At 45.0% G+C, this 121,896-nt stretch overlaps 2 protein-coding genes across 3 annotated transcripts; both read left to right on the forward strand.

Annotated features, from left to right (window-relative positions):
- The first annotated feature begins 56,331 nt into the window (after positions 1-56,331).
- On the forward strand, positions 56,332-71,678 carry PLA2G12A (phospholipase A2 group XIIA). Its single transcript, XM_066573836.1, has 4 exons — positions 56,332-56,679; positions 63,910-63,986; positions 66,571-66,736; positions 70,891-71,678. The coding sequence occupies exons 1-4, from the start codon at positions 56,463-56,465 to the stop codon at positions 71,007-71,009; spliced, it is 579 nt and encodes a 192-aa protein (XP_066429933.1). The 5' UTR covers positions 56,332-56,462; the 3' UTR covers positions 71,010-71,678.
- Positions 71,679-83,556: 11,878 nt separating this feature from the next.
- CASP6 (caspase 6) lies at positions 83,557-114,345 on the forward strand. 2 transcript variants are annotated; one of them, XM_066573837.1, is made up of 9 exons: positions 83,559-83,708; positions 95,112-95,270; positions 100,780-100,821; positions 102,215-102,257; positions 103,933-104,082; positions 105,699-105,775; positions 106,672-106,847; positions 109,264-109,423; positions 113,359-114,345. In XM_066573837.1, the coding sequence occupies exons 1-9, from the start codon at positions 83,690-83,692 to the stop codon at positions 113,589-113,591; spliced, it is 1,059 nt and encodes a 352-aa protein (XP_066429934.1). In that variant the 5' UTR covers positions 83,559-83,689; the 3' UTR covers positions 113,592-114,345. The 2 variants fall into 2 exon arrangements, with proteins under 2 accessions (XP_066429935.1, XP_066429934.1); XM_066573838.1 differs by lacking the exon at positions 95,112-95,270 and having other exon boundaries at positions 83,557-83,708.
- The last annotated feature ends 7,551 nt before the right edge of the window (positions 114,346-121,896 follow it).

Genomic DNA, 121,896 nt, shown 5'->3' on the forward strand with positions numbered 1-121,896 from the left:
GTCGCCATAATTGTCGTGACCCACAGAACGTTAATACATCATTTTTGCTGCACTGTAAACACTTGAAAAACACAAATTCCCCCCCCCCACACACACACATAAAAATAGCAAAACCGCAATTTTAGACTTTTTCATTATATTATGTGGTACACTAGATGGTACAATTGAAAAATACAACTCATCCCGCAAAACCAAGCCCTCACATGGCCACATTGACAGAAAAACAAATAAGTTGTGATTTTTGAAAATGGAGATTAAAAAATAAACCCCAAACTGAAAAATTATGATTTTTAAAGGAGAGGATGTAAGAACAACAATAAAATAAACAAAAATTGTTGCATCCTTACCCTTTAAGGACCAAGCACAGTAAATTTATGGCACTTGGTCCTGGGCTTTAATCTCGGGTAAAATATGGAGTGGAATTAAAGCTCCTGCAATGTAGCCGGAGCAGGTCGAGTTGTCAGCTGTTAGCCAGAGCCAAGGACCAGGAGGAGAAGGCAGCTTCTGCCTTCTCTCTTGCAGGCTACATAGCAATCAATGAGCACCATGTAGTGAATAGAGAAAACAGAAGTGTCACTTCTGCGTTTTGTCACGGCGATCACGTGACTCCCTGGTGCCCCCTGCCACAGCAGAGCTACAGGGTCTTATCAGATCCTGTTCAGCTTTGTTAGTGACTACTGTCAATACAGGGGGATGTTTTCCTCTGTGACTGGGGTTCCTAAAAAAGACAATGTGAATGACCCCCAGAAGTCTTATATGACATCATGGGGCACATGGATCTTAAAATATATATATATATATATATATATATATATATATATATATATATATATATATATATATATATATATATATATATTTACAAGTAGAAAAAAAAAACAGACTAAACTAAAAATATATGTAAAAAAAGAAAATGACCCAAAGCCAAAGCCAACCAAAATAATCGTCATATATGCCCTGTAATCCGAGACTGTACAAATTATGTATCAACACATGCAAAACGAAATGAGGAACCCGTTCCTGTACTTTATTTTAGCGTTGGTAGACTAATTTTAAAAAAAAATCTTTTTTTTAAAGCTTTTTATCCTTAACAAAACTAAAAAAAACAGGCGTAGGGGGATATATTAAAAAAATATCCCTATATGTCACGGAAAAAAACACAACAAAAATAATTTGGGTAGCTGTAGGACAAAAAAATACGTCTGTAAAACCACCACATGGGTAAAAGTTCTAAACAGTGTCTGGTCCTTAAGAAGTTAATTGTTATTAGCATGGGGTACCTCCTCTGAGACGGTATCGGCCCCCCTGGTTGAGTCTGGCGATCGATCTGGTGTGACTGATGCAGATTTGAGAATGGAGAGCGGAGATAGACTAAAAGTTATCAGTCCATCCGACCACACTCTCACAGCGGGTGAGATTGCCGTCTTGGAGAGGGGCCTGCCCTTGGTCCCGACGGGCCACTGCAATAGGTTCGTCTGGACGAAGGACATGTCCCTCTTCCTCAGGAAACTCAGATGGAGAAAGTTTTTTGTGGTTAGTGATAGAAATACTGCATCCTCTCTGGGTTTAGACCTTGCAGACATGCCGGGGTTACAGGACTTAGAGTCCCTGGAAAGGGACAACACTCATCAATTAGGGGAAGGAACATTTACAGATCTAGGATCTACTAGTAAGAAAACTCCCTCACAAGGGCAATCCCCCTATATTGATATCTTTGAGATTATTGAGAATGAAATTAAAAATGCTCCCTACCCTAGGCATAGACGTGGTAACCTTTCTCCTGATGTAATAAGATCTTTGAAAAGTCTTGAATCCAATTCAAATCTGGTTATTAAGGCGTATGATAAAGGGGGTAATGTGGTTGTCATGTCCAGACAAAGTTATGTGGACATGTTTCTGAGACTTCTAAATGATCAGTCCACATACAAAATATTATCTTCCAGAGATCCATAAAATCACTTTTGGATGTGGCTAAGGATGACAAATGTATAAGCCAAGGGGAATTTGATTTTCTATTTCCTGTACACCCAAAGATCGCAACCTTTTATTCACTGTCCAAAATACACAAAGGGCTTCGCCCCCTTAAGGGGGGCCGATTCTTTCGGGTGTTGATAACCTGACGCAAAATATTGGAATTTATATAGATAAAGTTCTGTGTCCCTTCATCCAGGCCTTACCATCCTTTGTTAAAGACACCCCAGGCGTTTTGCACCAAATTGAAGGAATACAAGTGGAACCTAGTGTTTATCTGGCGACTCTAGCTATAGAATCTCTATATAGCTCCATTCCACATGACATTGGCCTTAATGCAGTAAAATATTTTTTGCAACAAAGTGGTAGTGTTCTTCCTGGGCTGGTGGGAGGCACATCTGGTATTTACAGAGAATTATTCCAAATGGACTAATAACTAGAGATGAGCGAGCACCAAAATGCTCGGGTGCTCGTTACTCGAGACGAATTTTTCGCGATGCTCGAGGGTTCATTTCGAGTAACGAACCCCATTGAAGTCAATGGGCGACTCGAGCATTTTTGTATATCGCCGATGCTCGCTAAGGTTTTCATTTGTGAAAATCGGGGCAATTCAAGAAAGTGATGGGAACGACACAGAAACGGATAGGGCAGGCAAGGGGCTACATGTTGGGCTGCATCTCAAGTTCCCAGGTCCCACTATTAAGCCACAATAGCGGCAAGAGTGGCCCCCCCCTCCCAACAATTTTTACTTCTGAAAAGCCCTCATTAGCAATGCATACCTTAGCTAAGCACCACACTACCTCCAACAAAGCACAATCACTGCCTGCATGACACTCCGCTGCCACTTCTCCTGGGTTACATGCTGCCAATTCCCCCCCCCCCCCCACGACCCAGTGTCCACAGCGCACACCAAACTGTCCCTGCGCAGCCTTCAGCTGCCCTCATGCCACACCACCCTCATGTCCATTTATAAGGACGTCTGCCACAGGAAAAGCAGGCACACACTGCAGAGGGTTTGCACGGCTAGGCAGCGACCCTCTTTAAAAAGGGCGGGACGATAGCCCACCATGCTGTACAGAAGCAATGAGAAATCCAATCCTGTGCCACCTCCATCTGGAGCTGCACACATGGGCATAGCAATGGGGAACCTATGTGCCACACACTATTCATTCTGTCAAGGTGTCTGCACGCCCCAGTCAGACCGCGGTTTTTTATAAATAGTCACAGGCAGGTACAACTCCGCAATGGGAATTCCGTGTGCACCCACAGCATGGGTGGCTCCCTGGAACCCACCCGCTGTACATAAATGTATCCCATTGCAGTGCCCATCACAGCTGAGGTAGTAATGTCATGCTTAATGCAGGTGGGCTTCGGCCCACACTGCATGCCCCAGTCAGACTGGGGTTCTTTAGAAGTGGAAACAGATGCATTTACAACTCCCTGTGGACCGACAGCATGGGTGGCTCCCTGGAACCCACCGGCGGTACATAAAAATATCCCATTGCATTGCCCAACACAGCTGAGGTAGTAATGTCGTGCTTAATGCAGGTGGGCTTCGGCCCACACTGCATGCCCCAGTCAGACTGGGGTTCTTTAGAAGTGGAAACAGATGCATTTACAACTCCCTGTGGACCGACAGCATGGGTGGCTCCCTGGAACCCACCGGCGGTACATAAAAATATCCCATTGCATTGCCCAACACAGCTGAGGTAGTAATGTCGTGCTTAATGCAGGTGGGCTTCGGCCCACACTACCTGCCCCAGTCAGACTGGGGTTCTTTAGAAGTGGAAACAGATGCATTTACAACTCCCTGTGGACCGACAGCATGGGTGGGTGCCAGGAAGCCACCGGCGGTACATAAAAATATCCCATTGCAGTGCCCATCACAGCTGAGGTAGTAATGTCATGTTTAATGCAGGTGGGCTTCGGCCCACACTGCATGCCCCAGTCAGACTGGGGTTCTTTAGAAGTGGAAACAGATGCATTTACAACTCCCTGTGGACCGACAGCATGGGTGGGTGCCAGGAAGCCAACGGCGGTACATAAAAATATCCCATTGCAGTGTCCATCACAGCTGAGGTAGTAATGTCGTGTTTAATGCAGGTGGGCTTCGGCCCACACTGCATGCCCCAGTCAGACTGGGGTTCTTTAGAAGTGGAAACAGATGCATTTACAACTCCCTGTGGACCGACAGCATGGGTGGCTCCCTGGAACCCGCCGGCGGTACATAAAAATATCCCATTGCATTGCCCAACACAGCTGAGGTAGTAATGTCGTGCTTAATGCAGGTGGGCTTCGGCCCACACTGCATGCCCCAGTCAGACTGGGGTTCTTTAGAAGTGGAAACAGATGCATTTACAACTCCCTGTGGACCGACAGCATGGGTGGCTCCCTGGAACCCACCGGCGGTACATAAAAATATCCCATTGCATTGCCCAACACAGCTGAGGTAGTAATGTCGTGCTTAATGCAGGTGGGCTTCGGCCCACACTGCATGCCCCAGTCAGACTGGGGTTCTTTAGAAGTGGAAACAGATGCATTTACAACTCCCTGTGGACCGACAGCATGGGTGGGTGCCAGGAAGCCACCGGCGGAACATAAAAATATCCCATTGCAGTGCCCATCACAGCTGAGGTAGTAATGTCATGTTTAATGCAGGTGGGCTTCGGCCCACACTGCATGCCCCAGTCAGACTGGGGTTCTTTAGAAGTGGAAACAGATGCATTTACAACTCCCTGTGGACCGACAGCATGGGTGGCTCCCTGGAACCCACCGGCGGTACATAAAAATATCCCATTGCATTGCCCAACACAGCTGAGGTAGTAATGTCGTGCTTAATGCAGGTGGGCTTCGGCCCACACTGCATGCCCCAGTCAGACTGGGGTTCTTTAGAAGTGGAAACAGATGCATTTACAACTCCCTGTGGACCGACAGCATGGGTGGCTCCCTGGAACCCACCGGCGGTACATAAAAATATCCCATTGCATTGCCCAACACAGCTGAGGTAATAATGTCGTGCTTAATGCAGGTGGGCTTCGGCCCACACTGCATGCCCCAGTCAGACTGGGGTTCTTTAGAAGTGGAAACAGATGCATTTACAACTCCCTGTGGACCGACAGCATGGGTGGGTGCCAGGAAGCCAACGGCGGTACATAAAAATATCCCATTGCAGTGTCCATCACAGCTGAGGTAGTAATGTCGTGTTTAATGCAGGTGGGCTTCGGCCCACACTGCATGCCCCAGTCAGACTGGGGTTCTTTAGAAGTGGAAACAGATGCATTTACAACTCCCTGTGGACCGACAGCATGGGTGGCTCCCTGGAACCCACCCGCTGTACATAAAAATATCCCATTGCATTGCCCAACACAGCTGAGGTAATAATGTCGTGCTTAATGCAGGTGGGCTTCGGCCCACACTGCATGCCCCAGTCAGACTGGGGTTCTTTAGAAGTGGAAACAGATGCATTTACAACTCCCTGTGGACCCACAGCATGGGTGGGTGCCAGGAAGCCAACGGCGGTACATAAAAATATCCCATTGCAGTGTCCATCACAGCTGAGGTAGTAATGTCGTGTTTAATGCAGGTGGGCTTCGGCCCACACTGCATGCCCCAGTCAGACTGGGGTTCTTTAGAAGTGGAAACAGATGCATTTACAACTCCCTGTGGACCGACAGCATGGGTGGCTCCCTGGAACCCACCGGCGGTACATAAAAATATCCCATTGCATTGCCCAACACAGCTGAGGTAGTAATGTCGTGCTTAATGCAGGTGGGCTTCGGCCCACACTGCATGCCCCAGTCAGACTGGGGTTCTTTAGAAGTGGAAACAGATGCATTTACAACTCCCTGTGGACCGACAGCATGGGTGGCTCCCTGGAACCCACCGGCGGTACATAAAAATATCCCATTGCATTGCCCAACACAGCTGAGGTAATAATGTCATGCTTAATGCAGGTGGGCTTCGGCCCACACTGCATGCCCCAGTCAGACTGGGGTTCTTTAGAAGTGGAAACAGATGCATTTACAACTCCCTGTGGACCCACAGCATGGGTGGGTGCCAGGAAGCCACCGGCGGTACATAAAAATATCCCATTGCATTGCCCAACACAGCGGATGTAACGTCAGCTGTAATGCAGGTGGGCTAAAAATTCATTTGATTACACTGTAGGCGAGGGCCCACAAAAATTGCTGTATCAACAGTACTAATGTACATCAGAAAAATTGGCCATGGCCAACCAAGAGGGCAGGTGAAACCCATTAATCGCTTTGGTTAATGTGGCTTAATTGGTAACTAGGCCAGGAGGCAGCCCAGTTAAAATAAAAATTGTTGGAGGTGAAAGTTTCAACGCTTTAATGAGCATTGAAACCTATAAAAATTGTTTAGAAAAATTATATGACTGAGCCTTGTGGGCCTAAGAAAAATTGCCCGTTCGGCGTGATTATCTGAGGTTTCAGGAGGAGGAGCAGGAGGAGGAGGAGGAATATTATACACAGATTGATGAAGCGAAAAGGTCCCCGTTTTTGATGGGGATACAGAATGATGCTTCCATCTGCGGGTGCAGCCTACGTATTGCTTAGGTATCGCTGCTGTCCGCTGGTGGAGAAGAGAAGTCTGGGAAAATCCAGGCTTTGTTCATCTTGATGAGTGTTAGCCTGTCGGCACTGTCGGTTGACAGGCGGGTACGCTTATCTGTGATGATTCCCCCAGCCGCACTAAACACCCTCTCTGACAAGACGCTAGCCGCAGGACAAGCAAGCACCTCCAGGGCATACAGCGCGAGTTCAGGCCACGTGTCCAGCTTCGACACCCAGTAGTTGTAGGGGGCAGAGGCGTCACGGAGGACGGTCGTGCGATTGGCTACGTACTCCCTCACCATCCTTTTACAGTGCTCCCGCCGACTCAGCCGTGACTGGGGAGCGGTGACACAGTCTTGCTGGGGAGCCATAAAGCTGTCAAGGGCCTTAAAGAGTGTTGGCCTGCCTGTGCTGTACATCCTGCCTGATCTCCGCGCCTCCCCTGCTACCTGGCCCTCGGAACTGCGCCTTCGGCCACTACCGCTGTCGTATGGGAATTTTACCATCAGTTTGTCCGCCAGGGTCCTGTGGTATAGCAACACTCTCGAACCCCTTTCCTCTTCGGGTATGAGAGTGGAAAGGTTCTCCTTATACCGTGGGTCGAGCAGTGTGTACACCCAGTAATCCGTAGTGGCCAGAATGCGTGTAACGCGAGGGTCACGAGAAAGGCATCCTAACATGAAGTCAGCCATGTGTGCCAGGGTACCTGTACGCAACACATGGCTGTCCTCACTAGGAAGATCACTTTCAGGATCCTCCTCCTCCTCCTCCTCAGGCCATACACGCTGAAAGGATGACAGCCCAGCAGCATGTCTACCCTCACCAGTGGGCCAAGCTGTGTCTTCCCCCTCCTCCTCATCTTCCGCCTCCTCCTCCTCCTCACCGCGCTGAGATATAGACAGGAGGGTGCTCTGACTATCCAGCGACATACTGTCTTCCCCCGGCTCTGTTTCCGAGTGCAAAGCGTCTGCCTTTATGCTTTGCAGGGAACTTCTCAAGAGGCATAGCAGTGGAATGGTGACGCTAATGATTGCAGCATCGCCACTCACCACCTGGGTAGACTCCTCAAAGTTTCCAAGGACCTGGCAGATGTCTGCCAACCAGGCCCACTCTTCTGAAAATAATTGAGGAGGCTGACTCCCACTGCGCCGCTCATGTTGGAGTTGGTATTCCACTATAGCTCTACGCTGCTCATAGAGCCTGGCCAACATGTGGAGCGTAGAGTTCCACCGTGTGGGCATGTCGCACAGCAGTCGGTGCACTGGCAGATTAAACCGATGTTGCAGGGTGCGCAGGGTGGCAGCGTCCGTGTGGGACTTGCGGAAATGTGCGCAGAGCCGGCGCACCTTTCCGAGCAGGTTTGACAAGCGAGGGTAGCTTTTCAGAAAGCGCTGAACCACCAAATTAAAGACGTGGGCCAGGCATGGCACGTGCGTGAGGCTGCCAAGCTGCAGAGCCGCCACCAGGTTACGGCCGTTGTCACACACGACCATGCCCGGTTGGAGGCTCAGCGGCGCAAGCCAGCGGTCGGTCTGCTCTGTCAGACCCTGCAGCAGTTCGTGGGCCGTGTGCCTCTTATCTCCTAAGCTGAGTAGTTTCAGCACGGCCTGCTGACGCTTGCCCACTGCTGTGCTGCCACGCCGAGCGACACCGACTGCTGGCGACGTGCTGCTGCTGACACATCTTGATTGCGAGACAGAGGTTGCGGAGGAGGAGGAGGAGGAGGGTGGTTTAGTGGAGGAAGCATACACCGCCACAGATACCACCACCGAGCTGTGGCCCGCAATTCTGGGGGTGGGTGGGACGTGAGCGGTCCCAGGCTCTGACTCTGTCCCAGCCTCCACTAAATTCACCCAATGTGCCGTCAGGGAGATATAGTGGCCCTGCCCGCCTGTGCTTGTCCACGTGTCTGTTGTTAAGTGGACCTTGGCAGTAACCGCGTTGGTGAGGGCGCGTACAATGTTGCGGCAGACGTGGTCGTGCAGGGCTGGGACGGCACATCGGGAAAAGTAGTGGCGATTGGGAACTGAGTAGCGCGGGGCCGCCGCCGCCATCATACTTTTGAAGGACTCCGTTTCCACAACCCTATACGGCAGCATCTCCAGGCTGATAAATTTTGCTATGTGCACGTTTAACGCTTGAGCGTGCGGGTGCGTGGCGGCGTACTTGCGCTTGCGCTCAAACACTTGCGCTAGCGACGGCTGGACGGTGCGCTGAGAGACATTGGTGGATGGGGCCGAGGACAGCGGAGGTGAGGGTGTGGGTGCAGGCCAGGAGACAGTAGTTCCTGTGTCCTCAGAGCGGGGTTGGATCTCAGTGGCAGGTTGGGGCACAGGGGGAGAGGCAGCGGTGCAAACCGGAGGCGGTGAACGGCCTTCGTCCCACCTTGTGGGATGCTTGGCCATCATATGTCTGCGCATGCTGGTGGTGGTGAGGCTGCTGGTGGTGGCTCCCCGGCTGATCTTGGCGCGACAAAGGTTGCACACCACTGTTCGTCGGTCGCTGCACTCTCAGTGAAAAACTGCCAGACCTTTGAGCACCTCGGCCTCTGCAGGGTGGCATGGCGCAAGGGGGCGCTTTGGGAAACAGTTGGTGGATTATTCGGTCTGGCCCTGCCTCTACCCCTGGCCACCGCACTGCCTCTTGCAACCTGCCCTGCTGCTGCCCTTGCCTCCCCCTCTGAAGACCTGTCCTCAGTAGGCGTAGCAAACCAGGTGGGGTCAGTCACCTCATCGTCCTGCTGCTCTTCCTCAGAATCCTCGGTGCGCTCCTCCCTCTGACTTAATGCCCTTACTACTACCTCACTGATAGACAACTGTGTCTCATCATCATCGGCCTCCTCACCCACTGAAAGGTCTTGAGACAGTTGCCGGAAGTCCCCAGCCTCATCCCCCGGACCCCGGGAACTTTGCAATGGTTGGGCATCAGTCACGATAAACTCCTCTGGTGGGAGAGGAACCATTGCTGCCCAATCTGAGCAGGGGCCCGAGAAACAGTTCCTGGGAGTCTGCCCGCTCCTCAGAATGTCTCATTTTCATGGAGTGAGGAGGCTGGGAGGAAGGAGGAACAGCAGCCAGAGGATTCTGAGTTGCAGCAGTGGACGGCGCAGAACTCTGGGTGGACGATAGGTTGCTGGAAGCACTTTCTGCCATCCACGACAGGACCTGCTCACACTGCTCATTTTCTAATAAGGGTCTACCGCGTGGACCCATTAAATGTGCTATGAATGTGGGGACGCCAGAAACGTGCCTCTCTCCTAATCCCGCAGCAGTCGGCTGCGATACACCTGGATCAGGAGCTCGGCCTGTGCCCACACCCGGACTAGGGCCTCCGCGTCCTCGGCCGCGCCCACGTCCTCTAGGCCTACCCCTACCCCTCAGCATGGGGTATTACCAGGAATGCAGAAACACAACACTGTAATTTAATGTGCCGCTTATTGGCCTGTGGTTGTAGGCTGAGTTCGCTTACGGAACGCCAGGAAATAATTTTGCGCAAGCCTGCTGTAACACTTAGCTGGCTGCGTATTTATTTGGAGAACTACTACCCCCAGCAGACACAGACCCAGAACACTGAGCAGAGTGACAGGCAGGCCAAATAGGTTTTTTTTCAAATATTTTTTTCTAAAGGACCACTGCGTATATTCAATCTATATATGTCTTCTGGCCCTGCCTACACAATTCTGTCCCTGATGTGTGTGTCACGGAACTGCAGTGTCGCACTGTTATTAAGTGCAACAGAGCGGTGATTTCAGAGGCAGGAAATAATTTTGCGCAAGCCTGCTGTAACACTTAGCTGGCTGCGTATTTATTTGGAGAACTACAACCCGCAGCAGACACAGACCCAGAACACTGAGCAGAGTGACAGGCAGGCCAAATAGTTTTTTTTCAAATATTTTTTTCTAAAGGACCACTGCGTATATTCAATCTATATATGTCTTCTGGCCCTGCCTACACAATTCTGTCCCTGATGTGTGTGTCACGGAACTGCAGTGTTGCACTGTTATTAAGTGCAACAGAGCGGTGATTTCAGAGGCAGGAAATAATTTTGCGCAAGCCTGCTGTAACACTTAGCTGGCTGCGTATTTATTTGGAGAACTACTACCCCCAGCAGACACAGACCCAGAACACTGAGCAGAGTGACAGGCAGGCCAAATAGTTTTTTTTCAAATATTTTTTTCTAAAGGACCACTGCGTATATTCAATCGATAATATATGTCTTCTGGCCCTGCCTACACAATTCTATCCCTGTAGTATTACTGCAGGGCGCAATGCTCTGCACGGCCGATATAGCAAAAAAAAAAAAAAAAGTGCAACACTGCTAAAAGCAGCCTCCACACTACTGCACACTGTTAGATGTGGCCCTAAGAAGGACCGTTGGGGTTCTTGAAGCCTACACTAACTCCTAACACTCTCCCTGCCTAACCACCACTTCTGTCCCTGTAGTATTACTGCAGGGCGCAATGCTCTGCACGGCCGATATAGCAAAAAAAAAAAAAAGTGCAACACTGCTAAAAGCAGCCTCCACATTACTGCACACTGTTAGATGTGGCCCTAAGAAGGACCATTGGGGTTCTTGAAGCCTACACTAACTCCTAACGCTCTCCCTACAGCAGCTCCAACACTATAGCACTGTCCCTCAGCTATCTCACAACGCATCTGAGGCGAGCCGCGGGAGGGGCCGATTTTTATACTCGGGTGACACCTGATCTCCCAAGCCACTCACAGCAGGGGGGTGGTATAGGGCTTGAACGACGCAGGGGGAAGTTGTAATGCCTTCCCTGTCTTTCAATAGGCCAGAAAAGCGCGCTAGCGTCTCAGAGATGAAACTGAAAGTAACCCGAACATCGCGTGGTACTCGTTACGAGTAACGAGCATCTCGAACACGCTAATACTCGAACGAGTATCAAGCTCGGACGAGTACGTTCGCTCATCTCTACTAATAACATCTTAGTCTGGTTTCATTATATTGATGACGTCCTCCTGTGAGGGTATATGTATATATTGCCATATGTTTTTTATGCTTTTATACCTGTATGCAAGTTCTATTCAATGCTAAAATGAGAAAAACTTAATAAGTTGCCTTACATCAGATATTCCAAAGGTTTGTAAGGCTGAGAGAGATGTGTCAAGAAATTCAGAGATGATACAGAACCAGATACGAAGGCCGCGTGCTTGGCTGTTTTCCCAGAAGCGCCGTATCTAGATAACGACTGTTTAACTATGTATATAACTATCACTGCCTCAGGCAGAAATGCGGACTTCACATATATGGTTATGCAGTGAATTTGAGCCAATGAGACCATTACCCATTCCTAGTGACGTGACCAAAGGGTATAAGACTCCATGTAATCTGTAATAAAGTGCGCAGTTATGTCCCAGTGTGAGGAACTATACCAGACCTCCGTGTGTGGTGTCTCTTCTTTACCGCCGGCAGCGGGGCATTGGGGTGGGCCTGATTGGGGCGGTACGCAGAATTTCCTTAACAGATGGCGCATCCAACGTGGGGTGACAAAACCGGAGCCGTACAGCCCAGACCACCCGGATCCACGCCACGGGGAAGCCGTCCTGCTGCAAACCGAGCCTGATCAACTCACAGAACTCCAGGTAAGACCAGCATATATTTATGTTGTGTTTTACACTGAGAGTCTTGCAGCAGGAGGGACTATCTGTGTTTTGTGACCAGACGGGTTGGGTTAAGAGTTCTACACGGTAACTCGTGGGCTTCGGGTTTGCCGTCATGGACCACTGACCGTGATAAGTGCACCAATCACCCATCCAGGGACTAGTCACTAGTTTATTTGTTGCTGAAGTGCATAGTGTTTTAACGATAGTTATGTTTGTTTGGTGTAGTTTTTTTTTCCTTCTTGTTTCGCTTTCTCTTTTCATTTTGTCTCATAGAAGAAGGGACCCTCCATTTTAGTTTAGTTAGTTGTTGATGGTTTAGCTGAGGAGAGGGATGCACTCTATGGGACTGGTTCCATAGAAGGAGATACCTTCGGTTGTTTTGCCGTATATAAGGGGCTAACAATTCGGGTCAGAAGGATGCACTCTATGGAGCGTGTTATTATTATTTTTGTTGTTGTTCCAATATGCGTAAGACCTTATTAAAGAAGACGGATCCCCTTATGGGCCGCCGCCGTGCGGATCAATTGATGGCGGAGAGACAAGGGTCCCAATTTGTAAAATGTAAGAAAACTCCTTCGAAAACGTGTAACATGGACCCGCACAGTAGATTACAGCATGGTGACTGGGAGGAGGTCCTTAGGACCAAGAAGGGCGCCTTGAAAGACAAAGGTTTACTAGAAAGTGCTGAAGTGAGGAGCAGAGTGACAGTCAGAAAAAGTTAAGTATGTACACGTATTAAGAAAGTATCCATAAGGGAAATGTTGGAAAGTACAGTAAGTGATCAAGAGGGTGTCGGGAGAGTGTCTATTGAAGGCTACATTGGCAGTTAGGTAGGGACAGAAGTATGGGGAACAAGCAAAGTCGAGAGGAAAGTTACAAAGCATGTGATTTGTTGGCAGAGAGAGAGAGAGGAAAAGGTGTATAATACTTGGTGGATAGATATAGATGTATGTGTGTGTGTATATATGTATATACAAGTGGTTAACTGACCTTGCTTTTAGTGGGAGAAGGATTGTTTACTTGAAGCTGCAGTCTGTGTCTAGCTTTTCAAGGCCAAGAGATAACAGCGAGAGAGAATGCGATACTAACCCTGGAAAGTAGTTTTGTTTGCTTTAATAGAATAGAAGCTTGTAATGAATCTAATGAATTATACTGTCTTAGAAGGCAGGAAAGATAGCAATTTCTAAGGTATATTCTTACTGGGTTCTGAGGTCACAAATGGACACGTCTTGGTCTCTTTCATACAGGTGTAAGAAGGTTATACTCCACTCACATCCTGTGGGGAACTTTTAAGAATACAGGGGTTGAAAATGCAGAACATGTTGCGCTGTCAGAAAGTCCCAGCATATGTATTATTTATGAGTTTAAATGCAGGGAATAGTTAAACTAAAACAACTTTGTTCAGTCGGTGAATGCATATTCGCAGAGAGATAACAGTTATTTTGCAAAGGTGGGGGCTTTCCGACTTTACTCTTTGTTCAGGGTCACAGACAGAGAAGGAAAGACAGGGGGGGCTGAAAGATACCCACAGATTCTAAAATACTTCAGCGTTTAATATAGCATATAATAGCTTCAGTAAATAAGAAAGATAGAATGTCTCAGTAACTCAGCAAACTTTTTCACACAAATTGTCAAAAATAGCACTCATTCACAATCTCATCTCAATAGAATCATGTACTTTATAACATTATAGCACTCGCCTCAATGTTTTTCAACTGATGTATGTTTGTTTGTCAAACTTTTTTTTCTGTGCATCTGTATGTACTGGTAAACCTTAAAATGTGGGAGTGACGGGGCAGGCTTGACCGCATGAACGGATGAGAGTTAGTGACCCGTGTTCAGACTATGATGAATGTAAAATGTGTGATGCAGGTATTAACTGGGGATAAAAGTTCCCCCCCATGCATAAGACTTTACTTGGTTGTGATGGGGACGTGCAGACTGTAAAGTTTAAATGAAGGTGAGAAGATAGACACAAGCGGCCAGTATCGAAGGGGTGGAGCTAGATGATGTAAAAGTACTTAATGGGTCATCCCTCTCTTGCCCACAAAGGAGGGGGTGAGAATCTTGAGGAGCCAGGAAAAGTTTTTTCTTCTCAAATTTGATAAGACATTGCAGCCAGGATCAGATTATTAATTAATTTGCTTAAAGGATATCACATTTCAAATATTAATGATGTTTGTAGCTTATTCTGCCCCGATGTAACTCATGTCTCTGTTATTGGCGCTAACATCTTACAAGCCTTATCTGCATCCATCAAATTTTTTTTCCAATGTTGTACTACTTTGAACCTGGCTACTCTTCTTCCAATTGAGTACCCTGGTTCAAAGGGGGGAGGAAAAGACATAGGTGATCTAGGTATTGCAAATCAGCCATTTTTTTATTTTTTGCAACAAGATTCTGATCTATTTGAAATATAATATCAGCATGATTGTCTAGCATTAATGCAACAAGAAAATTTAAGTTTTAAAAAAGTTACTGAAAACCCTTGTTAACAATGCATATTTTGAATTTTTTTTATAGATGGTACCAGAGGTGATTGATGACTCCACATTGGATATGCAGTGGTCACACAACAAGATGTCCTAAAAGCAGAAGCTCTTCCTCCGCATGTCTCAGCACACGAAGCGGAACTGAAGGCCCTCACTGAAGCGTGTAGAGTGGCAGAAGGTAAGACGGCAAACATTTACATTGATTCCCGGTATGCATTTGGCATAGCTCATGATTACGGCCCAATATGGAAAGCCAGACAGTTTTTTACCTCAGCAGGACAGCCAATTAAGAATGGTGCAGCGGTGCAGAGTCTCACGGAGGCCCTACTACTACCCGACAATGGAGAGCTCACACCGATTCCTAAACCGGAGAAACAAGAGGCAACGCCATCACAGACCACACAGCAAAGGCAGCAGCCCTCAAGCCGTGGAAGAAAAGAAGAAAAGAAGAATTTAACAATAACTTTGGACTTTGACTAAACTTTGGACATTGACTAAAAACTTTGAACTTTGATAAAAACTTTGGACTTTGATATATTAAGGACTTTACAGTTACAAGCCAGCAAGGAAGAAAAGGAAAAATGGACTAGAAAGGGACGGCGTATGGCGAACAGTCAACAGAACTTGCCTACCACAGTCCCTTTGCCCAATGATGGCCCAGCTGACGCACGGAAAGACGCACCTCTTAAAGCAGCAATGATGTCGATGCTCGAACGAGGACGGGTGGCTCCTGGGTTTCCTGTAACTGCTGCATCATTTGTCCAATTTTGCATGATCTTTGCCGTAAAGCAACAGGGCAGAAGTAAAATTTGCCACATAACACTTGCCAGGGCCACTCTACCCATTTCAGGGATTGCAAATTGACTACATTCAGCTCCCCCTTGTTGGGAAGTATGAATATGTGCTTGTTGTTGTTGATGTTTTTCAGGTCGGAGACTACCCTGTTACCAAAGTAAATAAGCAGGTAACCACACAGAAGCTCATGAATGAGGTAATCCGCAGATACGGGGTACCGGAAGTGATTGAGTCAAACAAAGGTACACACTTCACAGGTGAAATAATGCAACACACCATGTCTGCTTTGGGTATATTGCAGGCTTTTCACACACCCTACCATCCACGGAGTAGTGGGAAAGTAGATACAAAAGGCAATGAAGAAAACGGGCAAATCTTGAATTGAGTGTCTTCCATTGGTTCTTGCCCAGGAGGGTACATGCCACAGTAGCTGAGTTTGGGGAATGATTTTCTTGTTAATTTTGTCATAGGTCTCTCCAAGGAATTGTCAATAACGCATTCTGCAGTCTCTGCTTCTCTCCCAGGTCCTACAGACGAGTGTCATGATCTAAAACCAGGTGACCGGGTCTATGTGAAAAAGTTTGAGAGAGAAACCTGTTTGATGGTCCTTACCAGATGTTGCTTACCACCCCAACTGCAGTCAAGCTCGAAGGAAAGCCCACTTGGATCCACACCTCGCACTGCAAAAAGGCCCTGTGTCAGAACTCATGATCCCATGATCCTGCATATCCTTTACATGCTATAGGCAGGGTGGGGGACCTGGGCGGAAGTGGCCGTCACACGTTCAGGGGCAGGAAAGGATGGAAAGTGGAACCCCTGGTCCGGAGAATATGAAGGGGAAGTGACATTGTGGTACAATTCCTCTAACACACACATAGCCACACACACCTTTGACTACTGTACACTAGCCCCCTGTTTCAGGGATCAGAACAAATTAATACAATCAAATGTGCAATATGAAGACTACACTGAAGGTGAGAATCCAACACCGCATCCTGCTAAGAGAGAAGTTGACGCTCCAGGTGGTAACTTTGATTCACATGTATACATAGATGCAATAGGAGTGCCAAGGGGGGTGCCAGATGAATTTAATTCTAGAGATCAGGTTAAAGCAGGTTTTGAGTCCTTATTTGCTATTGTACGCGTCATCGCGTAGCTCCGCCCCATGACGTGTGCCGATTCCAGCCTCCTGATTGGCTGGAATCGTCACATGTGACGGGGGCGGAGCTACGCGATGACGCGTACAAGGGGGCGGAGCCAAAACGCCGCTGCTGCCGAGCCGTAGGGAGAAGACCCATCTGCGCAAGCGCTTCTAAAAAAGCAAGGAGACACCGAAATTAGACGGAGCCATGGAGACGGGGATGCCAGCAACGGAGCAGGTAAGTGAATAACTTCTGTATGGCTCATATTTAATGCACGATGTATATTACAAACTGCATTAATATGGCCATACAGAAGTACTTAACCCCAATTGCTTTCGCGAGACAACCCCTTTAAGGACCAGACACTTTTTAGGGATTTTACCCATGTGGTGGTTTTACTGCTCTATTTTTTTCCTCTAGCTACCAAAATTATTTTTGCTGCATTTTTTATTCTGTGATATATAGGACTATTTTTTTATATCTTTTTCACTGACTTTTCTTTCAATTTTTTAGTTTTATTGGGGGTAAAAAGCAAAAAAAATCGTTTTTTTAACATTTATACGTTTTTTAAAATTATTTTTATATTTACACTAAAATAAAGTATGGGAATGGGTTCCTCTATTTGTTTCGGATGTTTTGATATATAATATGTATGGTTTTGGTTTACAGGGCGCATACGGCAATGTTTTTTGTTGGCGTCTGCTTTGTGTTATTCTCTTTCTTATGTATGTATTATTGTTTGATTCTGTTGTGTTGTTTTACTTATTATGTAATTGTGTTTTTTACTATCTATGTCCCCCATGACGTCATATAAGACCTCTGGGGGGACATTCACATTTTTTTTTTTCCTTTATTTGACACTTTCCGACTGTAGATGGGGCGTCCATAGGAGCCCTAGTTACAGGGGAAAGCAACCCCTGTGGGGACATTAGTCACCTGCAGAGCTGCCAGGGTCTAGTCTGACCCTCCAGCTCTGCAGTAGCAGGGAACCCCGGGAGGTCACATGACCCCCCAAGGCTCCCGTAGTGAAAGAACATCTTACTTTCACTTCCTCCATGCACTGCTCATTGAGCACTGTATATCGGGAAAGCAGAAGGCAGGAAAGGTTAAAAACCCCTCCTGCCTTCTGCTCCGGGTTATCAGCTGTCACTAACAGCTGATAACCCGTTCCTTCCTCTGACTGATTGCAGAGGCAGGAGACTTAGAGCACCGCTGTAATTTTACTATCGGCGGTCCTCTAAGCCCAGGACCAGCCCAGGATTCTTCTATTAGGAAATACTGTCTGTTCTGAGACAACATACTTGATTTACTAGAACCCAGACAATCTTTAAAAGCAGATTTGAAGCATGTAAATGTTTCTTGACTCGCAAGATCTTAAGCTTTGGTTTCTTCAGCATCGCCCGTGTATAGCAGCTCTTTCTCATAAAAGTATAACCAACCAGCTATAATATTAAATCCGCCTGCATAATATTGTGTAGATGTTCCTCGGGCCGTAAAATGTAAGCAGATCTACTAAATCCTGTAAGTTGTGAGGTGGGACCTCCAAGGATCGGACTTGCCTTCTTCCAGCACATCCACCAGATGCCCGATCAGATTGAGATCTGAGGGATTTGGATTTCCAGTCATCACCTTGAGATCTTTGTTGTTTGCCTCAAACTATTCCTGAACAATTGTTGTTTTGCTGAAAGAGCTGGATGACATTTGGGGATACTGTTGCAATGAAGGGGTGTACTTGTCTGGTACAATATTTAGGTAGGTGATACATGTCAAAGTAACATCCACATGCCCAAGATTTCTGACAGGAACACTATTTGGAGCATCACATTGCCTCCGCTTCTTTCCATAATGCATCCTGGTACCATCTCTTCCTCAGGTAAGTGACGTACATACACACAGCTTTTCACATATTGTAAGGGTAAACATGATTCATCAGCCCAGGCCACCTTCTTCCATTGACCTATGGTCCAGTTCTGATGTTCACGGGTCCACTGTAGGGTCTTTCAGTGGAAAACAGTGTTCCACATGGGCACTATTACTGGTTTCAGGTACACGGCCCCATTTGTAGCAAGCTGCTATGTACTGTCTGCTCTGACACATTTCTATCATAGCTTGCGTTAAAGGGGTATTCTCATCTTAAGCATTTTATATATGCCATAAATGTCTTATAGATGTGGGTCCCACCTGTCAATACAAGTGCGGATTCCAGGACATGAGGTCCCTGACCCCTATTCTCCTTGTCAAAGCAGCCGCTATGAACGAAGAAGTAGCTGGGATTCTGAAAACAACTGAGCATACTTTGATACGCAATTTATGTAGCTCCTGATAGAAGACTGGAGGCAAGAGTGAGTCCTGAGAACTAGCAGCTTGTGGCAGGACAGTAAGGCTGGATTCTGGCTGTGAGCCCGGCCGGCTGCCCTGTGTATCTTATTAAACTGTATTGCGATTGACTGCGGTGGATTGCATGTGGTCATGCGCAGTATAGTTTTTTTATTCTTTGTTTGTATTCCCCGCACCTTCCTTAAGCGATGTTAATTGCATATGGGCTGCGAGTTGGATGGCCTGCACTGACTTCAATGGAGGACTTCCACACGTGGTCTGCGGCAAAATAGAGCATGCTGCGGACTTTGACAATTTTTTGTATGTCAAAATGCTGCAGAATTTGATATAGAAATTTCTACTGTGGACAATCCACTGCATTTCCGCCACATATAAACATATCCTAAGTCAGCTTGAGGTATGCTGCCACGTGCAGAGTGGCCTCAGTAATAATAGTGCCCCTTATATAAGCCCTAGTAGTAATAGTGCCCCCCACAGAGGCCCTCAGCAGTAATACTATCACTACTGGGGCTCATATATGGGACACTATTACTAATAGTGTCCCTTATATCAACCCAATTAGTAACAGTGACCCTGCCACAGTAGGTTTAGTAGTCATAGAGCCCCCCTGAAACCCATATACTTAACTTTTCTTTGTCATCAGAGCGCTGCTGCTCCTTTACCTGCGCAGCTGCGGGTGGAAGTGTGTGCACCCGCAGAAGCGCCTCCTCCCCTATCCTCTTGCGGAATCAATGAGGAGAGGTCAGGGGAGGAAGATCCAAGATGCACAGACTGCCATCGGTGTCTGCATCTGGCAGCGGCGCTGCAGAGGGATTACCAGCCAGGGAGCCACAGCACTTCGGCTGGTAATTACCTTAATGGTGACCCCACATCCCGAAAATAGGACAGACATCTCAAAAGCAGGACAAGTGTCTATCCCACTTGGTTCCGAAAGCAGAGCTTTCCACCTGAATTGCGACGTGTAGTCATCTTACCTTAGGCTACCTACGCACTCGTGTGAGTTTTGTGCGCTGCGAGACGCACAAAACTTGTGCGAATATAAGCTATATTCCTCTGAATGGTGTCATATGCTTGAGCCATGTTTCCCCTCATAGTGATCGCTGCACATCCTCTTTTTTCGCGTCCCTCAGAACAAATTGCCCCTTTTTTTTTAATGTGACAGACAAACACATCACATGTCGTGCGATGTGCACCGGAGTGCAATGTGATGTTTCCCGAATTAATCAATGGGAAACACTTACCGATCCCCCGACACGCGTGAAACAGGCGCTGGAGGATCGGAATTTCAGAGAAGTGATGCCAGGCATTTTTGCATAAAAAGCGCATCGCATCCTCGGGTAAAATGCCCGTTGGTGAGTGAAATATCAGACCGGGTTTCTCAGGCCGATATAGTGCTCGCCGGTGTGAAGGTAGCCTCGGGGAGAGGCTTAAATTGTACTTATCACAAGAAAACACCAACTAAAATGAGTCACCTTTACTGAAGATCTTACAGCTGCAGAAAGCCGCTACTAAAAGTAGTCATTAGGGGAATTTAGCTCAAAAGTAGGGGGCAGCAATTTAACTTCCAGTTCTGCGCTCTTGCACATCCCTGCAGCTATTCGTGTATCTATGTATACATAACAATATATATTAGGCCACGGCTACACACGACTTCGGCCGCAACATGGCTCACGCAAACAAAGATTGCTGTGTGGCCCTGCGACCTCGCGCGGCCAGCGATCTCAGCGCAGTCAGAGTGGGAGTCGCAGGTTGCTGTGACCATGTCACAGTGCAAAAAATACAACCTCGATGGATTTTATGTGACTTAGACATCACGGCAACCTACGACTCGCAGGGTAACGCCACCAAGTTCTATGGCAGTGTGAGTTTGCAGACTTACACAGTGATCTTAGGTCACATGACCCCTGTCGTAGCTGGACGCTGTAGAGCCGTACACTAATGCTGTGTCTGTACTACTGATAATCCCCCCATCCCTGTTTTCTCACAACAACTGAGACTATAGGAGTTGTTCTTCTTGAACATTTTGTGCATTGTTACTATAAATAGTCTGACTTTGGCTTGAAGGAATGCTGCCTTCCAATAGGTGGCGCTGTGGAGGTTTTATTCCATCCCTCTCATTTGCATATTAGCCAGAAGAGCATGAATGGCCGTTTGAGTCTCCTCCCTCACCGTCTAGGTGCTCTCCCTAAGCAGAAATGAGAGTGTTTATAAGGTCTCTGGCCCACTAACATATTTAGGTCCGTGTGCTGTCTATTATATAACCCATTATAACCTAGAAGGCTATGCACACTGCCGCTTTTTTTTACATGAACTATCGGAGTTCCTAATCTGGTCTGTATCACAGAGGACAATTAGGACATGCACATGCAGGTGAATGTGCGGACCGTCCATATATTGGACAGCACACAGACAGGTGTGTCCAATGCGAGTTGTGTCCGAGCCTCTCGGGTGCAACTTGGGCACACAGCAAGTGTGTTAGAGGCCTTACGGTGTGTTCACACGGAGTAGATATTTGTGCAAATCTAAACCAAAATCTTTGTCAAGCACTGAACCATTTGATGCAGATTTTGACCCAGTTTTAGCATAGGAATTTAATTCTGATCTTTTTATAGGCCCCTGTGAATGACACCTCGTTAGTCTGACTCTTATATTTAACACCCTCAGTGTCTTCTGTACTCAGTTGCTCTTCCTGTCCCAGCCTCCAGTCTTCTTTCAGGTAGTATGTTGTGTAGACTTGAGGACACACAATGTTATTGCCCCCAAGCACAGAGTCTGAACCCCATAACACTTGTAATGTAGACCGGACTAGACATTCTGATATCCCAGTGGATGGAGTTCCATGTTCTCTGCTCGCTCTCTATAGAGTCCACCATAGTTCCAGTCCCGCAGCAGCTGCCGCCGTGACTTTAGGAAATGATACACTCTATTATATGTGGGATAACTCTAGTTCTGGAATATTGAGCAGCAGCGATCACTCTTGGTTGCTGTGTCAGACGTCCGGACGAAAACCAAACACCACAATATGTATATTTTTAATGTCTTTATTAGAATAGCAATAAGCAACATTGTAATAAAATATTACCGGCATTTAATAAATAACACAAGGATCACAGTGACTCTCAGGTCAGCCCGGTGGAGACCGCAGAACATGCTGCATCCATGCTCACCATTATCTGATATGAGATCCTCCGGACCCCGAGATCCAGAGGAAGGCAAAGAAAACCCCCGGAGAGTTCTACCTCAGGGGGAAAAAAAATTCCTTCCTGACCCCAGAAGTGGCGATCGGACATCACCCTGGATCTAATCTGTCCTGCTGCATATTGCTGGATATCTATATATAATTCTTAGCTCAGTAGAGCCAGACCTGTAAAGAAAGTGACATATTATATAATGTTCTCCAAGGAGCTTACAGACTAATATACAGTAGAATCTCTGCTCCTAACAACTTACAATCTAATAGAATAATAGCCCTTTGGCCATATAAGCAGCCATTTGTATTCAGTGGGGCGAGGGGAATTAATTGCGGTCAGACCCTCCAGTAGTCACTTATCTCCCGCTGGAAAAAGTGATCGGCATGTTAAAAACCAATGTTGGAACTTTGTACATCAGCACCAATTGGGATATTATATGTTTAGCATCATGTCATGTGCTTTATAATGTCATTATAAGTGCTGTTGTTATTTTATACTCCTTCCAGGTGAAATAAGGAATCAAGTGTATTCAAACTAAGTTTAGAAGATTTTACTTGAACTAAGTTTAGAAGTGTTTACATCTGCACCGATAAGGACATCATATGTTTAGTATGATGTCATGTGCCTTACGATGTCAAGAGAAGTGCCGTTGCTGTTTTACGCTCCTATCAGGTGAAATAAAGAATCAGGTGTGTTAAAACTAAGTTTAGGCATCTTTATTTGAACTAAGTTTAGAATTTTTTTTAACTAAGTTTATACATCTGCACTAATTAGGACATCATATGTTCAGTATGATGTCATGTGCCTTACGATGTCAAGAAAAGTGCCGTTATTGTTTTACGTTTCTACCAGTTAATGCAAACAATCAGGTGTGTTAAAACTAAGTTTAGAAGATTTTATTTGAACTAAGTTTAGAAGTTTTTTTTAACTAAGTTTAGAAGTGTTTACATCTGCACCAATTGGGACATCATATGTTCAGTATGATGTCATGTGCCTTACGATGTCAACAGAAGTGCCGTTGTTATTTTACGCTCCTATCAGGTGAAATAAAGAATCAGGTGTGTTAAAACTAAGTTTAGACATTTTTATTTGATCTACGTTTTGAAGTTTTTTTTTACCTAAGTGTATACATCTGCACCAATTGGGACATCATATGTTCAGTATGATGTCATGTGCCTTACGATGTCAAGAGAAGTGCCGTTGTTATTTTACGCTCCTACCAGTTAATGCAAACAATTAGGTGTGTTAAAACTAAGTTTAGCAGTTTTTTTTAACTAAGTTTAGAAGTGTTTACATCTGCACCAGTTGGGACATCATATGTTTAGTATGATGTCATGTGCCTTACGATGTCAACAGAAGTGCCGTTGCTGTTTTACGCTCCTATCAGGTGAAATAAAGAATCAGGTTTGTTAAAACTAAGTTTAGACAGCTTTATTTCAACTAAGTTTTGAAGTTTTTTTTAACTATGTGTATACATCTGCACCAATTGGGACATCATATGTTCAGTATGATGTCATGTGCCTTACGATGTCAAGAGAAGTGCCGTTGTTATTTTACGCTCCTACCAGTTAATGCAAACAATCAGGTGTGTTAAATCTAAGTTTAGAAGATTTTATTTGAACTAAGTTTAGAAGTTTTTTTAACTAAGTTTAGAAGTGTTTACATCTGCACCAGTTGGGACATCATATGTTCAGTATGATGTCATGTGCCTTACGATGTCAACAGAAGTGCCGTTGCTATTTTATGCTCCTATCAGGTGAAATAAAGAATCAGGTGTGTTAAAACTAAGTTTAGACATCTTTATTTGAACTAAGTTTTGAAGGATTTTTTTTAACTAAGTGTATACACCTGCACCAATTGGGACATCATATGTTCAGTATGATGGCATGTGCCTTACGATGTCAACAGAAGTGCCGTTGCTGTTTTACGCTCCTACCAGGTGAAATAAAGAATCAGGTGTGTTAAAACTAAGTTTAGACATATTTATTTAAACTAAGTTTAGAATTTTTTTTAACTAAGTGTATACATCTGCACTAATTAGGACATCATATGTTTAGTATGATGTCATGTGCCTTACGATGTTAACAGAAGTGCCGTTGCTGTTTTACGCTCCTACCAGGTGAAATAAAGGATCAGGTGTGTTAAAACTAAGTTTAGACGTTTTTATTTGAACTAAGTTTAGAATTTTTTTAAACTAAGTTTAAAGTGTATACATCTGCACCAATTGCGCTGCGGAATAAGTTGGCGCTATACAAATAAAGATTATTATTATTATTATTATTACAATTGGGACATCATATGTTCAGTATGATGTCATGTGCCTTACGATGTCAACAGAAGTGCCGTTGCTATGTTACGCTCCTATCAGGTGAAATAAAGAATCAGGTGTGTTAAAACTAAGTTTAGGCATCTTTATTTGAACTGAGTTTCGAAGTTTTTTTTTAACTAAGTGTATACATCTGCACCAATTGGGACATCATGTGCTTAGTATGATGACATGTGCCTTATGCTGGTCTCACACAACCGGATTGAATTGCCGATTCTGTGATCCTTGATTTGCGGTAATAGGCTGTTCAATCAAATACATGTGATTTCAAAATTTACAATTTCACAATTCAGCTCACAATGTGTAATCCGGGCACGGAAAATAAAACACTGCATGCTCTATGTTACTGTGATATCCTCGACCATAGAGCCTATTGTGTTCTATGGTCGTGGGTACACCCACAGCCCATAGGCAATTACATAAAATTACAATTTAAAATATAAACAAAAAATAAATCTGTACTGCGCATGACCGCCTGCATGAGTACGCGGTTATACACAATACATTACGTGACAGTATGCAGAGTCACCGGCTGGGCTCACTGCCAGCTGCTGCTGCGGGCCTCCCGCAAGCAGAATCCGTTCGGCTCCTGTGAGCCCGGCCTTACAATATCATTATAGGTTCCATTGTTATTTTATGCTCCTACCAGATCGACCATGTATTACATAGTGCCCCATTCTTTTCAGAGAGAGCCGTGTAATACCTCGTGTGTCCAGGAAGAGCCAGAACTTCTCCTAGTGAGAGCTAACAGACCCCGTGATTGCTAGCAAGAGAAGTGGTTGTCCAGATGGGACAAACCCTGTAAAGGTCCATTTACACTCAACGATTCGCTCACAATTTGTTCAAACGAGTGATAATCGTTCAGTGTGAAGTGAAAAAATCGCTCTGCTGTCTTTCTCGGTTGTTTAAGCAGACTTTTCAGTCAGCTTGAAAAACCTCGTTAGCACTCGCTGGCTTGTAGCCCTGTTTAAAAGTTCCCTGCAGAGCGCTTCACATAGGAAGCGCTGAGCGAAAAGCGGACAAGAAGCCAGCGAGCCGCCGGCAGGACTTTCAGTTTGAATGCTCTGCATGACCTTAGCGGTGACATCAGCGCTCCTGCAGTCGTTCAAACGACTGTCAGCTCGTGTAAAAGGGCCTTAAGGCGGGCTTCACACATGGCATATTCAGTGCACTTTGGAGGGGCAATCATACAGCGCCCAGATGGGCACAGATTACAGGGTGTGTGAGCGAGGCCTCAGCACTGAGGAGCTACATACCTGGTCTGGTCTTCTACAGGACATCAAGCTGAAATGACACAAGATGATTGAAGCTTAGAACTCTGGACATTCTGCAGCACTTGTGACATCACGTCTCTGATGTCATGTGCCTTGTGATGTCAGGGTGTTCTCAGTAGGAGAAATAAAATAATCTAGTAGCTATAATACATTTTAATGGCTACTAAGACCAAGAAAATATTTTCCTACTGGGTAACATGGCACCAAATGTTTTCCTTTTTATGATGTCATTTTTGTTTTATGATCCCAAGAGCTTACAATCTAATATACAATAGATATTCTGATGCGACGACTCTCCAAAAATTGTATCTGTCATCCAAACACTCGTTAATCCGTCAGGTTTTCCTCCTGCCTCCCCCATATACATGCGCGCTCAGCTGAGCATATATGTGTTTTCAATGGGAAGCAGGGAATAAACCTCCGCTAGACTCACTGGCAGCCGCTTATCTCTCACTGGAACAAAGGATCAGCCATGTTGGCGGGTTTTCTAGGCAGCGCCCGCTGTCAGTAGCGGGATACATGGTGGTTGGGGTCTCAGTGATTTCAATTAGAGCTACACCTACAATTACAAACGCCGGCCACTACACAGGGGTCGGAGTAGCGGTTTCCACTCTGACGCCACTTTCACACACGGCTTTGGTAAAATGCTGCGTTTGAAGCGTGACGTTTTACTGTGGTTATGATTTATGTTTACTGCGTTCCACAGCGTTTTTTAATGCTCCCCATCATTGAGATGAGGTGCATCAAAAAATTTAAAAAACGTACGATAATAGAGCAGACAGCACTTGAAAATCGCGGCATTAAAAACACCGCTTTCGAGCACAGGTCTGCGAGGCCCTATTGAAATCAATGGGAACGTTGTGCCACGATTAGTGCAGTGTTTGAAATGTGCTATTAATCACAGTAAAATATGCATGTGTGAGAGTGGCCTTACCCCAGTGTATGCCCGCACTGACAGCAGGCGCTGCCTGGAAAATCCCTTTAAAAATCAGCATTATGGACACTATCCAGTACCATACTGACATTATGTCTTAGTTGCAGGATGTGATTAAGAGCTGCCAACCCCTGTAAGGCCGGGGTCACACGCAGCATTTAGGGCACTTTGAAGGGGCACAGTGCCCAGATGTGCCCATCATACAGGATATGTGAGCGAGGCCTCAGCACTGAGGAGCTACATACGTGGTCTGGTCTTCTTCAGGACTTCCTGCTCAAGTGGCACAAGATGCTTCAGGTTTAGAACTCTGGGCATTCTGCTCCAAATGTGACATAATTTCATATCTATGATGTCAGGTACCTTGTGGTGTCTTCACAACCATCACTGCTGGTTTGAGTATCAAGTTTAAGTCATTAAGGAAAAGTTGAAATAATGTTTAATGAGACTCTCTCATCTAGTTTTAGTCCTATGAGCTAGTGTTATGGGCTAAAAGTAGATGAGCTGTGGAGTCTGGGGATGTAAGTTCTATACTTATGTTCCCCCTGGGATCAGCGCTGAAAGCCAACACTCAGTGTATTGAGTGACGCTTCTAAGCAGTCCGCCTATTATAAAATTAGAAGGGGCGGACTACTTAGCAGCGCTGCTCAATTAATTGAGCGTCTGCTTCCAGCACTGACACTGGGGGAATGATAGGGAGGGTAAGTGTACCACTTACATCCCCGGACTCAGCGGGTCACCTACTTTTAGCCCTTAAGCTTAGCTTAGAGGGTTAAAACAAGGTGACAGATTCCCTTTAAAGAAGGAGTGTATTCGCTATTCGCCCAAGTAATATTCTTGCGCAAGTTTTGTACAATGAGATGCACACAAAACTCTCACGAATATGATGCTGCAAGGAAAAACAAATCACAGTATGCTCTATCTTTGGAAGTTCATTCGGAACACCTCGCTCATTATTCCCAATGGTACCTTAAAAGCCATCACATGGCACTCACATGTCGTGCGATGTGCATGCGAATGCGATGTGATGCTTCCCATTGAAGTCAATGGAAAACAATTGCCATCCTTTAACACGCATGAAACACGTGCGTGAGGATCGCAATTTCACAGAAGTGATGCGATGCGTTTTTAACCCCTTAACGACCAGCCCATAGTGTTTTTACATCCTGCCCAAGTGGGCTTCATTCTCTGAAGATGTAAAAACATGGGCTATGGATGTGACAGCTCCATGCTGTCGGTGCCTGCAGGTAGCCGACAGCATGAAGCTGTCATCCTGGGCTGTGGGCCCCCCCCCCCCGGCATTACGATCGGCGCTATCCAATGGATAGCGGCGATCGCAATAAAGTGAAAAGAAAAGTTAAAAAAGTTAAATATTCAGCTGCCCTGATGGATCAGATCCATCAGGGCAGCTGAAATTACTCACCCGGCTTCCCTGATGTCTGCCGCAGGTAAAAGGGTCCTCCGAGACCCGGCGCGGCTCTTCTGCGCATGCGCACCAGATGAATGGCGTCACGCGCATGCGCAGAAGAATGGGAACCCCGGGGAGTTTAAAATCTCCTGGTTCCCGGCTCCTGAAGGTAGCCGGGAACCAGGAGATGTCCCCGGGGACCGCGGCGAGCGGTCCCAGGACCCGCAATCGCCGCTATCCAGTGGATAGCGGCGATCGCGAAAAAGTTTTTAAAAAAGTAAAAATAAAGTTCATTTCACCTCCCCTCATGGATCGGATCCATGAGGGGAGGTGAAAATACTCACCCCTGGTCCTCAGTGGTGTCCCGGTCTTCCAGGACCGGAGTGCCCTTCTGCGCATGCGCGCCCGATGATTGACATTGGGCGCGTGCACAGAGGGGCTCGAGCCCCGGGAAATTTAAAATCCCTCTGCTCCTGGCTGCCATGTGTAGCCAGGAGCAGAGAGATGTCACTGCAGAGATGATCACTGTTATCCAATGGATAGCAGTGATCATTTAAAGTAAAAAAAGTGTAAAAAAGTAATTAAAAGTGTAAAAAAGTTAAAAAAAAGTTTAAAAAGTAAAAAAAAAAGTTTAAAACGCTTACATTTCATCTCCCCGCACGGATCATATCCGTGAGGGAGGATGAAATTATGTACCTAAGGCCCCCGGAATTTATCCGCGGACCTTACCACAGCTTATGCACACGCGGCCGTCGCCAAAGCAGCAGACGCATTCACAAGAGCCGTGGATTGCCAGGATAACTTAAAATCTCCCAGCTCTTGGCTACAAAACTTAGCCAAGAGCCTGGAAATTTCACGTTAAGCGGTCCCCGGTCACGTGATAAAAAGGTAGCGATCTACCTTAGGTCGGTCTCACATGACCGGATAGGAATTACGGATTCTGCATGCGTCTGATCCGCGGTATTACGCAGATCAATTGCATTGGATTACACAATTCCGCTCACATTAGCGGGTCGGAACTGCGTAATCCACTCGCAGAAAACAGAACGCAGCAGGTGCTATTTTACCGCGGCTATCCGCAGCATAGAGCCCATTGTGCTCCATGGTCGCGGATATACCCGCAGCCGATACGCAACTACCTTGTATACGGGCTGCAGTTACCCGCGTCATCGCTAAGCGACGGTGCGGGAAATACAAACAAAAAAAAATTTGTACTGCGAATGACTGCATGTGTGAGAAGGTAGTTATGCGCAGTACATTACGCGGCCGTACGCAGGGTCACAGCCGGGCTCACAGATGGGATCCGCTGCGGGCCTCCGCAAGCAGATTCCGCCTACAGCCGTGTGAGCCCGGCGTTATTCAGACCGCTACCAGTAATACGTATTTTACAAGAAGCCCCGGGAACGCTCGCCTTCCTGCAGTTCCAGGAGCACCTTGTTGAACGTCTTCTGTGTGAGACCGCCGCACCTCATCAAGCTTACGGAGACTCATGGAACACCACTTTTTACACCCCATACCCGCCACTGAGGTCAAGAAATGACCCCCAAAAAGCATGAGAGGAGGGGGGATACACGGTTTTATTGCCCCATGGGCCCATTTCAACCAGCCTCCGTAATTACCCTGTCTTCGGAAATACCACACAGTTCACATTATTACTTTTATCTAAGATTTGCGAATGCCGAAAAGGGTGGGGAGGGGGGGGGGTATTTTTAGAGAGTCAATTTTTATTCCATACAAATAAGCAATGGGGCCTGGAGTTTATGCAGTTGTGCCCTGAAATCCAACGGATGTTCCCTCCTTTATAGGCCTTGCCATGGGTCCTGTAAGTAAATTAGGGTCACAAGGGGTATGTTTTTGAACACGGGACAAATGGGGGTATCCATTTGGGGGTGAATGTCTTCATTCCTATGTACCCTTACAAAAAAACTGTTTTTAAATTTAAAAAATTGCCAAAAAAATTGAAAATCGTAACTTTTTCCTTCTGCTTTGCTTAGATTCATTCAAATACTGTGGGGTCAAAATACACAGTACACCCCTAGATAAATTCGTTAAGGGGTCTAGTTTTCAAAATGGGGTCATTTAAGGGGGTTCTTTATAGTTTTGGCCGCTCAATGGCTCTATAAGTGGGCAATGGGGCATGGAATTTATTCAGATGTACCCTGAAATCCAACGGGTATTCCTTTCATTGTAGCCCTAGCCATGTGTCCTGTAAGTCTATTAGGGCCACAATGGGTATGTTTCTGAACACGGGACAAACAGGGGTATTCATTTTGAGGTGAAAATCTTCATTTATACATGTGCTGTACAAAAAAAACTGTTTTTAAATTGATGCAATAGCCCAAAAAATGAAAATCGTAATTTTTTCTTACTGCTTTGCTTAGATCTATTTAAAAATTGTAGGGTTAAAATACACAGTACATCCCTAGATAAATTCGTAAGGGGTCTAGTTTTCAAAATGGGGTCATTTGTGGGGGTTTTCTATGGTTTTGGCCGCTCAAGAACTCTACAAGTGGGCAATGGGGCCTAAAAGGACTTAAAGCAAAATCTATGTTCTGAAAGCCACCGATTACTCCTTTCATTTTGGGCCCCGTTGTGCATGCAGATATAATATTAGGGCCACAATGGGTATGTTTCTGAAAACAGTACAAACAGGGGTATCCATTTTGGGGTGCAAGTCTTCCTTCATATGTGTGCTGTACAAAAAAAGCTGTTTTAAAAATGACAGAATTGCCAAAAAAATGAAAATCCTAATTTTTTCCTTTTGCTTTGCTTGAATTTATTCAAAAACTAACTGTGGGGTCAAAATACACAGTACACCCTTAGATAAATTCGTTAGGGAGTCTAGTTTTCAAAATGGGGTCATTTGTGGGGGTTCTATATGGTTTTGGCTGCTCAAGAACTCTACATGTGGTAAAAATGGGGCCTAAAAGGACTTCAAGCAAAATCTATATTCTGAAAGCCACCGATTACTCCTTTCATTTTGGGCCCCGTTGTGCATGCGGACATAAGATTAGGGCCACAATGGGTATATTTCTGAAAACAGCACAAACAGGGGTATCCATTTTGGGGTGCAAGTCTTCCTTCATATGTGTGCTGTACAAAAAAAGCTGTTTTTAAAATGACAGAATTGCCAAAAAAAACGAAAATCTTAATTTTTTCCTTTTGCTTTGCTTAAATTTATTCAAAACTGTGGGGTCAAAATACACAGTACACCCCTAGATAAATTCGTTAGGGAGTCTAGTTTTCAAAATGGGGTCATTTGTGGGGGTTCTATATGGTTTTGGCTGCTCAAGAACTCTACAAGTGGGCAATGGGGCTGGTCTGGTCTTCTTCAGGATGTCCTGCGCAAGTGGCACAAGATGCTTCAGCTTTAGAACTCTGGGCATTCTCCTCCAATTGTGACATCATTTGATATCTATGATGTCAGGCACCTTGTGGTGTCTTCACAACCATCACTGCTGGTTTGGGTCTTAAGTTTAAGTCATTAAGGAAACGTTGAAATAATGTTTAATGAGACTCTCTCATCTAGTTTTAGTCCTATGAGCTAGGGTTATGGGCTAAACGTAGGTGAGCTGTGGGGTCTGGGGATGTAAGTTTTATACTTATGTTCCCCCTGGGGTCAGCGCTGGGAGCCGTCGCTCAGTGTATTGAGTGACGCTACTAAGTAGTCCACCTATTATAAAATTAGAACGGGCGGACTACTTAGCAGCGCTGCTCAATTAATTGAGCGTCTGCTTCCAGCACTGACACTGGGGGAATGATAGGGAGGGTAAGTGTACCACTTACATCCCCGGACTCAGCGGTCACCTACTTTTAGCCCTTAAGCTTATCTTAGGGGGCTAAAACAAGGTGACAGATTCCCTTTAAAGAAGGAGGGGGGGGGGGCGCTCTGTACGCTCTAGACGTCATTAAGCAGCACCAGGAGACCGGTGTGAAATATTGAACTCAGTGGGGCTTATTTACTAATACTGTCTAAATGTTAGGGTGTATTCGCTATTCGCCCAAGTAATATTCTTGCGCAAGTTTTGTACAATGAGATGCGCACAAAACTCGCACGAATATGATGCTGCGAGGAAAAACAAGTCACAGCATCTTTGGAAGTTCATTCGGAACACCTCGCTCATTGCTCTCAATGGTACCTTAAAGCCATCGCATGGCACTCACATGTCGTGCGATGTGTATGCGAGTGTAATGTGATGCCTCCCATTGAAGTCAATGGAAAACACTTGCGATCCTTCTACATGCATGAAACACGGGCTGGAGGATTGCAATTTCACAGAAGGGATGCGATGCGTTTTTAAATAAAAAACGCTTTGCAACACACGTTGGCGAGCAATATTGGGCTGAGTTTCTTGGCCTGACATCATGCTCTCCTCTGGGTAAATGTAGCCCTAGGTGGTATTCACACGGGCAATTTTTATTTGAGCCAGTCTTGTGACTTGCAAGAGGCACAGAAATAGAACCATGGGCGATTTTTCTCTCTTAGCAATGATAAAAGATAGAAAAATTGTAGTATGTCTTATTTTTTGGCGATATCAAATTATTTTCTATAGGAGGAAAAAAAGGTCGTATCACCCTTGTGTGCAGATGTGATTTTCATGTGAGGGCAAGTTTTTATTCTCCCTATAGAAACAACACACGATTTTCAGACATGTGAAAAATGCACATAAAAATGTTATTTCAATAGGAAAAATGTAAAATTGCACTCGTATAAAAATGTCATCGGCGTGCGAGTTTTCTTGCTCCCATAGAAAGAATGGGCGATATCGCCAAAAGATAGAACATGCAGCAACAGTAAGATCACACATGTAAATACTCACACTGTAATTAATGTGCCGTGTGAATACGGCCTCATACATGTTACTGAAACAATGACCCCGGGGGGCGGCAGCTGTAGGGGCTCCTGCACACGGGCGGATGTTCTATATAAGAGCGGCTCCCAGTCTGGCAGACCCGGCCTGTCCATGCATTACATGGTTGACCATTCATTGGTGGTGTAAGTACTCTGGGTCTCGCTGGTAAACCCCGTCCAACGCCTCTCCCTTAGACTAGATGGGCAGTGCCAGCCTTAGATGGCGCCACTGAATGCTGCATTGAAAATATGTATGACACATTAACCGGCCATGAATGAAAAGGCGAATGTGCAGCATACAGTGATGGCGCCTGAGGATGCGGCTGTCAATCAAGGCCAAGTGGCAGGCATGGGCAGTGTTTACTAGGTACACCAAGAGTGATTCGGATCAGCGTTTTTTAACGCACCCCATCATTGTGATGGGTGATGAGTTGCGTTTAAAAAAACGTGAAAACGCACAAAAATAGAACAGACCGCGCTCGAAAATCGTGGCGTTACAAACACCGCATTTGAGCGCAAGTCTGCGAGGCCCCATTAAAATCAATTGGAATGTTTTTCTGCGACTGGCGTGGCAATGGAGAAGCAGCGCTTATCATGGTAAAAAGCATCCAGTGTGAGAGTGGCCTCAAATAGAACCGAGCTCAAAAAACGTGGTATCAGAAACGCCGCACTTAAGCGCTCATCTAAGAAGCCCCATTTATATGAATGGCTGCTAAGAACAGCGTTTAACCAGCACGCTGCAGACACACGTTTAACGCTGGTAAAACCGCCTGTGTGGGAGGAGCCTACAAAGGTACCAATAGAAACTACATGTCATCCTGCAGAAAACAAGCTTCCACGTGGCCCCATCCACAGAAAAAGAAAAAGGCTACGGAGACAGAAGACGGAGACAGAAAGGGTTTTTTAAAGATTGTATTATGAAAAAGTAATGCAACAGAAGAATCTCTATAAGGTTCCGTTCAGAAGCTCAATCGCCGATTCCTGCTAGAAATACAAGAATAAAGCCCAACATGCACCACTATTTCCCCCCTTTAGGGCTTATTCAGCTGACCATATATTGGCCTGGTATTCACACCAGCCGATATACGGCCTCCCTCTCTGCAGGGGGAGGAGGCTGGAAGAGCTGGGAGCAGTGCACTGAGCTCCTGCCTCCTCTCCACCCCTCGGCACTATTTGCAATGAGAGGAGGCGGGGCAGGGGCGGAGCGAAGTCTTGATAGTTGGCTCCGCCCCATCCCACCCCCTCCCATTGCAAATAGTACCGAGGGGCGGGGGGTAAGAGCACTGCTCCCAGCTCTTCCAGCCTTCTCCCCCTGCAGAGAGGGACGCCGTATATCGGCCGGGCCTAAATACCCAGCCGATTTACGGTCATCTGAATAAGCCCTTAAAGCACCAGACTGTAGGACGGAAGCAGAAAGGACCTCGTTATATAGTCAGTGGGGTCAGTATGCTGCCACTCAGTTCAGATCAGTTTGTCCTGGATCAGAAAAACAGAATCCCTGGGTGCGGATGGGATCTGGTCGCCATAATTGTCGTGACCCACAGAACGTTAATACATCATTTTTGCTGCACTGTAAACACCTGAAAAACACAAATTCCCCCCCCCCCACACACACACACACATAAAAATAGCAAAACCGCAATTTTAGAGTTTTCCATTATATTATGTGGTACACTAGATGGTACAATTGAAAAATACAACTCATCCCGCAAAAACCAAGCCCTCACATGGCCACATTGACGGATAAACAAATAAGTTGTGGTTTTTGAAAATGGAGATTAAAAAATAAACCCCAAACTGAAAAATTATGATTTTTAAAGGAGAGGATGTAAGAACAACAATAAAATAAACAAAAATTGCTGCATCCTTACCCGTTAAGGACCAAGCACAGTAAATTTATGGCACTTGGTCCTGGGCTTTAATCTCGGGTAAAAATATGGAGTGGAATTAAAGCTCTTGCAATGTAGCCGGAGCAGGTCAAGTTGTCAGCTGTTAGCCAGAGCCAAGGACCAGGAGGAGAAGGCAGCTTCTGCCTTCTCTCTTGCAGGCTACATAGCAATCAATGAGCACCATGTAGTGAATAGAGAAAACAGAAGTGTCACTTCTGCGTTTTGTCACGGCGATCACGTGACTCCCTGGCGCCCCCTGTCACAGCAGAGCTACAGGGTCTTATCAGATCCTGTTCAGCTTTGTTAGTGACTACTGTCAATACAGGGGGATGTTTTCCTCTGTGACTGGGGTTCCTAAAAAAGACAATGTGAATGACCCCCAGAAGACTTATATGACATCATGGGGCACATGGATCTTAAAAAAAATATATATATACATATATATATATATATATATATATATATATATATATATATATATATATATATATATATATATATATATATATATATATTTACAAGTAAAAAAAAAAAAAACTAAGCTAAAAATATATGTAAAAAAGAAAATGACCCAAAGCCAAAGCCAACCAAAATAATCGTCATATATGCCCTGTAATCCGAGACTGTACAAATTATGTATCAACACATGCAAAACGAAATGAGGAACCCGTTCCTGTACTTTATTTTAGCGTCAGTAGACTAATTTTAAAAAAAAATCTTTTTTTAAAGCTTTTTATCCTTAACAAAACTAAAAAAAACAGGCGTGTGGGGATATATTAAAAAGATATCCCTATATGTCACGGAAAAAAACACAACAAAAATAATTTGGGTAGCTGTAGGACAAAAAAATACGTCAGTAAAACCACCACATGGGTAAAATTTCTAAACAGTGTCTGGTCCTTAAGAAGTTAATTGTTATTAGCATGGGGTACCTCCTCTGAGACGGTATCGGTCCCCCTGGTTGAGTCTGGCGATCGATCTGGTGTGACTGATGCAGATTTGAGAATGGAGAGCGGGGATAGACTAAAAGTTATCAGTCCATATGACCACACTCTCACAGCGGGTGAGATCACCATCTTGGAGAGGGGCCTGCCCTTGGTCCCGACGGGCCACTGCAATAGGTTCGTCTGGACGAAGGACATGTCCCTCTTCCTCAGGAAACTCAGATGGAGAAAGTTTTTTGTGGTTAGTGATAGAAATACTGCATCCTCTCTGGGTTTAGACCTTGCAGACATGCCGGGGTTACAGGACTTAGAGTCCCTGGAAAGGGACAACACTCATCAATTAGGGGAAGGAACATTTACAGATCTAGGATCTACTAGTAAGAAAACTCCCTCACAAGGGCAATCCCCCTATATTGATATCTTTGAGATTACTGAGAATGAAATTAAAAATGCTCCCTACCCTAGGCATAGACGTGGTAACCTTTCTCCTGATGTAATAAGATCTTTGAAAAGTCTTGAATCCAATTCAAATCTGGTTATTAAGGCGTATGATAAAGGGGGTAATGTGGTTGTCATGTCCAGACAAAGTTATGTGGACATGTTTCTGAGACTTCTAAATGATCAGTCCACATACAAAATATTATCTTCCAGAGATCCATAAAATCACTTTTGGATGTGGCTAAGGATGACAAATGTATAAGCCAAGGGGAATTTGATTTTCTATTTCCTGTACACCCAAAGATCGCAACCTTTTATTCACTGTCCAAAATACACAAAGGGCTTCACCCCCTTAAGGGGGGGCCGATTGTTTCGGGTGTGGATAACCTGACGCAAAATATTGGAATTTATATAGATAAAGTTCTGTGTCCCTTCATCCAGGCCTTACCATCCTTTGTTAAAGACACCCTGGGCGTTTTGCACCAAATTGAAGGAATACAAGTGGAACCTAGTGTTTATCTGGCGACTCTAGCTATAGAATCTCTATATAGCTCCATTCCACATGACATTGGCCTTAATGCAGTAAAAAAAATTTTGCAACAAAGAGGTAGTGGCTTCACTAGGCACAATCAGTTCATCATCGATCTTCTGACACTTGTACTTACTTGTAACTACTTTGTATTTGATGGCAAAATCTTCCACCAGCTCAGGGGCACAGCGAAGGGGAGTCCAGGTGCCCTATCCTATGCTAATTTGTTCCTGGGCTGGTGGGAGGCACATCTGGTATTTACAGAGAATTATTCCAAGTGAACTAATAACATCTTAGTCTGGTTTCATTATATTGATGACGTCCTCCTGTGAGGGTATATGTATATATTGCCATATGTTTTTTATGCTTTTATACCTGTATGCAAGTTCTATTCAATGCTAAAATGAGAAAAACTTAATAAGTTGCCTTACATCAGATATTCCAAAGGTTTGTAAGGTTTGTAAGGCTGAGAGAGATGTGTCCAGAAATTCAGAGATGATACAGAACCAGATACGAAGGCCGCTAAGGTATATTCTTACTGGGCTCTGAGGTCACAAATGGACATGTCTTGGTCTCATTCATACAGGTGTAAGAAGGTTATACTCCACTCACATCCTGTGGGGAACTTTTAAGAATACAGGGGTTGAAAATGCAGAACATGTTGCGCTGTCAGAAAGTCCCAGCATATGTATTATTTATGAGTTTAAATGCAGGGAATAGTTAAACTAAAACAACTTTGTTCAGTCGGTGAATGCATATTCGCAGAGAGATAACAGTTATTTTGCAAAGGTGGGGGCTTTCCGACTTCACTCTTTGTTCAGGGTCACAGACAGAGAAGGAAAGACAGGGGGGGCTGAAAGATACCCACAGATTCTAAAATACTTCAGCGTTTAATATAGCATATAACAGCTTCAGTAAATAAGAAAGATAGAATGTCTCAGTCACTCAGCAAACTTTTTCACACAAATTGTCAAAAATAGCACTCATTCACAATCTCATCTCAATAGAATCATGTACTTTATAACATTATAGCACTCACCTCAATGTTTCTCAACTGATGTATGTTTGTTTGTCAAACTTTTTTTTCTGTGCATCTGTATGTACTGGTAAACCTTAAAATGTGGGAGTGACGGGGCAGGCTTGACCGCATGAACGGATGAGAGTTAGTGACCCGTGTTCAGACTATGATGAATGTAAAATGTGTGATGCAGGTATTGACTGGGGATAAAAGTCCCCCCCCCCCATGCATAAGACTTTACTTGGTTGTGATGGGGACGTGCAAACTGTAAAGTTTAAATGAAGGTGAGAAGATAGACACAAGCGGCCAGTATCGAAGGGGTGGACCTAGATGATGTAAAAGTACTTAATGGGTCATCCCTCTCTTGCCCACAAAGGAGGGGGTGAGAATATTGAGGAGCCAGGAAAAGTTTTTTCTTCTCAAATTTGATAAGACATTGCAGCCAGGATCAGATTATTAATGAATTTGCTTAAAGGATATCACATTTCAAATATTAATGATGTTTGTAGCTTATTCTGCCCCGATGTAACTCATGTCTCTGTTATTGGCGCTAACATCTTACAAGCCTTATCTGCATCCATCAAATTTTTTTCCAATGTTGTACTACTTTGAACCTGGCTACTCTTCTTCCAATTGAGTACCCTGGTTCAAAGGGGGGAGGAAAAGGCATAGGTGATCTAGGTATTACAAATCAGCCATTGTTTTATTTTTTGCAACAAGATTCTGATCTATTTGAAATATAATATCAGCATGATTGTCTAGCATTAATGCAACAAGAAAATTTAAGTTTTAAAAAAGTTACTGAAAGCCCTTGTTAACAATGCATATTTTGAGGTTTTTTTTATAGATGGTACCAGGGGTGATTGACGACTCCACATTGGATATGCAGTGGTCACAGAACAAGATGTCCTAAAAGCAGAAGCTCTGCCTCCGCATGTCTCAGCACAAGAAGCGGAACTGAAGGCCCTCACTGAAGCGTGTGGAGTGGCAGAAGGTAAGACGGCAAACATTTACATTGATTCCCGGTATGCATTTGGCATAGCTCATGATTACGGCCCAATATGGAAAGCCAGACAGTTTTTTACCTCAGCAGGACAGCCAATTAAGAATGGTGCAGCGGTGCAGAGTCTCACGGAGGCCATACTACTACCCGACAATGGAGAGCTCACACCGATTCCTAAACTGGAGAAACAAGAGGCAACGCCATCACAGACCACACAGCAAAGGCAGCAGCCCTCAAGCCGTGAAAGAAAAGAAGAAAAGAAGAATTTAACAATAACTTTGGACTTTGACTAAACTTTGGACATTGACTAAAAACTTTGAACTTTGATAAAAACTTTGGACTTTGATATACTAAGGACTTTACAGTTACAAGCCAGCAAGGAAGAAAAGGAAAAATGGACTAAAAAGGGACGGCGTATGGTGAACAGTCAACAGAACTTGCCTACCACAGTCCCTTTGCCCAATGATGGCCCAGCTGACGCACGGAAAGACGCACCTCTTAAAGCAGCAATGATGTCGGCACTTGAACGAGGACGGGTGGCTCCTGGGTTTCCTGTAGCTGCTGCATCATTTGTCCAATTTTGCATGATCTTTGCCGTAAAGCAACAGGGCAGAAGTAAAATTTGCCACATAACACTTGCCGGGGCCACTCTACCCATTTCAGGGATTGCAAATTGATTACATTCAGCTCCCACTTGTTGGGAAGTATGAATATGTGCTTGTTGTTGTTGATGTTTTTCAGGTCGGAGACTACCCTGTTACCAAAGTAAATAAGCAGGTAACCACACAGAAGCTCATGAATGAGGTAATCCGCAGATACGGGGTACCGGAAGTGATTGAGTCAAACAAAGGTACACACTTCACAGGTGAAATAATGCAACACACCATGTCTGCTTTGGGTATATTGCAGGCTTTTCACACACCCTACCATCCACGGAGTAGTGGGAAAGTAGATACAAAAGGCAATGAAGAAAAAGGGCAAATCTTGAATTGAGTGTCTTCCATTGGTTCTTGCCCAGGAGGGTACATGCCACAGTAGCTGAGTTTGGGGAATGATTTTCTTGTTAATTTTGTCATAGGTCTCTCCAAGGAATTGTCAATAACGCATTCTGCAGTCTCTGCTTCTCTCCCAGGTCCTACAGACGAGTGTCATGATCTAAAACCAGGTGACCGGGTCTATGTGAAAAAGTTTGAGAGAGAAACCTGTTTGATGGTCCTTACCAGATGTTGCTTACCACCCCAACTGCAGTCAAGCTCGAAGGAAAGCCCACTTGGATCCACACCTCGCACTGCAAAAAGGCCCTGTGTCAGAACTCACGATCCCATGATCCTGCATATCCTTTACATGCTATAGGCAGGGTGGGGGACCTGGGCGGAAGTGGCCGTCACACGTTCAGGGGCAGGAAAGGATGGAAAGTGGAACCCCTGGTCCGGAGAATATGAAGGGGAAGTGACATTGTGGTACAATTCCTCTAACACACACATAGCCACACACACCTTTGACTACTGTACACTAGCCCCCTGTTTCAGGGATCAGAACAAATTAATACAATCAAATGTGCAATATGAAGACTACACTGAAGGTGAGAATCCAACACCGGATCCTGCTAAGAGAGAAGTTGACGCTCCAGGTGGTAACTTTGATCCACATGTATACATAGATGCAATAGGAGTGCCAAGGGGGGTGCCAGATGAATTTAATTCTAGAGATCAGGTTAAAGCAGGTTTTGAGTCCTTATTTGCTATTGTCACTGTTAATAATAATGTAGATTGGATAAATTATATCTATTACAATCAGCAGAGGTTTGTAAACTACACCAGGGATGCTTTGCAAGGGTTAGCTGACCAGTTAGGGCCCACTGCATCCATGGCATTCCAAAATAGAGTGGTCCTGGATATGATTTTAACAGAAAGAGGTGGGGTATGTAACTTCCTGTACGTGTATTATCCCTTTGATCAAAATGAGTATGAGTAAGGGACTGGACAATGTGACACTAACATTTCCCTTGTTTGAAAAAGATGAAGAGCCAGTTCCGATAATGCCAACCATGTACGTTACCAGAAGAATGGAGAAATGTACTAGTACTGCGCCTGTCCCGATCTCCTAAGATGGATTGTCAGTGGAATTCCCATTTGCCCAGGGATAGTGCAGAAGACCATAGGTTCCAGCGAGGGAGCACTCTACAGGGTGTTAACTTGTACAGAGAGAGGGTATGGATGTCCAGAAATGAGCCCAGGAAATCCATGGCCTCCTTCAGAGGTGAGGTAGGGATCCTCCCTCCTAGAAGTAGGGCCTTACGGGCAGTGGGGAAACCCTGACGCAAGGGAGAGGCGACCGAGGAAGAGTGCAAGGTCTGGTACTTGATCTCCATATTAAGTTTTTAGGGGGGTTTGTGAGGGTATATGTATATATTGCCATATGTTTTCTATGCTTTTTTAACTGTATGCAAGTTCTATTCAATGTTAAAATGAGAAAAACTTAATATGTCGCCTTACATCAGATATTCCAAAGGTTTGCAAGGCTTAGAGAGATGTGTCCAGAAATTTAGAGATGATACAGAACCGGATACGCAGGCCGCGTGCTTGGCTGTTTTCCCAGAAGCTCCGTATCTAGATAACGACTGTTTAACTACGTATATAACTATCACTGCCTCAGGCAGAAATGCGGACTTCACATATATGGTTATGTGGTGAATTTGAGCCAATGGGACCATTACCCATTCCTAGTGACGTAACCAAAGGGTATAAGACCCCATGTAATCTGTAATAAAGTGCGCAGATATGTCTCCGTGTGAGGAACTATACCAGACCTCCGTGTGTGGTGTCTCTTCTTTACCGCCGGCAGCGGTGCACTGGGGTGGGCCTGATTGGTGCTGTACGCAGAATTTCCTTAACACTCCTACTATGGACAGGAACCGGGTCGGAATTTGATGACTTTGTGCACCATCTTAATTTAAATGACATCAATTTAAAAGTCATTTCAGAAATTCAGGAACAATCTATTGCTTTTTTGGACATCACAATCTTCAAAACTCCCCAAGGCCACTTAGCCACCACTCTCTGTGGGAAGGCTATGGCATCCAACAGCCTCTTAGCATAGTCTAGTGCACATTCCCTCCCGATGCGAAGGGGACTACCAAAAGGCCAGTTTCTGCGACTGCGTAGAAACTGCTCTTCAAAATCTAATTTCTTGCAGGAAAGAACTAAATTGAAGAGGAGATTCTTATAAATAGGCTACCCTGATGAGATCATTGAACAGGCATTTCAGTTCTCACTGACTCAGAACAGAACGGATTTACTAATACCTAAGTCGAAGGAGCAACATAATCCCTTGCGGAGCTGGAAATGTTTGAAACGCCACTGGGAGACCTGCAGCGTTTTACGCATATGGCGATGGGCATGAGCCCTTAGGGGTTTCCGTCTCGTTTTTTTCCCAATTGATTTTAAGGGTTTTCAAAAAAAAAGGAAAGCTTTCCGTTTGCTTCCATTTCATGAAGACCTTTTTTTTTAAACTGAATGAGTAGCATAGTCTGGGTTAAAAAACGGAAACATAACAGAACGGAAGCAAACTGAAAGCTTTCTGATTTTGTAAAACAAATGTCTGTTCTAAAAACAGAATAGTGAGACGTAAATTCCTAACATGGATGTGAACGAGCCCTAAAGTGTAGATAACATTTAACCCCTTAAGGACCAAGCTGTTTTGTACCTTAAAGGGGTTGTCTCGCGAAAGCAAGTGGGGTTAAGTACTTCTGTATGGCCATATTAATGCACTTTGTAATATGGCTCGGCAGCAGCGGCGTTTTGGCTCCGCCCCCTTGTATGCGTACGCCAAAACGCCGCTGCTGCCGAGCCGAGCCGAAGGGAGAAGACCCATCTGCGCAAGCGCGTCTAAAAAAGCAAGAAGACACCGAAATTAGACGGAGCCATGGAGACGGGGACGCCAGCAATGGAGCAGGTAAGTGAATAACTTCTGTATGGCTCATATTTAATGCACGATGTATATTACAAAGTGCATTAATATGGCCATACAGAAGTACTTAACCCCACTTGCTTTCGCGAGACAACCCCTTTAAGGACCAGACACTTTTTAGGGATTTTACCCATGTGGCGGTTTTAGTGCTCTATTTTTTTCCTCTAGCTACCAAAATTATTTTTGCTGCGTTTTTTTTTTCTGTGATATATAGGACTATTTTTTTATATCTTTTTCACTGACTTTTTTTTCCATTTTTTAGTTTTATTGGGGGTAAAAAGCAAAAAAAAAATCGTTTTTTTAACATTTATAAGTTTTTTAAAATTATTTTTATATTTACACTAAAATAAAGTATGGGAATGGGTTCCTCTATTTGTTTCGGATGTTTTAATATATAATATGTATGGTTTTGGTTTACAGGGCGCATACGGCAATGGTTTTTGTTGGCGTCTGCTTTGTGTTATTCTCTTTCTTATGTATGTATTATTGTTTGATTCTGTTGTTTTGTTTTACTTATGTATGTAATTGTGTTTTTTACTATCTATGTCCCCCATGACGTCATATAAGACCTCTGGGGGACATTCACATATTTTATTTTCCTTTATTTCACACTTTCCGACTGTAGATGGGGTGTCCATAGGAGCCCTAGTTACAAGGGAAAGCAACTCCTGTGGGGACATTAGTCACCTGCAGAGCTGCCAGGGTCTAGTCTGACCCTCCAGCTCTGCAGTAGCAGGGAATCCTGGGAGGTCACATGACCCCCCGAGGCTCCCGTAGTGAAAGAACATCTTACTTTCACTTTCTCCATACAGTGCTCATTGAGCACTGTATATCGGGGAAGCAGAAGGCAGGAAGTGTTAAAAACCCCTCCTGCCTACTGCTCTGGGTTATCAGCTGTCACTAACAGCTGATAACCCGTTTCTGCCTCTGACTGATTGCAGAGGCAGGAGACTTAGAGCACCGCTGTAATTTTACTATCGGCAGTCCTCTAAGCCCAGGACCAGCCCAGGATTCTTCTATTAGGAAATACTGTCTGTTCTGAGACAACATACTTGATTTACTAGAACCCAGACAATCTTTAAAAGCAGATTTGAAGCATGTAAATGTTTCTTGACTCGCAAGATCTTAAGCTTTGGTTTCTTCAGCATCGCCCGTGTATAGCAGCTCTTTCTCATAAAAGTATAACCAGCCAGCTATAATATTAAATCTGCCTGCATAATATTGTGTAGATGTTCCTCGGGCCGTGAAATTTAAGCAGATCTATTAAATCCTGTAAGTTGTGAGGTGGGACCTCCAAGGATCGGACTTGCCTTCTTCCAGCACATCCACCAGATGCCCGATCAGATTGAGATCTGAGGGATTTGGATTTCCAGTCATCACCTTGAGATCTTTGTTGTTTGCCTCAAACTATTCCTGAACAATTGTTGTTTGGCTGAAAAAGCTGGATGACATTTGGGGATACTGTTGCAATGAAGGGGTGTACTTGTCTGGTACAATATTTAGGTAGGTGATACATGTCAAAGTAACATCCACATGCCCAAGATTTCCGACAGGAACACTATTTGGAGCATCACATTGCCTCCGCTTCTTTCCATAATGCATCCTGGTACCATCTCTTCCTCAGGTAAGTGACGTACATACACACAGCTTTTCACATATTGTTAGGGTAAACATGATTTATCAGCCCAGGCCACCTTCTTCCATTGACCTATGGTCCAGTTCTGATGTTCACGGGTCCACTGTAGGGTCTTTCAGTGGAAAACAGTGTTCCGCATGGGCACTATGACTGGTTTCAGGTAGACGGCCCCATTTGTAGCAAGCTGCTATGTACTGTCTGCTCTGACACATTTCTATCATAGCTTGCATTAAAGGGGTATTCTCATCTTAAGCATTTTATATATGCCATAAATGTCTTATAGATGTGGGTCCCACCTGTCAATACAAGTGCGGATTCCAGGACATGAGGTCCCTGACCCCTATTCTCCTTGTCAAAGCAGCCGCTATGAACGAAGAAGTAGCTGGGATTCTGAAAACAACTGAGCATACTTTGATACGCAATTTATGTAGCTCCTGATAGAAGACTGGAGGCAAGAGTGAGTCCTGAGAACTAGCAGCTTGTGGCAGGACAGTAAGGCTGGATTCTGGCTGTGAGCCCGGCCGGCTGCCCTGTGTATCTTATTAAACTGTATTGCGACTGACTGCGGTGGATTGCATGTGGTCATGCGCAGTATAGTTTTTTTATTCTTTGTTTGTATTCCCCGCACCTTCCTTAAGCAATGTTAATTGCATATAGGCTGTGAGTTGGATGGCCTGCACTGACTTCAATGGAGGACTTCCACACGTGTTCTGCGGCAAAATAGAGCATGCTGCGGACTTTGACAATTTTTTGTATGTGAAAATGCTGCAGAATTTGATATAGAAATTTCTACTGTGGACAATCCACTGCATTTCCGCCACATATAAACATATCCTAAGTCAGCTTGAGGTATGCTGCCACGTGCAGAGTGGCCTCAGTAATAATAGTGCCCCTTATATAAGCCCTAGTAGTAATAGTGCCCCCCACAGAGGCCCTTCAGCAGTAATAAGGGCCCCCACAGTGGCCTCAGCAGTAATACTATCACTACTGGGGCTCATATATGGGACACTATTACTAATAGTGTCCCTTATATCAACCCAATTAGTAACAGTGACCCTGCCACAGTAGGCTTAGTAGTCATAGAGCCCCCCTGAAACCCATATACTTACCTTTTCTTTGTCATCAGAGCGCTGCTGCTCCTTTTCCTGCGCAGCTGCGGGTGGAAGTGTGTGCACCCGCAGAAGCGCCTCCTCCCCTATCCTCTTGCGGAATCAATGAGGAGAGGTCAGGGGAGGAAGATCCAAGATGCACAGACTGCCATCGGTGTCTGCATCTGGCAGCGGCGCTGCAGAGGGATTACCAGCCAGGGAGCCACAGCACTTCGGCTGGTAATCACCTTAATGGTGACCCCACATCCCGAAAATAGGACAGACATCTCAAAAGCAGGACAAGTGTCTGTCCCACTTGGTTCCGAAAGCAGAACTTTCCATCTGAATTGCGACGTGTAGTCATCTTACCTTAGGCTACCTACGCACTCGTATGAGTTTTGTGCGCTGCGAGACGCACAAAACTTGTGCGAATATAAGCTATATTCTTCTGAATGGAGTCATATGCATGAGCCATGTTTTCCCTCATAGTGATCGCTGCACGTCCTCTTTTTTCGTGTCCCTCAGAACAAATTGCCCATTGTTTTCAATGTGACAGGCAAACACATCACATGTCGTACGATGTGCACGGGAGTGCAATGTGATGTTTCCCGAATTAATCAATGGGAAACACTTACCGATCCCCTGACACGCGTGAAACAAGCGCTGGAGGATCAGAATTTCAGAGAAGTGATGCCAGGCATTTTTGCATAAAAAGCGCATTGCATCCTCGGGTAAAATGCCCGTTGACGAGTGAAATATCAGACCGGGTTTCTCAGGCTGATATAGTGCTCGCCCGTGTGACGGTAGCCTCGGGGAGAGGCTTAAATTCTACTTCTCACAAGAAAACACCAACTAAAATGAATCACCTTTACTGAAGATCTTACAGCTGCAGAAAGCCTCTACTAGAAATAGTCATTAGGGGAATTTAGCTCAAAAGTAGTACCTTGTGTTCCTTGTGCCACCAGCTCATTTGCATATATCACTGAGCGAACAATCTGATTGGCTGATCCTGTAGCTTGCTAGTTAGTGCAGCAGATTACAGCTCTGGAGCACTGGATTCCGCGGTCTAGTGACATGCACAGTTGTTGTCTTCCCGCCTTCATCATAAAAACTCCTGGGGTGATTGGGGGTCTGTGGAATTGACGATTCAGTGCTGGTGTGAGAATGATGAATAGGAGGGGCTCTACCAAGACTGCAGGGGGCAGCAATTTAACTTCCAGTTCTGCGCTCTTGCACATCCCTGCAGATATTCGTGTCTCTAGGTATACATAACATATTAGGCCACGGCTACACATGACTTCGGCCGCAACATGGCTCACGCAAACAAAGATTGCTGTGTGGCCCTGCGACCTCGTGCGGCCAGCGATCTCAGCGCAGTCAGAGTGGGAGTTGCAGGTTGCTGTGACCATGTTACAGTGCAAAAGATACAACCTCGATGGATTTTATGTGACTTAGACATCATGGCAACCTACGACTCGCAGGGTAACGCCACCAAGTTCTATGGCAGTGTGAGATTGCAGGCTTACACAGGGATCTTAGGTCACATGACCCCTGTCGTAGGTGGACGCTGTAGAGCCGTACACTAATGCTGTGTCTGTACTACTGATAATCCCCCCATCCCTGTTTTCTCACAACAACTGAGACTATAGGAGTTGTTCTTCTTGAACATTTTGTGCATTGTTACTATAAATAGTCTGACTTTGGCTTGAAGGAATGCTGCCTTCCAATAGGTGGCGCTGTGGAGGTTTTATTCCATCCCCCTCATTTGCATATTAGCCAGAAGAGCATGAATGGCCGTTTGAGTCTCCTCCCTCACCGTCTAGGTGCTCTCCCTAAGCAGAAATGAGAGCGTTTATAAGATCTCTGGCCCACTAACATATTTAGGTCCGTGTGCTGTCCATTAATTAACCCATTATAACCTAGAGGGCTATGCACACTGTGGCTTTTTTTACATGGACTATCAGAGTTCCTAATTTGGTCCGTATCACAGAGGAGAACTAGGACATGCACATGCAGGTGAATGTGCGGACCGTCCATATATTGGACAGCACACAGACAGATGGCCATGGTGTCTAATGCGAGTTGTGTCCGAGCCTCTCGGGTGCAACTTGGGCACACAGCAAGTGTGTTAGAGGCCTTACGGTGTGTTCACACGGAGCAGATATTTGTGCAAATCTAAACCAAAATCTTTGTCAAGCACTGAACCATTTGATGCAGATTTTGACCCGGTTTTAGCGTAGGAATTTAATTCGCATCTTTTATCATAGGCCCCCTGTGAATGACACCTCGTTAGTCTGACTCTTATATTTAACACCCTCAGTGTCTTCTGTACTCAGTTGCTCTTCCTGTCCCGGCCTCCAGTCTTCTTTCAGGTAGTATGTTGTGTAGACTTGAGGACACACAATGTTAGTGCCCCCAAGCACAGAGTGTGAACCCCATAACACTTGTAATGTAGACCGGACCACACATTCTGCTATCCCAGTGGATGGAGTTCCATGTTCTCTGCTCGCTCTCTATAGAGTCCACCATAGTCCCAGATCCCGCAGCAGCTGCCGCCGTGACTTTAGGAAATAATACACTCTATTACATGTGGGATAACTCTAGTTCTGGAATATTGAGCAGCAGCGATCACTCTTGGTTGCTGTGTCAGACGTCCGGACAAAAACCAAACACCACAATATGTATATTTTTAATGTCTTTATTAATTAGCAATAAGCAACATTGTAATAAAATATTACCGGCATTTAATAAATAACACAAGGATCACAGTGACTCTCAGGTCAGCCCGGTGGAGACCGCAGAACATGCTGCATCCATGCTCACCATTATCTGAAATGAGAGCCTCCGGACCCCGAGATCCAGAGGAAGGCGAAGAAAACCCCCGGAGAGTTCTACCTCAGGGGGAGAAAAAATTCCTTCCTGACCCCAGAAGTGGCGATCGGACATCACCCTGGATCTAATCTGTCCTGCTGCATATTGCTGGATATCTATATATAATTCTTAGCTCAGTAGAGCCGGACCTGTAAAGAAAGTGACAAATTATATAATGTTCTCCAAGGAGCTTACAGACTAATATACAGTAGAATCTCTGCTCCTAACAACTTACAATCTAATAGAATAATAGCTCTTTGGCCATATAAGCAGCTATTTGTATTCAGTGCGGCGAGGGGAATTAATTGCGGTCAGACCCTCCAGTAGTCACTTATCTCCCGCTGGAAAAAGTGATCGGCATGTTAAAAACCAATATTGGAATTTGTACATCAGCACCAATTGGGATATTATATGTTTAGCATCATGTCATGTGCTTTATAATGTCATTATAAGTGCTGTTGTTATTTTATACTCCTTCCAGGTGAAATAAGGAATCAAGTGTATTCAAACTAAGTTTAGAAGTTTTTATTTGAACTAAGTTTAAAGTGTTTACATCTGCACCGATAAGGACATCATATGTTTAGTATGATGTCATGTGCCTTACGATGTTAACAGAAGTGCCGTTGCTTTTTATGCTCCTATCAGGTGAAATAAAGAATCAAGTGTGTTAAAACTAAGTTTAGGCATCTTTATTTGAACTAAGTTTAGAATTTTTTTAACTACGTTTATACATCTGTACCGATAAGGACATCATATGTTCAGTATGATGTCATGTGCCCTACGATGTCAAGAAAAGTGCCGTTATTGTTTTACATTTCTACCAGGTTATGCAAACAATAAGGTGTGTTAAAACTAAGTTTAGAAGTTTTTTTTAAACTAAGTTTAGAAGTGTATACATCTGCACCAATTGGGACATCATATGTTCAGTATGATGTCATGTGCCTTACGATGTCAAGAGAAGTGCCGTTGCTGTTTTACGCTCCTACCAGTTAATGCAAACAATCAGGTGTGTTAAAACTAAGTTTAGAAGATTTTATTTGAACTAAGTTTAGAAGTTTTTTTTAAACTAAGTTTAGAAGTGTTTACATCTGCACCAATTGGGACATCATATTTTCAGTGTGATGTCATGTGCCTTACGATGTTAACAGAAGTGCCGTTGCTATGTTACGCTCCTATCAGGTGAAATAAAGAATCAGGTGTGTTAAAACTAAGTTTAGACATTTTTATTTGATCTTAGTTTTGAAGTTTTTTTTTACCTAAGTGTATACATCTGCACCAATTGGGACATCATATGTTCAGTATGATGCCATGTGCCTTACGATGTCAAGAGAAGTGCCGTTGTTATTTTACGCTCCTACCAGTTAATGCAAACAATCAGGTGTGTTAAAACTAAGTTTAGCAGTTTTTTTAACTAAGTTTAGAAGTGTTTACATCTGCACCAATTGGGACATCATATGTTTAGTATGATGCCATGTGCCTTACGATGTCAACAGAAGTGCTGTTGTTATTTTATGCTCCTATCAGGTGAAATAAAGAATCAGGTGTGTTAAAACTAAGTTTAGACATCTTTATTTCAACTAAGTTTTGAAGTTTTTTTTTAACTATGTGTATACATCTGCACCAATTGGGACATCATATGTTCAGTATGATGTCATGTGCCTTACGATGTCAATAGAAGTGCCGTTGCTGTTTTACGCTCCTACCAGTTAATGCAAACAATCAGGTCTGTTAAATCTAAGTTTAGAAGATTTTATTTGAACTAAGTTTAGAAGTTTTTTTTTTAACTAAGTGTATACATCTGCACCAATTGGGACATCATATGTTTAGTATGATGTCATGTGCCTTACGATGTCAAGAGAAGTGCCGTTGTTGTTTTACGCTTCTACCAGGTTATGCAAACAATCAGGTGTGTTAAAACTAAGTTTAGAAGATTTTTTTTAACTAAGTTTAGAAGTTTATACATCTGCACCAATTGGGACATCATATGTTTAGTATGATGTCATGTGTCTTATGATGTCAAGAGAAGTGCCATTGCTGTTTTACGCTCCTACTAGGTGAAATAAAGAATCAGGTGCGTTAAAACTAAGTTTAGACATATTTATTTGAACTAAGTTTAGAATTTTTTTTAACTATGTGTATACATCTGCACCAATTGGGACATCATATGTTCAGTATGATGTCATGTGCCTTATGATGTTAATAGAAGTGCCGTTGTTATTTTATGCTCCTACCAGTTAATGCAAACAATCAGGTGTGTTATATCTAAGTTTAGAAGATTTTATTTGAACTAAGTTTAGAAGTTTTTTTTTAAGTTTAGAAGTGTATACATCTGCACCAATAGGGACATCATATGTTTAGTATGATGTCATGTGCCTTACGATGTCAAGAGAAGTGCCGTTGCTGTTTTATGCTCCTATCAGGTGAAATAAAGGATCAGGTGTGTTAAAACTAAGTTAAGACATTTTTATTTGAACTAAGTTTTGAAGTTTTTTTTTACCTAAGTGTGTACATCTGCACCAATTGGGACATCATATGTTTAGTATGATGCCATGTGCCTTACGATGTCAAGAGAAGTGCTGTTGTTATTTTACGCTCCTACCAGTTGATGCAAACAATCAGGTGTGTTAAAACTAAGTTTAGAAGTTTTTTTTAACTAAGTTTGGAAGTTTATACATCTGCACCAATTGGGACATCATAAGTTCAGTATGATGTCATGTGCCTTATGATGTCATTAGAAGTGCCGTTGCTGTTTTACGCTCCTACCAGGTGAAATAAAGGATCAGGTGTGTTAAAACTAAGTTTAGACGTTTTTATTTGAACTAAGTTTAGAATTTTTTTTAACTAAGTTTAAAGTGTATACATCTGCACCAATTGCGCTGCGGAATAAGTTGGCGCTATACAAATAAAGATTATTATTATTATTATTACAATTGGGACATCATATGTTCAGTATGATGTCATGTGCCTTACGATGTCAACAGAAGTGCCGTTGCTATTTTATGCTCCTATCAGGTGAAATAAAGAATCAGGTGTGTTAAAACTAAGTTTAGGCATCTTTATTTGAACTAAGTTTCGAAGTTTTTTTTTAACTAAGTGTATACATCTGCACCAATTGGGACATCATATGTTTAGTATGATGACATGTGCCTTATGCTGGTCTCACACAACCGGATTGAATTGCCGATTCTGTGATCCTTGATTTGCGGTAATAGGCTGTTCAATCAAATACATGTGATTTCACAATTTACAATTTCACAATTCAGCTCACATTGTGTAATCCGGGCACGGAAAATAAAACTCTGCATGCTCTATGTTACTGTGATATCCTCGACCATAGAGCCTATTGTGTTCTATGGACGCGGGTACACCCACAGCCCATAGGCAATTACATAAAATTACAATTTAAAATATAAACAAAAAATAAATCTGTACTGCGCATGACCGCCTGCATGAGTACGCGGTCATACGCAATACATTACGTGACAGTATGCAGAGTCACCGGCTGGGCTCACAGCCAGCTGCTGCTGCGGGCCTCCCGCAAGCAGAATCCGTTCGGCTCCTGTGAGCCCGGCCTTACAATATCATTATAGGTTCCATTGTTATTTAATGCTCCTACCAGATCGACCATGTATTACATAGTGCCCCATTCTTTTCAGAGAGGACCGTGTAATACCTCGTGTATCCAGAAAGAGACAGAACTTCTCCTAGTGAGAGCTAACAGACCCTGTGATTGCTAGCAAGAGAAGTGGTTGTCCAGATGGGACAAACCCTATAAAGGTCAATTTACACTCAACAATTCGCTCACAATTTGTTCAAATCAGTGATAATTGTTCAGTGTGAAGTGAAAAAATCGCTCAGCTGTCTTTCTCGGTTGTTTAAGCTGACTTCTCAGTCAGCTTGAAAAACCTCGTTAGCACTCGCTGGCTTGTAGTCCTGTTTAAAAGTTCCCCGCAGAGCGCTTCACATAGGAAGCACTGAGCGAGAAGCGGACAAGAAGCCAGTGAGCTGCCGGCAGGACTTTCAGTTTGAATGCTCTGCATGACCTTAGCGGTGACATCAGCGCTCCTGCAGTCGTTCAAACGACTGTCAGCCCGTGTAAAAGGGCCTTAAGGCCGGCTTCACACGTGGCATATTCAGTGCACTTTGGCGGGGCAATCATACAGCGCCCAGATGGGCACAGATTACAGGGTGTGTGAGCGGGGCCTCAGCACTGAGGAGCTACAGACCTGGTCTGGTCTTCCACAGGACGTCAAGCTGAAATGACACAAGATGATTGAAGCTTAGAACTCTGGACATTCTGCAGCACTTGTGACATCACATCTCTGATGTCATGTGCCTTGTGATGTCAGGGTGTTCTCAGTAGGAGAAATAAAATAATCTAGGAGCTATAATACATTTTAATGGCTGCTAAGACCAATAAAATATTTTCCTACCGGGTAACATGGCACCAAACTATTTCCTTTTTATGATGTCATTTTTGTTTTATGATCCCAAGAGCTTACAATCTAATATACAATAGATATTCTGATGCGACGACTCTCCAAAAATTGTACCTGTCATCCAAACACTCGTTAATCCGTCAGGTTTTCCTCCTGCCTCCCCCATATACATGCGTGCTCAGCTGAGCATATATGTGTTTTCACTGGGAAGCAGGGAATAAACCTCCGCTAGACTCACTGGCAGCTGCTTATCTCTCGCTGGAACAAAGGATCAGCCATGTTGGCGGGTTTTCTAGGCAGTGCCCGCTGTCAGTACCGGGATACATGGTGGTTGGGGTCTCAGTGATTTCAATTAGAGCTGCACCTACAATTACGAACGCCGGCCACTACACAGGGGTCAGAGTAGCGGTTTCCACCCTGATGCCACTCTCACACACGGCTTTGGTAATACACTGCATTTGAAGCGTGACGTTTTACCGCAATTATGATTTGTTTACTGCGTTCCACAGCTTTTTTTAACGCTCCCCATCATTGTGATGAGGTGCATCAAAAAATGTGAAAACGTACGATAATAGAGCAGACAGCACTTGAAAATCGCAGCATTAAAAACACCGCTTTCGAGCACAGGTCTGCGATGCCCTATTGAAATCAATGGGAACGTTGTACCACGATTAGTGCAGTGTTTGAAATGTCTCGTTAATCGCAGTAAAAGACGCATGTGTGAGAGTGGCCTTACCCCAGTGTATGCCCGCACTGACAGCGGGCGCTGCCTGGAAAATCCCTTTAAAAATCAGCATTATGGACACTATCCAGTACCATACTGAAATGATGTCTTAGTTGCAGGATGTGATTAAGAGCTGCCAACCCCTGTAAGGCCGGGGTCACACGCAGCATTTAGGGCACTTTGGAGGGGCACAGTGCCCAGATATGCCCATCATACAGGATATGTGAGCAAAGCCTCAGCACTGAGAAGCTACATACCTGGTCTGGTCTTCTTCAGGACGTCCTGCTCAAGTGGCACAAGATGCTTCAGGTTTAGAACTCTGGGCATTCTGCTCCAAATGTGACATCATTTGATATCTATGATGTCAGGTACCTTGTGGTGTCTTCACAACCATCACTGCTGGTTTGGGTATCAAGTTTAAGTCATTAAGGAAAAGTTGAAATAATGTTTAATGAGACTCTCTCATCTAGTTTTAGTCCTATGAGCTAGGGTTATGGGCTAAACGTAGGTGAGCTGTGGAGTCCGGGGATGTAAGTTCTATACTTACGTTCCCCCTGTGGTCAGCGCTGGAAGCCGTCGCTCAGTGTATTGAGTGACGCTACTAAGTAGTCCACCTATTATAAAATCAGAACATGCGGACTGCTTAGCAGTGCTGCCCAATTAATTGAGCGTCTGCTTCCAGCACTAATACCGGGGGAGTGATAGGGAGGGTAAGTGTATCACTTACATCCCCGGACTCAGCGGTCACCTACTTTTAGCCCTTAAGCTTAGCTTAGGGCGCTAAAACAAGGTGACAGATTCCCTTTAAAGGAATATGATGCTGCAAGGAAAAACAAATCACAGCATGCTCTATCTTTGGAAGTTCATTCGGAACGCCTCGCCCAATGTTCTCAATGGTACCTTAAAAGCCATCACATGGCACTCACATGTCGTGCGATGTGCATGCGAGTGCGATGTGATGCCTCCCATTGAAGTCAATGATGCTTTTACACACAGGAAACACGTGCGTGAGGATCCCAATTTCACAGAAGTGATGCGATGCGTTTTTGATATGAATGGCTGCTAAGAAAAGCGTTTAATCAGCGCGTTGCAGACATACGTTTAACGCTGGTAAAACCGCCTGTGTGGGAGGAGCCTACAAAGGTACCAATAGAAACTACATGTCATCCTGCAGAAAACAAGCTGCCACACCGCCCCATCCACAGAAAAAGAAAAAGGCTATGGAGACAGAAGACAGAAGTGTTTTTTTAAAAGATTTTATTATGAAAAAGTAATTGAACAGAAAAACTCTATAAGGTTCCGTTCAGAAGCTCAATCGCCGATTCCTGCTAGAAACACAAGAATAAAGCCCAACATGCAGCACTATTTACCCCTTTAAAGCGCCAGATGGGAAGACAGAAGCGGAAAGGACCCCGTTATATAGTCAGTGGGGTCAGTATGCTGCCACTCAGTTCGCATCAGTTTGTCCAGGAGCAGAAAAACAGAATCCCTGGGTGCGGATGGGGTCTGGTCGCCATAATTTTCGTGACCCACAGAACGTTAATACATCATTTTTGCTGCACTGTAAACACTTGAAAAACACGAATCCCCCCCCCCCCCCACACACACACATAAAAATAGCAAAACCGCAATTTTCGAGTTTTCCATTATATTATGTGGGACACTAGATGGTACAATTGAAAAATACAACTCATCCCGCAAAAACCAAGCCCTCACATGGCCACATTGACGGAAAAACAAAAAAAGTTGTGATTTTTGAAGATAGAGATTAAAAAATAAACCAAAAACTTAAAAATATGATTTTTAAAGGAGAGGATGTAAGAACAACAATAAAATAAACAAAAATTGCTGCATCCTTACCCATTAAGGACCAAGCACAGTAGATTTATGGCACTTGGTCCTTGGCTTATAACGCAGGTGATAGTAAAAATATGGAGCGGCATTAACCCTTTCCAATCCACTGTCTGACGTCTTTCTACATTCTGATTGAAGCTTGTACAGCTCCAATGTCAGAAGACGTCTGACAGGGTATTCTTACCGTCTATTGCCAGCCACTCCGCTGTCAGAGCCTCTCTGGCGCACACACACTGGCTTTAGCCAGCAGATGGCACCGTTGTATAACAGCAAAAAGAGAAAGAATTTTAGGAAAACCCTGAATCCAAAGTTGGATTTGAAAGGGTTAAAGCTCCCGCAATGTAGCAAGAGCAGGTGGAGTTGTCAGCTGTTAGCCACAGCCAAGGACCCGGAGGAGAAGGCAGAAGCCCCGCACAGAAATAGAGCATGCCGCAATTTGTTTTCCGCGTGTGTTTTCACGCCGACAAATCGCGGCCGTCTACCTAAGATTGCGTTTTTTTCATGCAATCCTATGGCAGCTTCCACGGGCAGACATTCTGCAGGAAATCCCGCCACAGAATTTCCGCCCGTGTGCAGGGGGCCAAAGCCGATGCCAACCTAAACAATCACCATGTACGCCCTGTAATCCGAGACTGTACAAATTACATATATACAGACCCGAAATAAAATGAGGACCCATTCATGTACTTTATTTTAGCGTCAGTAGACAATTTTTTTCCCCTTAATCTTTCTTTTTAGCCCTAATATAACTAAAAAAAAGGGGGGGGGGATATATTTTAAAAAACAGTCCTACATATCATGGAAAAAAACACACTTTTGGTAGCTGAAGGAAAAAAAAATAGCTCTGTAAAACCACCACGTGGGGAAACCCCTAGACTGCGTCTGGTCCTTAAGGGGTTAAACGTTATTAGCAGAGACGGCGAAGGAGATAACAGCACAGTGCGGCGCCGGGCCGGACCGGCAGGTAGTCCCCCGCCTCCGCCGAGGGTCAGCGCTGCACACCGCGCGGCGCGCACTGATGACGTCACCGGCAGGGCTGATAACAGCTGGGATGATGAGCGCCGCAGGCCAGCTGCTGCCGCGGTGACTCCAGAGCCCGCTCCGTGCTTCGTGCCCCGGATCACTCTCCTTCCCTGGCCGGCCATGAGCCGCTGGTGGCCGCTGCTTGCCGTCCTGTACTCCGGCCTCCTGGCTGTCCGCTCCCAGGAGCACCAGTCCCACCAGCAGCCGGAGACCCCGGACTGGAGGATGACGCTGAAGACCATCCGGAACGGCGTGCACCAGATAGACCTCTACCTGAATGCGGCGCTGGACCTGCTGGGGGGCGAGGACGGCCTGTGCCAGCACAAGTGCAGGGATGGTAATACTGCAGCCTTCCCCGGGGGTCCCCCTTACAGGTTGGGGGGTCTCCGGCCCAGTCTGATGACTAATGATGATGATGGCTACCCGGCAGATCGCTGGTTTGAAAGTAGTTCAAAACTTTAAAAAGTTTCCATAAAATGTATATTTATAAAAAAAGCAAAAAACAATTAACACTGGCGCCCTGCAGTGGAGTGTGATTGGCTACTGCGGTCAGGTGATGTTTCATCAGTACGGGCGATACTTTGGGGGTTTTTCATGTCATTGTAAATCTCAGAAGTGCTGGAGTGAACTGGGCTAAACTTTAGTAAGAGAAGCTGGAATCTCCTGCCATGTGTCTGCCTGGAGGATAACACTACAGCCGGGATATCCTGGCCTAAATGTGCGCTTAGTTTATGGTGTAAATTAGTCATGTGGACGCCACCACTTCTAAACTTCACCAATGTCTTTTTAGAAAAGTTTAAAAGATTAACAACTTTTATAACTTTTTTTTCCTCCTTCTGCTCTCCCAGTATGGAGCGCACAAGCGGTGACTGTCTAATGCCAGGATTCCGCTGCCCGACCATTGTCATACTTTTATAGCTATAGAGGACCCCTCAGCATCGGGGGCTCACAAGGGGGAAGTATAATGGAGGCGGACAGTTATCTTATGGCAACTGCCACCTATCTCAACCCCCACCCCCCAATGCTATAGCATTATGTCATACTGCAATTTACCAGGCAGTCTATCAAGCCACCCCATGGGGATGGCTTGATAGGCAGTCTGGTTTGGCAGCCCTGGGGCCTTTGATTAGGCTCCCGGCTGCCATGACACCTGCACGGCTCTCCCGATCACACTGCGGGGGGGCCGTAAGGGACCCCCGAAGATTGTTCGGGGCATTTAAATGGTTAATAGCCGCAATCGTCCGAACGGCCAATAGCAGCTATTGCCCGCAGGTGTCAGCTGTTATAAACAGCTGACGCCCGCACTGCATGGAGAGGTTGCCACGCAACCTCTCTTCATACATACCCCGCGGCTCCATGACGCACCGGTGCGTCATGGAGCCGGAAGGGGCTAAACTGCACAATAAGGGCTTTTACCCACTAGGATTTTTTTTTTTTTTTAACGCTGCGCTATTGCTGCAGTTTTTTGCAATGGAACTTTCTAATGTTAAAATCACATCGCACAAAAATCACAAGTTTGTGCAATGCAATTTTAACATTAGAAAGTCCCATTGCAAAAAAAAAAACCTGCGATATTGCAGCATTAAAAAAGCTAGTGGGTAAAAGCCTTAAGTGAATGAGCGGCGCAGATTTTGTTTATACCGGCTGAAACTGAACGGCGAATGATAATCTCACGGTTCTCGTTGGTTGTTCAGTCGTTGGCTGTGTTGTAACCTGAATGTATCGTTCAGTTTCACTCATTGGAGCGGTTTTGTTTTTTCTGAATGATCATTCCGTGTAAATGCGGCGTTCCATCCGTTTTGTTACACCGTACAGTATTAGCGCCCAGGGTTTGGCAGGCTCCATACTAGATCACTCATTACTATAAGTCATGCTGTGACTCACAACATCACTTGATGAAGAGAGATAACAGGATTCTGATCGGAGTCCAGGGTTCATGGATGCCAGCTAAAAACTGAAAGTGTAGTATTTGTTATGAGCGACTGCGCAATTTTTTTTTTTTCCCCTCTAATTCAGTTTTTGTTTCGTTGATGGCCTTTTTTCCTGACCTGAAGTAAATGTGACTGTCTGTAATCTGTGCCGGGCTTGTAGGAGCCATCTGATGTCAGATATCCTGTTTAGGGCTTATGTAGGAGATAACCCTTACCACCCCAAGAACAGCAACTTCTGCCAAACTTTCTAGCGGAACTTTTTAATATATATAATTTTTTTAAATGCCCGTATGTGTAGATAGATATTACCGTTATTTGTTATGGCGCCCCTGGGGATTTATTTCCTGGGGGAACATACACCTGGTGCGCTGCTGGTGAGAAGAAGCTGCGTCGTCTTGCTGTATCCCCCCGCTGCTTGTGTGCAAGTGTCCTAGGACTGAGCTACTGACCTGTGTGATCGCCAGCACTGACACATTCAGGGACGTTCAGAGAGTAAATCAAAAGGACAGCAGTGGGCGCTATAACACATAATTGTAGTATCTAAACACAGGAGTATTTCGGGCATTTCCCAATAATATATAGTGGCTGTTGGCAGCTTAAAGGGGTTTCTTGGCAGTGGCGGAATGCAGCGACTTCTGCTCCGACCCCCGGTGTATCCCAGCACTGACAGCTGGCCTGGAAAACCCCTTTAAGGAATAACACATGGGAATAAAGTGTATACTTACTTTCTCTCCTCTTACCTTGTGTACCTCATTGCACTATACATTAGGTGACATGATTGACAAATTGGACCTCTCACAATCATCTCGGTAGGTTCACTTGGAGAACATTTAGTTCCAGTGACACAGATCCGTCAGTGTTTTTTGTCCCCAATGGATGACCTGATATAGCACCATATTGTTATATGGTGACCTATGTCAGAAGCTTCTGTCTGTGCTCAGGTGAGTTATGTAAGACCGTCCACACATACACCCGGCGGTATGTAAATAGAGATGTTGCCTGGATAGCTTCATCTACATAACACTGATATGTTATCGGGAAGAATGACCCTTGGTGGCTGATGGGCAGAGTGCATCCCATATATTGTCATACCCCTTTAACCCCTTAACGACTGCCCCATCGGGAAACCTACGTCCTCTAGGATTAAAGCCCACTTTCTGAGGATGTATTTTATGCATCCTCTTTGGATTGATGCCCACTGGCCTGAGGACGTGACAGCTCCATGCTGTCGGTGCCCGCAGGTAGCCAACAGCATGGAGCTGTCATCCCAGGATGCGGGCAGTCCCCCCCCCCCCCCCCCGGTATTGCGATCGGTGCTATCCAATCGATAGCGCCCATCGCAAAAAAGTAAACAAAACTGTGTAAAAAAGTAGTAATTCAGCTGCTCTGATGGATCGGATCCATCACGGCAGCTGAAAATACTCACACGGCTTGTCGGCGGTGTCCCCCGGAGATCTGGTCCTCCCGGACCCTCCGGCAGCCTTCTGCGCATGCGCGCCAGGCGATGACGTCACGCGCAGAAGCCCGGGTGTCCCCGGCAAATTTAAAATCTCCTGGCTCTTGGCTCCTGAAGGTAGCCGGGAACCAGGAGGTGTTACCGGGGACCGCTTTGAGCGGTCCCCGGGCCCGCGATCGCCGCTATCCATTGGATAGTGGCGATCGCGAAAAAGTTGAAAAAGTAAAAGAAAAGTGACGTTTCACCTCCCCTCATGGATCGGATCCACGAGGGAAGGTGAAAATACTCACCCCCGGTCCTCTGCGATGTCCTGGGACCCGAAATCCCCGTCTGCGCATGCGCGCCCGATGATTGACATCGGGCGCATGCACAGAGGGGCTCGAGCCCCAGGAAATTCAAAATCTCTTTGCTCCTGGCTGCCATGTGTAGCCCGGAGCAGAGGGATGTCACTGGGGACATGATCACTGTCATCCAATGGATGACAGTGATCATGTAAAGTTAAAAAAAAGTGTGAAAAAATAAAAATAAAAAAAAAGGTCAAAAAGTAAAAAAAAAAAAGTTTAAAAAAGCTTGCGTTTCATCTCCCCCCCCCCCCCCCACGGATCCTATCCGTGAGGGAGGATGAAATGACGTACCTAAGGCCCGCGGATTTATCCGCGGACCTTACCCCAGCTTCTGCGCCCGTCGCCAATATGGCAGGCGCATGCGCAAAAGCCGTGGTAATTTAAAATCTCCCTGCTCCTGGCTACAAAACTTAGCTGAGAGCCTGGAGATTTCACGGGGGGCCGCGGTGAGCGGTTCCTGGTCACGTGTTCGCCGTTATCCAATGAATAATGGCGATCACGTAAAAGTAAAAAAAAAAGGTGAAGGTTCATCTCCCCTCACCGATGCGATCAGTGAGAGGAGATAAAATTTTTTACCGGAGGCCTCCGTATTTGCACCCCGATGCAATCTTCTTCCGTGAACTTTCCCGTATTCTGCGCATGCGACCGCCGGCAAAACACCGGACACATGCGTAGGAGTCAGGGAGCCCAGGAAACTTAAAATCTCCTTGCTCTCAGTGACCAACCTGGAGCAGTGACGGATGGCCTCATTGAGCGGTCCCCAGTCACGTGAAAAAAAGGTAGCGATCTACCTTTGGCCGGTCTCACATGACCGGATAGGAATTACGGATTCCGCATGCGTCTGATCCACGGTATTACACAGATCAATCGCATTGGATTACACAATTCCGCTCACATTAGTGGGCTGGAATAACGTAATCCACTCGCAGAAAAGAGAACGCAGCAGGTTCTATTTTACTGCGGATATCGGCAACATAGAGCATATTGTGCTCCATGGTCGCGGATATACCCGCAGCCCATACGCAACTACCTTGTATACGGGCTGCGGGTACCAGCGTCATCGCTAAGCGACGGAGCGGGAAATACAAACAACAACAAAAAAAAAGTGTACTACGAATGACCGCCTGTGTGAATAGGCAGTTATGCGCAGTACATTACGCGGCCGTGCGCAGGGTCACGGCCGGGCTCACAGCTGGGATCCGCTGCGGGCCTCTGCAAGCGTATTCCACCTATGGCTGCGTGAGCCCGGCGTTATTCAGACCGCTACCAGTAATACGCAATTTACAAGAAGCCCCGGGAACGTTCGCCTTCCTGCAGTTCCAGGAGCAGCTTGTTGAGCGCCTTCTGTGTGAGACCGCCGCACCTCATCAAGCTTACGAAGCCTCATAGAGCGCCACTTATTACACCCCATACCCGCCACTGAGGTCAAGAAATGACCCCCAAAAAGCATGAGAGGAGGGGGGATACCCGGTTTTATTGCCCCATGTACCCATCCCAACCAGCCTCCGTAATTACCCCTGTCTTTGGAAATACTACACAGTTCACATTATTACTTTTGTCTAAGATTTGGGAAACGCCGAAAAGGGCGCGGAGGGGGGGGATATTTTTAGGGAGTCAATTTTTATTCCATACAAATGAGCAATGGGTCCTGGAATTTATTCAGTTGTGCCCTGCAATCCAACTGGTTTTCCCTCCATTACAGGCCTTGCCATGTTTCCTGTAAGTAGATTAGGGCCACAATGGGTATGTTTCTGAACACGGGACAAACGGGGGTATGCATTTTGGGCTGAAGGTCTTCATTCCTATGTACACTGTACAAAAAAAACTGTTTTTAAATTGACAAAAAAAATGAAAATCGTAATTTTTTCCTTCTGCTTTGCTTAAATTTATTCAAATACTGTGGGGTCAAAATACGCAGTACACCCCTAGATGAATTCGTTAAGGGGTCTAGTTTTTAAAATGGGGTCATTTTTGGGGGTTCTTTATAGTTTTGGACGCTCAATGGCTCTAAGTGGGCAATGGGGCCTGGAATTTATTCCGTTGTACCCTAAAATCCAACGGGTGCTCCTTCCATTATAGGCCTAGCCATGTGTCCTTTATATAGATTAGGGCCACAAGGGGTATGGTTCTGAACACGGGACAAACGGGTATCCATTTTGGGGTGAAAGTCTTCATTCCTATGTGTGCTGTACAAAAAAAAACAGTTTTTAAATTCATACAAGTGCCAAAAAAATGACATTTGTAATTTTTTTCCTACTGCTTTGCTTCGATTTATTCAAAAATTGTAGTGTAAAAATACACAGTACACCCCTAGATAAATTCATTAGGGGGTCTAGTTTTCAAAATGGGATCATTTGTGGGCGTTCCCTGTCGTTTTGGCCGCTCAAGGGCTCTACAAGTGGGCAATGGGGCCTAAATCGCCTTCATGCTAAATTTCTGTTCTGAAAGCCACCGACTACTCCTTTCATTTTGGACCCCGTTGTGCATCCAGACAAAAGATTAGGGCCACAATGGGTATGTCTCTGAACACTGGACAAACAGGGGTATCCATTTTAGGGTGCAAGGCTTCATTCATGTGTGTGCTGTACCAAAAAAGCAGTTTTTAAAATGACAGAATTGCCAAAAATACGAAAATCACAATTTTTTCCTCTTGCTTGGCTTGAATTCATTCAAAAACTGTTGGGTCAAAATGGGCAGTGCACCCCTAGATAAATTCATTAAGGGGTCTAGTTTTCAAAATGGGGTCACTTGTGGTGGTTCTCTTTGGTTTTGGCCACTCAAGAGCTCTACAAAAGTGCTATGGGGCCTAAAACGCCTTCAAGCAAAATTTATGTTCTAAAAGACACCGACTGCTCCTTTCATTTTGGGTCCCGTTGTGCGTCCAGACATAAGATTAGGGCCACAATGGGTATGTCTCTGAACACGGGAGAAACGGGGGTATCCATTTTGGGGTGTAAATCTACATTTTCATGGGTTCTATAGGATAAAAATATGTCTTTAAAATGACATATCTGCAAAAATATGAAATTTTATTTTTTCTCCTCTAAATTGACCTAATTCCTGAAAAAAACTGGTGGGGTCAAAATACTCATGACACCCCTCAGTGGATACATTAAGGGGTGTAGTTTTAAAATGGTGTCATTGGGGGGGGGGGGGGTATCTATTATTCTGACACTTATGAGCCTCTGCAAACTTCGCTTGGTGCAGGAAAACAAAGTGCTCCTCAAAATGCTGAAACATAATGTTAAATTTGTACGTCCTCTAAATGGTTAAAAAGAAAACCGCAAGTTTTTCAAGTGTGCATTCAGAATAAAGTAAGCAGATGGAAATACATATCTTATCAAAAATTTGTACAGTATGTTTGGACATATTTGAGATATTACAGTTGAAAATGTGAAAAAATGACAACTTTTTTCAAAATTTTTCCAATTTTGGCGCTTTTAATAAATATACACAAATTATATCGGTCTCTTTTTACAACCAAAATGAAGTACAACATATGGCGAAAAAACAATGTCAGAATCACTTGGATATGTAAAGCCTTTACGGAGTTATGCTACGTTGAACGACGCATGTCAGATTTCCAAAATTTGGCTCCGTCACTAAGGTGCAAACAGGCTTCGTCACTAAGGGGTTAAGGTATACGGCTACAGTAAACTTGTAATACTTGTCTTCAGAGGAGACTTTGTATTACCCCTAGCACCTGCTTACTTTGGCATTCTGCTTGCTCTTGTACTCGCAATGTTTACTCTGCAGGTAGGCGATCATCTCCAGAGAACATAAGCAGGTAAGACAATGTATGAAGTTCCTGGAACTAAAACTGTTGTCCCCCACAGGCTCCAAGCCGGTTCCCCGCTACGGCTACAAACCTGCCCCGCCGAATGGATGCGGGACTCCCGTGTTCGGATTTCAGGTAAATTTGTTTTATGTTGAAATCCTTGTGATGACGGGGGCGCACGCTGGTACGAGGGGAGAGCACATTAAAAAAAAAAGAACATTACATTTTTATTAGGGATAAAAGAAGAGGAAATGCATATATTACATTGTCATCATGTAATACAGCAGTAATCCAACATATCAGATACAATTGTGCCGTGACCTTCAATACATCCGATCAAAGTGTCCCAGGCATGTTTTTACAGAAAGTACAAAACGAAATAGCAAGCTACATAGCAATAATCCTTGCGTAAATTGAGAAAAGCTTGTGTATCGTAAGAGAAAGAAATAATAAATTGAACTACAGATAGTCCCCGACTTGCGAACATTCGACTTATGAATTTCGCAAGATGCGAACTATCTGTCCTGCACAGTATGATGTAATGCTATGGCATTACATCATACTGTGCAGGGACCGGACAGGCTTCTATCAGATCGCGGACACTGTCTATGCAGAGGGCCTATCAAGCCGTGCGCATGATGGGCACTCTGTATAGGCAGCCCTGGGGCCTTTCAGGAGGTCCCCGGCTGCCTAGCAACCACACAGCGTCCCGCGATCTCATTGTGGGACGCTGTACGGGCCTCCTTAACGTCGGGTGCAGGCTGTTTCTTACAGCGGGCACACATCGGCAGCAGTTCCGACGAGCCCCGCGCCGCTCGTCAGAACTGTTAACACTTTAAATACCGCAGGGATCCACCCGTTCATGTTCATCCCCATTTTTCAAGAACCATAGCTATTTTTTATTTTTCCATCAACAATAGCAGTGGCAATTTGCATCATAATCTGCACAAATTGATGTGGATTCGCACTAAAATCTGCCACATGTGAACATATTTTTTATTTTTTTTTATAAATCTAATTTATTTCAAGATAAATTGTTAAAAAATAACTGCTTCACTATAACTACCTACAATAACTAAATGGTTTAGATGATTGTTATAGAAGGGGTTAATGCATGCTGTTTTGCACAGGGTTCTTATCTCGCACTGCCATAGAGAAGGGGACTGACACTGATCAACACACCCATGCCAGCTGGGCAACTTTGTAGTATACAAGCTTTCCTGGCCTGCCCTGTGATTGGCTGTCAGCGATGACCTCATCAGGACCTGAACCAATTTGGTCTGAATAGTGACACTTGAACAGGTTGTTGGGTAAACTGCCTGTTTCGGGTGTTTTACTTTCTGTCGACGGAAGGGGGGTGCTGCGATTTTTAGCGGACTGGCTGACTTAAATTTATGTCGCTGCTGCAATAGAGCCCAGGCAGCAATTTAAATTTACCATTGGTGGTCGCAAAGGGGTTAAATCATAGCCAATTTTAGACCTCAGACAGACCATGACTCTGCACTGCTACATCTGACATACTAGGCCAGTGATGGCGAACCTTTTAAAGACCGAGTGCCCAAACTGCAACACAAGACCCCACTTATTTATCACAAAGTGCCAACATGTCAGGGGGCCGGGCTTGTCATGACGTATGACTTTACCTCCGTCACTCTAAAAAGGATAGGGCCGCTTCAAAATAGACTGAGTGCAGATTTTGACTTCTTTTTTGCTGAAATGCTGCAGAATGTCCTCAGCGGAAATTTCTGTGGAAAATTCTGCAGCATTTCTGCATCCAAAATCTGTACGCTGTCTATTTTGAAGCACCCCTGCCACCCCACAGCGGCCCCCAGTAGTAATGGTGACACCCCACAGCGGCCCCCAGTAGTAATGGTGACACCCCACAGGGGCCCCCTCTTCCCTCCCCTCGCTCACAGTTGTGGTGCGCTCTGCGCTGTCATCCTGTGCTTCAGGCTCTGCCACCGCAGCTCCCAGGGTCAGCGCTGTCCTCGCGCTCCCAGCCTCGCCACTGTCCTGTATGCTGCAGCCGCCGGGCAGGCTCTGCAGTACCTTTGCTACCGCTCTCAGCCTAGGGCCGCCGCGCTCAGCCTCGCCACAGTTTTCTGCCCCCAGCCAATCAGAAGCAGGGGGCAATGAGAATCAGTTGGGTGACAGGTGTATTATGTTGCCACCCCTTACTTCCGGTGGTGATATAATACACCAGTACCAAGGAGACGTCTGGGGAGGAGGATCCCAGCTGCACACTGACGTCACAGTGTGCGCTGGGATCAGCGCTGCTAGCGGCGCAGCTAAGTGAATGCTGGCAGGAGAGCCACGGCCCCTGCTGGCATTCACAAGTGGTGAGTGGCTGATGGCGGCGTGTGCCAGTAGGGAGGGCCCTGCTTGCTGCCTCTAGCACGTGTGTCATAGGTTCACCACCACTGTACTGGGCTGTCAATTCATGGTGAATGCATTTAATTAATGTGGCCAGGGTCACATGTAATAGAAATGGCCTCGAAATCTGCATGTAATATATGTGGATTTTACAATGAAGTTTCCTGAAGATTTCATTTTTGGTCTGAGCATTCTAACTTTTTAATAGGGTAAATAAATGCTAACGGATTTAAATGAGATAATTGGCAATTTATTTTTTATTTTAGAGTTTTGTCCTCTATTACCTCTTTAGTTCTTGATTTAAGTCATTCTCACGGGTTACTTTTTTTTTTGTTTTCTTGCGCAGTTTGATGTTGGCATCCCCTCCATGACCAGATGCTGCAACCAACATGACCGCTGCTACGACACATGTGGCAATCTGAAGAATGACTGCGACGAGCAGTTTCAGAGCTGCCTCTCCAAGATATGCAGAGATGTACAGAAAACATTAGGCATCTCCGAGAGCGTCCAAGGTGAGGGCGGCTGCACATCGTCTGGCCTCTTGGTTTAGCCTTGATGTGTAAAGGGCTGAGTGATCTCTCCCATCTTCCATTTGCACCACCACACTAGTACCGCAGTGAGTTCATGCACTACTGGCTTCTTTCAACCCCTCCGTCCTTCCTCATGTGATGCGCTGCTCATAATGACGTCATATTGTCTAACCACCATGCCTTATCTTCACACTATGCCTTATCTTCGCACGCAGAAGTGACTGGATGACTAAAAAGTTGTGATCTGGTCACATATTTTGTCTTTAGTGCAACGTTTAAGGGTTCCACAATAGTGTAGCTAATGGATCTGCTGTATAATATGTAAGAAGAACAGCCAGCAGGTGGCAGTATCTCCCACTTAGAGACTCCTGGCTCACATTTTATCAATGCATTTGTGCTATCAATTTGGAACTGTTCATAATTCCCTCCACCTCGACTAAAGCACCAGTTTCAGCAGCAGAAAAACAGCCCCAAAGCTTGAGGGCAACTAAACACTTATTTGTGCATGATTTCAATGGGGGTACTCTTGTATTATGTTGCCACTGGAAGTAAGGGGTGGCGACCTAATACAGCTGTCAAAAACTGTTGTATCGCCCCCAGCTTCTGATTGACTGGGGGCCTGTAGGGCAGCAGCGAGGCTGTGAGCGCCGGTGGACAGCAGCCATTTCGGTTCTGAGGCTGGAAGCAGCGGCAGAGGCGCGGAGGAGAGCCACCAATGCCATTCTGAGACCGCAGGAGAAGAGAGCGGCGAGGCTGGGAGCTGCGGCGCTGGAAGAGACGCCAGAGGACAGGGTCCAGGCTGGGAGCGTCGCTGTGTTGAATCCACCAAGTGCTGTTCTGACACGGCAGGAGGACAGTGGCAATAGTGTGAGCAGCGGTGGTCTGAAGCTGAGGGACAGTTTAGCACACTAGTGAATGACTGGGGCTATTGGTGGCGGTGACCGAGCAGACTGACGCACAACCACTGCAAAAAAGTGGCTACACGGACCAGTGAGGGAGCACAGGAACAGCTAAAACGTGTGTATTCATATTGTGCCTGAGCTGCAGGGTTGGGGTTAAAGTTAGTTTTCCTATTAGGCTAAACCTTTATAGCTGTAAAGGCTTCTGCATTTACAGCTAATAATGTAAGCCTAAGTGGAAAACGAACCCTAACACTCCAGCCCAGGCACAACATCAATCCACACGCTCCCAGGACCTTCCATACTTCTGCCAATTGGGAGCTAGGAATGTGAGAGTGGTGTCCCTCAATGCAAGCCCTGTCAAACTAGCTTCTGGTGGCGTCAAGGTACAATAGTACCTTCAATGGGTTTGTTCTTGCCACACTTTTGTGCGCGTAAAAAAAAATAGGTAGGACCTGCTTTATTTTTGTTTGCGTTTGCACAGCCAACGTTCCCAATAGACCTCTATGGGAGGTGCACAGATGCTCCAGTTCCGTTAAAAAGAAAAAACACACATCTGGACCTCATTAGACTAAAGCCTTTTAAATCAGGGCGCATATGAACAGGCCCTCCGTGTACAAAAATGTACAGTACAACGCACCGATACACGCGCAAATCAACTTCGTTCAACAACTGTGCAAATATGTTGTGCTGAAACATCGAATTTGAGAATACACTCGTCTGAAGCCGCCATAATACTGCCTCTACCATAATCACTGCGGGTCTGCTTGTCTTTTGGTGATGCGCACTGTTGGCTGATGACCGTCATCACTGTGTTCCTTGGTATATGTAATGCCTTGGACATGTTTTGGTCCCCTTCTCCTGGCTGATACCTTTCTACAATCAGATCCCTCTGATGTGCTGTAAGATCTTTACCGACCAACTAAGAAAATTTCAGGAAGATCCTCCTAGAAGAGCTGAACTTTATATGGGGAAATCAGAATCCCTGTAAATAATGGCAGCGGAGTGCTGACTACTATTTAACATGAGTTCATATATGATTGGCTAATTCTGAACACAACCACATCTCCGACTATAAGAGGGCGTTCACACTTATGCAAACAAGTTGTTTAAATTTTTTTTATTCTAAATATTTTTGGTTTTTCAATGGAATTGTACAGATCACACGGCATTGTACCAGGGGTGTGTAGCCTCCTTATATCCACTGTGTTGACCATCTGCTGCAGAATTCTACACTTTAAATATAGAATAGATCTTTTCTGTTAAAGAGGTTTACCAGAATTTAAAGTTATCCTATATTGTTACAAAAAAATAAAAAATTTTATTAAGTTTTCAATTATACATACAAAGGCACAGCAGTATTGAAGGATTTTCGGTCCTAATACAAAATGTAGCTATGAGCCTTGTGTCTTCTGCAAAGAGATATATAGCAAAATAATAGCAATCAATTGGTATTTTAGTTCACAGCTTTCAGTGCTATTGTCAGGAGGAACATTATACAATAAATAACAGTGGCCTGGCCAGGGCCAAATAGTATTTCAAGGGGAAAAGAGGGAAGGTTTGGATGGTGGGGTGGGGTATTCCCTCTCTCTCAGGACTGCCGCCCCAAAGGGCAAAGGTACCAGAATTTCATATTTAGGTTAGTGGGCTCACCCCGTCATAGGGAGGGCATAATTTATCCATGGAGTCCATATATTAAGGAATTTATCATTTTTATATTCTGCTATCAGGTTAGCCTTTCATTTATCAAATACTAATTCATTTGGCGTTTGATTTCCGAAAAGTCCAGAGAGGCTTTACACCAGAAATGAGCAATAGTTTGTTTTGCAGCCAAGAAGAGGAAAGAAATCAATTTTCTAGGATTTGGGGATATATTCTTGATCTTTTTGTTCAACAAAGCCTCCCAAGGATTTTTGCGCAGGTTATGGTATGTTACTGAGTAAATTAGGGAGTATGTCCTAATCCAAAATCTTTTGACTCTAGGGCAGGACCACCATATATGGAGCATGTCTCCAGGGGAAGGGCAACCTCAAACTCTTTAGAATAGCCTGGGACTGCATGTGGGATTTAAGTGGGGACCAAGTACCAACGAAGAAGGATTTCATATGAAGTTTCCAACATTAATATGTTACGGACCCCTTGATTGGTAGAACTCCAGATCTGAGACCACTCCTCCTCACTTAGAACGTCCCCCAAGTCCCGTTCCCACTTGGTTACATATGATAGTTGTGTGCGATATGCAGTGTGGACAAGGTTAGAGTATATTTGAGAAATGAGGCTTTTTGCCTGTGGGTATTTAAGGCAGAAGGATTCAAAGGGAGTAAGAGTGTGTGGGGATTTTGTATTTTTCAATAGGGAGGATAGCCATTTTTTAAATTGTAGATAGCGGAATATTTCCGTGGATGGCAGGTCCCTGTTTTTCTGCAGGGTGGGGAACGCAATCACACCTTCCCGAGATAGTAAGTGATGAACCTTAGTAATGCCTCTTTGTGTCCAATTGTGGAAAACTAAAGGGGATTCGCGGCCCGGTGGAAATAACGGATTACGTAAGAGTGGCAGGAGGGGTAGATAAGGGGAGAGCAGGTTCCTGGAGTATTTTATGGAGTCCCAAACTAAGAGAATGCTTTATGATTGGATTAGATATTGCAGGCCTGTAAGTCGGGGGGATCCATAATAGTGAATCTACTGTGAGGGGGGTGAATTTCCATGGCCTCTATTGAAAGCCAAAGAGGGGCATTTGTGGTGGAATGTAGAGACGCTAACTGGGCTACCTGGGCCGCTTGGTAGTATTTTGTGAGCTGTGGGGGAAGTTATCCTCTTTTTATAGGATGGTGAATAACTTTTTGATTAGTGGGGGTCTCGGCGGTGACACCATGCCAGGACTGCATATACTACTCACCTGTCACTGCGGGGCTGCTTCTTCCCCCCCCCCCCCATGCAATGACGTCACTGAGAATGGAGCTCTGGCCTACTATGGACAGCCAGCGCTCTATTCATTTCAATGGGGCTGATGGAAACTCCCAAGTGGGTGTTGCTCGGGTATCTGTTATCCCATTAAAAGCTAATGTGCTTGCGGGACCAGTGCTTTATTCAGTCGCCTCCTCCATATGTGAGGTGACCCCCACTGGTCAGTAAGTTGATGGGGGATAACTTGAAATTCTGGTACAACCCATTTAAGTTTTGCGACTGTCCTCTTATTTTTAACTGTCTACTGATGCTCTTCTTTTCTTGCCGCAGCTTGTGAATCGACGGTGGCGCTCCTATTTGATGCAGTCATACATTTGGGATGTAAACCCTATATGGAAAGCCAAAGAGCTGCGTGTGTCTGCCCATATGAAGAGAAAATAGACCTATGATTCCGGATCGGCCGTTCCCATGGCTGATGTGTGCGGAACGGATGGACTAGATGAAGCATGTTAAATGCTCAGTGCTTAATGAAGGAAATGTCATTTTTACATATATTGTGGATAATTGCCCTCCAGGTTATATGTGATTTCACTTTTAAGCAACTATGCACTTTCTTTGTACAATGCAATATTATGCATTACACGGCTGGAAAACAGGGTTAGTTGACTACTTGTCTTGTTGCACTACTTTTGTATGTGTGGTACCACACAACAGCTGTACAAGTGGCTGACACTAATGTTTAACTGCAGCTTTCACACCAGTTAACAGTTGTGCAATATCCACATTCCGAGGAATATGAAGACATCCCAAGGTTTGCTCATAACTCTTCTTTTTCCTGTTTCTTCACATGTGCCTCATTCTTAGAAACGTTGCACAACTTGAATCCCACGAAAGATGAAACGCACAATGTGGGTCATGTGATTGACCTGCGCATGAAACCACACTGGTCTGGTTTGACTTAAATGGTTAATACATTTTTATTTTTTATATACCATATCCACATTAAGAGTGTTACAGAAGCTCCTAGGTGGAGTTTGTAGCAAATATGACGTGAGACAATTTTAACAAGTGATGCCTGATTGCAAACACAATTGATTATTAAATAGGTGAATATTTCACATTTGTTTTGCAGTTATTATAGAATATTGAAAACTTCTCTTAAAAAAAAAAAATAAAGAAAAAGAAAACGGACAATTATGTGTTACACAAAAGGAAATCTTCGCGCTCCTGAACACTATATTTTAAAGAGGTTGTGCCAAGGTTTTAACACCTTAGTGACCAAGCCTATTTGTGCCTTGATGATCAGGCCAAATTTTGGAAATCTGACATGTCAATTTAACATAGAATAACACCGTAAATGTTTTGCATATCAATGTGATTCTGACATTGGAAGGCTGGGGTATTGGAACGAGCCCCAAAAGAGTAATACCCAATCGGGGACTCGCATAAGTTCATTGAGCTTCTTCACCCACATTGCTCTTACTGGGGGTGTTGTGGACTTCCAAACTCTAGGGCTAATTCTCCTAGTGGAAAATACCCTTTTGGTTGTTTTTTTTGGTTTTTTTTTAACTGGTCCCAGGAGGATTGAGAGCAGAGACATCTCTATCGTTAGTTTCATTTCTGTCATGCAGATACAATTGTAGACCTCCATCACTTCTTTTCATAGGGCCGCCACTGCAGGGCAACTCCACCAAATGTGTGACATGTTCACCCTGTCTTTGTTACAGCACCAACAAGTGGGGGAAGTCTGGGAAAAGATTTTGTGTAACTGGTCCGGTGTCCTATCCCACCGGGCTAAGATTTTAAAATTTAGGTCCTGGGCTTTGCAGGCAGGTTATATTTTGTGGCAAAGGACCCAGGCTCTCTCCCAATCCTCTTGCGGAAGGTTCCGCTCACTTTCTCTCTCCCATGCCTCCGCATATGGTGGCATGTGGCCCTCAGACTCCCAATTCGGCATCATCTTGTACAGGATGGAGATCATATGCCTCTGAGGTTGTAGACATACAAAACTGCTCAACCTGTGTGTGGAAGGGGACGGGGGGGGGGGGGGGGGAGATTTCCCTGAGGGACTAGTGACCCCATGAAACCCCTCAATTGGAAGTATTGCAGCCACAAGGCGGGGTGCGGACAAACCTCTCCCGTGTTCTCCATTAGAGGCCTCAGGCCGAGCTCGACACTACATCCCGTATCCTTGGTAAGGGGGAGGAATTCGACTCTAGTTAAGGGGGGCCCCTCAGAGAAGCCTCGAACTGCAGGTTGGAGACCAAGGGGGCAAGGGGCCCCAGCACAAAGACCAGGCCCTTGGCTGGTGCAAATTGACCTATGAACTGCGAGATGTTAGGGATTGAACTTCTAAATCTGGGCGGGATCCAAGCTGCAGCCTGTAGAGTTTCCAGGACTAGGGTGTGTTCTGCTTCCACCCACAGTTTGTGACACTCTCTTTTGAGTAGGTCCAGGATACAGTTGGCAAAGCTGGCTTTGTAGTAAAGAGCAAAGTTGGGCAATCCCAGGCCTCCCTTTCTTGTGAGGAGTGAGAAACGCATACATCGTTTCCTCCTTCTCCAAACGAACATAGTGAAAAGGGATCGCAAACATTTTAGGAAAGGATTTGGGAGTTTCACTGGGACAGTCTGGCATAAATAGAGTAACTTAGGGAGAGAGTCCATCTTGATAACATTAACCCTTCCACTCCAGGAAAGGAGCAATGCTTTCCATTTATTAAAGGTCTCTCTCAAGTGCTGTCAGATAAGGTACAAAATTGAGTTTGAACACCTGGGATATGTCTGCTGGTAGTGGAGTTCCTAAGTATTTTATCGAGGAGTGCTTCCACCTAAATGGGAACTGGCATCTTGAAGGCATGTGGCGATCAATTTTGCGAATTTTATATCTATGGTAAGGAGGGAAATTGGTCTGTAGTTGCCGCAAACTGAGGCATTCTTGCCAGGTTTGGGGATGACTGATGTAGGCCATCAAAACCTGAGCCAGAAAGGGACACCCTTTGCTCCACCGCCTTGAAGGCTCTGAGGACCAGAGGTGAGACCTCCTCCCGGAGCACTTTGTAGAACCTGGCTGTAAAGCCGTCAGGTACTCCTCCAAGTCCCCATATTCCTCATCTGTCATTCTTTTGGGGGCGTTAAGGGTTAGGTAAGCCTCGGTCTCTTCAGTCCACTGTTAGAAGTCTCACTGTACTGACTCTTCAATGTTGTAAAGTTTGGAGTAATATCTCCTGAATTCTTCCAAAATGTCAACAGTAGCATGGACCGCCTGAATTTTAGGGACACTCGAGAGGGATGTTCTGGGGTGTAGGGCCCTTGCTAGCCAGCTTACACATTTTTCCCCCGTATTCAAAGGCTCCTCTATGCAGCCTGTCGCTAATCAAGGATTTTTAGGATCTGCTGCCTTATGGACAAGATCTCCGTTTTGAGGGCACCATTTTGGGATCTTTTGTTAGCTGGCCTGCAGATTTAAAATAAGTTTTTATGCAGACTCGCTGCATTTTCTTTTTTTAAGTCTAGCCCTGTGGGAGATTAGAATACTCCTGATGACGCATTTTAACGCTTCCCACTGGGTGGGAGCCACCGTGGGGTCGGTTTGATGGACAACTGTAAATTCCGTGATCACGTTTTTAATGTCAATAAAGCACCGGGGGTCCTTAAGTAGGTTATCGGTGAGCTTCCATGAGATACTCCCTGGGGGGCCACTCCACCCAGAAAACTCCCCATAGACCAGCGCATGATCGGACCAGATAAAGTCACCCGGGAAGCAGTCGAGCAGGCTCTGTGAGACCAGGAGCATATCTATTCTAGTGTATGAGTTATGTACCGAGGAATGAAAGATGTAGGCCCTGGGAGAAGGATCCTCCATAAGTCCACTGAATGTAGAGCGTTTAAAGTTTCTTTTTTTTTTTAAAGGAGATGTCTCGAGGAAGCAGTAAAATTTTTTTTTTGCCCAGTCCCTCTAATTAAGCATACATTACTAAGCCCCCCCTGTAAATGACTTTTCTAGCTGGTTTGTACTTACCGGTCCAGCGTTTCAGCAACTTATAAAAGTTTCCCCAAGATGGCCGCCGGCTTTTTTCCCGTCGCTTGCTGTAGCCCGAAGTGCGCGCTCCCGAGACGCTGCCAGCTGTGTCTCCATGACAACACGACGCCCCGCAGCTGCCGACCGGACCCCTGGAGTGAACACGGCCGACCAGTCACCCACCGCCAGGCAGCAGGTAACCGGCGCAGCCCCCGGCCCCCCCACGCTAGACCCGGCTCCCCAGCGCTAGACCCTGACAGACGAAGGCCCCCTCGGCCCAGCGCTGGGCTCCGGGGCCTACCGCTGTGGCCCGGGACCTTCACCTGTTAGTGAAGATCACCCCCCGACCCATCACTTACCTGGGCGGCTTCTCGGGACGGCTGGGCTGCTGGGCTGGTCTTCTCCGCTGGGCAGCTCCAGTTTCTGCACCTTCCTCTAACAGAGGATGGTACAGAATGGCCGGTCAAGCGCGCTCCCGAGCAGTGACAGCTCGTCTGCGCATGCGCAGAAGAGCTGTAGCGGGGAGCAAACTGAAGCGGCTCGTGCTGAAAGGAGAAGAACGGACTGCGCAAGCGCGTCTAAAAAAGCAAGCTGCCAGCGAATTTAGACGGAACCATGGAGACGAGAACGCTAGCAACGGAGCAGGTAAGTGAATAACTTCTGTATGGTTCATATTTAATGCACGATGTACATTACAAAGTGCATTAATATGGCCATACAGAAGTGTATAACCCCACTTGCTTTCGCGAGACCTCCCCTTTAAGGGAGTGTAGTGCTGATCGGGAGAAGGAGGTTCTACCTGAAGACGTGTCAAGCTCTGGATTTAGCACCAGGTTCAGGTCCCCGCCTAGGATGTTTTTGGAGCCGTCTGTGAAGTCAGCCAGTGTCTTCAGTATCCTGATGGCGCAAGAAACCTGTTCCTGGTTAGGGTTATAAACGTTAGCCAGGGTTAATACAGAGCCAGTTACATCCACTTTAAGGAAAATGTATCGACCCTCTGAAACTGTTTTGGATTCCCATACCAGGTGTCTGAACCCCCTATGGAACGCAGTCGATACACTACCTGCTTTCTTGGAGGAGCGGGGGCCGTGGAACCAGGTGGGATAGTACCTTGAGCTTCAGGACGGGACACTGTCCGCCCTGAAATGCGTCTCCTGGAACACGGCCACCATCACCCTCTTTTTGTGGAAGTGGTAAAGTATCTGGCTTCTCTTCTGTGGAACATAGTCTCTTTGCGTTAAATGCGCTGCATGACAGATCATCCATGGTCGCTATGTAAATAAGAGCCCACTGTTTAAATCCCAGCCTATGCTCAAGAAACGTTTTTCCCCAGTTGTCTCCACGACAGCACCACCTGAGATGGCCGCCTCCTGGTTGGACAGGAACACCGAGAGATTAAAAAGCTCCCCCCTCTCTCACCTTCCTCATTGTCTTCCTGTCCTGCCAGGAGGCAGGATCTCCGGGAATTGCTGCTGAAGATGCCAGCATGAAAATACTTACAGCGGATCGGAGGGCAGTTGGTCAGCCTGTCCTCCCTTCCAGACGAGCGGCTCCCAAGACGCCACATGGGGTAGTTCCCCTGGGCCAGGTTCCTCCCGCGGCGGCCCATGGGGAGTGCAAAGCAGGGGCCTCAGCTCTCCTCCTCTGTCGGCTGTACATAGGACTGGGCACAGCGCTCTCGAAGTCCCTTTGACGTGCGTCGGAGGGGAGCGGGGCGCCGCGTCACATGACCGACGCAATGACGTCATCGCGCAGGCGACGTGAGGAGGAGGGGGGGCTTGGCGCAGAGGCGCCACATTTGAAAAGATTTATAAAAGGAACCTGAGAGAAGATCAACTTAAACAAGTAAGCCATTGCTATTAGGCTGGCTTGTATTGCTTCATGGTGTCTGCAGCACTGGTTGACAGATGAGCGCTCTAGCACTGGACATCGCTGAATCTTCAGCTACAGCGGGGGCCGTAAGTAGCCAGTGGGGCAAAAAAGTTTATGCAAAAATCCAATGTATAATGTTTGGAAAGTTGCATCCTTATCCTCAAAAAACTCTGTCTGCCAGAGGGATAAAAAAGACACCCCTCCCAGAACGAAACCCAAAAAAAGTGCGGATCGAGACTGCCAGCTATGTACGAGAGGCCTCTATGCAAGGCATGCGTAGCGAGGCTGGTTAAAGAGGAATTGGGGATTCCTGGAAGATGTCAGGAAGTTGGTCAAGGAGGAAGTTTGGTCAGCTCTGACATCGCAATTAGCACCACCAGCGGGGGCATCCAGGGCTAAGCGCCAGAAAAGGGCGTATAGTCCGGAAGAATATTCAGACTCCGAAAAAAGTTCGATCGGGACGGAGCTGGAAGAACCAGTGCCCAAAGAGTCCTCAGATGAAGAAGATTACAAGAAATATCTATTTCATCAGGAAGACTTAGCTGAGCTCATTAAGTCGGTCAGGGCTACACTCAAAATGCAGGAAACCAGAGAGCCACGTACTATACAGGACGAGATTTTCGGGGGACTAGGGGAAAGACGCAGACATACCTTCCCAGTCCATAGCAACATTTCCCAGCTGATTCAGAAGGAATAGAAAAAGCCCGATGCGGGATCTTTCTCCTTTAGGGGGGTTAAAAGACGATACCCGTTTGAAGAAGTGTGCGCGAGCTGGCAGGAAATACCTGGAGTGGATGTCCCGGTGGCCAAGGTGGCTAAAAGAACAGCTCTGCCCTTCGAGGACGCCACGCAGTTAAGAGATCCAATGGATCGGAAGGCTGAGGGCCTCCTGAGAAGATCTTGGGAGGCAGCAGCTAGTATACTTAGACTGGGGGTCGCAGCCACATGTGTGGCCTGAAACCTAGGAGTGTGGCTGGAGCAGCTGGAGCTCCATATAACTAACAAAACACCAAGGGAGCAGATTATAAACTCTCTCCCTATCCTAAAGATAGCCACAAACTTTTTGGCGGACGCATCGGCGGAGACAGTAAAGCTCTCAGCAAAGGCGACAGCCCTGTCCAATTCAGCCAGAAGAGTCTTATGGCTAAAGTCCTGGTCGGGCGATTTAACCTAAAAAAACAAATTGTGCTCGCTTCCATTCCATGGCCAGTTTCTCTTCGGCCCAGATCTCGAAAAAATTCTCGAAAAGGTATCCGACAGGAAGAAGGGGTTCCCAGAGGAGAAGCAACAGAAGGGGAAGACCTTTTTTCGGGCCCCTGCGCAACAGCCCGAATCATATAGGGGCAAGAGCAAGACAGGCCGTTGGAGTTACCCCAAGGTGGGTAGAGGCAGAAATTTCCTCTTCAACCCCCACCAAGGGGACCCAACAAAACAGAAACCCTGTCGTCATCCCAGTGGGGGTGAGGCTGGGCCATGATTTGCGAAGGCACATGGATCCCAGAGGTCCTACAGCAGGGATACCAAATAAAACTGGTGTCCCTCCCCAGAAGGAAATACGTTACCACAGGAGGCTCAGCATAACAACTACGCCTACTCCAACAGAGCGTTCAGGACCTACTACATTCAAACGCAGTATCCTTTGTACCTCAGAACGAAGAGACCGGGGACCACTACTCCAGACTCTTCCTGATTAAGGAAACCATGCGGGAAGTCACGCATGATAATAAACTTAAAGCCCCTGAACGCCTTTATCAGATATCGAAAATTCAAGATGGAGTCAATCTCCTCAACAGTGAAGCTGATACCAAAGGGAGCCTATACGGCGTCTATAGATCTAAAGGACGCGTACTTTCATGTGCCGATCCACAGGGATTCTCAGAAATACCTGAGATTCACACTAGATATGGGCAGAAGAACAAGTCATCTTCAGTTCAGATGCTTTCCCTTCGGGATTTCCTCAGCGCCCCAAATTTTTACAAAAATCATGGCAGAGGTAGCAGCCTACCTAAGGCAAAGATCAATCCTTATAATACCTTATCTGGATGACATCCTGATTGTAGCAGGGTCCAGAGAGCTCTTAGCGGAACACCTGGCAACGGTGCTCGATCTGCTCCAATTCCTAGGATGGATAATAAACTGGAAGAAATCCAGCTTAGATCCCAGCACACAAAAGGTATTCCTGGGCATAACGCTCGACTCGGAGACTCAATGCTCCTTTCTTCCCGAGATAAAAATACAGAAGATCCTTCAGCTAGTCAAGACCTTTCTGCGGAGGGGGGTCATGTACAGTCGGGGAGGCCATGTCTTTCCTAGGAAGCCTGACATCGTGCATCCCTGAGGTAGCATGGGCCCAAGCGCATACCAGACCCCTGCAAATCGCAGTCCTTTCAGCATGGGACAGAAGACAGTCCTCATTAGGAACAAAGATGCGCATCAAAAACTCGGTGAAAATATCTCTGCGTTGATGGACATGCCCAGCGAACCTGCGAAAGGGAGTCCACTGGATACAGAAGCCAGCCACACACATCACGACAGACGCAAGTGCCGGGGGGGGGGCGCACGTGGGAGACCAACTTCTACAGGGTCCCTGGCCGCAGGAGATAAGAGGTCAATCCTCAAACTAAAGAGAACTCCAGGCGGTTTGGAAGGCCCTCCAACAGCTGGGGGACTCGGTAAGAAATCCGCGCATAAAAATCCTGTCTGAAAACACCACGGCAGTTGCCCACATCCGGCGCCAAGGGGGCACAAGATCACCAGCCCTACAGAACATCTCTCAAAAAATGTTCCGCTGGGCAGAGGGCCGAGTCCTCTCAATTTCGGCAACACATCTAAAAGGAGCGCTGAACCAGAGGGCGGACTTCCTCAGCAGAAGACGTATAGACCCAGGAGAGTGGTCTCTATCTCAGGAGGCGTTCAGAATCCTGACGGACAGGTGGGGACCCCCACAACTAGATCTATTTGCAACCAGGGAGAACGTCAAGGTGAAGAACTTCTCCCTCAGACCAGGGGACCAGCCAACAGCGGTAGACTCCCTGAGCCAGAATTGGGAAAAAGCTTGTGTATGCCTTTCCTCCAATACCGTTGATTCCAAGAGTGTTGCAATACTTCAGATCACAGATATGCACACTGATTCTGGTGGCCCCCTTCTGGCCAAGGAGGAGCTGGTTCGGTCTTCTAAAAACTCTGAGCATCCAAGACCCAGTCATCTTCCCTGCCCAGGTGGATCTACTGACGCAGGGACCTCTGAGCTACCCAAATATAGACAAACTCCACCTAACAGCCTGGATCTTGAGGAATCCACACTGAGAGGAAGAGGGTTCTCTGAGAAAGTAATCGGGACCCTAATGTTAAGTAGGAAGAAAACAACCAACCTTATCTATCAAAAAGTCTGGAAGAGGTTTATCTCATGGCTGCCAGGGAAGAGATTCCCCAGGCTCCTTTCCGGGCATCCCCTTAATCCTGGAGTTCTTGCTGGAGGGCCTGGATTTGGGCGTCTCCCCAAGCACCCTAGGAGTTCAGGTCGCAGCCCTTAGTGCTCTATTTGACACCAAGTTATCAGAGAGCGGGTGGATTAGGAGATTCCTGACAGCAGCAGATAGGTTACGACCTAGGCCCACAAATATATTTCCGGACTGGAATCTAAATTGGGTCCTGAAGGCGATGTCAGCAGAACCCTTCGAACTGATCGAAGCGCTTTCAATAAAAATGCTCATGATTAAAACAGTCTTCCTGGTGGCCATTACCTCAGCAAGACGAGTTAGTGAACTACAGGCCCTATCTATCCGCCACCTGTTCCTTAAAATCACCGACACAAAGTTAGTGTTCAAAACAGCCTTTATGCCAAAGGTAGTGTCACCTTTCCATAGAGGTCAGAATGTAGTAATCCCCTCATTCTTCAATAAACCTAAAGACGAGGGAGAAAAAAACCTAAACTGCCTGGATGTCAGGAGAGCGGTCCTGAGCTATATCGACAACACAAGTCGCTGGAGACGAGACGACAACCTGTTTGTCCAGTTCTTTGGCCCAAACAAAGGGAACAAAGCTGCAAAAAGCTCCATAGCCAGGTGGATCCGCCTGGCCATTACAGAATCCTATAGGGCCCTGGGGAAAGAAGTTCCCCTCTGTTCTTAAAGCCCACTCCACAAGAGCAGTAGCGTCTTAATGGGCCGAACATAGTTCAGCGTCTGTTGAACAGATATGCAAGGCTGCAGTTTGAAAGACGTCACACACATTTGTTAAGCATTATAGGGTAAAGGTGCAGCAGGACGAGGACATGGCCTTTGGCCGCAAGGTCCTCTCGGTGGCAATCCCACCCTAGATAATTTTTAGTTGGTATGTCTGAGGTGGTGCTGTCGTAGAGACGACTGGGGAAATAGGTGTTTATACCTATCCGATAATCGGGTTTCCAGGAGTCTCCACGACAGCACATTTCCCCCCTAAAAAAATAAATAAAATAATAAAGACGTACTAGGAAAAATTTACAAAATATAATTTCCCTTAGGAAAAATATAGGTTAAAATACCAGTTAGGTAAAGATTTAGGTTAAGCTCCTACCCCGGCAATTCCTTAGAAACCACTGAGGAATCTGGGAGAGGGGGGAGCTTTTTAACCTCTCGGTGTGTTCCTGTCCAACCAGGAGGAGGCTATCTCAGGTGGTGCTGTCGTGGAGACTCCTGGAAACCCGATTATGGGGTAGGTATAATCACCTGTTTTTTGTACAGCACACATATGAATGAATACTTTCTCCCCAAAATAGATACCCCTATTTGTACTGTGTTCAGAAACATACCCATTGGGGCCCTAATATTATGTCTGTATGCACAACGGGGCCCGAACCGAAAGGAGCAACCAGTGGCTTTCAGAACAGACATTTTTCTTAGCCCGGAGCAGGAAGTTTCTAAATTTCCCGGGCCTCCCAGCCCTCTGCACATGACATAATGATGTCTGGCGCTCAGACGCCGGCATCAGGTCATGCAAGACCCGAACGCCAGGGCACATCGTGGAGGACGTGAGTGAGTATCCTCAGCTCCCCTTACGGATCCGATCCATAAGGGGAGCTGCCAGACATGCGCAGTACAGATTTTTTTTTTTTTTTCGAAACTCCTGCTTTTTCTGCAGAATCCGCAAACTTTTCACAATTACAATGCAGAAGGGCCGCAGATCAGATGGCTTCAACGGAAGCCATCCGCGCAGAGTCCACGGAAAAATGGAGCATGCTGCGATTTTTTTCCCCCGCTCGCAGAGACCACAATTGGTTTCTGTATGTGTGGAGGAAGAATCAATTTCCCATAGCATGCTATGGGAGCTATTTTGCTGCGGATCTATGGTGCGGATTCCGCAGCAAATATCCGTCCATGGGCATGGCCCTTATTGAGGATTTACTTCATGGATTTCTGGAAAAGAAGTACTGGCTTCCATTTCCATAATTTCTAAAGATAATAGTTTACTATTCCTGACCCAAATGTTCATTACACCAGGTGTAAATATTATGATGAGGTTACAACAGACATTGACAGTTGTTAGAACTGCAGGCACGGCTCGTATTGATTTCAATGAGAGCCTTGCCTGCAGTTACAAGGGACGGCCACTGCATGGGAGGTCGGCGCAGAGACTTCCGCTGCTTCAGCTCTGATCTCTGTGTATTTGCAGCGCTGACAACATGCGCCTGCTCAGATGATCGGTGAGGGTCTGAACAACTATTGATGAGCTATCCTAAGGATAGGTCATCAGTAGTATTCTCCCTGGAAAACCCCTTTAAGGCCAGCTTCACATGGGGCGAGAAAAGCACAAATATGAACTCCATTCGTTTGAATGGGGTCATACACATGAGCTATGTTTTGCCGCATTATGTCATACGGGAAACAAATCGCGGCATGTCCTATCTTGGCGCATACTCTCGCATTGCATCTCCCATTGTTTTCAATGGGGAAATCTCGCATCGCACCGCGTGCCCCCTGTACATGATTGGCTGTAGGTCCTGGCAGCCCACTAACGATGTATGTGAGATGCATACAGTGGCCCCTGCAGTCCCAGCTTCACTGCCGGCTGCCCAGAATGCAGAAACCCCTCACTGGTGCAGCACTGAGCGGCATCGGCAGCAGGGATGCCTCAGCGCCCTGAAGCCCCACCACCACCTCCCCCCAAGTAAGTTGGACGTCGCGGCCACAAGCAGGGAGCCCACAGCACCAGGAGGGAGACGCAGTCACTGCTAGCGGCCGCAGACTGCAGGGATCCCACAGTGCCGCGGGACCCTGAAGCATGCAGGCAACAGCGCCGGTACTGCCCCACATCTATGGGCCTCCCACCCAGCCACACCAGAAACCTGCTGCACACTGACGAGGCGCAAAATTAGCTGTCTGTACATGGTTGTCTCTTCCTTCTTGAGAAGACTCTGACTTTGGTTTATATTCCCAGTCACTATTAAAAGGCTTGTTAAAAAGACTGACATTGACTTGCAGGAATTCTGCCAATAGGTGGCGCTGTAGGGGCATTGTTCCATCTTCTCACTGGCAATGTTACGGGGCACCAAATGTGGTTGGCATGTGCATGCCTATGCATGTCTGTATGTGCTAGTGCAGGGGACCCCAACTCCAGTCCTCAGGGACCACCAACAGGTCACGTTTTCAGGATATCCTATAGCAAAAACACCTGTGGCAATGCCTGAGGCACTGGCAATAATTACATCACCTGTGCAATACTGAGGAGATCCTGAAAACATGACCTGTTGCCGGTCCCTGAGGACTGGAGTTGGGGAACACTGTGCTAGTGGATTGACATCCAGCAACAAAAATCACACGCAGCATATATATTTGCACTAAAACATATGTTTTTGGTCTTTTTTTTTTTTTTTTAAACACAAATAAATATACTTTCCAGGAAATCCAGCTAAAGCCACTAGCCATGCCATATCCTCATTTACTTGTACTACTACCAACAGGTAAGGCTCAATGCTGTGCGACAAAGTGGGCAGAAGAACTGGAGAAAGTTTTAGGACATTATTTCAGGAAACTCCAGTGAGTAATTCCAGGGGGAGGAAGAAGAAGGAAGGGAGCGAGGGAAAGCCAAACGGCTTGTGGGAGGAGATGGAGCCGTTGGCTGGGTGGAGATTGCAGGCTATGAGGAAGGAAGCCAGAAGAGAAAGAAAGCTAACCTGCAAGGCACAACATATACACACTGTAATACCCTCGTACTGCGAGCTCCATAGATCCAGCCAGACGAGACTGGGCCGCAGCGCAGCATGTCCAGAGAATCAGCAGGTCAGTACAACCAGCGCTGGATCATACTTGCATCATATATATCAACACGCTGATAAAAGTCAAAAAAGGACAATTAGGTCGATCACTTTTTCTTGCATCCCCATCTATGCTAGTAGTCATAGCTAAAGAGTCACAGATATTTGTTAAAATTGGCGGAATATAAAAACTAATGTTATTAGACCCAAATAAAAAGCAATAACTCATAAATGGTGTATAAGAGGGGTGGTGATAAGCAGGTGAGACCCAAACAATACGGATACAGAGTTATGGAGCAGTCTAATAAGAGATACTTGGGTGTGACTTGCATCATATCGTATGACCGCACATCTGCATTTATCGTATGACCGCACCTGCACTATTCTCGTGCGAGACTTGCATGAAAATAGAACATGATGAGGCGATCTTTCTGTCTGGAAGCATAACTGCGAGAGGAAGATCGCCCGTGTAACTACAACCATGGCAAACAAGGGGGTCTATTTTCATTCCAGTTTTGTGTGTCTCGCACGAAAATTTCAGCCATGTAAGTACGACCCAAGGAATACATTTCAGGGACCTGTGAACGGTAACACCCAGTTGTCAATTTATTCATAGTTTTCCAGGCAAAACAATAGAGGCACAGCACCACGTAGACTTCCAGAACTACTCCAGAATTGTTACTTTATTGGGATTACAAGTGTTCAGGCCGCTGTCACACCGGCGTTAGGGTCAGTTCAGGGCTTCCGTCTCTCTGCTCCGTTTTTGGAAGAGAGAAACTGAAACAGAACAGAAAGTAATCGTTCAACTTTTTCCCCTTTTGATTTAGTTTAAAAAAAAAAAAACTGAAAAGTTTCCGTTTGCCCCCATTCTGTCAGGTTTCCTTTTTTTTTGGATGGAAGAACAATGCTGCAGACTGCGCTATATTCGCGTCCAAAAAAACCCCTGGAAACATAAGGCCTCATGTCCACGGGCAAAAGAAGAATTAAAATCCGCAGCGGATTTTAACTCTTCTCCCGCACGCGGATCCGCACCCCATAGGGATGCATTGACCACCCGCGGGTAGATAAATACCCGCGGATAGTCAATAAAAGGGATTTTAAAAAAAATGGAGCATGAAAAAATCTGGACCATGTTCCATTTTCGTGCGGGTCTCCCGCGGGCTTCTATTGAAGCCTATGGAAGCCGTCCAGATCCGCGGGAGACCTAAAATAGGAATTTAAAAGAATTAACTCACCCGCAGCGGGCCGGGAAGGTCTTCTCTTCCTCACGGCCAGATCTTTCTTGCTTCGGCTCGGCGGATGTGCCCGGCGCATGCACGTCGGCGACGTGCCGCCGGCGTGACGAGTTCATCTGCCGGCCGGAAAAGAAGATCCGGCCATGAGGAAGAGAAGACCTTCCCGGTCCGCTGCGGGTGAGTTAATTCTTTTAAATTCCTATTTTAAGCGCTCATGTCCACGGGGCAGGAGGGACCCGCTGCAGATTCTCCATGTAGAATCCGGAGCGGGCCTGATTTTCCCAATGGACATGAGGCCTAAGGCCTCATGTCCACAGGCAAAAGAAGAATTAAAATCCGCAGCGGATTTTAAATCTTCTCCTGCCCGCGGATCCGCATCCCATAGGGATCCATTGACCACCCGCGGGTAGATAAATACCCGCGGATGGTCAATAAAAGTGATTTTTTTTTAAATGGAGCATGAAAAAATCTGGACCATGCTCCATTTTCGTTCAGGTCTCCCACGGGCTCCTATGGAAGCCGTCCGGATCCGCGGGAGACAAAAATCGGGATTTACTCACCCGCTCCGGTTCTTCTCTTCGCCGCGGCCCCATCTTCTCTACGTCGCGGCCGGATCTTTTTTCTTCGGGCCGGCACATGCGAAGGGCACGTCACCGACGTCATCCTGCGCATCCGCCGAGCCGAAGAAAGAAGATCCGGCCGCGACGGAGAGAAGATGACGCCGCGGTGAAAAGGAGATCATGTCCGCGGGGCAGGAGGGACCCGCTACGGATTCTCCATGGAGAATCCGGAGCGGGCCTGATTTTCCCCGTGGACATGAGGCCTAATAGAATGGAAGCAAACTGAAGCCTTTCCGTTTGCTTTCTTTTTTATTTTAAGCCCCATTGACATCAATGGAGAAAAAAACATCTGTTTTTTACCATTTATTTCAGTTTCTCTCCCCAAAAAATGGAGCACAGAGACGGAAACCCTGAACTGACCCTAACGCAGGTGTGAAAACAGCCTTAGGGCTCATGTCCACAACCATGTTTTCACCGCTTATTACGCATCAGTTGCATGGACATGAGATACGGGGTGAATGGAGTCAACAGACTTTCATTGATCCATGTAGACGCTGCGTATCAATACACACAAGAAATAGGTCGCAGAATGCTCTATTTCTCTGCGTATGTACGCAGTGGGAGCCCTATACATTTGTATAGGCTGCATATGAACCGCTGTCCATACGCAATAGATTGCATATGGGCAGCATTTTCATACGCATCCCTACTATTAAACAGAGAGAATACAAAAAAAAGAGTCACTGCGCATGACCGTGTGTATGTGACACGTGGCTATGATCGGTGCACTCGCAGCCATACGCGGTCTCTGGTGTTTACAGAATGGTAAAAGGCTTTTACGTATATGGCCGTCGGCATGAGCTCTTACTAAAGCAGACCTGCTCGGAGAACTGACGGATCCCCTGTAATGCGCCTGTCAAAAACAAATCCGTTCAAGCAAACCATTTCCATGTTTCATTCCTCCACTTTATGGGCTTCAATGTTGCTTTTCCAAGACCGTTTTGACACGTTGGCCCCAGCCACACAGATGTGAGTTGTTACAAGTGTCTGTGATGACTGATACGTGGAAATAGCAGAATTGTAACCTTTATTCATGTTAAATCGCTGTATTTTACTGGCTTTCAATGCCCGCGTTTTGCGGCGGATCCCCCGTGAGGACGCCTTTCCCGGATTCCGCAATAGGAATCCGCCCGTGTGAGACCATTGTTGGGCGATTTTGAAACAGAATCACCTATTATTTTTTTATACTCCCCAAGAGCCCCTTCAAATGAACCTTTTTTGTGCAAAATATGCAGAGAATAGAACCCATTGATTTTAATGGATCAATTCGCGTTTCACTTTCTTGCGAACAGAAATGAAGCATGCTCTATTTTTGTGCCCATAAAAGTCTATGGGAGGTGCGCAATTCTTTTTAAAAAGTACACATCAGGACCTCATTAGGCTAAATAGTCTTTTAAATCATGGGGGTGTCCCGTGAACTGGCCCTATGAGCGCAAAAAGTATAGTAATATGTGCTAATATGCGTGCAAAAGCCCATCATTCACAGTGCAAATGTGTTCGCCACGGCAAATCTGCCTGCGGCCGCTAATCCCAGAATTGGCCAGCCATGTGGACGAGATTTCTCAGAAATCTCGTCTACACAGGATGGCACTGCGGCGCGGATTAGCCGGCCACAGCATGCTGGTTCTTTTTCTTCCTCCGCTGCGGCCGCGCTCTCCTCTATGGGAGCGCCGGCCGCATCAGAAGAGCGAGCGGCCGGGCCGCTTCAAAACCCGCGGCTAAGTGCCGCGGGTTTTGAAGCAGCGATTCTCCCGGTGGAAATCTCACGTTTTTTCGCTGCGGCCAAACAGCGAAATTTCCGCCCGTGAGAACCCAGGCTAAAGGGGCCCTAAAGCTGAGAACCAGGAGTGTGAAGATGAGTAAATATGCTGTGCAGACTTCTTAAAGAATTGCTGTTTTTCTGTACTGTAAACTAAACGCAGAATTTCTGGTTTGCCCTCATTTTTAGCCCTTGGGACTACGTTGCGCTCCAGGGATTAGTCCCATTATACCTGTACATGTACGGACCTGCCACCACCTGGCATTCAGTTTATTTCATTTCTCTTTGTTTACTGTAAATCTGCCTCATTTCCCAGAAGTATTTTCCCATTCGACCTGATTATTTCATTAGTAAATCTGCTTTGGGGCTCCACAAACGTATTGGTGCAAGGCTGGGGGTCTCCTCGCAGCGTTTTACTGATGTTTGTAGACACCGGCTCTGCCGGCAGAGACTGCATACGGCTGCGATTGCACTGTGCATGCCCACGTATCACATGAACATGCGCAGATCCACTTTTGTTTTTTTTAATTCCCCCGGGGATGCATATGGAAACGCCCCCTATACGTAATGTAAAGGGCTCACGCTGCGTGGTATGCAGAGAAATAGAGCATGCTGCGATCTATTTCTCGCGCGTATTGATACGCAGTGTCTACACATCGGTGCATATTGATCAATGAAAGTCTATTGACTTCCATTCACTCCATTCACTGTGTACCACGTGGCCAGCCTACACAAGCATTAAACATGGTGAAAACACGGTTGTGGACATGAGGACTTAGGCTGGTTTCTCACACAACGACATTCGTATACGAACACAACCACACCAAGAAATGATGGTGAATGCCAGTACAATTTTGTGGGTAAAAGAACAGTATTACCGGCAAAATCATTTTTTCATAGGCCATCATATGTCGGCGGCTGCTGAGGATTTCCTGTACAGAAAATCTGCAGCATTTGCAGTAGCAGTGCAGCATCCGAGAAGCAGGCCATCAGCCGAGGAGACAGCGGCATAGAGAGATACTTTTTCATGGGGCTCTACTGTCTCCTTGCTAAGGGTAGCTTAGTAGAATAAAGTAGTCCACACACAGTGTCTTTTCTGGACGAGAAGCGGGAACGTTCGGTCCTGTCTGTTTACTTAAATGCTTGCAGCAAATAACAATAAACAGTTCTTACAGTGGTGAAGCAGTGAGGATTCACAGGGCATTTGTACATCCACAGTCACGGTTATCTGTGGGAATTCTCTCTCCCGATAACTTTCTCTCTCTACTATCGGTCACTCACTTGTTCCTCACTCTCTGGCGATTTTTCACTCTCCCGGGACGCATTTTTGCCCTGTATGGTTTCACACTCCTTGAGGTTAGGGGCTATGTGGAGTATTCCTGGAATAGCTAGGCCCAAGCAGGAACGGCCAGCCACCTTTCAGCCTCTTCCATGTCTCACTCATAGAATCATAGACTGGTTAAGAAGGGAAGGGACCTCCAGGGTCACCTGGTCCAACCCCCTGCGCAGTTGACTCCTCTAACTAACTCTCCTACAGAACGCAACTCCTAACGGAACTCAGAACTGCACTAACTCCTTTGAATCATGGGACCGCACCTTTTATACAGCACCAGACAAAACGATACATTTTTCAGACAACACTAGACATAACCAGACAACAACCCTTTCATGCCTGCAAACTCTAAGGCCGGCTGTCCACGGGCGATGCTGACCGCAGAGAATCAGGGCAATTCGCAGCATGCTGCGAGTGGAGAATTGCAATGATTCTCCGCTTGTGGACAGGTGCTGGTGCTTTCCATAGCAATGCTATGGGAAGCGTCGGCCGGCGTGATTTGCCGGCGGTTTGCTGTGGATAGGGGGGCCTAATACACATATACCTGATGCATTCCACATACAAGACAAACACAAAACATGTATTCTGAAGTGCTGGAGGGGACCCCTAACTCTGGGCCACTACAGCAGCAATGAGAGATGAAGACTATAGGTGCAAAGTGCCATAAGTGGGGTCAATGAAGGCGGCACTGAAGGAGGCGAGTCAGGCTGCAAGTGTTCCTCATGTACTAATATTTAGGGGTATTACATGCAAGGGTATGATAGTCTCTGAGTTGGTTCAGATAGTAGTTCAGGCTGAAAAGAGGCAAGGAAGGGGTGGGCAGAGAGGCCAAAGAGGACAGAAATAGGTAAATGCTATGGAGGGGACGAGCCTACGATGGTTTTTATGCCTGCATAAAATGAACAACAAGCAAAAAGTCAATGATTATTCATCATTTGGTCACTGGCTCACGTTTTATACCAAACAATTGTTATGTACTTTCCTCGTTTGACCGATTTTTATTCATTTACTTTTTTACGCTAATCGTTCTGTCTTAGAGCACCTTTACACTGGACAACTGTTAGGTGCTTAAGTTCCCAACAGCTGTTCCAATGATTATCACTCCTGTGCTTTCACACAGAAGCAGAAGTCGCTCACTGAATGGAGGTGCAACATGTCGGAGATCTTTTCCACCCGCTCGCCTCCATTCAGAGTAAACAGGCAGTGGCTCATAGAGGAACGTCTGCCTGTTAAAATGGGCCAACAGTCGCTTGTTTTTTTAAGTGTGTTCATTACCAAGCGACTCGGACAAGAGAGCTAATCACACTGAGTTGTCCTGTTGGGTCCCGGGCACTTTTACACGCAGTGATAAATCATTTGTCCGAGCAAATGATGAAGCAGGTTGCTTGTTTGCTCGGGCGGTCAGTTTTAATAGGATTATTGAATTAACTGTACCAGTGAATGACAATGACTGAACAATTGGTGTTTAAACGGAATGGTCAGCGAACGAGCCAACGATAAGGTTCATGCATAAGTGAACAAATTATCATTCATCGTTCAATCACCACTATATAAGGCACTTGTCAGGACTCACAATGAATACTGCGCACAGTTCTGGTCACCGGTGCTCAGGAAGGATGTAGCAGTGCTTGAGGGGGTTCAAAGAAGGGCCACTAAAGTAATAAACGGAAGGAGAGGACTGGAATATCCAGAGAGGTTATCAGAATTGGGATTATTCGCCCTGGAAAAAAGACGGCTAAGGGGTGATCAAATAAATATGTATAAATACATGAGGGGACAATACAAGGATCTCTCCCATGATCTGTTTATACCCAGGACTGTGACGGTAACGAGAGGGCATCCGCTACGTCTAGAGGAAAGAAGGTTTCATCACCAACACAGAAGGGGGTTCTTCACCGTGAGAGCAGTGAGACTGTGGAACTCTCTGCCTGAGGATGTGGTGATGGCAAAATCCATAGAGGAGTTTAAGAGGGGACTAGATGTCTTTCTAGAGTGGAAGGATATAAATTTTAGGTGACCAGCGGGTTGTTGATCTGTGTATACAGATACGTAGGAACTATAAGAGGTTGATCCAAGGATTAGTCTGATTGCCATTAGGGAGTCGGGAAGGAATTTTTCCTCCAAAAGGGCTAATTGGCTTCTGCCTCTTGGGGTTTTTTGCCTTCCTCTGGATCAACAAGGAGGATAAACAAGCTAAACTAGATGGACATTGTCTTCATTCGGCCTTACATGCTATGTTACTATGTATTGACCGAGTATACACCGAACGATTATCTTTCAAAGTCAAATGATTCATGGATTTTATTTTTTTAATTAAATGATAATCGTTCCATGTGAAAGCTCTTTAAGGCCTCTTTCACACGTGCGACAGCGATATAGTCACGAGAAAATCACAGCAATATTGCAGCTGTATTCTTCTGTGCGATATCGCTGTGTTTGCTCGCGGCGATATTGCGATTTTATGTCGCTCTTTTGCCAGGATTTTGCCACTAGGACCTTCCAAACTGATAAAATTAAAAAATACCTTTTATTAAATTACTTAAAAGAAAAGAAGAACAAAACACACACAAACAATCACAAGAGGAGTTATGATGTAAATAGACACCTATAACTAGTAATCAGAAGGATGTTCGAAACGTAAATTTTACGCTCGACTTGTAGAGCAAAAACACTTGCCACTCGTGTAATATGAACAATGACAGATTAGAGTCATACGATAAGACTCTGTTGATGTAAATCATTGGTCATAGTCCAAGTGAAGGTGATTCAGTCTAATAGGAGGACGAATCCCATACTTGGTCAGGTATAACACCGTGTGTCAAAGGATGGAAATGACTAACACGTGAAAAAATTAGCTCATCAAGAGCGCGTCACCCAACGCGTTTCCCCCACCTAGTGGGTTCTTCAGGGGTTACAGTACGCTAATCCCAACTGATGTGTCAGGTCGTGGCCAAAGTCTACTTATGGAGACCACATAGACGTCCCGAATATAGAAGGCACGCTAGTGGTCGCCAAAAAATGGTCTGTTTGCGTCCATTTACGGATGCTAAGCACCGAAAAGATAAAGGTGCGTTGTAGGTAAAAACAGACCAAAAAAAAAAAAATAAATAAATAAATAATTGACCCTAAGCGTGACAAAAAAAATAAAAATTTTTTTTATTTTGTCACCACTGTGGTCATAAAAAGAGCATAACTATCCTCTTAGTACAAGAAAAGGGCAGGGAGATATATCCCAAGCCCTAAAGCCGTTAGATAGAAACACGATCTGCAGTCCCTATGGTCCTAAAGATAGAACAAAAGTACCTAGCAGATATAAACTAGCTTAGGTTGCTAGATACATGGATAAGTGCAACCAAAGTAAGTAGTAACGGGGAACTCGCCCCTAAATCAGGACCCAAAACTGAAATCAAATAAAAGAAAAAAACGGCGGCATGTCAGTCCACCACAAGGACTGACATGCCGCCGTTTTTTTCTTTTATTTGATTTCAGTTTTGGGTCCTGATTTAGGGGCGAGTTCCCCGTTACTACTTACTTTGGTTGCACTTATCCATGTATCTAGCAACCTAAGCTAGTTTATATCTGCTAGGTACTTTTGTTCTATCTTTAGGACCATAGGGACTGCAGATCGTGTTTCTATCTAACGGCTTTAGGGCTTGGGATATATCTCCCTGCCCTTTTCTTGTACTAAGAGGATAGTTATGCTCTTTTTATGACCACAGTGGTGACAAAATAAAAAAAATTTTTATTTTTTTTGTCACGCTTAGGGTCAATTATTTATTTATTTATTTTTTTTTTTTTGGTCTGTTTTTACCTACAACGCACCTTTATCTTTTCGGTGCTTAGCATCCGTAAATGGACGCAAACAGACCATTTTTTGGCGACCACTAGCGTGCCTTCTATATTCGGGACGTCTATGTGGTCTCCATAAGTAGACTTTGGCCACGACCTGACACATCAGTTGGGATTAGCGTACTGTAACCCCTGAAGAACCCACTAGGTGGGGGAAACGCGTTGGGTGACGCGCTCTTGATGAGCTAATTTTTTCACGTGTTAGTCATTTCCATCCTTTGACACACGGTGTTATACCTGACCAAGTATGGGATTCGTCCTCCTATTAGACTGAATCACCTTCACTTGGACTATGACCAATGATTTACATCAACAGAGTCTTATCGTATGACTCTAATCTGTCATTGTTCATATTACACGAGTGGCAAGTGTTTTTGCTCTACAAGTCGAGCGTAAAATTTACGTTTCGAACATCCTTCTGATTACTAGTTATAGGTGTCTATTTACATCATAACTCCTCTTGTGATTGTTTGTGTGTGTTTTGTTCTTCTTTTCTTTTAAGTAATTTAATAAAAGGTATTTTTTAATTTTATCAGTTTGGAAGGTCCTAGTGGTAAACTTTCCATAGGTCTAACTGGGACCCTATTGCCCTTGTAAACTTTTGCCAGGATTTTGGGAGTTTTTTGTAATTGATTCATCGAGCTCTGCAGTGATTGGCTGAGCCGCGGCGCTCGAGAACCAATCAGAGCAATCGCTTCCTGGAGACGAGGATTTTGAACCTCCAGTTCAGGAAGCGCTGATCGAAAACTATAAACAAGTATGTCGGAACTGCAGAGGAGAATTTTTTATTTATTTTTTGTTAATACAGTTAGGGGTTATTTTTAGGGGCAAACCGTTGCATCACACTGCACAAAAACCGTGCTTTTGTGCAATGCGATGCAACAGAAAGGAAGGGTCCACAGGGAAACATGGGCTACAAAACAGTACAAATCGCAGCTGTATAGAGCCGATGCGATTTTGTGTTCTTGCAATGTAGCAAGCTACTAAACTTCGCTAATGTGAAGGAACCCATAGGAAAGCATGGGATTCACATACATGCGATTTGTAGCACTGTCGCATCGGAGGAAAATCGTGCGATTTTTGTCGCCCCGTGTGGAAGCGGCCTTAGTCTGATCCGGCTGACTTTGTGGCAGATGCTTCTCCTAATAGAACAGGGTTTCAAGTTCTTCCTTGTGAAATGAATGACTCCCAAGATGCCGCTGCTGCCTTTGTTGTGATTAAAGGGAATCTGTATCCAAGCTGCCGTTTCATTCTTATTAAGATCGTTCTAAGAACTATTTCTGCTCTGACATTTCTTTGTCTTTGAAAATGTTTCATGTTATGTTGGTTGTGCGCCAAATTGACAGCATAAATAGTCACATGACCATCTGTAAATCTGATGCAGACCCTGTTAATGTCAGGAGCTAAACTATTCTAGCGTAGACAGATCTGACAGGTTTTTCGGCAGCACGCACGCACACACACTTCTGCCTGTCAAAAGGAACTGAACATAATAGAAGCCATTGTTGGCACTAAAACCCCATGCAAATCAATGTTAAAGCAAACAGAAATATCCTTCTGTGTTCTTCTGTAAATCAAAATAAGAAACACCCATGCAAGCAGACCCTGGGGCCATTAAAGGGGTTATGCACTTGTAATTTATTCTTGGGATTTAGGCCATCAATAGTAGATCAATGAAGGGCCGCCACTCAGGACCCTTGATGATTAGTTTTTGTCAGGCCAGTGCACTTGTCTACTTAGTGCAGAAATCAGCTCGGTGCACAGCTCCATTCCCGCTATAGTGGTCAGGCTTGATATTACAGGAAAAATTCTCATTCACTTCAATGGGAGCTCTGCCTGTAATAACAAGTTTCGCCACTACAGTGGGAACAGAGCTGTCTGCTTCCTGAAGGAATCAGTTTAGTGCACTGACAAGCAAACAGCTTATTGTTGGGGATTTCAGACAGCAGACCACCGTTCTACTTTTTGAGCATATATTTATTTCTATGAACTTTGTTGTATGCCTTCCTTCCGCCTGTCTGCTGCACACTGGAGACTCATCTCTGTTGTACTGTAACATCTTTTTAATTGTAATGAATAAAATATAGAAATGTTTTTCACGGAAGCTTTGCATGCTGACCTATTATTTTTGGATTGCACCGTTGCTCTACTGCTGACGACGTATTCTGTGGATAAGCCATCAATAGTTTATAACTGGACAATCCTTTTAAAATCAGTGAAATATTAGGCTTTTGTTTTGATCACACTAGTGTAAACAGAACTTTAGAGGTCATCCATACACAGTTGTATTATGGCCCCACTTTGTATGGAGCCCTAATAAAGCAACCATAGACGGGAATAAGCCCTCTACTGTAACAATGGATTTTTTTGTTTAGTATTGGTTCTAGGGGAGAATATTTCCATATTCTGCGTTCGATGGAGTCTGTATGGCAGTGCACTAAGGCTGTGCAGCACTAAACTAAAGGAGCCATAAGGGCAACATGCGCTGCCATACATTGTAAATATTAAGGTAATATTACTAATATTCTTTTTTAGAAGTCAGCCATGTAATCACAGGTCTCAAAGCTTTACGCCAAGACACAAAAACACGTGGCCTCTTAGCTATAAGCTCCTGTCTTGTTTCCATCTTTAGAGGTGAAAAAGCCGGCTGCAAAGCAGCAGACTGTGCTGGATTCACAGCGCAAAAGACCAATGCCCATGGTGCAAACTCTCAAGGCAAGTCGTCCCAGGGTGACCAATACAAAACCCTCAGATGTTGGTTATGAAAGGGTGTTGCCTGGAGAGGTACCAGGTGAGGTCTATAATACACTCCCAATAATTGTTTTATTGTATTTTTGTTGTTTAGTCCTAGATTACAGAGTTGTACGAAGAAGAACATCCTGGAGGTGAGCATGTGAGGATCGAATTAGAGAGGTGTTTAATCTAATTGTGTTGGGTGATCAGAGTGTGTGGGCTGGTTGATGTATGGACAGGAGGGAGGCGATGTACGGTGGTGCAGTGTTGTGGAGAGTTTTATAGGTGAGGGTAAGACGTTTGAATTTAGTTCTGTAATGGATGGGCAGCCAGTGCAGCGACTGGCATAGTGCGGAGGTGTCTGAGTAGCGGCTGGACAGGAAGATGAGTCTAGCTGCCGCTTATAGAATGGATTGGAGAGGGGAAGGCCGATGAGCAGCAAGTTGTAGTAGTCGAGTTGGGAATGGATGAGGGCAACAACAAGTGTCTTTAGGAGAGGAGACAATAGGTAAGGGTAGAAAGTGCACGTCTTGTGGTGGCAGTGGGGTTACTGTAGGTTGTAGGCTTTTCTGAAGAGATGGGTTTTCAGATTCCTTTTGAAGCTTTCCCAGGTGGTGGAGAATCTAATGGGTTGAGCTAGCAAGTTCCAAAGTGTGGGTGATGCACAGGAGACGTCCTGAAGACGATTATGTGAGAAGCAGACATTGGGAAGAATTGGAGGAGGCCTTGCGAGGACCGCAGGTTACATGTCGGGAGGTATTGGAAATTAGGTCAGAGATGTATGGAGATGACCTGCTGTGGACAGCTTTGTACGTCCTAATAACTTGAATTGGATTTGCTGGTCAATAGGCAAGTGATTGGATTGGCAGAGGGGGAAGGCAGGAGAGTTGAGGATGGTTTAGACAGGTGCAAGGCATTGGAAGGGAGGCCACAGAGGAGAATGTTGCAATAGCCTACACAGGAGATGATGAGGGCATGCACGAGAATTTTTGTTGACTCTTGGTTGAGAAAAACAATGTCCAAGAGATGTTGTTGAAGTGAAGGCAGCAGCAAGTGGTGAGGGTTGGTATGTGTGGCTCTATTGATTAGCCCACATGTAAGAAGGTGATCTATGTGATATTGTACCAGTGGATAAATTTACATTACCTGTATCCTCCCCATACAGTGGTCCTTCAACATTAATTGGTTCGGGGATGACCATTGTATATTGAAACCATAGCTTTATGGAATACTGGTAACTGATTCTGAAGCTGCAACATGTCAGCTGAAAGTAATGCAAAATGAAATAAAATTAAGTAGCTTACTAATACAGATAAAGCCAGAGCTACTGGAGCTATGAATCACTAAGTTGAGGCCAGCAGCTTCTTCAGGGTTTTATACAGTACATGCAGTGTGCCAGAAAATAATATGGAGCCACCCTTAACTGATGTCCAAAGGAGCAGCTCATGCTGGCACAGGTAAAGCATAGTACAGGATGTGTATTGTACTGGGTGCCGCTACTAGAAAACCAATAGCCATGTACATCAGTAATACAGGTGTTTACCATGTTGGATTTTCCAGTGAAGTGAACAAGCTGCAAATCTGGACTGTCTGCTAAATAAAGTTTCAAGTTACAGTGCTCCGGGAAATACCATTGTATACTGAAAATATTGTATCCTGGGACCCCTGGAACCTGAGGGGCCACTGTTGTGTAATAGGCTAATATTTTGTAATCGTGAAATAGTGATATTATTATAATTCATTTTCAGATTAGTAGTTAGAATACAAGCATACAATGTATAATGGAAGAGCCAGGCAACTTTGGCTTAGTTCTGTGCCTAGTTTCACTTCTTTGCCGTTGAGTTCTAGTATTTATAACTTTATAGATATTGTTTTTCTTTGATGGCACTTTAATCGTGTTCGGCATAAAAGGGAGAGACAGAAATAAAAATATGATTCTATAAATGATTAATCCACTGAAGGTAGAAAGTCCTTTTCAGTGAGCTGGGAACAAGGTGAAATTGGAGTGACTCATAATAATGAAAGCTGGTAAGAGTGTAAGCAAAGTCTTGCACAGCATAAACTTCAGGGTGAGCAATGGAACAGTCCTTGAATTGAAGTTGATATCTGTTGGAAATCAAGGACTGCTTTTGTGCCTACCTTGAATATGTGCTAAAGCATAGATCACAACGAGAAACTGAAACGGTGTACAATGTGAGAGAGGCTTATTTGGGCATTTTTTCATAACTTGAGACTCGTTGTGTGTGTGTGTGGTCTTCTAGCGACCATAGTCATATAGTTATGATAATGATTGGATATGTAATGAAGGCCACTGCATGACCCAACAGTGGACACCAAGCTCAGTAATGACTTTAACCCTTTCCAATCCAATTTGTATCCTGGTTTTCCTAGGGGGCTTACTCTTTTTCTGCTGTTATACAACAGCACTATATGCTAGCTAAAGCCAGTACTGCATGAGGTGACACGTTGGATAGGCTCCAACAGTAGAGAGGCTGGCAATATACAGTAAGAGAACCCTGACGGATGTCTTCCAACATCGGAGCTGTACAGCCTTAAATCATAATGTCTTCAGAGGTCAGACAGTGGATTGGAAAGGGTTAAAATAGATTTACTTTGTAACAAGTATGCAGTGTGATCCGAAGATAAGATGGATACACTGCGAGGCCTCTGTTCTCTAGTCCTTTGTGAATTGAAAAACGACCAGGTTATTGTCCATGAACATATGTTGCAAAAAATATTTTGCTGGGCTCAGACGGCCGTAAGTAGTTGTGCTCTACATGCAAGAGATACAAGTGTGAGCACGCAGCAAGTACGCAATGACATGCCTAATTGCTGCATGCCGCCAATCCCCATGCACTATATTGGTGTGTATGTGCACATAATACGCGCCAAGATGGAGCACGCTGCAAATACACAAACATATAAAAAGCAGATGTGAGTGGCCCAATAGAAATGAATGGGCTATTGGCACGCAACACCCAATGACGATACGCCTGTGTGAGACTGGCCTAATGCTTATGGTATTGCTTTATCTGATGAGTAAAGAGAATAACACTTCAGCTCCACAGACATAGAACAGCACTTTTACTAGATGAATAAAATCCCTGTAACCTGGTCTCTTTAAGAGATGCGTTTTGGAGGCGACAGGGGTCGTTAATCATTGCAACAATTAAGGATCCCAAATGCGACTGTCAAGTGATCCTCGTATATGGATTTTATTCATCTTTCTAATAAAAGTGCTGTTTGCTCTTGGAGCTGGGGTGCTTTCCCCTTTGATGTCTGGACTATACTGGATCTGTGCTCTGGACAGAAAGAGGGATGATTTAGGTGTCAACTGGATAAACCTTTCTGCTGCTGATCTGTAAGTTATATCTGATCAGGCTGGTATAATACCGCCATGTTTGTTGCCCAAGATCCTTGCTCATTTTTTGTGTGGACTGTTCTCACATTAAACATTTTCCTATGTTTGAAACATCTGGTATAATTTTGGAAACCTTAAAATAAATGAAATTTAGCCAGAATACCATCAGAATAAGACCTCATGTCCACGGGCATAATTCATTTAGCAAATCCAGGTGTGTCTCCTGCTCATGAAATCTGCAGATCAATTTTCCCATAGGGAATCATTGACCATCCGCGGTTAATTTAACATCGGCGGATGTGATTTATTTTGATTTGCGGATTTCAAGCGTGGGAAAAAAGCGCAGCATGCTCCATTTTAGTGCGGATGGGCTGCACTGATCTCTCTGGGTGCGGGAGATCCGCAGTGCATCTGCAAATACATTTGTGGATGCACTGTGGGTTTGAAGGTTAAATTTAATTAGGAATTAGGGAAAAGGCTGGGAGGTGGGCTTGCATTTTTTCCATGCACGGATGACATGCAGTGCATCCACGTGTGGCACATCTGCAATCTGTGGTCTCCCGCAAGCCAAAATAATACAATTTAAAGATCATCTGCAGTGCATCTGCTGCAGAAATCCGCATCAAATATCCACGCGGGCCATATTATGCCCGTGGACATGAGGCCTGAATCCGTATGTAATCTTATTCTTTGATCTTCCATGAACTGTAATGATTCACAATGTTATGGAATCAAAGTAGTACTTTTATGTAAATAGAAATAGCAACATGGTTAACTATTTTTAAACAATTACATTTATATTGAAACATCTCCTGTATTAGCTGTGCCACACTTGTCATCAGATCTCATACAGCCCGTAACTTACCTGCACTGACATAGTCGCACTCCTGCGGAATCGGTGTAATTGTTTATGAACCTTTTATAATACCTGACTGATTGGCAAGTATGGGCCCTTTTAGGCAAGCTGATTTATCCTTCGAGCGAGCAAATGACGTCATTGTTGGCTTGTGTACTCTGTATATACAGGCAGATACATCATTCGTTCATTCCAATGAGAAATAGTTCACAATGGTTCAGTGTTTCACATTCGCTGTATAAGTGAATGATGATAACTGAATGATTGCTGTTGAAACCGTACGATAAGTGAATGAGCCAATAATGATTTCTATGCCTGCAGAAAAGGAACGACAAGCAAAAAGCAAACAATTACCCTTTTGTCATTCAGTCATTGGCTCACGTTTAGACTGAACAATTATTGTTCACTTTCGTTCATTTGAATGATTTTAAAACTTTTTTTCACGATAATTGTTCCGTCTAAAAGCACCCTATGACTAGTGCTGTGCCTGAGGGGGTGATGCATGACACAGGCATACAATGAGCACCAAAGATAGAATTATAGGGGGAAATTTAGCAAATGATTTGTGCTACCTTTGTGGAGTTAAATTGCAAATTATGGCGCCTGCCGTTATGTAGATTTTTTTTTTTTTGCTATTTTACACTTCTGTCATCACTTCAAAAGTGACAATAAAAAGTAGTTGGGGTTTAGCGAGCCTAGCATGTGCTGTGATGCTCCTTTAATTTTCAGTGGGACTAATGGAAATGGCCATCCTGTGATAAAACAGGATTCTGGTACAACCCGTGAAGTTGGCTGGACATATTAGATAGAAGTAGGTTGCTGGTTGGATGGTCAAAAATCTTTTCAATGATGCAGCCGTACATATTTAATTCCATATTGGCTAATAGAGTCCCTCAAACTGGCCATACATGGTCAATGACATTGAGCGAAGGGTGAACAATCTATCTGGGAACATTCTTTTGAAGAAAACAGCTGATTTCTTTCCCGGTGATGACTGTCTATTGTCTGTGGCTAAAACATTAGTTTTCTGTTAAATTTCACCTGATCAGAAACGCTCTTTTCTCCTTAGGGAGAGCAACTATATACTATAAACTAAGTGAGGAGACTCAAATGGCCACGCACGCTGATGAAATCATACATTTTCACCAACTTTAGTAATGTGTATGGGCAACTGATGTCAGGAAGAGAATTGGTCCATTTTGAGTGATGGAAATAAACAGCACCATAGTCATACTGGTGAAGGACCATTATACCCGAAAACTTACCTGTGTAGCTTTTAGTGCTGTGAATCCTTTTCAGGCTTTACGTACATTTGATTTCCTAATAATAATGTTTTATTACATTTTATAGGTCAGGAAGAAATTGACAGCAGAAAAATACCAGAAAATAAAGGTAGGGTTTTTTTATTTTACTTTTTTCATTAAAAAGCCTTGTTTTTTCCTGTGTATGTTCTTTTATTACTTACCAGAAGGCCACACAAGACCTAGGCAATGTTTATACATGACTGTGGGCAATAATAGCATGTTAAAACTCATTCTGTACCTACTTCCCATGTCTATGATGCTTTTAAGGGCTCCTTCACACAAGCATGTGGTGACCATGTATTACGCGCGCGGGTTTTGTGTACCAATCTGCCTTAGGCCAAATGCACACGACGGGGTCGGATTCCACATGCGAGATCCCGCAGCGGAATCCAACCCTGTGTCTGGTCGGCAAACCCTGCGTTCCTCTCCGGATTCTTGATAATCTGTAATGCAGATGTGCTGGCCACCTTTCCACAATGATGATTGCAGAGGGTCACGGATCACATGGCTTACATTTACTTCAATGGAAGCTGTCCGTGTGGAAGCCGCGCTGGAATAGAACATGTTGCGATTTTTTTTTTTTTCCCTCCGCAAGCGGAAAATCGCAATTGATGTATGCTCGCAGACATGGAAATGCAATTTTACATAGCATGTTTATGGGCAGTATTTGCTGCGGAACCCATAGGCGGACTCCCACTCCGGATTCTAAAATGCAAATATGCCCGTGTGCATTGGGCCTTAATCTCCCATACTGCCGCTCACACAAATTATACAAAATAGGTACGGAAGAAAGATCACAGCTTCTTGGGGAGATTGAGTGCACGCAGCCAGTATGGAATGTCATTGTGTACTTGCTGCATGCCATGCGGTGTGTGACCCTTACGGGCGGCATGCAGTGATTTATGTTCGTGTGAAGCCGCCCTGACTTACATATGTATGACAGATTCCTCATGCAGTACAGACTTGGAACTTCTGAGCACAGATCTCCAGCATTTGCGTTTTCTGCTGTTGCTGAAATTATGAAATTCATCAGATGACATTGTGATTGTCACTAATAGACATTATGGCTATGACTATTATAAGGGCCCATGTGTCTTGTGCCAATGCCCTAGTAATGCCGACCTTTGTAGGGGCATCACCCACTATCATCCATACAGTGGCCTTCACTTATCAAAACTAACAGAATGATTACCAATCAACGATGTATCTCATCCAAAGAGCTTTTTGCATGGACAGGCAGCAGCGACTAGAATTAATTTAGACTACACAATTACCGTTGTATGCTGAAATGTGTCTGGGGCTTCAGTCACATAGGACATGACACATGAGTGCTTCTTTTACACAACCTGCTTATTATATGGCATGACATTCTAGGTAGCTGTAGAATACTGCTAAATTCATATACATAGATTAACGGATTTGTGTAAAATATTGTATAAATGAGATTGCCTCCTTTAAAAACTTCCATTTACTTTTCCTAGATGGAGATGCCGGCATCACAGAGACGGATGGTTGGTTTGCAATGTGAGTGGACTTGCAGTATTTATTAAGATATTTATAAGGAATGGGATTGTGTTCATTATATTTGGGAGCATGAAATATAAGCAAAGAAAAAAAGGCACATTCTTGCTTTGTGTGCAGGAGTTGTACTATACATTCAGTTTTAACATATTCTGTAATCTAAAGCTCAGTTTACATTAGTGTCCAGTGGGTGGTAGGCGGCACAAGGTTCAGGATACAAAGCGGACACCGGACTCTGACTACAAAATTAAAGCTTTTTATTACAACTTTTAAAGACAAAAAAAGGTGCTTGTACTGGATAGATGAAAAGTAGGTAACAGTTGTGCAACACTTTAATGTTTAGTACCAATGGCCTGACTAACCCTAACTAGTAATCACAACACTTACAATACACAGTAAGCAAGTCACAGTTGGTGTACATCTTTACAGGAAAGTACCCGTATGATGGGAAGTAACATTTTTAGAGAAAGTAATAAGTCGAACACTGGGATTTACCGCACACAGTCTGTATGTCACAAATTGTCCCAGAACTTGTACACCACAAAAAAATAAGTTCTTGTTGACACCAAATTCCAACAAGATTCTGGCGGAATAACATGGTTTGTCTAGGTCTCCACCTAGTAGGCCTGCTTACTATCTGACTCTGGTTGTTTGTGAGTGCACACTTAGCCTTTACTGAGGTGTCTCCTCACTTACAAACTCCAGTGTCCTCTGTACTGTGATGGTGGTGAAGCAATCTCTAATGTCCATCAGAGGTCTCTGATCCAATAAGCTGTACAATGAGGCATTAGTCTCTGTAATCGTGCCAGCAATGTCCCTCTGGTGGTGGCCTTTGTGATTTTGGAGTTTGAATTTTGGAACTCCTTCAGACATATACTCTTAGCAATCCTTCCTAGTACAGTGCTGCTGCGGCAACACTAAGCAGCCTGCTGAGTCTCTCTGATGCCCCTACCCAGGACAGCTACATAAAGTCCTTAGTGGCCTCCTCTGCCATCTCCTCTCTTTGGCACATTTCTCCCCCACTTCTTCCGTCCTCAGAATGTTCGTACCCATTCCGAGGATGGAGCTTTGTTTCGGCGCAAGAACATTTACTCGTGTGAATATTTGTTCACATGAGCACATAAACTTTTGCAAATGCGATACCATTTGTGTGGCTCCCCCTTACATGAGCATTAGTTTTTCTTCAGGAGTTTTGTTATTTTTGATGGTAAGAATAGTGGCGATAATCTAAAGGTTGAATATACCAGACCACCCCCCCCCCCCAAAAAAAAACAACAAAACAAAAAAAAACTGACAATCCAAATCGATTGACTATAATGGGGTTCACTCACTTTGTGCCAAGCTGGCTGGCTTTTGCATGTAGGGCTTTTTCTTCCGATATTTTCAGTCACATCTGTGACGGAACCTTCGATGCAGATGTGAAACGACCCTTACTTCAGCTAGTTGCTCCACTGCCCCACTTACTACTCACCTGTTTCATATATCCTAGGAGAGACTTGGCAAGTTCTTACCAGTGTCTTTAACAAGTAAAGGCTTCTATGTGTTTTGTGTATTTGGCATTGAAATGACAAAGTATCTGAAAAATGGATGATGTGTGCTGTTTAACAGTAAAATGCCCTCCTAGAGCTTATATACAACACAAGTGATCTAATATATTGTAATTTGGTTATATTTGAAGGTCTCAAGCACTGGATCCAGCTGCAGAGTATAACATGAAAAACAGACGACGGGGCTTGGCACTAATCTTTAACCACGACTGGTTCTTTTGGCAGTTAACACTACCAGAAAGACGGGGCACTAATACTGACAGAGACAACCTCATCAGAAGGTATGAACTAAATCATGCTTATGGCGTGTTCACATGTCGCTGCTCTGCCGCGTTATGGTGCAGGTCTGCAGCAGATTCCACACCCTTCAATTTGAATTCAATTGAAAGGGTGAAATCTGCGGTAAGTCTGCATCAAAATCTAAGACAAAATCCGCAGCAAAGCAGCTGCATGTGAACTCGCCATTAAAGGGAATCTGTCACCTGCACTATTAACTAACGTATGGTATTGTTAGGAAATGTGATAGGGAGCCGGGTGGTGTATTTTTTTTGTATTCTCCTGCAATCCTGCATTGTCCGTTACTATAATCCGCACACCAATCTGACTCTTTTGAGAGTCCTATGCGTGCTGTCCCACAGACTTGTATAGGAGAACGTGTGCACAGGACTCTGAAAAGAGTCAGAATTTTGTTCGCAGCACGGACTTCAGCGGCAGGCACTGCGAGATCCAGGGAGTATAAAAAGACATCACTCGGCTCCCTATCACCTGCGCTAATGACACGATAAGTTAGTTTATGCTGCTTTAGGTAGGTGACAGGTTCCCTTTAAATTCACTTATTAAAATGGGGAAAACCTAGTTTATTGCAACAATGGACATGAGTATGAGGACTTGTGGAGTATGATGGTTAAACTGCAACTATAAGATGCACTTTTTGACAAGAAAATATATTGCTGAGAAACACCGGCATCTGCATCCAAAGTCACGGTTGATGGCTTCTTCCTTAGTGTTAAAAGGGTTGTCTTAGACTTTATTACTGATGACCTATCCTCAGAATAGGTCATTAATAGTTGATCAATGGATGTCCGTGCTTGGGATCCCCACTGATAAGCTGATACCTGACCAGCTGTCATGGCAGACAGAGCCAGAAGTAAACAACTCTGTCCATAGTGCAGAGGCCCAGTTTGGTAATGCAGGCAATATGGTAATTGAATTTAGTGGGAACTATGTGGACTCTTACCGATCAACTATTAATTACTTATCCTGGGTATAAGTCATCAGCAGTAGAGTTGCGGACAATCCCTTAAAAATTTTCTGTGCTCCTTCTTTGGTGGTGCAGGCCTGGTTGTGCCCCCAGGGTGGCGGTTTCTCTCCTCCCCAAACTGTTTAGTGAGCCTTAGCTTAGCAATTGGATGCACCCCCTGCACTTGGCCGTGATTTGTGGGATGGACTTTTCTCTTGCGATTTGATCGCAAAGCCTTCATACTTTAGACTGAAGTACGCCCATTCATTAATTCCCAGGATGGGGAAGGATTAGCTCTGGCCGTGTTTATTGTAGAAATATGCAAGTCTTATGCTTTCTGTCCATACCACAAGAACTACTAAGGTTCAAAATGTGTATGCGGTACAGGATGTCCTGTTTTTACTGATCTTTTTAAACCTGTGAAAAAAATGCAAGTTTTATATTCCTAGTGGAGTGCTGGATTTTCCTACTTCCATTCTGTCTGTAACACCCCCCCCCCCCCCCCCACCTCCGAGCACCCCTTTTATTTTATTTTAACAATCTTCTTATTTTGTCTCATGAAGTTCACAAGCTTGACATTTTGTAAAATTCGAAGCGTGGAAATCATTCTTTTAAACCAATTTCCAATCTACCTAAATATTGCTTGTCTGTCTTCAGGTTAACTGACCTTGGGTTTGAAGTAAAGAGCTATGATAACCTCAAAGCTGTGGAGATTCTTGAGAAGATCCATGAAGGTAAATGGTTTCTTATTCTTCATATTATTACATTTAGGACAAGAAGAGCACAAATATGGCTTTTTTCCTTACTTCTTACTCCCTAGAGAAGGAAAGCTGGTATCTCATGGGTGATGGGTTTCATTGCATTACACCCATAGCTCCTGATCTTCAAACTCTGTGACGTTAGGTGATGTGTTGTTTTTAGTGGCATGACGTGACATCCCTCGTGACGTTAGTGTCTAAAGACTCTAGCACTCGTCACCATTAGACAATCGGAATGTTGCTGTTCTCATTGTATCACATACAACCTGTTAGGGTATGTACTCACGAGGCAGGACCGCTGCAGATTTTCAGTGTCAAGACCTCACTTTGCCTTGTGAGAACATACCCTAAAGCCACGTACACATGGAAGAGCCGCAGCGATGACCGTACAAATTATGTAGACAAGAATTTTTAAAATTCTGTGCACGCGGTGTGAAAAAACTCTGCATGGTTCTGCAGCAGAATTGACATGCGGTGCAGATTTTAAATCCGCATATCAGTTTATGCTGCGAATTTTCAGTGCAGACTCCACTTCTGCAAATGAAGAAGTGGAAGGAGTCTCAAAATCTGCACCAGTTGGTTCAGATTTGTTGCTAATTTTCTGCTGTGGAAATTCTGCAACAGTTCCGCCCGTGTGAACGCGGCCTATCGTTCCACATCCGCTACTAGAGGTAGAATCACTGGTGTACCTGTGGTAGCGGGCAGATCTTCTGCCTCGTGGTACAATGCATCTCATCGTTCTGGTTGTCCTACTCACAATACATTGGTGGAGGTTTAGTTAACGGACCTGTTTTAGTATAAACAATTTATTATTCTTTGTCCGATTTGCTAGTCTCTAATTTATGCTTTTGCTTTTCAAATGCCCTTCCCAGCTGCAATGAGCGATCACAGTGATGCGGACTGCTTCCTCTGTGTGTTTCTGAGCCATGGAGAAGATAATCACGTTTATGCTTACGATGCGAAAATTGAAATTCAAAGACTGACCTTTTTGTTCAAAGGAGACAAATGCCGGAGTTTAGTGGGAAAACCTAAGATTTTTATAATCCAGGTAAACAATTGCTGATATATTTTTTTCATGGTTTATATAGACATGAAGTATAAAACAAACGCTAGTGTACCCCTTATTGTAAAATCCAAGAGTATCAGAAGTAACCAGTGACCTTAACTTAAACATGTCAAGGAACTTAGAGGTGACTACTACTCTTAATTTTTAGAAGAGGTTCACAATATCTCCAACCTCAGTACCCTATATACAGTTCCAGCCATTGCCACCAACAATTCAAGAAAACGGCACCAACCACAAGTGCCCCCACGCAATATAAGGCAGTAGCTCAAAAAGTGGCAATCACAATTCCTATACAGTGCATGTACAGTGGTCTTGTCCCCAAATAGAGCCAACTGCACTGTAGCTCAAGCCTCACTGTATGCTTATCTCCTCCAAATTCCCAATGTGCTGCACCCTGCCCCAGTTACATGTCAACAGCCACTCATATGTAACTTCCTCTTCGTATGCCAGATGAGATGGAACTCACAAAAATGATGTGACACATAGCCTACCTTCTGCAGGAGGCAAACTAGTGGCATCTTTTGATGTAAGACTGCACCAATGTACCACCTTATGGCCCATTTACATGTAGCGATCGCTCAAAATTCGTTCAAACGAATGAAAATGAGCAATAATCGTTACATGTAAATGCGGGCATCGGGCACTTTTCATTTGAGCAATGATTTTAAGGTGAACTTAAAATCCATCGTTCAGCTACTGAGAGATAAAGCAAACACATTTATCTCTCAGTAGACCACACACTGTTATCTACATGGGAGTCGGCAGATAATAATGTAATCTGCTGTCAGCCACTGGGCAAAATAATGCAGCTGTGTGCACAGCTGGGCGTGTGATTAATCACATGCTGGGCTTTGCAAACAGCTCCTATAGGACCTTTTACATGCAAATGAAGATGATAAATAATTAATAGCCAGAGCACTAAATCTTTCAGTCATTTGAAAGCTTATACTTGTGTGTAAGTAAGAGTATTGTGTATACAATGGTCCAGAAGGCCAGGATGGTAGCAGTCAACTTTCTCTACAGGGAGTCCTACTGTCTCTGACAATCAGCTCCCCTCTCCTACAGCTGCATAAGCTTTCCATGTAGCTGCACTCTACGGAGACTTTAGAAGTGTATCTGCAGAGTTGGATGTGGATCAGCCCAATATTAAAGGGGTTGTCCCGCGAAAGCAAGTGGGGTTATACACTTCTGTATGGCCATATTAATGCACTTTGTAATATACATCGTGCATTAAATATGAGCCATACAGAAGTTATATACTCACCTTCCCTGCGCTGGCGTCCCCGTCTCCATGGTGCCGTCTAATTTCAGCGTCTAATCGGGCGATTAGACGCACTTGCGCAGAAGGGTCGTCTTCCTTCTGGTCGGTCCGGGCACGAGTGGCGTTCTGGCTCCGCCCCCTTCTACGTGTCATCGCGTAGCTCCACCCCATCACGTGTGCCGATTCCAGCCAATCAGGAGGCTGGAATCGGCAATGGACCGCACAGAGCCCACGGTGCATCGTGGGTGAAGATCCCGGCGGCGATATTGGAGGAAAAGAAGGAAGAAGTTGCAGACAGGGGATTCGGGTAAGTAAAATTTTTTTTTTAAATTTCAACACATCCCTTGGGTTTGTCCTGCGCTGAACGGGGAGCCTATGCAAAAAAAAAAAAAAAAACCCGTTTCGGCGTGGGACAACCCCTTTAAGTACAAGCGGTTAAAAACTGAGGAAACACTGTTTGTTCCTTGCATGAAGTTCTTTCTACTTTCCAAAAACTGTGTGACTAACATCTGTGCCTGAGGTCTTCTGCAGGAAGGGATAAGTAGATCTATGTAGCACCACTCGCCCTCTAGTAGATAAGATTTGTGTGTTGTAAAGCCAGAACAATGCTAATATGAGAGCGAGCCTCATCCAATTTATTATTATATTAGGAAAAAGATTAGAAGACTCATGCTGCTGGTTCCCAAGAAGAAATCCTAATCATTGGTGTCCTTTTAAAGGGTTTCCCACAAACTGAAGTGATGACATATCTTTAGAATACTCCATTACTTCTAGATCAATAGGGGTCCAACTGACTGAACCAACAATGATCATTGATGAATGGTCTGCAGTGCTAGTTTAGCATTGCTGTTCGTTCAGTGATTTTCTCTGCATAGTGGATAGCCAGACATCCAATCTCTACACTCTTCAGTTTGGTGGAAGCCCCAGAGTTTGAACCCTCACTGATCACAATGTTATGGCATATCCTAGTAGTAAGCCAGAACATAAATTATGGTAATCCCATTTTAAATATATATATCGAGACTGTTAATTTGATATTCTTGTCTTGTTTTGATGCTTTATTACCACATGTACTGCATTAGGGAATAAATGGACATGTCACTTATGGAGGTTATTTATTCTTTCATCTTAATCCAGGCTTGTCGAGGTGTTCAACATGATGAACCAGTCATGTCTACTGACTCTACTGACAGCAGTGTGAACGTTCCTGAAACTAATACCACTGAAGTAGATGCAGCCTCTGTGTATACTTTACCTGCCGGGGCGGATTTCGTCATGTGCTATTCTGTTGCAGAAGGTATCAATGTCCTGTATTGTAAAGAACACAACTTGTCCTAAAATCACCCACCACATGCTAGGTAGAAACAAGTGGAATCTGTAATTCTCCATTATCAAGCAGCTAAGGCAGTGAAGTTCAACCATTTCATGTCATATTTAAGGAGGGGTATCGTTTTACCTTAGGAAGAGCACCTAGAAGGTGTCAGGAGACTTATAAGGCCATTCGTGCTCCTCTAGGAAATATGCAATTAGGAAGATGGAACAATACCTCTACAACGCCACCTATTGGAAGGCAGCGTTCCTGCAAGTCAATGTTTCAACAAGCCTTGTAACAATGACTGGAAATTATGTTCCACCTTTCTCTTTGCATATTTCACAGAGGAGCGTGGATGGCCTTATAAGTCTCCTCACATCTTCTAGGTGCTCTTCCTAAGGAGAAACGACCCACTAGCCAAGCCAGAAACCTACTGAACACTGATGAAAGACAATCACCCTAAAACAGCTGTCCATGCATGGTCCTCTCTTCCTTCTGGAGAAGACTGTCTCATAATTCCCAGTCATTGTTACAAGGCTTGTTAAAAGGTCTGACATTGACTTGCAGGACTACTGCCTTCCAATAGGGAGTGCTATAGAGGCATAGTTCCATTTTCCCATTTGCATGTCATATTTAAAGAACACTGGGTCTTTCTGAACTTTGAATGTTGTACCCTCCCTTGTCAGGAGTATCTGGGAATGTTCTTTGACAAGATTTTTCACATACTTCTGCAATCAGAGATACATGTTCTTGTCTTGCATCCACTTACCCATATACTATATTTCTGGCCATCTTCTGGAACTGAAATCTGGTACTGGGGCAGTGGTTCCACAGATCTGCCCTCTTCCCAACATTTGACGTACATATAAGTATTCAGCAGGAGGTAGCTCCTGCAAAATGCCATACCTCATGGTGATCATGTACTCACAGAAGCCCAGAGGTGAGTGACAGGTGGGCTAGGGAGGTTATTTTTGTCAACCCTTCATCCTCCCCCCATCCACCCCCACATACAATGCTATTGCTGTATGCTGGTGAGCTGCTATGGCAGCTGTAGGCCTTAAAATGACCTCCAGGGCATTGAACTACTTTGCAAAATAAAGTTATCGTGCTTACCACATGCTAAATGCTGTTAAAAAAAAAAAGAGCCAGAAGTGCTGCTTTTTTCTTTTGTTAATCTCGCCTGCCAAAAATGGAATAAAAGTGATCAAAATGCCATACATCTATTTCAAAATGTTACCAATAAAAACTACAGCTCCTCCACAAAAAAAAATTACTTGCACAGCTCTGTTGATAGAGAAATTAAAGTGTTAACCCTTTCCAATCCACTGTCTGACGTCTAAAGACATTCTGATTGAAGGCTGTACAGCTCTGATGTCGGAAGACGTCCAGCAGGGTATTCTTACTGTATATTACTGGCCGCCCTGTTGTCGGGGGCCTCTTCAGCATGTCCAATACCGCAGTACTAGCTCTAGCCAGCAGATGGTGCCATTGTAAAATGGCAGAAAGAGAAAGCCCCCTAGGAAACCCTGAATCCAAAATTGGATTGCAAAGGGTTAAGGACGTTTGAATCTGGCGGCATAAAAACATTAAAGGGGTTGTCCCGCGGCAGCAAGTGGGTCTATACACTTCTGTATGGCCATATTAATGCACTTTGTAATATACATTGTGCATTAATTATGAGCCATACAGAAGTTATAAAAAGTTTTTTACTTACCTGCTCCGTTGCTAGCGTCCTCGTTCCCATGGAGCCGACTAATTTTCGCCCTCCGATGGCCAAATTAGCCGCGCTTGCGCAGTCCGGGTCTTCTTATCTTCTCAATGGGGCTCCGTGTAGCTCCGTGTAGCTCCGCCCCGTCACGTGCCGATTCCAGCCAATCAGGAGGCTGGAATCGGCAATGGACCGCACAGAAGAGCTGCGGTCCACGGAGGAAGAGGATCCCGGCGGCCATCTTCACCGGTAAGTATAGAAGTCACCGGAGCGCGGGGATTCAGGTAAGCGCTCCGGTAAGCTTTCTTTAGGTCCCTGCATCGGGGTTGTCTCGCGTCGAACGGGGGGGGGGGGGGGGGGTTGAAAAAAAAAAAAACCCGTTTCGGCGCGGGACAACCCCTTTAAGTGTTTTTATTGTGCAAAAGTAGTAAAACATGAACAAAAAAAATTATATTAATTTGGTATTCCTGTAACCATAACGGCCAGCAAAATAAACTTATAATGCTTATACCTCTGGGTGAATGCCATGTAAGAAAAAAAAAAATAGCGCAATTGCAGTTTTGTTTTTTCCCTTTCAACTATTCCCCTACTACCCAAAAAATAATTTCAATAAATCATATGTAGCCTATAAGGACCAATGTCCACCGGCGGATTGAATTCCGCATGCGGGAGCCCACAGCGGAATCCGCCCCTGCCCACAGACGAGGACACTGCTTACCCGTCCAGGTCTTCTGCATGCCTGGTTACGTCTTCTATTTTCTACACTGCGGATGTGTCTGAAAGCGCCGACCGGTGCGCCGCCATACATGTGCAGTGCAGGTTTTTTTCAGTTTTTTTTTAAACTCCTGCTTTCCCACTGTCCGTACGCAATTGAATTGCTGACGGGCTGCGCATCTGGCAGCTTCCATTAGCTTCATTGGAAACAGTCTGTGCGGGAACCGCACTGAAATAGAGCATGCTGCAATTTTCCGCAAAAGAAATCTGCATGCTTTAATTCATGTGCGGACGCCCATGATTCCCCATGGGCAGCTTGATTTGCAGATCTTCCGCGCAGATTCTGCAAATCAGATTCGCCCGTGGACATTGAGCCCAACTGTATCCTTACAAAATGCTACCTTATATTTATGTTGGAGTTGGGGGTACAGTTATACCGTTTATAGGGTAAGAATTTGTAACTCTGGTTTAAAACACATTTTTTAGTATATATATATATATATATATATATATATATATATATATATAATATATAAAGATGAAAGCCCTTACTCACTCACTCACTCACTGACTGACTGACTGACTGACTGACTGACTCGCCAAAAGTTCTCCAACTTCCCGATGTCGTAGAAACATGAAATTTGGCGCAAGCATAGATTATCTCCAAAATAGGAAAAGAAATTGGGTCCCAACTCGATTATTCAATTCTAGCGCAAAAGAATTGGCGTCAAAATTTTACGTACATAATCTAAATCTCTCACTTCCCAATGTCATAGAAACGTGAAATTTGGCAGGAGCATTGATTATGTCATAAAAAGGAAAAGCTTATGGGTCCCAACTCGATTATTCAATTCTAGCACAAAAGAATTGGCGTCCAAATTTTACGTGCGGAATGTAATTTTCTCACTTTCCGGTGTCATAGAAACGTGAAATTTGGCACGAGCATTGATTATGTCATAAATAGTAAAAGCGAATGGGTCCCAACTCCATTATTCAATTCTATGCGCAAAAGAATTAGCGTCCAAATTTTACGTGCGGAATGTAATTTTCTCACCTTCCGGTGTCATAGAAACGGGAAATTTGGCACGAGCATTGATTATGTCATAAATAGGAAAAGCTAATGGGTCCCAACTCGATTATTCAATTCTATGCGCAAAAGAATTAGCGTCCAAATTTTATGTACGTAATCTAATTCTCTCACTTCCTGATGTCATTTTATATGAAGGAAACGTCGCATGGTTACCTGCACATGGTGTTTCCTGGGTAACGCAGAGAACTATGCAAAATGGTGAACATATGTTTTTCCTCAGTATCTCTAAAGTAACCACGACTTCATAAGATTTTCCGTGTGAACACCAGATAAACACCAGTACCAAATTAACTCGGGCGAAGCCGGGTATATCAGCTAGTACTGTATAATTTGTAAATATCGATTTAAAGAAAAAAATACTTTATGTACTTAAATGTTTTTTTAGTATTGCTTCATTTTTATTCAAAGGCTACTATTCTCATCGGGAAACTATAAACGGGTCGTGGTACATTCAGGATCTGTGCGAAGCATTTAAGAAGTACGGAGCACAGCTGGAATTTACTGAATTGCTGACGCTGGTGAACAGGAAAGTGTCTCTGCGCTCTGTTGAAAATTGCCTTGATCGGAACGCAATTGGGAAGAAACAAGTTCCCTGCTTTGCATCTATGCTGACCAAGAAGCTTTACTTGAGACCAAAGTAAAACTTAGTTGTTTTCTCCTTTATGGAACTGTAATTTGGTCATACGGACTCATTTCAGAATAAAAAGCCATTAACCCTGCAATACTACACCTTCCCGGGCTGACATAAAAACAATGAAAAAAATATGAAGATGATCACTTTTGTTCTGCAAAAGTAGTTGTACAACAGTTGCAATGAATGGTGCACTCGAGGCCCCAGTGTGATCGGGTGAATAGGGTAGTATTGCAGAGATAAGGAGGCCAGTAAGCATTTCACTTAGCTGGTCTCCAAATGTTTACCCGTTGTGCTGCAGACAATGTTATTGTAGCCTGTGAATAAGGGATTTTATGTCTTTTACAAATTCTCAGGAAAATGTAGGGTACTTACAAGTCTGACTATAGAAGTAATCAGAGGCGTAACTTGAAGCTCCTGGGCCCCGATGCAAAACTTTGAACGGGCCCCCAACTATAATGCTTTACTTATACTACTGGGCTCCCTATATGGAGAAGAGAGGCCTTATAGGCCCCATAAGGCTCCTGGGCCCGGGTGCAACCGCATCCCCTGCATCCTCTATAGTTACGCCCCTGGAAGTAATGCTATAAGTCTGAAAATAGATTTAGATTCTGGGTGTTTTTATAGACTGCAACTCTTTATACAACTCCTGCTGATACATCTTGGCTTTTTCTTTATGGCATTACTACTGCTTATCTTCCGTACTGTAATGCATTTTTTATAAAGAAGCGTGGATCTATAGCAATAAAGTATAATTTCTCACACGTCTGTTTTTAATATCAGGGTAATTGTGCCAATGATCGATTGTGCGAGGATGCATTTGTAAATAGAATTAAAGCCCATCATCACTTGCTACACAAAGGAGGGTGATTCATCAAAACTAGTGCTGAGGGAAAAGTGGAGGCGTTGTACTTGGCATCCGTTGACACTGCCCCTTCAGTTCTCCATCAGGAATGAGAAATGGAACCTGATTTGTTAATAAGGGAAACTTCTCACACAGCAGGGTTATGGTCGATATTTTGCATTAATTCTTTAAAACCATTACTAGGAGTGGAACAAACACAGAAACAGTATAATGGAAAGATTTGTACCTCCTCGGTGATTTGCACTTATTCCTTTGGCTTATAAATACTACCATGTGGAAAAAGATCAAAAGTCTTCTGCTTGATACACAGCACATAACTTAAAAAAACAAAACAAAAACAATAGATTCTTTAAGGCCTCTTGCACAAGGCACATGCGGATTTTGCATGCAGATCGCATATGATCGCATATTCTTTGAGACTGTGTTTTTCCTGCACGGATGTACGCGTATAGACAGCATTTCATCCGCGCAGAAAAAAACGCAGTCACATCCCAAACTTACGAATACGCTTCCATCCACAATGACCATTGCGGATGGCATGCGACAAATATGTTTCCATAGAGATCAGTGGAGCCAGTCATCGCGTAATCCGCGATAAAATAGAGCATGCTGCGTTTTAAAATTGGCTCCTAGAATACGCAATGCAAATCCGCTTATGTGCGTGGAGCACAGCGAAACATATTAGTTTCTATGGCCAGCTAGTACAGCGGATTTCAGCTGTGGGAGCCGATCGCAGATTCCGCACTACAAATCCGCCTACGTAAGTTGGGCCTAAGGGCTTACTCACATGGGTGTATATCGCCTGTGTATTACACAGTGCAAGAACCCCATTGATTTCTATTGGGCTTCTCACACCTGCATAACACGCAAGTGAAAAAGAATGCAACATGTCCTATTTTGGTGCGTATTAGGGGCGTAATACCCACCGAAATAGGTTATGGAGATTTAACATGCCCAGCACATATGCCTGCACATGCTACTGAGTTAAGGCATGGTGGGTTTCCTAAACTTCATAGCACGCTGTGCTGTCATCCCATAACTTCCATAGAAGTGAATTGCGGTTACGGAACCAGCATAGCAGTGAGCTCAGCTGTTTCCAAAAGCCCACCACCTCTTAATAGCAATGCATGCAGGTTGTGGAACCCCTGTTTTTAATATAGGTGCAGGTCCCACCTATCAATTAAGCACACAAAAGACTTAATAGAAAGAATTTTTACATTTTATTAAATAGAATGATATTAAAATATCAAATTACAGAAGAGATGAGTTCCCAAACAAAAGAAATAATGCATCAAAAAAGGAAGACCTCTATCATGTCATCTAAATAGAGACGTGTATGCAAGAGATATCAAACCTTATCACAATCATGTTTACAATGATGACTATAATACAACAAACATATTAAATACTACATTCACATATACAGAGCAATAATAGGAACACCTGTATAAGGGCACCCACCCACTGGCGATTTTTTTTTTCCCTGCGAAATTCGCAGCATTTTTTTCTCTGCAGGGGTCTATGGGACTTGTAATGTTAAAATCGCGATCGCGCAAAATCGCGATTTCGCGGTAAATTGCGATTTTGCGCGATCGCGATTTTAACATTACAAGTCCCATAGACCCCTGCAGAGAAAAAAATGCTGCGAATTTCGCAGGGAAAAAAATTGCCAGTGGGTGGGCCCCCTAAGGCCTAATGTCCAAGGCGGGTCGGATTCCACATGTGGGAGCCTGCAACGGAATCCGACCCTGCCCGCAGCCAGCAACCGCACGTACCCATCCGGTCTTATTTTTTCTGTATTGCAGATGTGTGCGGAAATGCCAGACGGCGCACATGCATAATACAGTTTTTTTCTTTTTAAACTCCTGCTTTTCCGCGGAAACGGGGGCCTGTCCACAATGTCAGCTGCAGATAGGCCATGGATCAGACGGCTTCCATTGACTTCAATGGACGCCTCCTGCACAGAATCTGCAGTAAAATGGATCATGCTGTGATTTGTTTTCCATACCCAAAAGCCCTTAAAACAGATCTGCATGCTTTAATTCAGGTGCGGACACCCATGTTTTCCTATGGGCGGCTTGAAATGCAGATCTTCTGCACGGATTCCACAAATTAAATCCGCCTGTGGACATTGTAAGGCCAGTCAGTGCCTATTCTAAACCCAGTCTACTGCCAGAAGCATATACAATGGTCATGTGAGCATCGGAACTGGACCATGGAGCAACAGAAGAAGGTGGCCAGGTCTAATGAATAATGTTTTCTATCATGTGGATATCTGGATGTGTGTATCACTTACCTATGTAAGAGATGTCTTCTCATAGTGCATCCTGGTGCCAAGACGGTGGCGTCAAAGTGATGCTTTGTAAGGTCTCTGCCCTGCCTTTCTGCTTCTGTCCAGCGCTGACAGGGTTAACCAGGTCTCTGCCTCTCAGTTCACCAGTGTGGTTAATTAGGCATTACTTCCCTATTTAAGGTGAGCTAATGCACTTCCTGGTTGCCTTTTGAAATGTTGTTTTTCACGTTCTGACAATCAGCCTCACTGGTCATTCTGTCGGTGTCAGTACTGCCTGCTCTCTGAGTTCTGTCTTGCAGTCTGGCTTATGCTTCCGTCTGTGTGCCAGCCTCATCTGGTTCCGTGTATTACCCCTTCAGGGATAGTCAAGTCCGAGGTTCCAGAGCGGGGCCGCCTATAGCGAGGCGATCGCTCCGCTTATAGGTATGGTCCTGCCATCTACACTGCAGCCAAGGGTCAGCCTTTCTGTGTTCTGAGTTTTGTCTATGCCTTCCCAGTTCTGTTGGTACTCCTGTATCTGGGTTGGTTCTGTATTTTTTCCTCAGTCCACCTATCTGAGGAGTCAGCTGCAAACCACTCCAGAACTGTCATCAGCCTTGGTGGGTTGATCCAGTGGATCCACTAAATCCATTTATTAAAGAATTATTCCCTAACATGCTTATTTCAACCACTACTAGGAAACCTTTGGTCCTGCATTCATCTGGAGGTTAAGGGGTAGTTTGAATGCAGTACTGCATCCAAACTTCCCCTTTTGCCATGTATCACCTACCTAAAGATCTTTGCAGACGAGGTACACCCCTCCATATTGATGGCCTCTTAGGCTGGATTCACACCGGGCAGACTTCCAGCGGTTTGGCCGCACTAAAAAAACGCAGGGAATTCCGCAGGAAAAGCGCAGCTTCAAAACGCGCTGCATTTTGCCACAGGCATTCCGCTGCGGTTTTCTCTCCCCATAGAAAGGAGCGAGACCGCAGCAGGAAAAAAAAAAGACCTGCTGCATCTTCTGAATCCTCATCGCAACCCTGGTTCCGCCCGGCTTTGCCACAACGGATTCGCCAAACCGTGTGGATGAGATTTTCGCTAAATCTCGTCCACATGGCTGGCTAATCCCGGGATTAGCGGCCGCAGGCGGATTTGCTGCAGCGAAATTCCACAGGGAATTTCCACGGCAAATCTGCCCCGTGTGAACCAAGCCTTAATGTGTCATCTTATAAAAGGTTCTTGTAATCATCAAGCTGGAATCAATCACAGATCTACTAGGAAAAGCAAAACAGCGTGTAAATACTTTCGGTATACATATAATAAGCAGTTTAACAAAATATGAGGCACACTTGTGCCATTATCAACGTATGAACTCATATCTACATAGTTCCAGAAAGCCATTTTGCAATTCCCTTAAACCAATAAGTCCTCTTCAAATGCAGATACTTGGTACGATTCTTCTTTCATCAGTTCCTCCTTGGCCGTGCAACATGTAGGCCTGTATACCGATCTGTCAGGAGTATTTGTTCCTGCATCACTGAGGTCTCATCACTCCAGATATAACATAGGGTCATCGACAATCTCCTAATTCCAACTTCTTCACACAATCTTTATCATTGGGCAAATAAGGAAACCTTTCTAGTTCCTCTTTCTTTTTAGCTGCTTGAATAAGGAAAAAAAAACAAAAACACACTGTTCAGGGTTTACCATCTGCACCTCCCTTAAACCAAAGTATGTGCGAGGATCTGCAGAACAGGAAAATCCTCCTATCACTTACACTCACCTAGACTGAAAGCTTTCTGTGTTTTTGAAAATCCATTCCAATCAAGGGGTAAAAAATAAATAAATAAATAAATAAAAATAATATATATATATTTTTTTTTTTGTTTTAATTCCATTTTTCTGCTCCAAAAAACAGAATAGACAAAAGGCCCCAATGGAACCCTAAGGCCGGTTTCACACGGCTGAGAATCTCGTGCGGGACTTGCGCGAATATGAACTCCATTCTTTTGGATGGAGTCATATACCTGGGTGATGTTCTTCTTCACTGTGATGCAACGAGGGAAAATATCGTGGCATGTTCTATTTTTTCGCATCCCTCACATGCTATCGCACGTGAAACTCGCACGAGACGATCGGAAATTCACAGAAGCGTTTTTGCCTGAAAATCGCCTTGCATCCGCAGGTAAGATGCAGGTTGACAAGCGTGATATTTGGCTGAGTTTCTCACCCCGATATCACACTCACCCGTGTGTAGGTAGCCTGAAGAAGTGAACAGGATGTGAATAAGCCCTAACTATATGCAGATATAAATATTGCTATATTCAGCCATGATCACGTTCTTTAGTAGAGTTGGGTACGTTTTCCGACCCCCTTACAGGCCTCCAAATTCCACAGATCTAAATTCAATTGAGCATTTATGGAATGTGCTGGAAAAACAAGTCTGATCCATGGAGGCCGCACCTCATAACTTAGACCTAAAGTCCTGGTGCCAGTTACCACAGGGCACCTTCAGAGGTCTTGTGGCGACCATGCCTCCATGCGTCAGGACTGTTTTGGTAGCGTGAGATAGACCTAGCCAAAGTCAGGCGGGTGCTATTAAGTTACACTTGCAGAAAAAGGCTGTATGTGTACTTCCTGCTATAAAGGTAGAAGGGCAGGTACAAACACCAATTACCAGCAACATACCAAAAAGGGCAAAATAGTACATGGGGAGGGGCACAGGTGCAAAATACTGATAAAACCCACTCACACACCGACCATTCATAGGGGGGGCTGCGTAGGGTTATGATCCGCTGCTAACGTTCTGGTGCCAGATGCCACTGGATGCTTACCTTCAGAGGTCTCGGAGACCGTGCCTCAAGGGGTCAGAGCTGTTTTGAGTTTCTTGAAGTCTCATCTGCTTTGCTGCTACTGTGTTATGCATTTGCCAACAGAAAATCCACATCTTATATGTAATTGGGCAGATTTACTATTAAAAATGTCATACGTTTTCTGGCACAAATTGTGCCCGAAAACACTAACATATTTTATGCCACATTTACTACTTTCTGACACTCTACAACTCATAAGACAAAAAGGAATTCCTTTGTGGGAAAGGGCTAAATACAACATTGTGCGCCAAGTTTTGGTTCAATTTTTATCACAATCTAGCCAACTCATACCTGGTATGAAATTAGCCTAGACAGTGTAAGGCTGGGTTCACACAGGGCGGAATCCTGCTGGAAATCTCGTGCTTTTGCTGTAGCGAAAAACAGCGAGATATCTGCCGGGAAAGCACAGCTTCAAAATCCGCGGCACTTAGCCATGGGTTTTGGAGCGGCTTGGCCGCATGCTTTTGCGTTGCTGCTGGCGCTCCCCTAGAGGAGAGCACAGCCCCATTGGAAAATAAAAAACAGACATGCTGCGGGAACTTTTCTTCTAAACACAAGGCCCGCGGGCTGAATCCGGCCCGCTGCCTCGTGTTATGTGGCCCACAGCGTGCCGACGCCGCTCACCACTGAAGCGATCACCAGCGGGGGTGCCGCAGCTCCCCGCTGGTAATCGCGCTGATCCCGCGCACACTGACGTCAGTGTGCAGCCAGGATCCTCCTCCCCGAGTCCCCTGCTCATTAGTTCTGCAGAAGAGGACTTGGGAGGAAGCGTGTCGGGCTACACACTGACGTCAGGGCAAGCAGAGAGAGAGCGACACTGACAGCAGGGAGAAGGTAAGTATATGGGTTGGGGGGGTGCTTATTACCAGGGGGGGCTGGTTATTTCTGGGGGGGGGGGGTTATTACTGGGAGGGACTGCCTATTACTGAGGGGTGGGGGGCTGCTTACTACTGGGGGGCTGCTTATTACTGGGGGGGCTGGTTATTACTAGGGGGGCTGCTTACTACTAGGGGGGCTGCTTACTACTGCGGGGGCTGCTTGTTACTGGGGGGGCTGTCTATTACTGGGGGGAGATGAATTATATGCTGCCCTATGTGTGTGCTTGGGGCGGGAGATAAATTTTATGCTGCCCTATGTGTGTGCTTGGGGGTAGGGAGATAATTTATATGCTGCCCTATGTGTGTGCTGGGGGGGGGGGGATAAATTATATGCTGCCCTATGTGTGTGCTGTGGGGGGGGAGATAAATTATATGATGCCCTATGTGTGTGCTGCCAGGCGGGGGGGATATATTATACTGCCCTAAGTGTATACTGCCAGGATATTCTAAATGTCATAATTAAATAAGTATGCACTAAAGTCCAACCCCCTTCATAACCCTGCCCCATATAACCAAAGCCCCGCCCATGTCCCGGCCAATCCTGCCAGGCCTTGTAAAAATGGTCTTGCTTGAAGCCGGTCCCTGGTGTCAAAAAGGTTGAGGACCACTGGTCTAGGACATTCATGGTGCGGCCCATGTGAGCCATGCTAGCCAATTACAGCAGCGGGTTGAGTCTTAGACTACTAATGCATACTGGTCCACAGCGTGCATTGGGTAATCAGAGAAGAGGTGCGGCCATCTTTGTTCAGAATCGGAGGGTTGCTTTAGTGTTATGGCGGATTGGTGTATATTGACACTACTAGGCTCTATTTATGCCAGTGCCTGGCATAAATTATGGTAGATGTGTTGCGCCATGGGTGGGCACATCCCTGCCAAGCCAGATCTACGTTTGTGAAAAAAGTGAGCATTGCATAAAAGTGAAAGTATAATAGCGGGGTCCCATGGGTAGCTATAGGACCCAATACCTCCGAGTCTGTCGGCTATGGTGGCCTATGAGGCTCAGCTTCTGGCTGAGCATCATAATACATTGCTATACTTTTGAATTTCACCACTTTTCACCATTCTTATAGTCCCCTAGTGGGGCAAAAGTGACGTTAAAAAGTTTAAAAAGTTAAATAAGGCCTCCTTCACACGGGTGACACCGCATCTGCGATATCGCATCGCTGCAACGTGCGATATCGCTGAGATTTTCTTGCAGCAGTACCGCGATTTTGTAGCGCTACAAAGTCGTATGTGATGCTACAAAATCACGTGACTTTGTATCATCTGCTACTGCCAAAGTTGCATCGCATCGCATGCAAACCACGTTTTCATGCTGTGCGATGCAACAGAGAGGAAGGCTCCATAGACAAACATGGGCTACAAAACCTTGCATGTCGCGGGCATATCGCCGGACCTGCGAGGTTTGTGTGTCGTTTTGTAGC

The sequence above is a fragment of the Eleutherodactylus coqui genome, chromosome 7 (genome assembly GCF_035609145.1).
Source record: "Eleutherodactylus coqui strain aEleCoq1 chromosome 7, aEleCoq1.hap1, whole genome shotgun sequence".
Lineage (NCBI taxonomy): Eukaryota > Metazoa > Chordata > Amphibia > Anura > Eleutherodactylidae > Eleutherodactylus > Eleutherodactylus coqui.

Coding starts and splice junctions, on each gene's coding strand:
- PLA2G12A (XM_066573836.1), top strand. CDS start 56,463: ATGAGCCGCTGGTGGCCGCTGCTTGCCGTCCTGTACTCCGGCCTCCTG. Junction 56,680..63,909: donor CCAGCACAAGTGCAGGGATG/GTAATACTGCAG, acceptor TGTCCCCCACAG/GCTCCAAGCCGGTTCCCCGC. Junction 63,987..66,570: donor CTCCCGTGTTCGGATTTCAG/GTAAATTTGTTT, acceptor TTTCTTGCGCAG/TTTGATGTTGGCATCCCCTC.
- CASP6 (XM_066573837.1), top strand. Junction 95,271..100,779: donor GTTGCCTGGAGAGGTACCAG/GTGAGGTCTATA, acceptor TACATTTTATAG/GTCAGGAAGAAATTGACAGC. Junction 102,258..103,932: donor ACGGATGGTTGGTTTGCAAT/GTGAGTGGACTT, acceptor TTATATTTGAAG/GTCTCAAGCACTGGATCCAG.